The sequence below is a fragment of the Dama dama genome, chromosome 22 (genome assembly GCF_033118175.1).
Source record: "Dama dama isolate Ldn47 chromosome 22, ASM3311817v1, whole genome shotgun sequence".
Lineage (NCBI taxonomy): Eukaryota > Metazoa > Chordata > Mammalia > Artiodactyla > Cervidae > Dama > Dama dama.
In genome coordinates, this window is record NC_083702.1 from 44096379 (window position 1) to 44236672 (window position 140294).

Genomic DNA, 140294 nt, shown 5'->3' on the forward strand with positions numbered 1-140294 from the left:
TCCTAGAACCCGATTCCCTCCCCTCCTGCCACCAAGGGCCGGAGTACATCTGACGGCAGAGAGGGTCCCCTTCCTTTCTAGCATGGCTTCCCTCAGGCCCTGGCACAGTCCCTGTCCCCACAGACACGCTCCCCACTCCTTAGAAGGCAGCCTTCCCGTCCTCTCCTCCTGGATCGTACCCCCCACCGTGTCACCAACGTCCTCTGAACGCGACCTCCACTCTGTACCACAGCCATTTGTTTCTCTGGCCGCCTCAGCCTCCATGGTGGCCTCTCCCGAGGGCGGAGACACAGACTGCCTCCCTCTGTGCCCCCGGCCCTCAGCACAGGCATAGGCCTGAGGTGGACCACGCAGGGAAAAATGAGAGAATGAATGAATGAATAGGAAGGGCGATGGCCACTCAGGGGCTGTTGTCAGCTTTCCAGAGATGTCCACACCCTAATCCGGGAAATCTGTGAACATGCTGCCTCAAAAAGCAAAGGGTTCCTTGCAGGGGTGTTTACATTAAAGATCTGGAGATAGGAGGAAATTCTGCCCTGGACTGCAGATTTGTCCTAGACCTGAGTTTTGCCATCCCTTCCTGACAGCCTGCCTGGCAGACTTCAGACCTGTCTGGCCCTCCCACTGCTGCAGAAGCCAGTTCCTCACCATCAATCCATCCATCACTCAGTATTGTCCACTGAAGGAAGGCACAACCTAAACGTTGAGCATTACTTTATATTCATTCAGTGACCTTACTGAGACTAGTCCAATAGCCAGTCTCTCGGGAGCTCTGCAGGGCTCTTCCAAAGAGGTAAAGGAGGAGACAGGACATATAGGAGTTTTCGCTGAAAAAAGAAATATCCCCCAATCCCCTCTGGAAAAACAACCCAAACAAACATGTAGTAGAACATCAAATAATTACTGCTAATCAAAAATTTATGGTTACCGAAGGGGAAGGGGTGTGGTGAGATAAATTAGAGGTTTAGAATTAACGGATAAACACTACTGTATATAAAATAAATAACTGAGAAGGACCTACCATATAGCACAGGGAACTATATTCAATATTTTGTAATAACCTATAAGAGAAAAGAATCTGAAAAATACATACTCTTTGTATATATACATAACAGAATCACTGTACTATATACCTGAAACTAACATGATCTTGGAAATCAACCATACTTCAATTTAGAAAACTCGATGAACACAGAAGCTAGAAAGTTCTGTTTGTTTTCTGCCTGGGGTCCCCTTGAGGTGATGTAGATCTTTGGTGAAACGCTCAGAGGGGCACCACGGAGGGATGCAGAAATCAGAGGAAGAGAGGTCATACGTGATGTTATGTCACAGCCTCTCCCCTCTACATGCCAACAAAGGACAGACAGAGCAAGAGGTCGGGGCTGGTGTCATGAACTGGGCTCCCTGATCATGTGATTGTTGGGCAAATAAAAAGGTGTTGGTTTCCTATTAAGCTTTTTAAAAATAAATGCAGAGGAAGCAGATCTAGAGACATGAACAAATTGGTGACACTTATTCTGTATTTTTTAAAAAAATACTTTTTGAACAGTGGTACTTGAAGCTTTGTGACTCATCTTGAGCCAAGAGGGAGAAGTTAGGGAAGAAAATGACATGTTTTGAATACAAGAGGATTTAAGGATTTCTCTTCCTTTGGGAAAATGGCATAGTCCAGACAATAGCCTAAAACAAGTCAGGAGACCAGCCCAGTTTCCCCCTCTGTCTCGCTTCCCCTCTAAGAAGGTACCTTCTTCTCTTGGCCCCGCACATGTCCCTGCTCCCTACACTGCCCTGGTAGGGGCCAAGTCCAGCCCTCCTGCAGACTCTCATAGTTCCGGGTGAGCTCTTCCAACTTCTTCTGCAGCTCCGCGGCCAGGTGCCTCATCCTTTCTGCTGACTCTGTCTTTGCCCCTTCATGCAAGTGCTTTGCCTCTTTCACCAGTAAGGCCACATCCATCAGGAGGGCAACACCTGCCGTGGCTGCACCCACGATCCGGGCGCTTTTGGTCATTGCCAGAGCCGTACCTCCAAATGCTCTCTGCACCTGCTTGCCTCTTTGGATGGAGACTCGCCCCGTAGTCATGAAGCACTTAGCGTGGGACGCTAAGCGAGGGTTGACTTTGGCCAGCTTGATGGCACGAACATTTTTCCCAATGCCTTGCAAGGCTTGGATGAGGTTCTTTGTAGAGGAAACAATCTGGGTTGTGCTTTTATGTAAAACCTCTGCAAACGCCCCCTCTTCATTGATATCTGTTGGCACAAGGCGACTGGCTTCGGTTTCTGCTGATGACCTGCTTACGTGTTCCACAATGCTGGTGGACACGCTGGTCACAGCAGTCGCCGCTCCCAGCCCTAACCCAGTGGCCGAGAGTCCCAGACTGATGCCTGCTGTCACGGGTGCCAGAGCCAGGCCAAGGATGGTCAGGACGCCAGACACAGCGCCGGCAGAGGTGGCCACCACGCTGGAGATGGTGCAGTCCCTGTGTACCTTGTCGACCTTGTCTGCCAGCGCATGGAGCTTTGCTATGCTGTCCTCCAGCTCCTGTTTCACCCGAGGAAATTCCTCCAAAAACCGCTTCCTGTCCAGCTGGTCCTGTTGTGGCCTGTGTTGGTCCTCCTCTACCAAGTCTGTTTTCAGCTCCAGCAGCTTTTCATGTAGTGCATCTGTCTCTTCCCTGTAACAGTGAACATCAAGGGACTCCATAAAATAGGCTTGACAAGAGCTATCCTGTGTAAACCACAGATATTTTATTATAAATCACAAGGAAAGAATTTTACAAATGTAAAATGTTTTTCTACATTAAACATGTTTGGACATTGTAGACGCTCCATATACTTATTCTGTCATGGGAAAAATCAGCAAAGGTCATCTTAGAATATACTTAACTTCAGAGAGGTATTTGATAAAGAGGCCTCAGAGGCAGGTCAACACCAACACTTCCAAAGAGTTTTTAGAGTGGGAACGCCACAGAGAAACAAAGAGAAGCGGGATTGGAGGAGAAAACCTTCATTCAAGGGCCTCAGTGTCTAGTGAGGAGTCAACCTGCTCTTTGCCCTTGGCTACTGGAAAGTGGTCCTTAAGCCCTAGAATATTCTGGCTGATAGGAGTGTCCTCCTCTGCCTGGGACTTTAGACACTGGACAGTCTGACAAAGTGACATAATGGGGCCTTGGGTGACGTGGTGTCAGTTCTCACCTCTGGAGGAGCTGAACTCTAGGGCATTAGTCTGACCTCTGGGTAGGGGCTGGAGAAAACAGGTCAGGATACCTTGTTGTTAAAAAGGGTGAGGGTCCCTGGTGGGCAGTGTTCCGTATGTCCTGCCACACACTGAATACAGCACAGTAATGCATCCTGATGAAAATGGAAGCTTTGTGTGTGAAACCTACCCAGACTCTGTCCTCTGGCTGATGGGAACATTCATCCTTCCCTGTAACAAACTGTAACTGGGATCATGAAGCTTTCAGTGAGTTCTGTGCATCCCTCTAGGGAATTCTCAGACCTTCGAGTAGCTTTGGGAACCCCCAAACTTGCCATTGATGTCAAATGTAAGGACAGTCCTGGGGACTGTGCCCTTGCAATTTACAGATTGGCTAACTCTGTGTACACAGAATTTTTTTAAACACATTACTCAGAGCTATAAGGACCCTTAAAGGTCATTTTGCCTGGCATCTGCTCTCCCTCAAGCCTGATAACATTGGCCTTCCCAGTTGGAGGTCACTGGGTCTATCCACTGTCCCAGCTGATAGAGAACCAGGAGATGTGCTGTGAGCCTGTTTCCCTGGGACTCTCCAGCACATCTCCCTGACTCCTGACTCATCACCCAGCACCCTGACTCTCAGGGGTCACCAGTCTAACTCACACTTTACCTGTGACAACTTCAACTGCCTGCCCTCCAAGGCTGTGTACAACTTTATGGAACTTCTAAAGATTCAAGAGACATGAGGAAACACCCATCTGAACGGCTGAGCCTGAGGAGACCGGCACTTGCACAGCTGGTGGAGGAAGCATTTTCCTCTTGGTGGGGATGCGTGAGGCTCCTCAGAATCCCTCAAATGACACACAATCACAGCCACTCACTGTGACCCTGGAGGGCCCCCTGAGCCACACGGCCTTCCACTGTCGGGGCAGCTCCATGTAGACTAGAAGTTGGTCCCGGATGAAGGGAGAAGCCAGGTCCCAGGCAGGGTGTGCAGTCAGGGTTACTCAGGGCCCTCTAGCCCAGCATGGGGGGATCCCGTCAGGGAGAGAAGAAATGTCCCCCCTCCCACTCAGGGGACCTCTGCTAGGGTCACAACCCCTTCGGTTTGTGTCCTTGAGGCCCACTCTCCTCACTCTAGTCCTGGCCCTGCTGCCCAAGCCTGCCTACTAGTCCTCCAACTTGGACCCTCTGCTCCACCCTGACTGTGGGTCTGACCCTGATGCAGGCCTCCCTGGGCCTTTGGACGAGATGATTGCATTTGGTTCCCCACCTCTGACCCTGCAGTTCACTCTGAGGCCATCACCACAATTCATCAGATTGAACTGCTATTCCCATTGGACACAGGACAGATCTGAGGCTCCAAGACATAAGCCCAGAGCCCCAGAGCTGGGCAGGACTAGAGCCAGGACCCCACCAGCTCCATTCAGTTCCTCTCCAGCCTCTCTGCCGTATGGGGCAGCAGGATCTTGCAGGGCTGGTACAGTTCCTAAGATGGGGAATGAGAGCACTCTAGTCAGAATCTCAGGAACACAAAGTGATGCTGGTGTCAGGATTTTCTGACTTATCCTAAATAGGGCCCCACCTGGTTTTCATCACCAGGAAAAAGGACCTTGGCCCCTGTCTCTTTCCAAAAAGCTTATTTTAAAAGTTAACATTGAACACCTACTCTGTGGGCTTCCCTGGTAGCTCAGCTGGTAAAGGATCTGCCTGCAATGCAGGAGACCCCAGTTTGATTCCCGGGTCAGGAAGATCTCCTGGAGAAGGGATAGTTTACCCACTCCAGTATTCTTGGGCTTCCCTGGTAGCTCAGACAGTAAAGAATCTGTCTGCAATGCAGGAAACCTGGGTTACATCCCTGGGTTGGGAAGATCCCCTGGAGGAGGGCGTGGCAACCCACTCCAGTATTCTTGCCTGGAGAATTCCATGGACAAATAGCCCGGTGGGCTACAGCCCATGGGGTTGCAAAGAGTCAGACAGGACTGAAGCAACTAATCACCACACAACACACCGACTCTGTCAGTCATTACAGAAGCACTTTGCATGCATGACCTCAGTGTCCTCACAATAAAACTGAACAAATGAAGAAACGAAGGCCAAGAGTAGATCGATAACTTGTCCAAGGCCATGTAACCTGCCCCCTTCTTTGCACGTTTCATCTCTTCTCAACCTGAGACCGTTCACTACCAGAAAATGACACGGAGGAAACTTTCCTCATAGAATCTTAAGAAGGAACATCCTCGACCCCCAACCATAGTCCTGCCTGGAGGAGGTGTGCCTGCCAGGAGGAAGCTACCCTGGTGCAGGGGGATACAGGTGACATTTCTGATGCATCCGTGCATGTTACCTGGACAAATCAGCCTCAGCCACAAAACTCTCCCAGGCTTCCTCTTCAGTGAGCAGGAGTTCCAGCTGTTCTCTGCTCACTGTGTCCTGCAAATACTGAATGATATCCTCAAAAAAGTTTTCACTCTCTAGATGGAAAAAAAATAAGATTAGAGGAAATAATGACAGAATCTAAATGGTATTGAGTATAAACTGGTTAATCTTCCTGGGTAGCAGTCATTCGGGGTTCCTGTTGATGGATTCACCTGGGGTTACGGGTGGACTGTATCCACCTCCTATCCAATTCATAAGTTGAAGCTCAAACTCCCCACCCCCCATGACTAGTAGAAGATGGGGCCTTTAAGGAGATCATTATAGTGAAATGAGGTAACAAGTGGGGGGCCCTAATCCAATAAGATTGGTGTCCTTATTTGAAGAAGATACCAGATATCTTCCTCCCTCTCTTTCCTGCAGCATAAAGAGCTGTTAATTTTTCTTACTTATTCTGCTTCACTAAGAGTGAAAGGAATCCAGGGTATACATGGAAGGAATCCACAGCACTACCTGTGTGTTGATTGATTGGGGTGAGTCGGAGAAATAACTGAGTCTCTGCAGGGGTGTTTGAGATCAATAGAACCAGTACTGGGTACTGCCTGAGGCAGTCACACCTGGCAAACAGGTGTTTGTATATGGGAGCCCTGAACAGATGCCCGAACACAGCATGGAGGAAGGAGGATCCTGGAGGAGGGGGAGAGGTTTCCACCTGGAACTAACATATTTCAGGTAGAGGGGACAGCACTGCACTAGGCAGGGCCTAATACGTGGCCCAGGCCACGCTTGTTGTTGTTCAGTTGGTAGGTCTTGTCCGACTCTTTGCAACCCTATGGACTGCAGCATGCCAGGCTCCTCCATCCTCCACGATCTCCTGAAGTTTGCTCAAATTCATATCCATGGAATCAGTGATGCCATCAAACCATCTCATCTTCTGTCATCCCCTTCTCCTTCTACCTTCAAACTTTCCCAGCATCAGGGTCTTTTCAAATGAGTCAGCTCTTAGCATCAGGTGGCCAAAGTATTGGAGCTTCAGCTTCAGCATCAGTCCTTTCAATGAATATTCAGGACTGATCTCCTTTAGGATTGACTGGTTTGATTTCCTTGCATTCCCAGGGACTCTCAAGTGTCTTCTCCAACACCACAGTTTGAAAGCATCAAGTCTTCGGGGCTAAGCCCGCTTTATGGTCCAACCCTCACATCTGTACATGGCTACTGGAAAAACCATAGCTTTGACTATAAACACCATTGTCAGAATGGCCCAGGCCACGGACACACATTGTATTTGATTCTCATAACAACAAAATGTAATATTCTTTTCATTTTACAGGTGAGTTCAGGTAAGGCAATCCAGGTCACACAGGTGGGAGGTGGCAAAGCTCAGACTGGGGTTCAGTTCAGAGTTTACTGACCCTTGAAAAGCGACTAGGCTGGTGGCAGGGGGAGAGCCAGAGGAAGCAGCCTCTGTGGTGACGCCCCAGGGTCTGGGAGCAGGAGGAGGATCAGAAAAGGGAGAGGGCAGGAGAAGGCCCAGAGATGCTGGGGGGCCTCCTCTCCACATCCTGCCTGGCCTTGGGGACTCCATCTGCTGTCCCCCCTCCCTGAGGGCTGTCCTGGCCTCACTTCTGAGTCATTAGCTGGGCTTAGGGGGCTGGAGGGGAGGAAGTGAATACCTTGGCCGTGGCTCTCTGAGGAGACAGCCAGGAAGGAGGCTGAGGGAACAGACCCCTCGCACTCTTTGGGACTCAAGGATGCTTATCCATCCCCTTCTTGGTTCTTGACTCCTCTGTAGGTTAACTCAGACTGGAGACGCTGAGAGGGTAAGAGGCAGGAAGGCCAGAGGCCCCCAAATGGAGGAAATGGGCTGCAAGTGTCAGACATTTTTATCTCTCTCTTAAGTGGCAAGAGGAAACAAACTACAAGTGTCAGACTTTTTTCCTCTTCTCTATACAAAATTAAAAGGAGGTTTCTTTTAAAATTCTCTGTTGCCATGATGACACCTGGTTCCACCTGAACTGAACTTAACTTTTCTCAAAGCTAGAGAGAACCAATGCATTTTTTTCTCATGGAAATGCTTTTCTTAAGCTATGTTAATGAACTATGTATTGAGAGGGTAACAGTCAGGAAGGCCAGGGGTCTCCAAATGGAGGAAATAGGCTGCAAATGTCAGACATTTTTCTCTCTCTTAAGTGGCAGGAGGAAACAAACTAGCGATATTTTTTTCCTTCTCTATACAAATTTAAAAAGAGGTTTCTCTTAAAATACTGTGTTGCCATAATGACACCTGGAGTCATCTGAAGTTAACTATTCTCAAACCTTGAGTTAACCAATGTATTTTTCTTATGGAAATGTTTGTCTTAAGCTATGTTAATGTACTATGCATTTACCCCAAACTCTGTCTTCAAGTGGGTTCCGCCTAATGGCTCAGAACCTACTTGACAAACCATTATGTTATACTCAGATATTGTCTCCCTAATCTATGTAAATGAAACTATTTGTATGGTTATCTACCCTTCTGTAAGATTCAAGTCAATTGTTTTATGGCCCAGGATGAATCGTCTGGTGCCAAGATTATCCCAAAATACATCTTATGGATGAGGGGCCTGGTGCCATTCTGAGTTTTAAGACACTCCTTTTTTTCATTAACAGACCGCTAGTGACTATATAACATCCAGCTAAAGACTAGCTGGGGGGGACTCTTTCTGCCCCCTTCTGATGCCTATGTCAGAAGCTTTCTCTATCTTCTTTATACTTTAATAAAACTTTACTACACAAAATCTTTGAGTGATCAAGCCTTCCCTCTGGCCCCGGATTGAATTCTTCTCCTCCGGAGGCCAAGAATTCTGTCTTGTGGGTCAGGAACAACCTTTCAGTATTTACCCTAGACTTTTTCTTCAAGTTGGTTCCGCCTAAGGCTCAGAACCGAGTTGACAAACCAGTATGTTTTACTCAACAAACTAGTTTCTGCATTTGCATGTTTTACTCATGCAAATGTTCTCTTAAGCTATGTTAACGAGACTATGTATTTGCTTGGAAATCTGTCTTTCTTCAAGATTCATGTCAATAGTTTTATGGCTTGGGTTGACTCACTGTGTGCCAATAAATTATCTCAAAATACATGTTGTGGCTGAGCGGCCTGGTGCCAGTCTATGAGTTTTGAGACAGTTTCTTTTACTAATTAGCAGTCTGCTAGTATGTATATAACTTCCTGCTAAAGACCAGCAGGGGGGTACTCTTTCTGCCGGCTTCTGATGTCTATGTCAGAAGCTTTCTCTATCTCTTTTATACTTTAATAAAACTTTATTACACTAAAGCTCTGAGCGATCAAGCCTTGTCACTGGCCCCAGATTGAATTCCTCTCCTCCGGAGGCCAAGAATCCTAGCATCTTTCACGGCTCAGCGACTTTTCATCTTGGGGGCTCATCTGGGATTCTTTAGGACAAGTTAAGGATGCTTGGAGCTCTAGGACTTTGTTCTCCTAGAGAACACATTTTCTGCTGTACTTTACTAGCTCTATGGTGTGCTTGTGTGTGTGATTGATTGAAAGAGATACATATGTGTGAAGCAAGAGCTGTGTCCTAATCTGTGGTTCTGAGGTGACCTCACATGGCTTTTGGCAGAAACCCCATTGGGGGATTATATCAACCTGCTAATGTCAAGAGGCACCCAATGTCTCCTCCAGGGGAACGGCCAGAGATAGACAAAATGTGTGGACCGAATTCTCCTTTTTCCATCAAACTTTCCAGTGTCTTTGACCATTTCATAACTTCCTGGGAATTAGAGCTACTAACCTGATCTGTAGGATCATAGACTTTCAAGCGACTCATGATCTATGCTATTGCCTAGCCTCTCTAGGAGTCAAAAGTTTGGAAGCTAGATGGAGCTCTAACTCCAAGAGCATCTCTCGGGTTAAACGTTACTCAGACAGGAAGTATAGTGGGCTTCTTCCTTTGGTAATGCTAGCTTTTAGCAGACCAGAGGAGGCTCTCCAGTGGCTTTTGTCCCAACTCCTTAGATATTCTTTCTGTGGAAACGGTGGGAATGAACTGGAAGGACTGGCCCTCATAACTCAAGGACAAAATCACTTTTTCCTCACTGGCCAGCCCTTCACCATCTCTTCTGCTATCACCAGTGTTGGTGTGGTGATGCTTGGGAGGAACATCTTGATTTTATGTTCAGCCCTTTATGATTCACCGGCTTTGTGTTCAGGAATACACCCAGGGTTGTGCACAGGCGCTCAGGAGATGACTATTTCCCCCAGCGGCCTGAGCTTGGCAGGCATTCCAGAAGGTTACTCTGGTGGCACCTCGGTTGGCATCAGAGGCATGCAAAGGCTTTAATGGTGAAGAACTGGATATTAGTCTGGGATGCCATCAAGTCTACCCCTGATGCATCTCCACCCCGCCTCAGTGGTAGAACGGGGAGGGATGTTAGTGGCATACCTGAATCAGTAAGAGACAGGTTGACTCTGGCCAGGAAAGGAAGCTTAGTTGGAAGACCTGTCTCCATTTCCATCTAGAGCAGGAAGGGATGCCTCCGGTAGAAAGACAGTGCTGGTCGCTTTTTTTTTTTCTCTCTTACAGATGGGGGCTAACAATTCCAGCATCACTCCTTTGAAAAACTGGGATAGATTTGATCCCCAGAGCTTTTAAAGAAGACATGCCTGATCTTCCTAGGAGACACTGCATGGCTATGGTATCCACTGGAGGGTGGCGACGGGTGGCTGGTTGGAGGGTCTCTTAATTATAATACTGTTTTACAATTAGACAGGTTCTGTAGAAAACAAGGGAAATGGATAGAAGTAGCATATGTGTTGCCCTTTTTCTCTCTGTGAGACATGCCAGATTTATATCCTAAGGGTATCGATTTGGGTAGGAAACTTTCAGCTCCCTACTTGGCTTTAAGACCTTACTTGGAAAGATGTGATGTATATCCTAGGACAGATGCTAACTCCTGACTCAAAAACTCGAGTTTTGGGGAAAGCTGTTGCCTATGGAGATGAATGGCTTGGTAATGAATCAGTAGGGAAGAGGGAGGATGAGATAGCTGCCCTCCCCACTGGGAATCAGGTGCTCCCAACTATAGAACCAGATTGGGATTATAATATGGCTAAAGGAAGATGGGATTGGAGTCATTTTGTCAGATGTGTTCTTGAAGGACTCAAGCAAGTGCGTGCTAAGATGTTAAACTATGCCAAACTGACAAACATAGAACAGGAAGAGAAGGAAGCTCCTGGTAAATTCCTAGATAGACTGAGGAAGCCCTTTTCAGATTCACTGAGATTGATCCTGAAAGTGAAGAGGGAAGAGTGAATGATCTTGAAGCACCGATTTCTCACTCAGTCGGCTCCAGATATCCACCGTAAGCTACTAAAACAAATGTATGGACCAAATCAGTCTTTAGATAATCTGTTGCAACTGGCTCAGACAGTCTATTATGGCAGGGAATATGAGGAAAAGGAAAGGCAGAGAAAGACCAAGGAACAGGTGGAAGCCCTTGTAATGGCTGTCAGAACTGTTCTTTAACAGCTTGAGAAAAATACCAGGAGGGACATAGGTGAAAAAGGGATGGCTTGCTATTACTGTGGAAAGGAGGGGCACCTCAAGCGGGATTGCCCTCAGGCATCTAAGCCACCCCAGGCTCCATGTCCAGTCTGCAAGGGACCACACTGGAGGAGAGATTGCCTCCAGAGGTGTAGGTCCAAGGGGTCAGACTCTCAAGACAATCAGGATTGAAGGTGCCTGGGGGTTTCCACACTAGCTCCCATCCTAATTATACCTGAGGAACCCCAGGCATTAATAACTGTGGGGGCCCAATCTGTCGATTTCCTTTTGGAAACCAGGGGAGCTTATGCTGCGCTTCCTGAAGCCCCGGCCCACTTTCTCCCCGATCTGCTTCCATAATGGGGCTGTCTGGATTAGCCAAACGTTATTATTTCTGTCATCCTCTAAGCTGTCACTGGGACTCTGTGCTATTTTCACATGAATTTCTCATCAGGCCAGATTCTCCCTCACCCCTTTTGGGAAGGGATACACTGAGCAAGGTCCATGCCTCTGTTTTCATGAATATGGAGCCTTCCCTTTCTCTCCCATTAATTGAACAAAATGTAAATCCTAGAGTGTGGGCTGATGGAAAAACTGGTCAAGTACAAAATGCTATTCCTGTAGCTGTCAAGCTCAAAGACTGACACTTATTTCCACATCAAAAACAGTATCCACTAAAACCAAAGGTTAAAGAAGGATTAAAACCCATCACTGAAAATTTAATGGACCAGGGGCTATTAATTCCCTGTAGCAGTCCATGCAACACTACTATTTTGGGTGTAAAGAAGTCAAATGATGAATGGAGACTAGTTCAAGATTGACAATAAATGAGGCTGTAGTTCCTTTACACCCTGGGGTGCCTAATCCTTATACTCTATTGTTTGAAATTCCTGAATGAGCCAAATATTTTTAAATCATCCCCTACCTATGACTTTAAGACAATTGAGAAGGTTTTTAGGAATCACAGGCTACTGCCACATTTGGATTCCAGGTTATGGGGAACTTGCCCAGCCTTTATATAAACTTATAACTGAAACTCAGCTAGCCCAAACCAACAAACTGGTTTGGTCTCCAGATGCTCTAAGACTTTTAGGGCTCTTCAGATTGCTCTCCTGCAAGCTCCCACTATGATCTTGCCCACAGGGTCAGAATTTAATTTGTTTGTCACTAAAAGAAAAGGTACGACCTTGGGAGTTTTGACACAACCCCAAGGGCCTCACCAGGAGACTATAGGATACCTGAGCAGAGACATAGATGTAGTGGGTTAGAGTTAGGGCATGTGGGTGGCCACACTATCTAAGAGTAATTTCTGAAACTGCTTTATTAGGATGTGAAGCTCTTAAAATTATTAATGGGTGAAATCTTACTATACTAATGAGAGAGTCAATTCCTGGGCAGGTTGATAAGAAGTCCAGGGGTCCCCAAGGAGAGAGGGGTCTGGAATTCTCAAGGAGGAAGAAAGGACAAACTTTTTTGTCTTTCTATATTCCTTAGGATTATATAACAATAATGTATCCTGCTTGAGGACAGTCTCTGGAAAAAAAACCTTCTGGCTAATTCTGTTATCTTAAGGTGTAAATTATGGGAGTAGGTCTAGTGAGGTCTTTATAACCTCCAGACATTCTTTTGATTCACTGTAATAACCAATTAGAGAGTATATAACTCCATGGGTAACACTAGCAAGTGGGTACTCTTTCTGCCCCCTTCTGATGCCTATGTCAGAAGCTTTCTCTATCTCCTTTATACTTTAATAAAACTTTATTACACCATGTCTGATTCCTGTCAATGTATGGCAAAAACCACTACAATATTGTAAAGTAATTAGCCTCCAACTAATAAAAATAAATGGAAAAAAAACTTTATTGTACAAAAGCTCTGAGTGATCAAGCCTTGTCTCTGGCCCTGGATTGAATTCTTCTCCTCCAGAGGCCAAGAATCCTGGCATCTTGCATGGTTCAAAAACAACCTTTCATCTTGAGGGTTCGTCCAGGATTCTTCAGGACAAGGTAAGGATGCTTGGAGCTCTAGCTCTTTGTTCTCTTAGAGAACACGTTTTCTGCTGTACTTTACTAACTCTACGGTGTGCTTGCGTGAATGAATGAAATGCCCTGCGTGAAGCAAGTGAGGAGCCCTGCTCTGCGGTTCTGCGGTGACCTCATATGGCTTATGGCAGAAACATGTCGGGGGTTTATACCGACCTGCCAATGCCAAGAGGCACCCAATGTCTCCTTTAGGGACAAACCAGAAATGGGCAAAGCATGTGGACCGAACTCTCCTTTCTCGGTCAAACTTTTCAGTCTCTTTGATCATTTCATAACTCCTTGGAATTAGAAATACTAACCTAATCTGTCGGATCATAGACTTTCAAGGGACTTGTGATCTATGCTGTTACTGCGTACTATGACTTAGGTCCCAAACTTGGATCGGTAGTCAGGAAGCACCTAGCTTCGAGAGGCATGGAAAGTTTGGAAGACAGATGGAGCTCTAGCTCCAAGAGCATCTTTGAGGTTAAAGGTTACTCAGATTGGAACTACAAGGGATTTTTTTCCTTTGGTAACACTGGCTCTTAGTGGGCCAGAGGAGACTCTTATACTGGTGTGGTAACGCTTAGGAGGCTTTTATATTGGTGTGGTGATGCTTGGAAGGAACATCTCAGTTTTATGTTAGTATCGGTCTTACTGTCGTCAGGAATATACTCAGGGTCGTGCACAGGCACTCAGGTGACGAATGTTTCCCCCAGCAGTCTTAGCCTGGGAGGCATTCCGGAAGGTTACTCTGATTGCACCCTGGGTGGCATCAGAGGCAAGCTAGGTTTTAATGGTGAGGAGTTGGACGTCAGTCAGGGATGCCATCAGGTCTACCCCTGGTGCATCTCCACCCCGTCTCGGTGGTAGAACCGGGAAGGACGAGTAGGTCGCCTGCGTCGGTAAGGGACAGACTTAAGTCCAGCCAGGAAAGAAAAGCTTTGGTGTAAAGTCTGTCTACACCCCCATCTAGAGCAGGGAGGGATGCCTCTGGTAGAATGAGAGTGCTAGTCGCTTTTTTTCTCTCTTACAGATGGGAGCTAACAATTCCAGCCTCATTTCTTTGAACTGTATCCTGAAAAACTGGGATAGATTTGATCCCCAGGGCTTAAAGAAGACACACCTAGCCTTCCTATGTGATAGTGCATGGCCATGGTATCCACTGGAGGATGGCGAATGGTGGCTGGTTGGAGGGTCTCTTAAGTATAATACTGTTTTACAATTAGACTGGTTTTGTAGAAAACAAGGAGAATGGGTAGAAGTAGCATATGTGTTGCCCTTTTTCTCTCAGCAAAATATGCCAGACTTATGTCCTAAGGGTATAGATTTGGGTGTGACACCTTCAGCTCCCTCCTGTCCTCCTACTTTGCTAGATGAGATGGAGGACAGGAGACAAAGAGATAAAGAAAAGCAGGTTTCTCCAATCTATCCCTGGGATCATATGTGCAGAGCAGCCAGAGAGACTGAGGAACAGCCACACAAGCTGTTGCCTCTTCGTGAAGCACCCACCAGGAGAAATAATCAGTCTATGAGAGTTAATAAGCCTTTTTCTTATCAAGAAATACAACAAATCAAGGAGGATCTGGGAGACTATTTAGAGGACCCAGAAAAATATATTAGAGCTTTATATATAAAGCAGGTGTTACTCTGCTTTTTTACCTTACTTGGAAGGATGTGGTGTATATCTTGGGACAAATGCTGACTCCCGACTCAAAGACTTGAGTTTTGGGGAAAGGAGTTGCTTATGGAGATGAATGGTTTGGTAATGAATCAGCAGGGAAGAGGGAGGATGAGATAACCGCCCACCCCACTGGAAATCAGGCGGTCCCAACTACAGAACCAGACTGGGACTACAACACAGCTAAAGGAAGATGGGATCAGAGTCATTTTGTCAGATGTATTCTGACTCAGGCAGGCGCGTGCTAAGCCTTTAAACTATGGCAAATTGGCAGACACAGAACAGGAGAAGGAAGCTCCTGGTAAATTCCTGGATATACTGAGAGAATCCTTTCACAGATTCACTGAGATTGATCCCGAAAATGAAGAGGAAAAAGTGATCTTAAAGGATAGATTTCTCACTCAGTCGGCTCCATATATCCGCCTTAAGCTATTAAAACGTGTGTATGGACCAAATCAGTCTTTAGATACTCTGTTACAACTGGCTCAGACAGTCTATTGTGGTAGGGAATATGAGGAAACGAAAGAAAGGCAGAAAAGGACAAAGGAACAGGGGGAAGCCCTCGCAATGGCTATGAAAACTTTCCTTAAACAGCCTGAGAAAAATGCCCAGAGGGACCCAGGTGAAAAGGATGGGCTTGCTGTTACTGTGGAAAGGAGCGGCACCTCAAGCGGGATTGCCCTCAGACATCTAAGCCGCCCCGGCTCCATGTCCGGTCTGCAAGGGACCACACTGGAAGAGAGACTGTCCCCAGAGGTGTAGGTTTCAGGGGTCAGACTCTCAAGATAATCAGGACTGAAGGTGCCTGGGGGTCCCCACGAAAGCTCCCATCCTAATTACACCTGAGGAACCCTGGGTATTAACTGTGGGGGGCCAGTCCGTCGATTTCCTTTTAGATACTGGGGCAACTTACTCCGTGTTTACTGAAGCCCCTGGCCCAGTTTCTTCCCAATCCACTTCCGTAATGGGACTGTCTGGACGAGCCAAACCGTATTACTTCAGTGTTTCTGTCAGTTGTGACTGGGATTCGGTGCTATTTTCACACGAGTTTTTGATTGTGCCAGAGTCTCCCTCACCTCTTTTGGGAAGGGATATACTGAGCGAGGTCCATGCCTCTGTTTTCATGAATATGGAGCCTTCCCTTTCTCTCCCTTTAGTTGAACAAAATGTAAATCCTAGAGTGTGGGCTGATGGAAAATCTGTGGGTCGAGCACAAAATGCTATTCCTGTAGTTGTCAAGCTCAAAGACCCACACTTATTTCCACATAAGAAGCGGTATCCACTGAAACCTGAGGTTAAGGAAGGGTTAAAACCCATCATTGAGAATTTAAAGGAGCAGGGACTATTAATTCCCTGTAACAGTCCATGCAACACTACTATCTTGGGTATAAAGAAATCAAATGGTAAATGGAGACTAGTTCAATATTTACGAATAATAAATGAGGCTGTAGTTCCTTTACAACCTGTGGTGCCTAATCCTTATACTCTATTATCTGAAATTCCTGAACGAGCCAAATATTTCTCAGTAATTGATTTGAAAGATGCCTTCTATTCAGTGCCTTTAGCGGAGGAAGTCAATTTCTATTTGCCTTTGAGGACCCTATGCAGCCAGTTTCTCTGTTAACCTGGACAGTTTTGCCCCAGGGATTTCGTGACAGTCCTCACTTATTAGGACAAAGTTTGTCACGGGATCTACAAAACTTTAATACCTCCAAAGCAGTGGTATTACAATATGTAGATGATATTTTGCTCTGTGCTGAGACAGAGGAAGCTTGTTCACGAGCCTCAGAAAACTTCTTAAACTTCCTGGCAGGCTGCAGTTACAAGGCATCAAGAGAAAAGGCTCAGCTTTGTCAACAATCTGTTAGATATTTGGGTCTAATCATATCAGAAGGGACTAGGGCCATAGGCCCTGAGAGAATTAAACCTATACTAAATCATCCCCTACCTATGACTTTAAGACAATTGAGAGGAGTTTTGGGAATCACAGGCTACTGTCGTATTTAGATTCCGGGTTATGGGGAACTTGCCCATATAAATTTATAGCTGAAAAAAAAAATAAATTTATAGCTGAAACTCAGCAGGCCCAAACCAACAAACTGGTTTGGTCTCCAGATACTCAAAAGGCTTTTAAGGTTCTTCAGACTGCTCTCCTTCAAGCTCCTGCTCTGAGCTTGTCCACAGGGTCAGAATTTAATTTGTTTGGCACTGAAAGAAAAGGTGTGGCCCTGGGAGTTTTGACACAACCCCAAGGGCCTCACCAGCAACCTATTACTTATCTAAGCAGAGAATTAGCTGTAATTTCATGTGGGTGGCCTCACTGCCTAACAGTAATTGGGGCAGCGGCTTTATTAGCACCTGAAGCTTTAAAAATAATTAATGGACAAAACCTTACTGTACTGACTTCTTATGATGTGAGTGGAATCTTAAATTCTAAGGTTAATATTTGGATGGCAGACAGTAGGCTTCTTAAATATCAGTCATTGTTGTTAGAAGGACCAGTAATTAAGCTTAAAGTTTTGGAAACTTAAATCCTGCCTCTTTCCTTCCTGAGAAGGAAAATGAAACACCTGATCACGATTGTTCCCAATTCCTAACTTTAAACTATGCAGCTCGGGATGATCTAATGGATACCCCATTAGACAATCCCGACATGGAAATATTTTTTGATGGCAGTTCTTTTGTTTGGGAAAAGCATAAGCAGGTTACGCCGTGGTGACTGCTGAACAGGTTTTAGAAGCAAAATCTCTCCCCCAGGGAACCAGTGCTCAGTTAGTGGAGGTTGTGGCTCTGACCCGAGCTCTAGAGTTAAGCAAAGGGCAGCGAGTAAATATCTACACTGATTCTAAGTATGCTTATTTGACTTTACATGCTCATGCTGCAATATGGAAAGAAAGACAGTTTAAAACAGCAACAGGAGAACCTATTAAATATTTCAGAGAGGTTGAGAGACTTTTAACTGCTATACATTGTCCTGAAGAAGTAGCTGTTATGAATTGCAAAGGACACAACAGGGATGGGAGTAAAGTAGCTGAAGGTAATCAACTGGCTGACTCTCAAGCCAGAAAAGCGGCACTTTACAAAACCCCTTCACTACAGATGCCTTTGATCTGGACAGGTCCTGTGGAACAGGAAAAACCACAATATACTGAGGAAGAATTAGAAAGATATGAGAAAAGAGGAGCAAAGATGGCTGATACAGGATGGTTACAGTCTGAGGATGGACGATTAATAATTCCTGAAAGTGCTCAAAGGAAAATTCTTAAGGGTTTACACCAGAGTTTTCATTTGGGTGCAGAGAGTACTTACCAGATGGCTTCTCCTTTGTTTGAAGGTAAAAATGTAATGAAAACTTTAAAGAACATTATCAAAAGGTGTGAGGTTTGTCAGAAAAATAACCCAAAGACTGAAAAGCTAGCAAAATCTGGATTACAACGACGTGGAAAGTATCCTGGAGAGAACTGGGAAATTGATTTTACTCATATGCCAAAAGCTAATGGATATTCTTGCTTAAAAGTTTGGGTGGATACTTTTACTGGATGGATTGAGGCTTTTCCATGTCGTAGTGAACAAGCTAAGGAGGTTATAAAGATTTTAAATCATGAAATTATCCCCAGGTTTGGACTGCCACGGAGCCTTCAGAGTGACAATGGCTCCGTCTTTAAAGCTGCTGTAACTCAGGGGGTGTCTAAAGTTCTAGGAATAGAATATCACTTACACTGTTCCTGGAGACCCCAATCCTTAGGAAAGGTTGAAAAAACTAATGACATTATCGAAAGACATCTGCGCCCCAGAGGGATGGGATGGGAAGGGAGGCCGGAGGGGGATCGGGATGGGGAACACATGTAAATCCATGGCTGATTCATGTCAACGTATGGCAAAAACCACTACAATATTGTAAAGTAATTAGCCTCCAACTAATAAAAATAAATGAAAAAAAAAAAAGACATCTGCGCAAATTAACTCAAGAGACATAGGACAACTGGATTAAAGTCCTACCCATAGCTTTAATGAGGGCTCGAACTGCCCCCCAAAAGGAGGGACTCTCCCCCTTTGAATGTATTTATTGAAGGCCTTTCTTATGCACAGACATTGTTATAGGCCCTGAAACCTTGGTATTAACTAATTATGTAACTCAGCTCTCAGTGTTTCAACAGGCATTAACAGAACTCTGGGAGACAACTCCTGACCCAGCTTGAGTCAAGCAAGCCTCTATTTGAGCCAGGAACTGAGGTCCTCATAAAAACATTGGGATCTGGGGGCTCATCCCTCGAGCCCTCTGGGAAGGCCCTTACCAGGTTATTCTTTCTTCTCCCACAGCTGTCAAAGTGCCAGGAATTGATTCGTGGGTACATCACACTCGAGTTAAGAGGTGGCACCCTGACCAGAACTAAGTGATTTCATTTTATGTCTTTACTTTCTATGCTCTGACTTTGTACTTTTCAGATGGGCCTGATAATCTATGTGAGCCTACTTATGCTGACTTCAAAAAATCCTGAGTCTGTCGTTTGATCCTCAAGACAATGCCTTCCTGTCCTGGGCTCACTCCTACACAGTATTTCACAATCTGTCTAACGGCTGGGTCTGTGGAGTGCTCCCCTCTTCATCAGTGGAAGGCTTCCCATGGTGGACATCTCCACTTCAAGGAAAAGACTTTCTCCAAGTCTGCGAATACCTTGAACAACAATCATATGCGATGCCTCCTCTTCATCTGATGACATCTAATAACCTTAAGATGGACTGATGTAACTATGGACATAATGTGACTTTTCATTTTGATTTTAACTTGGTTTAATAATATTTTACCTTACGTCTGTAACTGTATAATGGGGTTTTCTAACCGTCTAAAAGCTTTTAATTTACAAATGGTTGTCCAAGCTCCTACGAGTGCCACAGCCTCCTCCAACTATTACTTGGGGCCCCTGGATCAGAGACCCTCAATATGAGGGTTAGGAGAATATGTTGCCTTAATAATTTAGGGACCACACCCCTAAACAGCAGGAAGTAGTTATGGAACAAAAACGACACCCCTTTCCCTTGGCAACATAATTCTCCTAAAATAAAGGGGGGGAATGAGAGAGTCAATTCCTAGGCAGGTTGATAAGAAGTCCAGGGGTCCCCAAGGAGAGAGGGGGTCTGGAATTCTCAAGGAGGAAGAAAGGACAAACTTTTTTGTCCCTCTATATTCCTTAGGATTATATAACAATAATATATCCTGCTTGAGGACAGTCTCTGGAAAAAATCTTCTGGCTAATCCTGTTATCTTAAGGTGTAAATTACAGGAGTAGGTCTAGTAAGGTCTTTACAACCTCCAGACATTCTTTTGATTCACTGTAATAACTAATTAGAGAGTATATAACTCCATAGCTAACACTAGCAGGGGGGTACTCTTTCTGCCCCCTTCTGATGCCTATGTCAGAAGCTTTCTCTATCTCCTTTATACTTTAATAAAACTTTATTACACAAAAGCTCTGAGTGATCAAGCCTTGTCTCTGGCCCCGGATTGAATTCTTCTCCTCCGGAGGCCAAGAATCCTGGTGTCTTTGCATGATTCAACAGCAACCTTTCACTGACTTCTCATGATGTGAGTGGAATCTTAAACTGTAAGGTTAATATTGGATGGTAGATAGTCAGCGTCTTAAATATCAGTCATTGTTGTTAGAAGGACCAATAACTAAGCTTAAAGTCTGTGGAAACTTAAATGCTGCCACTTCCCTTCCGGAGAAGGAAAATGAAACACCTGATCATGATTGTTCTCAATTTCTAACTTTAAACTCTCCTAATTACAGTAATTCTGATTGTTCCGTTTTTGCTGTTTTCTCCCTGCATCTATCACGGTGTAGCTGGATTTGTTTCTAGCCACATGAAGGCTTTTAAGTTACAAATGGTTGTGCTCAAACTTCTGCGACTGTGGCGTCTTCTTCCAGCTACTACTTCAGGCCCCTGGATCAGAGACCCTCAATATGAGGGTTAGGAGAATATGTTGCCTCACCAACTTAGGGACAATGCCCCTTATCAGCTCAGAAGCAGTTACAAAATGAGAAGGATGCCCCTTTCCCTAGGCAATATAATTCTCCTAAAAGAAAAGGGAGGAATGAGAGGGTAACAGGCAGGAAGGCTAGAGGCCCCCAAATGTGGGAAAGAGGCTGCAAGTGTTAGACATTCTTTCTCTCTCTCATAAGTGGCAGGAGGAAACAAACTACAAGTGTCAGATTTTTTCCCCCTTCTCTATACAAAATTAAAATGAGATTTCTTTTCAAATTCTGTTGCCATCATGACACCTGATTCCACCTGAACTAAACTTTTCTCAAAACTTGAGCGACCCAATGCGTTTTTCTCATGGAAATGTTTTTCTTAAGCTATGTTAGTTAATTATATATTTACCCTAGACTTAGATCAAGAGCTCCTTATTGCCAAATTTAGACATAAATTGAAGAAAGTAGGGAAAACCACTAGACCATTCAGGTATGACCTAAATCAAATCCCTTATGACTTTACAGTGGAAGTGAGAAATAGATTTAAGGGACTAGATCTGATAGACAGATTGCCTGATGAACTATGGACAGAGGTTCATGACATTGTACAGGAGACAGGGATCAAGACCATTCCCATGGAAAAGAAATGCAAAATGGCAAAATGGTTGTCTGGGAGACCTTACAAATAGCTGTGAAAAGAAGAGAAGCGAAAAGCAAAGGAGAAAAGAAAAGATATACCCATTTGAATGGAGAGTTCCAAAGAATAGCAAGAAGAGATAAGAAAGCCTTCCTCAGCAATCAATGCAAAGAAATAGAGGAAAACAACAGAATGGGAAAGACTAGAGATCTCTTCAAGAAAATTAGAGACACCAAGGGAACATTTCATGCCAAGATGGGCTCAATAAAGGAAAGAAATGGTATGGACCTAACAGAAGCAGAAGATATTAAGAAGAGGTGGCAAGAATACACAGAAGAACTGTACAAAAAAGATCTTCACGACCGAGATAATCATGATGGTGTGATCACTCACCTAGAGCCAGACATCCTGGAATGTGAAGTCAAGTGGGCCTTAGAAAGCATCACTATGAACAAAGTTAGTGGAGGTGAGGGAATTCCAGTTGAACTCTTTCAAATCCTGAAAGATGATGCTGTGAAAGTTCTGCACTCAATATGCCAGGAAATTTGGAAAACTCAGCAGTGGCCACAGGACTGGAAAAGGTCAGTTTTCATTCCAATCCCAAAGAAGGGCAAGGTCAAAGAATGCTCAAACTATAGCACAATTGCACTCATCTCACACACTAGTAAAGTAATGCTCAAAATTCTCCAAGCTAGGCTTCAGCAATACGTGAACCATGAACTTCCAGATGTTCAAGCTGGTTTAGAAAAGGTAGAGGAACCAGAGATCAAATTGCCAACATCCGCTGGATCATTGAAAAAGCAAGAGAGTTCCAGAAAAACATCTATTTCTACTTTATTGACTATGCCAAAGCCTTTGACTGTGTGGATCACAATAAACTGGAAAATTCTGAAAGAGACGGGAATACCAGACCACTTGACCTGCCTCTTGAGAAATCTATATTCATGTCAGGAAGCAACAGTTAGAACTGGACATGGACCAACAGACTGGTTCCAAATAAGAAAAGGAGTATGTCAAGGCTGTATATTGTCACCCTGCGTATTTAACTTATATGCAGAGTACATCATGAGAAACGCTGGGCTGGAAGAAGCCCAAGCTGGAATCAAGATTGCTGGGAGAAATATCCATAATCTCAGATATGCAGATGACACCACCCTTCTGGCAGAAAGTGAAAAGGAACTAAAGAGCCTCTTGATGAAAGTGAAAGAAGAGAGTGAAAAAGTTGGCTTAAAGCTTAACATTCAGAAAACTAAGATCATGGCATCTGGTCCCATCACTTCATGGCAAATAGATGGGGAAACAGTGTTAGACTTTATTTTTCTGGGCTCCAAAATCACTGCAGATGGTGATTGCAGCCTTGAAATTAAAAGACGCTTACTCCTTGGAAGGAAAGTTATGATCAACCTAGACAGCATATTAAAAAGCAGAGACATTGCTTTGCCAACAAAGGTCTGTCTAGTCAGGGCTATGGTTTTTCCAGTGGTCATGTATGGATGTGAGAGTTGGACTGTGAAGAAAGCTGAGAACCAAAAAATTGATGCTTTTGAACTGTGGTGTTGGAGAAGACTCTTGAGAGTCCCTTGGGCTGCAAGGAGATCCAACCAGTCCATCCTCAAGGAGATCAGTCCTGGGTGTTCATTGGAAGGACTGATGCTGAAGCTGAAACTCCAATACTTTGACCACCTCATGCAAAGAGTTGACTCATTGGAAAAGACCCTGATGTTGGGAGGGATTGGGGGCAGGAGGAGAAGGGGATGACAGAGGATGAGATGGTTGGATAGCATCACTGACTCGATGGACATGAGTTTGAGTAAACTCCCGGAGTTTGTGATGGACAGGGAAGCCTGGCGTGCTGCAATTCATGGGGTCGCAAAGAGTCGGACACGGCTGAGCGACTAAACTGACTAACTTGTCTTTCTTCAAGTCCGTTCTGTCTATGAGTCAGAACAAACTTGACAAACCAGTATGTTTTACTCAACAAACCAGTATGTTTTACTCAACAAACCAGTGTGTTTTACTCATGCAAATGTTCTCTTAAGCTATGTTAATGAGACTATGTATTTGCTTGGAAATCTGCCTTTCTTCAAGATTCATGTCAATAGTTTTATGGCCTGAGATGACTCACCTTGTGCCAATGTTATCTCAAAATACATGCTGTGGCTGGGTGCCCTTGTGCCAGTCTATGAGTTCTGAGACATTTCCTTTTACTAATTAGCAGCCTGCTAGTATGTATATAACTTCATGCTAAAGACTAGCAGGGGGCACTCTTTCTGTCCCCTTCTGATGTCTATGTCAGAAGCTTTCTCTATCTCTTTTATACTTTAATAAAACTTTATTAAAAGCTCTGAGCGATCAAGCCTTGTCACTGGTCCCGGATTGAATTCCTCTCCTCCAGAGGCCAAGAATCCCAGTGTCTTTCACCGCTCAGCAACAATCTCTCAACACCACCCTCAATTCTGGATCACAAGTAGAAACCAGTCAGAGACGAGGCAGCTGATTACCTGAGCTTTCCTTAAGGTCTTCTGAGTTCATGATGGCAGCAGCTGGGTCTCAGAGCTCTCCCTCAGCTCCTTGTCTGGGTCAGGCTGGAAGGAGGTGATGCTTCACCCCTGGGGAAGAGAACACAGACTGTGGACTCCGTCAGTAGTGAACAGTGGCTGCAGGGAGCAGTGAGGGGGCGAGGTCTCTGGCGGGTTCCCCTGGGGCGGCCGCAAGCGCCACTGGGGACTTAACCTGGCTTGTTTCTCTGTCTCCTGGGCTCTGCTGGCTGCTACTTAAGGAAAGTTACTCATCCTCCCACGAGCTCCCTCCAAGCCAACTCAAAGTCCTGATCTCCTGTTGGGGCACAAGGAGAGGATAATCAGACAGGGGACAGCCATCTGTGAAGTTATAAAAGCAATAAAACCAGAGACAGAAAAACAGATAGGAAGGGAATACTCTGGAAATTATATGAGGTTGGGAACACTTGTGCTTACTAACTGGTAATAACCAGTATTGATCCATTGTCTATGATGTGCAGGCTCCTGAAACTCACCTAAACTTAGGTCAGCCCAAGTTTTCACGCTGCTACCAGAGCCTGGACTTGAACCCAAGTGTTTCTGATCCAAATCCCAGGTTTGTGATGACTATGCTCTACTCCCTTTAATGTAAAAAAAATTATAATTGTGGATGTATGCTTATTGGAAAATAACTCTTCTTAATTAAAATGATGTCTTGCTCCTGTGCTTGAGTCTCTGCCTTGATAAAGTTCCTGGTGATACAGCTCCCACAGCCCGCGCTCTCCTTGATTCTACAAGGCTCTTTATCCCACAAGAGCCTGGGGTCCTGCCCCAATCCTTGTATGCCCCACTGGGCGGCTGAGGACCCCGATGGTGCCCCGTCCCCTCTGTTGTCCCCCCTTGACCCTCCCAGACTTTCAGGCTGCTTCTAATTCTTTTATGTAAATAATAATGCAAAGAACATTCTTCCTGTTAAAAACTTCACCTGTATTTGAGACTGTTTCCTTAAGCCATTTCTAGAAGCATAATTACTAGATTAGAAGGCATGAACACCTAAAAAATTTTCATACCTAGAGCCAAACTGTTATGCAAACACATTATAGCAATTTACATTCACACTCATAATATATGAGAGTATCCATCTTTCAAAGGTACTCATTCTCAGTGGACTTTTTAAAACAAAAAAATCCAGATATTTTGGGATACATTTCAATTCTATTTATGTTTAGCTCAATCAATGATATCCATTCTTTGGTTAACGCTAAATCCTAATGTTATTATAAATTCAGCTATATTTTAATTTAAAATTTTAGCTATGTAGACACATAAGATTATCATTGAATCAGAATATATCATATTAAATAAAAGATTAAATTTTGGATAATAAAATAAAAAATCCAGATATTTATATAGAGACAATTTATTTTGGTTCTTCTTGTGATTATGTTGCCTTGAGAGGTGAAGAAAGAGAGCAAATGTTGATTATATTTAGCCACATTTTTAAAGAGCACTTATTAACTACCTCTGCTGAGACCTGACTTAGATGACAGTAAAGATACTTATAGGTGTAATAACAGCTATTGATAAGAGTGACTTGTGTTTGTGGTCTTTGCTCTGCATCAGTATTTGCTGTAAAACTTTACCAATGATAACTCGTATTTCATTCCATTAATCTTTGAGATATGTACATTGTATCAGTATTTACAGATAAGGAAGCTGACTCACAGATGTTACATGACTTGCCCAAGGTCAGAAGTCTTGACTGGATTCCAACCTCCTCACTGGGCTCAAGAACCCATAGCCTGCCTCTTCTCCCTCTGCTACTAATAAAATCAAGCATGGGGGCAATAGGAGACCAGAGTTTTCAACAAATATTTGAAGAATCACTGGATGGAGAAGTGATAGATGAATAAAGAGGAGTGCAGTAGAGGGGTACAAACAGGGAGCGTGTTCAGAGGAGAGAAGACTGGTCTGCTGGGCAGAGCCCCAGAGAGGGGGCAAGATGAGAAGGAGCCCGAGGGGAGAGCAGGGGACAAGCTCACCAGCCCCACATCCCATCCTATATTCACAGCAGCCTTCACTCTTTGCCCAACTTTTCAGAGAGCTACAGGAGTACAATCAGTGATTCAAAATTTTGAAGTTGGTATTTCATTTATATTCATTATTTTATGATTTTTATCTTTTAAGATAAAAAACTATTTAAACATTAGAAATGAATCTACTTGTTAATCAATATAAAAATTAAGGCACGCTGCTACAAGTTGGGAGCTGAAGCACTGGAGGGAGGATGAGGATTAATATTTCATTTTACAAAGCAGGAAGTCAAGAAATACTGGCTTCAGTTGAGGGCTTAAGAAACAAAGGAGTAAGCAAAGTGCTTAAGGTTACAAGGTTTTCTAATAGAGGGTATAAACTTAGTGATATAAAGATATTAGGAGAAAGTGGGGAAAGGTACAAGAAAAAGTATACAAACAAATGAAATCATTATTTTTTCCTAGTAAGAAAATAAATAGTAACACAATTTTTAAATCACGAAAAAGAAAAATGCAATATCTAATATGTATTAGCTATCATGATTGATGACTTCTCTCTTTGTACCAGGCAACATTCCAAGTGCTTGGTAGGCATTCACTCACTTTTAGTTCTCATAATGACCCTGTAAAAAAGGAAGCAGAAGCTCAGAGAGGTGAAGCAATTTACTCAAAGCACACAGCTAGTGCTAGAGCCAGAATCCAAGTCCAGGTTCCTGTCTCCTGAGCACACATTCTCACACTATTCTGCCTCCCAATGTAGTAATATCATTCAAAGACGTTGATTAACTATCTAAAGAAATAGCTTTTCCTTGGGAAGGCATGAGCAGAACCCTTTACAAATTGATCTATTTTAACCATATGCACTTAGGACTTTGGATTGTTTTAACTCTAAGACAGCAGCAGTCACTTTACAGCAGTCAGTAACCCACAAAATGGGGTGGTTTCTCGTACCACCACCTTAAAGATGATTGAAGGTGGTTGAATCAAGTGCCAACAAGAAATAAGCCTGACTCCTGCTGTGACAACTGTCAGTGTAGCAGACATGTTCGTGTGGATGAAACCAACTTCTCTAGAAAAGTAGGAATGATAGCAGGGTTAAACCAGAATAATCAGAGTGAACTGTGACCTTAAACAGACACATTGTCCAGCAGCATCTTGCCCACCCACATCTGCACCCATGAGCTTCCTTCTGTCCACTCAAAGGAAGGAAGACACAGTGCAGGGGAGGTGAGCTCCACAGATCGGCATCTCTGCTACTCAAAAGGGGCACCCACATATAACAATAATAATAAATAAAAAGGTAATGATTACTATAAATATGTTTCATTGGACCAGGTTGAGTCCGTGAAAGGCCATAAATTCATAATAATATTTAAAGGAGAGGACTTTAGAGAAAGTATGGTCAGAAAGGGAGACATAAAGGCTAAAAAGCACGAAGATCCTCTGGAGAAGGGAATGGCAACCCACTCCAGTATCCTTGCCTGGAAAATCCCATGGACCGAGGAGCCTGGCACATTATAGTCCATGGGGTCGCAAAGAGTTGGACATGACCGAGAGACTTTCAGTTTCAGTGGTAATGCAGGAGATGCAAGACTCAAGAGATGTGGGTTCAGTCCCTGGGTTGGGAAGAACCCCTGGGGAAGAAAATGGCAACCTGAACCAGTATTCTTGCCTGTCCCCTACTCTCTGCAGCATCCAATCTAGAGCAGCCCTATTTCCTTAGAGCCTCCCCCAAATCCCCTTACCTGAGCCCCCATCCTAGCATCTTTGTTTCTAACACTTTCTCTCTGAGATAGCCAGGAGAGGGTCCTGCAGCTGGAAAAGATACTCTTCCAGCCTTCAGGAAGAGTAACCACCAGCTTGTTCACTAGGGAGTGTGCCTGGTGGCGGAGGCTGGAGGCACTGACTGTGTGGATGGGAGAGAACTCACACAGGCGGGCCCACCTCCAAGCAGCTTCCTTTCTCTGTCCAAGACACCCCTGCTCTGCTTATTCCCTGGCTGCTCCATTTCCAGCTGCTGCTGTTTGTTCTCTGTCTAGATCTTAACACAAAGAGTTCCTTTGGCCTTGAATGTTCCTCACGCCCACCTGCTCTCCTGAAAGTCTACCTTCTCCATTGCCACCTGCCTTTACCCTGGACCTTTCTGATTCTTGTCTCAGGGCCTGGACATCAGGGATGTGTTTTCTGGGCTGCTCTACGGTGAAGGGTGTCTGTACGACCCTGTCCTGCCGAAGGACACACAGGGGAAGACAGCTGAGGGGTCTGGGGGCTCCTGCTATAGGGTAAGGAGGGAGAGGAGAGCTGGCTGGCCTCTGTCTCCTTCTCTGCCTCAAAGCTGCAGGACCCTGGGAGCCAGGGCAGCCAACTGAAACTCTGAAACACAAGGACCAAGAGCCAAGGAAGAGAGAGGAGGAGGGTGCGGGCAGAAAGGACTGATCCTGGATGATGCCAAACTCTTGTAAACGTGTGTGGACCCTCCACGTCATCCTTCCGTCCTTCCCTCCCATTCCTGGCCTGGTCCTGACCCTTGTCTGGGGCCTCAGCTGCCTGAGGATGCTGATGGTGCTCCCTCTGCTGGATTACTCTCACTGCATCCTCCTCTGTTAGCCTCTGACTGGTCCCTTTCCCAAAGGGCTGTTTCTGAGAAAAGGGAGGACTGCGGAGAAGCCCATTCCTGCCCAACTGCATGGCCAGACACAGAGCCCTTCTCTCCCTGTGGGCAGACAGAGATTCTACCAAACATCTCCCTCCATGTGACTTCAGGGCATCATCCTTAGGCCGGGAAAGGGGCGGTTATGGCAAGATCAAGTTCAAAGTCCTTAGCCCAGCACCCAGGCCCTCCTGATGCTCCTACTCCTGTCTTCCTCACCTTCCTGCCTTCTCAGAGTGTGATCCAGGGGCCTTGAGCACTCCTGGACTCTGACTCCCCCCCAGCTTCCAGGCCTTCACTCAGGCTGCCCCTGCCCCTGCAGGTGGTGAGACATTTCCCCACCTGCCTCACCAGGTGAAATGTTACCTGATCTTGGAGGCCCAGCTCCAAATCCTCCGCCCCCTGCTGTCTACCCCAGTTCCTCTCTAGGCCCCCCTGGAATCTTGCACTTTCCTACCTGTGGGTCTATTTGTATTGAGTTTCTTCAGCTCCCAGCACCAGGCAGGGGTCTTGTCTCTTCTCTGCTGCTCCTCCTGCTCCAGGGCCTCGGGGGCTCCCTCCACCCTCCCGGGCACAGCCTGGCTAGAAGACGAGGTGTGGGCCCCGTTTCAGGCACGTGAAGCAACCAGCTTCTCAAAGACGCAGCACGGCTCTCGTCTCACCTGCGGTGCAGTAATTCTATTTGTTTTCCTTGTCTGTCTTGATGAAAGGCCCTTTCTGACAGATAGCACTATCAGATTTCTGAGTGTTTCCATTTATGGGCATCCCTTGTTTTCCAAAAGATCACCCTGTGTAGCGAGACCTACGTGGCCTATTCCCTATGCCATCTTGGTTTAGGAAAGCTTTTGTAGGAACACTGTACTTTCAGGTAGCAGCAGACACCTGTATTTCCTCAGGTCTCCTTACTCCAGCCATGATATTTTTATAGGAGAAAGAGGAAGAGAGAATTGGGGGAAAATACGGGTCTTACCTAAAATCTGATACTAGCCTGAGCCTTGAGCCGGACATTCCAAAACCTCTCCTCCCACAGGGTGTCTGGGCCAGGTCTGGGTGTGCAGCCCAGCTCTCTCCAGCCTCTTGCTCTCTGTTCCCTAACTGCTGCCTAGAACTTTGCGGGGGGTAGGGGTGGGGAGAAGGAGGAGTCATATCCTGATTGCAATGAATGCTCTTTTGAAGGCACATAAAAGGGTGTGCTCATTTGTGACTGTGAAACGTACCCATGAAGTATGTTCTGTTCGAATGAGAAGAAGACAAAGAAGAAGGAAAATACCAAGGACAGAAGGAGGAAGAGGAAGAAACAAGAAGATTCTAATCAATCAGTGACTCCAAAAGGGATCTAAATGTAAACCAGAAAGAAAAAAACTACAAAGGTACTGGAAAAAAATGTTAAAAATGTTGATTTGAGGAAACCTTTCTCATCAAGACACAAATCCCAGAGCCATAAAGAAAAGTCTGATTTATTTGACCTCTTAAAAATTAAATATTGCCATGGACACCATAAAACGGGCCAGAATACAATGAGAGAGCAGCAGACACTTTTTGCAGTATTTACTGTTCATAAAGGTGAACATCCCTAACACACAGCCTAAAATCCGCATGAAAAGACTGAAATCAGTTTTTAAAAATTGAGTAAGGGATCTGAGAGCAAACAGTTCCCAAGGAGCTGACTTGCCCAGGGTCACACAGCTCTCGGTGGGCAGGGAGGAGGCCAAGACCAGTGCTTCTGACATGGGTATGCGAGAGGAATACTGTGGATTTAATAAACCAGAAGTTTCTAGGATTGTTTCTGCCTGTAAAACACATAGATCTACGCCCATGCCCCTCCTGTTATACTGACCTGTCTACTGTTTGGGTTTTTATCTTAAGATGGCAAAGCCAGGATCTTAGTGTGGGCATCGTGTAGTGAGCCCTTCTCTTTGTCTGCTGGGCCATCTTCCCTACACAGGGCCACCCATCACCTACATCCTGAGCTGAGGCCCGTTGAGCACAGGAAGACAGAGCCCTGCGTCTCTCCATTTGCTCTCCTGTCCTTCCCCAGGCCTCAGTTTTCCCCCAGGGCCTTGCTCTGAGCAGGCAGTTAGGAAGCAGCGGTCAGAGGGTAGGTGATGAAACCTGGATTCCTTACGTCTCAAGAGAAATCCTTTGCCCCCTTGGCCTCAGCACAGCACCTTGGGGGAAGCCTCAAGGTGGCCAGGCCACAAGGAGGAAGGGTTCTGACCCTCCTGACCTCCTTAGCCCCCTCTACTTCCTCCAAATTTCCCAACAGACTGAGCACCCCCAACATTCACCTTCCTTCTGGGGTCACTGCTCATGTCTCAGGAGTCCACATCCTGAGTTGAGCCCATGAGCAGGTGTGACCCTCTGCACTGTTCAGGGACCCAAGGGCCGGGAGGAAGCCGTCAGACGCACCGGCCTCCACAGCCAGGCTCAGCTCCTGCTTAACCAGCCATGTCAGCCATGAACTCACCTCTCTGAGCTTCCATTTTCCCTTCTTCTGTCAACTAGCGACCATTATCAGACTGTTGTCCTGAGGACGGGGTGATGGGGGGCGGGGGGTCCTACCCTGCCTGCTTACCCAGAAATCTTCTCTGGCTGAATGTAAACAAGATCCAGTTGTTCTCAGCTATGCAATGCAGCTACTAGCTTTTTGACTCGGCAATAACCACACACAACCTCTGGGCCCAGATATACCTGGAGAACTGAAAGGGAAAGTGAAACCCTCATCTCTGAGTGGCTCAGGTCAAGCACACATCCTGCGCACCAGGCCCCACCCTGGGCTATTCTCACCCTCTCTGCTGATGGTCTTAGAGAAACAGGCCCAGTCCTGACATCCAGGTCCTTCTGGGCATGGTCTACCCTGTCTCAGGCTTCATGATGGAAGACCTGCCACCAATTGACTATGAAACCCTTGGTCAATCACTCCCCCACTCTATGAACTTCTTCCTGGCTCCTTCCACCCTTTCCACCCACTCACCAGCCTGCCTGCCTTATTCACCTTTGCACCAGAAGCACTTGGCACAGTCTCCCAGAACATACCAACTGCTCACGGCATACTGGTCATACTGCTGCTCCTGAGGGCCACACCCATGTGGGTTCTAGGCATTTGCTCATGCAGTTCCTTCTGCCAGGGACATTTACTCCTACCACCTAGAAAAATCATACTTCCTATAATGCCCAAATCTGTTATCACCTCCTCTGAGAAGCCCTCCAGGATCCTTCCCTGCAGAGTCCACTGTCCCCAGCTCTGCTCAAAGGGTACCTGCAAGAGGGGCCCAAGTCCACCCCTCAGCCACTCTGTCCACACCCCAACCCCACCTTTTTGATCAGGTCCCTCTAGATTGAACCCTGGTGACAGCGACAATACTACTAACTTCAGGCGCTAGTGCCCTCAGGCAACTCACCTGAGCAGGCCCAGCCTTGGTGGTCAAGGCCATCTGGATGGATGCCAAGTTCATGCAAAGGGCTGAGAGCCCATTGCTCTTTGTTCCCTGACTTATTTGCACTTGACAACAGACCTCTTGTCTCCAAATGGAGGAAGGCTAGTGACCTGGCAACTCAGAAAAGTCTACAACAGAAAGCCAGTCTTAATTCCTGTTTGGACGTTCAGCAAAGAGCCAAGGTGTATGGAGGGCTGAAGTGTGCCACACTCTGCAGGCACCGTCCACACCTTGCCTGTTGTACTCTCACATCAGCTCGAGGAAGTGTCGGCTCCATTTCTCAGATAAAGAAACTGAGAAGAAAAGGTCCCAGCGCCTGGGAGTCGTGCAGCTGGACTGCTGGTGCACTTTCCTGCTTTGACCCAAGCAGAAGGAACAGCGGTGGGGCTGGATTCCCCCTCACCATGGAGGCCGCCTGACCTTCCATCTGGGCTGCTTCATCCCAGGAAATGTCCCTGTGTCATCGTGGTCACCTCCCCCAGCCTTAGAGGGAGGCACAGAGGAGTGATGGGTGTTATCCATGAGGACCACACACTATAGTTTGGTCTTACACTCACGCTGGAACATTGGCCAGGAGTCTGATCTGATTTTGTAAATAACAGGGGTGGGGCGAGGCGGGGGATTTCTTCCAGCAACTCAGGGGAGGAGCCAAGATCGCAACCAAGTTTGAGATTTGCACTTGCAAATACCACTCCTAGTTTCAGTTCAGTTCAGTTGCTCAGTCGTGTCTGACTCTTTGCGACCCCATGAATAGCAGCACACCAGGCCTCCCTGTCCATCACAAACTTCCGGAGTTTACTCAAAGTCATGTCCATCGAATCGGTGATGCCATCCAGCCATCTCATCCTCTGTCATCCCCTTCTCCTCCTGCCCCCAATCCCTCCCAGCATCAGGATCTTTTCCAATGAGTCAACTCTTCGCATCAGGGGGCCAGAGTAGTGGAGTTTCAGCTTCAGCATCAGTCCTTCCAATGAACACCCAGGACTGATCTCCTTCAGGATGGACTCTTTGGATGTCCTTGCAGTCCAAGGGACTCTCAAGAGTCTTCTCCAACACCACAGTTCAAAAGCATCAATTTTTTGGTTCTCAGCTTTCTTCACAGTCCAACTCTCACATCCATACATGACCACTGGAAAAACCATAGCCTTGACTAGACAGACCTTTGTTGGCAAAGTAATGTCTCTGCTTTTTAATATGCTATCTATATTGGTCATAACTTTCCTTCCAAGGAGTAAGCGTCTTTTAATTTCATGGCTGCAGTCATCATCTGCAGCGACTTTGGAGCCCAGAAAAATAAAGTCTGACACTGTTTCCACTGTTTCCCCATCTATTTGCCATGAGATGATGGGACCAGATGCCATGATCTTAGTTTTCTGAATGTTGAGCTTTAAGCCAACTTTTTCACTCTCGTCTTTCACTGTCATCAAGAGGCTCTTTAGTTCCTCTTCACTTTCTGCCATAAGGGTGGTATCATCTGCATACCTGAGGTTATTGATATTTCTCCCGGCAATCTTGATTCCAGCTTGTGCTTCTTCCAGTCCAGCATTTCTCATGATGTACTCTGCATATAAGTTAAATAAGCAAGGTGACAATATACAGCCTTGACATACTCCTTTTCCTATTTGGAATCAGTCTGTTGTTCCATGTCCAGTTCTAACTGTTGCTTCCTGACCTGCATATAGGTTTCTCAAGAGGCAGTCAGGTGGTCTGGTATTCCCATGTCTTTCAGAATTTTCCACAGTTTATTGTGATCCACACAGTCAAAGTCTTTGGCATAGTCAATAAAGCAGAAATAGATATTTTTCTGAAACTCTCTTGCTTTTTCAATGATCCAGCGGATGTTGGCAATTTGATCTCTGGTTCCTCTGCCTTTTCTAAAACCAGCTTGAACATCTGGCAGTTCATGGTTCACGTATTGCTGAAGCCTGGTTTGGAGGATTCTGAGCATTACTTTACTAGTGTGTGAGATGATTGCAATTGTGCGATAGTTTGAGCATTCTCTGGCATTGTCTTTCTTAGGGATTGGAATGAAAACTGACCTTTTCCAGTCCTGTGGCCACTGCTGAGTTTTCCAAATGCAGTACTTGGATGCAATCTCAAAAATGACAGAATGATCTCTGTTCGTTTCCAAGGCAAACCATTCAATATCACGGTAATCCAAGCCTATGCCCCAACCAGTAACGCTGAAGAAGCTGAAGTTGAACGGTTCTATGAAGACCTACAAGACCTTTTAGAACTAACACCCAAAAAAGATGTCCTTTTCATTATAGGGGACTGGAATGCAAAAGTAGGAAGTCAAGAAACACCTGGAGTAACAGGCAAATTTGGCCTTGGAGTATGGAATGAAGCAGGGCAAAGGCTAATAGAATTTTGCCAAGAGAACACACTGGTCATAGCAAACACCTTCTTCCAACAACACAAGAGAAGACTCTACACATGGACATCACCAGATGGTCAACACCGAAATCAGATTGATTATATTCTTTGCAGCCAAAGATCGAGAAGCTCTATACAGTCAGCAAAAACAACACCGGGAGCTGACTGTGGCTCAGATCATGCACTCCTTATTGCCAAATTCAGACTTAAATTGAAGAAAGTAGGAAAAACCACTAGACCTTTCAGGTATGACCTAAATCAAATCCCTTATGATTATACAGTGGAAGTGAGAAATAGATTTAAGGGACGAGATCTGAGACAGAGTGCCTGATGAACTATGGATGGAGGTTTGTGATATTGTACAGGAGACAGGGATCAAGACCATCCCCATGGAAAAGAAATGCAAAAAGGCAAAATGGTTGTCTGAGGAGGCCTTACGAATAGCTGTGAAAAGAAGAGAAGTGAAAAGCAAAGGAGAAAAGGGAAGATATTCTCATTTGATTGCAGAGTTCCAAAGAATAGCCAGGAGAGATAAGAAAGCCTTCCTCAGCGATCAATGCAAAGAAGTAGAGGAAAACAACAGAATGGGAAAGACTAGAGATCTCTTCAAGAAAATTAGAGATACTAAGGGAAGATTTCATGCAAAGATGGGTTCGATAAAGGACAGAAATGGTATGGACCTAACAGAAGCAGAAGATATTAAGAAGAGGTATCTGTATATCAAGAATACACAGAAGAACTGTACAAAAAAGATCTTCATGACCCAGATAATCACGATGGTGTGATCCCTCACCTAGAGCCAGACATTCTGGAATGTGAAGTCAAGTGGGCCTTAGGAAGCATCACTACTAACAAAGCTAGTGGAGGTGATGGCATTCCAGTTAAGCTATTTCAGATCCTGAAAGATGATGCTATGAAAGTGCTGCACTCCTAGTTTAAAGTTCTTTTTCTGTCATTTTTTCCCCCAATAAACTCTTCTGTCTTTCACTAGCATGACTTTAGTTTGACAGCCAAGCAAAACCACAGTGAGAAGAAGAACTCAGTTAAACATCCTTTTAAGGTGGGCAGGTTATCATAAAGGTCCTCTGATGAGAATGCAGAATGGACACTGGACATTCCTGGACTCAATAAACACCAGCTCACAGTAAAGCCACCAAGGGGTCTGCAGACTCAAATCAAGGTGAGGATTTAGCATGCCCTTTTTACCACAGTCAAAAGGAAAAAAAAGTTTGTCACAAAAGGACAAATACTGGATAACTCTACTCAAATAAGGTCCCAAGAGGAGTCAAATTCACAAAGACCAAGGATTCAGAGGTGCCTGTCAGGGGTGGAACGGAAGGAGAGTGGGGTGTTAGTGTTTAATGGGGACAGAATTTCACTTTTGATGTAAAACATTCTGTGAATGGAGGGTGATGCTAACTGCATGACAGTGTGGATGTCCTTAACACCGCTGAACTCTACACTTAGTAATGGCTAAACTAGGACTTCCCTGGTGGTGCAGATAAGACTCCTCCTGCTAATGCACGGGATTCAGGTTCAATCCCTGCTCCAAGAAGATTCCACATACTGGGGAGCCACCCAGCCCAGGTGCCACAACTACTGAGCCTGTGCTCTAGAGTTTGTGAGTCACACATATCTGGAGCCTGTGCTTTGCAACAAGAGAAGCCATCGCAATATGAAGCCCGAGCACCATCACAAAGAGTAGGCCCCGCATGCCACAACTAAAGAAAGCCCGCCCTAAGCAAGGAATGGCAACCACTCCAGTTCTTGCCTGGAAAATCCCATGGACAGAGGAGCCTGGTAGGCTACAGTCCATGGGGTCACAAAGAGTCGGACGGGACTGAGCATGCATATCAAAGCAAGAAGAACCCAGCCAAGTGAAAAGTCAAACAAGCGAATAAATAAAAATTGTAAAAATGGCTAAAATGGCAAATTTGATGATTTAAAAAAATTTAAATAAACTGTTAAAAAGCTGAACCTTTATGGAAAAACATAGCAGCACCTGAACCCTTTACAACCTGCAAAGCACTTTAACACATATTGTTGGGTAAGCTACCACAGCCCTCTGATGACAACATTTATTATCCCTGAGTCACAAGGGAAAACTAAGGTTCAGACTTGCCCCTCAAGTGGGGAAACTGGGCTGGTCTCCCTGCCTGTTGTTTTGGTCTGTTTTATGGACTATGCCATTTCCTTAGAGGAAGAGAAATCTTTAAATCCTTGAATAGTCTAAAAATGTAGTTTTCTTCCACAATTGATCCTTCTTAGCTTGAGATGAGTCACAATGTCAAATACCACTTGGCCTAAGAAGTGAGCCCAGCTGCCAGAGTCCCTAGTGAGCACTGGGAGCCGGGTCTGACCAGGCCCATGGGGACCCACTTCTACTGGCACCAAGTCTTAACTCACTCCTGGAACAGCCCCACCTCAGGGGGAAATCTGCCTGAATTCTTTTGTCACAGAGACTCTGGGCCCCATTCGGCTGCGTCCATGACTCCGCATCTTCCGTGAGTGGGGAGAGAATTTGCCATCACACAGCCCTTTTAGGCTACCCCAGGTTTTGCTGTGACTTGGTTTCCTTGCTCATAGAAAGAGTGAGTAGCCTGTAGAGTCACTGAGAGGATGAGTGAGACAGGGCAGGGACTGGGCTTGGCAAACAGTAGGTGCTCAGTCAACAGGAAGTGCTGTTTTCTGGGCTCACCGTGTCGGCATTACCTCCTTTCCTCTTTCAAAACCTCCCTGAGTTGTCTGCCGTTCTCATCATTCCTGTGCGTGGATCAGAAAGCAGACTTAGAGGATTCACTCATTCATTTCCCAAGGTCACAAAGCTGGCCTCGCCTCGCCTACATTTATCCAACGATCCTTACCTCCACAATTCAACTCTTGAATCAGAGGCTAAAAAATAATAATAAGTATAGACTCACAGAGAAAACCACACAGTTGTAAAATTGCTACAGAGAGGTCCTGTGTCCCTTCACCTAGTTGTCCTGCAGTGGTGATATTTTATGTAACTACAGTCACTATCAAAATACAAATAACTAGAATATAGACTGCACTCAAATTTTACCAGTTTTTGCATGCTCTCGTTTTTGTGTCTTTGGGATGGTCCTACCACACTGTAACACGTGTGCGGATTCATTTAACCATCATGACAATTGATGTACAGAGTGTTCTGCCCCAGGAAGGAACTCCCTGTGCTGATCCTTTGGGGTCACCGCTTTCTGGGCCTTCGCTAACTCTGGGCAACCACTGATCTGTTCTCCATTCCTAGAACTGTGGCATTTTGCGACTATTTTATAAGTGGAATCATGTAGCATGTAACCCTTTAAGACCGGCCTTTGCATTTTTTTTTTTTTTTTTAATTTTTCTGTCTGTCTTGAGAATGAACTGAAGGCAGCAACAGCCGGTGTAAGGAGACCAATTCAGAGGCTAGTCCAGGTGTCAATGATGGAGATGGAGAGAAGCAGACAGTCGGTTCAGAGAGCTTTCAAAGGAAGAATACACAAGACCCAGCAATTGATTTATGGAAAAGTCAGAGGGTGAGCCAAGGAGCCGGCTATCATGTTTCTCATTTGAGCACCTGGTAGATGGTAGCGTCTGAGACAGAATACTGATGATCTGTTGGGGGGTGGGGGTGGGGTGGGGTGGGGATGAATGTCTGTGACATGGATGAATTTACTGGGTGACCTCCATTTGAAACAAAACCTAAATTTTACTAACATCTCTTCAGATACTACAAATGAGGTTTGTGCTATAATATCAGCTGGTATCTCAAAGAATATCTCCTTGATTAATATTAATCAAGTATAGTTGTTTACATGTCCTTTCACATTGCTAAATTTCTCTTAAAAATTAAAAGTGGAAAATATGATGGAAATGAGAATAATTCTACAGTGAAAAAAAGAAAGTGCAAGTGAAGTCGCTCAGTCATATCTGACTCTTTACAACCCCATGGACTGTAAGCCTACCAAGCTCCTCAGTCCATGAGATCTTCCAGGCAAGAATACTTGAGCGGGTTGCCATTTCCTTCGCCAGGGGATCCTCTTGACTCAGGGATCAAACCCTGGTCTCCGACACTGTAGGCAGACACTCTACCATCTGAGCTACCAGGCATTGCGCCAATCTTACATAACTAAATGCTAACTTGTGTTTGATTTTATTACTTCAAGTTGAACATGAGGAGGAGATTAGAACTTAAGATCATAGCTCCTAGATAAAGAATAGACATGTGGGTCATTTCAAGGTTAAGAAATGTAGTTAGGCAACGGTTTTCAGTAAAAGCTAACTTTGACATTTCTTGATATTTGTATTAAAACAGTTGCTAACAACTATCTGATATACATTTCAAAACACAAAGTGAACTCCATGGGAGCCAGGATCTGATATGTCACTCCAATATCTCCTAACAACCAGAACCTACAAGGTACCTAAAGCATGGTGATCGGTTTGTTGAACTGAAGCAGCTCATTCAATTTTCTCATTTTTTTTTTTTAAAGTTTTCTCCTTCTTGCTACATTTATTTTTAAACCAGTGAGTGAAAAAAGCCTTCACCCATTTCTCTCAGCTGAGGAAAGAGTACCTGTGACACAGGAGTCTTGAGCCAAAACCCACGATTCTATCTGCATTAAAAACTAAAGAGGGAAACTGGAAAAACAAATACTGAAGACCATTAAAGAAAAAGCTTTGGGAAATAAGAGGCAAACTGATAATCAATGGCTTGGGGCAAACCCTCTCTTACGGTGCAAGGGTCCGCTGTGACTACCTTGGGAGGAGCGCACTTTCATGGAAACAGTTACTAGCCCCGGGTGGGAGAAAGCTGCCCCCACATAGCGCCTCACCATGCCAGGCTCAGAAGCTAGCTCCCCGGCCCCCCACCCTCGTCTCGCCCGGGGGCACCTTTCTTCTCTCAGCCCCACATTCCCCGCCTTCTTGTTGCCGGTGGTGTCCCTGGCTCAGCCTCCCCTACTCCCCAAACCTCCGCTCCCGGTCCCTGCCTTTACCGCTCCTGGAGTCAGCCGTCGCGCACTTTGCCTCGCACCTCTCCCCTGGGGCGGTAGCCGCCTCCCGGCCTTTGCATTTTTTTACTTTTATTTTTCAGTTGTGCCATGTGGCACGCAGGATCAAACCTGTGGTTCTGGCAGAGGAAGTGCAGAGTCTTAACCACTGGACCCCCAGGCAAGTCCCAAGACTGGTCTTTTCAAATTCACTCAGCAAACTGCTCTTGAGATTCACCCAATGGGCTGCGAGTATCAGTAGTTCATTGCTTTTAGTGGATAAGTAATCCTAGAGCCATAAGAGAGGACCGTGGAGGCCTCACCCACCTCCTCCACTGCCAGGATCCCCTGCAGAGCCCCCAGATGTGCTTCACCTCCAGGAACCAGCAGCTCCATGCATGACCCCTGTCACTTGTCACTTGGATTTCTGCAGGAAGACAGCTGGTCACGGCTTCCTCTCCTCTGCCCGGTCTTCCTTCCTGACTCTCCATTACCCCTTTCTTGTCCCTTTCCAGGATGTACTCTCTGAAACTCTTTCCCTACCATTTCCACAGCTTTCTAAAAAGTAGCATTTAAAAGAATTGAGATATCAGTCACATAACATATAATTCACCATTGAAAAGTAGCTTTTAGTATATTCACTATGTGTACAAACATCAGTATTACATAATTCCAGAACTTTTCCATCATCCCCAAAACAATGCCCATACCTATTAGAAGTTAGTCCCAAATCTTCTTACCACCTTGCCTTGGTCCTATGGTTGCCATCCTCTCATTCCTGTCTGTCTATTTCACCAGTTAAGTGTGGAAGTTAACAGGAAGGCTGAGGGATGGGTGTGGGTGTGGGGGGGTGGTCCTTAATCTTGTCTAATATAAGAGCTGGGCTGGGCCAGTCTGGGAACTGAGTCTTAGAAGCCTAAAGAGGTCATTGATTCACAGGCCACAGTGTTGGGATCCCCTGGAGAGGTGAGGGCTCAGACATGGGATTCTGGGAGAAGTCAATGTCAAAGCCACAGGCGATCTAAGCAATGGTCAACTCACAGGGGCTGAACAGAGAGGCAGAGTTCTGAACGGAAGAGAAGACTCAAAGCCTAGAGGAGGAATGAAGCCTAGGGATGGTTTTGTATTGGTTAGGATGTGGATGCTGAGCTGCTGTAACAAAGGGCTCACAAGATATTAACATATTGACTCAAACAATGTAGATGTATTCATTTCAGATGTGAAAGTCCAAGTTGCTAGGCATTTGGGAGGTAGGTGGTAGGTAAGTCAACCAGAAGTCCAGCCTGTTATTACTCGGCCATCATTTCCAGTGAGGGGTCTTATTCAATGTGGAAGCTGGTTTTCATCAGACATTCCAGCCCAAAATAGAGCAGAGAAGGACACAGAGCTCATAATTTCCCTTCAAAGACATGACCTAGAAGATCCACACATCATTCCTCTAACCTTTGATTAGTCAGAATTTAGCAATGAGGTTACATGGAGCTACAAGGGAGGCTGGGCTGCCATAAACTCACCTAAACTCAGTGTCTTCTCTATAAAAAATAAGGACACTAAAAATGGCTAAAGTGGTTAATTTTATGTTGTGTGTTTTTTCCTATAATTAGAAACATTTTTTTTTTTTTAATTTTTAGTTTTTTTTTTTTTGAAGGCGTGAAGGATGAAAATTTAGGAATGACTATTTGGTCTCTTCAGGGCTTCCCTGGTGGCTCGGACAGTAAAGAATCTGACACAATGCGGGAGACCTGGGTTTGATCACTGGGTCAGGAAGATCCCCTGGAGAAGGAAATGGCAACCCACTCTAGTATTCTTGCTTGGAGAATCCCATGGACGGAGGAACCTGGAAGGCTACAGTCCACGGGGTCGCAAAGACTTGGACATGACTGAGTAACTTCACTTTTCTTTCTATTGGTCTCTTCTACAGCCGCTAATTCAGAAAAAAGTATGACATTTTCGTAGGAAAAAAACTAAAAGATATTACCTGGTCACTGTTGAAAAATTATTCAAAGAACAGAATCAGTGTCATCTTTTCTGTTGATCTCTCTAGACTGATCTCACTGCAGTGTTTTATAAAACCTTAACAGGAAGCTAAAGCCTTTTTATTTGCTCAGCGATTAGAGAACAAAGTTCATCAACCTGGCTACCACGTCGTCCTCTGTCTCTAAATGTCCGTTGCTGGCATATAGAAGGGAGATGCTGGGACACAGCATTGGATGTGATCTCCCTTGCTCTCGTATTTATTTATCCCTCTACAGTTCCCCTCTGAGCATCTCACCATCACCCCAGGGGACCACAGCCAGAAAATTAACATAGACATTTCTGGCTTTGTATTCACAACCATAGTCTGGGAGGAAACTTCAGGATTATTTGGAAAAATAAACAACTGTATGAAGTTAGGGATAAGGGGATCTTTAATGCCAGCAATCAGAGACCAGTAGGAAAGTCGACAGCTCAGTGGAGGCAAGTGAAGAGGTGAGCACTTGCTGGGACCAGGGTGGACAGTCCATCTCAGGGGCCAGCAGTGAGGAGGGATGAGCAGGGGTGACAAGAGAGGCTAGACAAGGAGGGGCATTAGGATTTAGGCTCCACGGACACACATGGACAGCTGGAGAGGGAGCAAGGACCCCTCCCTTCCACAAGGGACTCTGGGCTCAGTGGCCCCTGGTCTCTCCTGCTCACGTGTGTTGGGCAGTCAGGCAGCCCTGGGGACTGCTCCCTCCCCCTTGGTGGGCAGACATGGGCACCCCCCAGCACGTCTTCTGCACAAGGTGAACATTAGTCCAGAGGACCTTAAGGGGGAGAACTGATATTTGTGGGTCCTGTAGTGACTTAAATGGTAGCTCCCCAAAAAGTACATCCACGACCTAATCTCTGGATCTGTGTATGGGACCTTATGTGGAAAAGGGTCTCTGAAAACCCTTTAAGTGAAACATCTTGTAATGAGAGCTTTATGGGTTATCTGAGTAGGCCCTAAATCAACTGGCATCCTTGTAAGACACAGAGACAGCGGAGAGTAGGGGGAGAAGCCAGGAAGAGACAGGGGCAGGATGGAGGCGTGCAGCCACAGCCAAGGAACGCTGCCGCCACCACCAGCTGGAAGCGGCGGGGAGGGACCCCAGAATTTCTATGGGAGTGGGGCCCGTTGACAGGAAGCAGCACCCCAGACTCCAGTGCTGGCCCCCACCTCTCTCATCACCTGCTGCCGCTCCCTTCCCAGGGCCCGAAAGTGTACCTGCTCGGAGGCTGAACGGGTCAGCAGCTGGAGGCCTGGGAAGCGTTTGATCTAGGAGCCTGCAGCTCTCCTGAGCAACCAGGCCAGTCAAACAGTGACCCAGGGGCCTGTGTGCTGACCTGCTGCCCAAGTGTAAAACATACCTTCTTTGCCATAAATAAGTCTAAACCCAGCATATACAGAACAGTGAGGAATACAGGGAAATTGAGCCACCAGTGTAGACCTGGTAGGACAAGCCACTCTCTTCTAGATGTGGAAGTGAAAGTGAAAGTCATTTAGTCCTGTCCAGCTCTTTGCTACCGGTGGACTATACAGTCCATGGAATTCTCCAGGCCAGAATACTGGAGTGGGTAGCCGTTCCCTTCTCCAGGGGATCTTCCCAATCCAGGGATAGAATCCAGGTCTCCCTCATCGCAGGCAGATTCTTTTTTTTTTTTCTTTTGCAGGCAGATTCTTTAGCAGTTGAGCCACCAACAAAGCCCAAAACTTGAAGCACTTCCTTTGAACCAGAATCCAACCAGCGACCTAAGGATGACAGCAGCTAACCACCTCTACAGTCCTCTGCTCTACCGGCTGAGCTACCGAAGGATGCAGACGTGGAAGGACAGCGATAAAGACTAGGAATTTTACCATTTTTATAGGAAGAGGAGAAAAGAAACCTTTTTTTAAAATTAAAAATGTAAAAATTAAAAAAATTTGCAACTACCACACATTATTTTTTATGAACAAAGCAGCCTGACACACTTTAATAATAAAGGGATGCTTTTAAGCCTAGGGAGGACCTCGTCAGACGCAGATCCCGAGCCAGATTTCCTGAGTAGGCAGTGCTGTCTCTACGTGGAGCCGACGTGGGGACGTTGGGGTCGACAGCACCTCGGCCGTCCACGCTGGACACACGCCCCAGCTCACACCCCTGGGGACCCCTCAGGGCAGGATCATCCCCGGCTCAAGTTCTGGGCCCGGGGGGACACAGGGGCAAAGTGCCAGCCCGGGGCCCGAGCCCCGCAGGAGGCCGGCGTGCGGCCCGCTGGTCCCTCTGCCGCACGGAGCACCCCCAGACCCACCTTGGTGAAGAGCCGCCACCACTGCCAGATGCGCAGCTTGAGGTAGGCGGCGCAGTTCCTCTGCAGGACCTTCATGGCCGTCAGCTGCTGCTGCCGCTTGGCGAAGGCCCTGTGGGGCGAGGGTCACGGTCAGCGCCTCCAGGCGGGGGCGGGCCGGCCAACCTCCCTGCCCACAGTCCTGACCTCGCTCCCGGGGGTTTTTCCCGGAGCTAAGATCCAGTGGTGTGACCTCACCCAGGGAACTGTGTCACCCCCCACCCCCACCCAGCAGATGTTCCAGGACGTCTGGAGACATTCCTGGTTGTCACAAGTAGGGAGGGCGCTGCTGACCTCTGGTGGGGAGAAGCCAGGGCTGCTGCCAAAGCCTCTGAGAGTCACACAAAATGTGGTTGTGTGAGGGTTGGAACGAATTTCCAGATACAGGGTATTTAGAAGAGAGAAAATATTGGGAACAAAGGGCAGAGGGAGTGAGGAGCGCTGCTCAGACAGTGGGCAGACTTCCTGAAGGACCAGGGACAGCTGACTGAAAAGCCAGCCTGCTTGATGCTCTTTGTGGGCCAGTGGCCAATTTTTATAGCCTCAACACAAAGAAAATTCCTGCTGGAAGGGTGGCATTAGGTGATTCGTTAGGGTGAGTTTTTTTTTTTTTTTTAACCTACTCTGGGCTCAGGGAGCTGGCCGGTTAGATCACGGGACTCATGGCGACGGTCGCTGTCGGGCGCAGTCAGTTTGGGAGATGACCGTGGTGTGGAGCTCTGTATCTGTGGCTGTGGGATAGGGCTCCACATGGCATCTAGCTTTGCCCTCGGGGGACCCCAGGGTCCAGAAGAATACTTTGGGCTGCATGTGTTACAGAATGCAAGTCCCAGAGCCTGACATACTGTGAGCCAAACAGTAGCAAAACATCAGAGTTTGGGGCCCAGAAAGGTTTATTGCTGGGCCATGCAAGGAGATGAGAAGTTGCTCATTCCTTAAACATCCTGAAGTCCCCAAAATCTCTCAGCAAAGCCCTTGGACAGGAAAGATGTGGGAGGGGAGTGGTGAGTTTTTGTAAAGTTCTTGTTGTCAGATCCTTTGTTCTTAAGGTCAGGTCACTGTCAGCTCATGATGTTTGTCAAAACCTCTACAATAGAAATGTTATTTTCTCTTCAGACAAGAAAGGGCAAATTCCCAAAGCTCAACTTTCGCTCTCTGAGGTCCAGGCCCTATCTAAGAGGAGAGGGTCCCGTGTGGGCCGGTTACCCTGCCCAGGAGCCTTCTTCAAGCACCCAGTCTAGGTCCTCTCACCAATGCCCAGGCCCCTATAAGATGGCAGATCTCAGCTGGCAACACTGTCAGGTCCCCAGGCCCTGTCCAGCCGTCATCACTGAGGGAGCCAGGCACCCAGACTCAGCTGGTCCTCAGGCTTCACATTTAACCTGGAGAGATCATTGCATGGGATCCATAGGGACATGTGTTGTAGCAAATGCCCTTCAGGTTAATCCCTAGCCCCCAGCTGTTGCCCTTCTTAGATAACAGCCCCCAGCACAGAGTAGACCTGAAGCAATGCGGTGCAATGTCTTTGCCACTTAACCCTGACCTCTGGCACCTCCTTGGGATCGACAACTGACCTCAGCTGGGCCAGTTCTTGGAACTTGAATGGAGTGACTGAAGCTGGTTAAAGCTGTCACCTTAATGACAGTGTCCAGTTACTCCAATTGCTGAGGCCTCAGTGGACTGGGACCCATGGAGACCTCCACCACCTCATGGCTCAGAGGTGGGGATTGGGGAGAGGTTCACTGTCTTCTCAAGGATGGGCCTGGCTAGTGGGCGGCCAGGTGAGGGTCTGGAGCTCTGCAGGTCACCGTCCCCAGCCTGTCCCCCACCCTTCAGCTCACCTAGAGGCCTGAGGCTAGAAGGCCTGGAGGGTCGGGGAGAAGGTGGCCATCCCCCTCTTATCACACTCCGCGTTGAGAGGACACTGCTGCCAGGCTGACTGTTGGTGGGGTGGGACCTGCTCCCAGGTCTCCTGCTGACAGTCTCCTAACTGTCTCGATCTAACGGCTGTAGGACCCCCCCCCCCCCCATTACACCGGGAGGCTTTGGGCATCTGTGCTCAGAGTCATGGGTGCCAGGGAAGAGCTGGAGGCGGGTGCTGCTAAGGTCGATATTTTTAAGGATCATTCTAGCCCCATGGGGAGTAGATGGGTGGGGGCAGGGCAGTGCCCCAAGGTAAACACAGGAAGATGGTTCTGAAAGTTCCTGGTGAAACGTGAAGGCAGCCTGGGTGAGGCATGTGCTGTCTTTCTCTGCCCCTCTGTTTACGGCTGACCCTCTCTCACACCTGCACACAAGCCCTCTGCCCTCAATCATCCTTGAGTGCCCCATGTCCATCGTGGTCCCCAGGGCTAGAGGAGGAGCATCCCCATGCTCAGCTCAAGTCAGACAACACAGGCTCCCCTGGGGGTCCCATGGGCTATGTCTGTTTGCCCCAGGCTTGTTGACCTCCTTGTCACACCCTGAAGTTCCTTGACATGTTGCAGCCAACCGGTTTCATTTTTCTCTCTTTCTTTTTTGTTTTTTCCAAATCAAACTCTGTTACTGCACAATGTCTGGAATTTCATGGGAATTTCCAGACCAGTGCACTGATCTCTCAGTGCCCAGATCCAAACGGCACCTTGCAATTTGTTAGATGTTCCATCCACTGTGTTGTCATCACCACTGCGACCACCACCATTATCTTCACCATCGTCATCAAGAAGTCACTGCATTAAGATCTACATAGACCATTCTTCATAAAGACATACAGACGGCCAACAGGAATAAATAAAGATGGTCAACATTGCTAATAATTAGAGAAATGCTAATCAAAACTACAATAAGGTATCGCCCCCTACCAGTCAGAAGGGCCATTGTCTAAGTCTACAAATAAACAATGTTGGAGAATATGTGGAGAAAAGGGAAGCCTCCTGCACTGCTGGTGGGAACGTAAATTGGGGCAGCCGCTATGGAAAACAGTATGGAAGTTTCTTAAAAACTAAAAATAGAAATATCATGTCATCCAGCAATCCCACTTGAAGGCATATATCTGAAAAAGACAAAAGCTCCAATTCAAAAAGATACTTGCACCTCAGTGTTTCTAGCAGCACTATTTACTATAGAAAGACATAGAAGTAACTTAATGTCTGTCAACAGACAAAGGAATAAAAACCATGTGGCACATACATGGAATGGAATATTGCTCATTATTTCAAAGAATGAAATAATGCCATTTGTAGTAACATGTATGGATCTAGAGGTGATCATACTAAGTGAAGTAATTGAGACAGAAAAGACAAATATATAGTTTCACTTATATGGAGAACCTAAAAAAATAGCACAGGGAGTACCTTGGTGGTCTAGTGTTTAGAATTTGGTGTTTTCAATGCTATGAAATTGAAAGTGAAAGTCGCTTAGTCGTGTACGACTCTTTTTGACCCCAATGACTGTATAGTCCATGGAATTCTCCAGGCCAGAATACTGGAATGGGTAGCCTTTTCCTTGTCCAGGAGATCTTCCCAACCCAGGAATCAAACCCAGGTCTCCTGCATTGCAGGTGGATTCTTTACCAGCTGAGTCACCAGGGAAGCCCAGTTCATTCCCTGGTCAGGGAACTGAGATCCCAAAAGCTGCTTGGCATGGCCAAAAAAAAGAATACAAATGAACTTATTAACAAATCAAAACAGACTCAGAGTCACAGAAAACAAATTTATTGTTACCAAAGGGGCAGAGGGGTAAATCAGGAGTGTGGGATTAAAAGACACACATTACCGTACATAAATAGATTAAAAAAAAACCCCAATAACTTAATGTATAGTACAGGGGAAAACATTCAGTACCTTGTAATAATCTGTAATGAAAAAATTAAAAAGAACAGATATATACAGAATACGTGATAACTGAAACATTTTGCTGTATATCTGAAACTAATACAATATTGTAAATCAACTGTACTTCCGTTAAAGAAACAAGCAAGCAAAAGAAGTCACTGGCTAATTAATAATTAAGATAAGCTGCTGGGATCAAAGGTGAGTTGATGCTGAAGAAGTAGGGCTAGAGACCACCAACAGGGGGAGACTCTCTTTGCTGGGGCATCAGACCTTGGTGAGGGTGCTAGTGGAGCCCCTGCTACTTCTCCTGGATTCCAACAATCCTAACTCTTTGACTTTCTCTCATTTTCAACCCATTCATATTCCTGGTCTTTCATTGCTAGTTCCCCTGCCTCTCCCTTTATTCTGCCCCCAGTGACTTCTTTAGTTCAAAATAAGTGGTTTCTGATGGGAGGGGGTTTGAGGGGAGAATGGATACATGTAGATGTATGGCTGAGTCCCTTCACTGATCACCTGAAGCTATTTTGTTTCACAACATTGTTAATCGGCTATTCCTCAAAACAAAGTAAAATTTCATAGTATGAAGGGAAAAAGTGGTTTCTCTCCCCCAACCCCCAACCCTTCTCTAGTTCCCCGTCTTCCCTCAATCCAGGCTCCAGGCTCCTTCCTTCACTCTCCCTGAGTGGTCACCAACATCCATCCCTCGCCTGCTGTGCTCAGGTGCAGAAACCCCAAATTCCTGATACTCAGCTCCAAAAATTTTCTGTCCCTCTCCTTTTTTTCTCTAACAAGGTACCTCTGCACCTCGACCCATGTGTATCCTGATCCATGCACTGCTCTGGGAGTGGCTGAGTCAGGCCCTACTGCAGAAGTTCATACATATTGTTGAGCTCCTGCAAATTCCTCTCCAGCTCCCTGGCCTGCTGCCTCAGGTTTTCAGCAGACTCTGCCTTTGCACCATCATGCAAGTGCATTGACTCCCTCACTAGGAAGCCCACATCCACCAGGAGAAAGACACCTGCGGTGGCTGCACCCACAATCCGGGCCCCTGTGACAGCTGCCGGAGCCATGGTAACGGAACAGGCCTTCTTTACCAGCCGGGCGCCTGGGACTATGATTTTCCCAGGGCCCAAGTAGTCGCTTACATTGGTTGCAAATTCAGGGTTGTCTTTGCCTGTTTCCATGGCACGTATATTTTTTTGAATCTGTCGCACAGCTTTTGCCAATTTCTCTATTGATCTAATTCGGGAGTTGCTCCTGAGTACCTTTAGGAGCACCTTCCATTTCTTGACCCCAGTTGCCATCAGGCTATTGGCTTCAGTTTCAGCTGCTGACCTGCTTGCGTTTTCCTTGTAGCTGGTGGACACAGTTACCCCAGCAGCTGCTGCTCCGAGCCCGAACCCAGCGGCCGAGAGTGCCAGACTGCCCCCCCCTGTCACGGGTGCCAGAGCCAGGCCAAGGAGGGTCAGGGCGCCAGATGCAACGCCAGTGGTGTGGGCCATCACTTTGAAGATGGTAGACTCCTTGTGGTCCTTGTCAACCTTGTCTGCGAGCTCGTGGAGCTTTCCTATGCGCTCCTCCAGCTGCTGCTTCACCCGAGGAAACTTCTTCAGAAACCTCCTCCTGTCCAGCTCCTCTTTTGTGAGCGTTTCCTGGTCCTTCTCTATCAAGTCTCCTTTCAATTCATTTAGATATTTGTGTAGTGCAGCCTCGTCTTTCCTGTAACAATGAAGATCGAGGGATTAGAAAGGCAGTTTGCTTGTCTGCAAAATAGGTTCCATAATGTCTATTCTGCATAAATATGGATTTAGCATTATAAATCTATTAGAGAAGAATTTTTCGAATGTAAAATTTTCTCTTTCAACATTAAACACAGGTTTTGTACCTTGTAGATGCTTCATATACTTATTCAATCCTGGAAAGAAAGAAGAGAAAGTGAAGTCGCTCAGTTGTGTCTGACTCTTTGTGACCCCATGGATTTCAGTCTGCCTGGCTTCTCTGCCCATGGGATTTCCCAGGCAAGAATACTGGAGAGGGTTGCCATTTCCTTCTCCAGGGGATCTTATCAACCCAGGGATTGAACCCAGGTCTCCCGCATTGTGGGCAGACTATTTACCATCTGAGCCACCAGATAAGCCCCATTTAATCCTGAAACAGATCAGCAAATGTCACCTTAGGATACTGGTAAGTTAAGGGAGATATTTGATGGAATTCCCTGGTGATCCAGGGGTTAGGACTCTGCACCCTCACTGCCCAGGATATGACTCAATCCCTGATTGTGAAACTAGGATCCCACAAACCATGTGGCTCAGCCAAAAATTAAAAATAGATATTTGGTAAAGATGTCTCAGACAGGTGAACATCATCACTTCCAAAGAGTTGGTAGGTTGGGAACTCCACAAATAAAGAAAAGTGGGATTGGAGCAGAAAATTTGTATTCAAAGGCCTTGGTGTGTAGTGAGGAGTCAACATTTCTTTGCCCTTGACTACAGGGAAGTGGTCCCTAAGCCCCTAGAATATTCTGGCTGGTACAAATGTCCTCGTCTGCCTGGGCCTCTTGCCACAGGACAGTCTGATGAGATGTATGATGGGGCCTCTGGGTCATGTGGTATCAGTTCTGACCTCTGAAGGAGCTGGACTCTAGGACATTCGTCCGACCTCTGGGAGGGGCTGGAGACCACAAGTCAGGGTAATTTGTCTTTAAACGGGCGAGTGTCCCCGGCAGGCAGTGTTCCCTGTGCCCTGCCACTCACCGAGCTCCAGAACGGTAATGAATCCTGGGGACAATCGAAGCTTCGGGTGTGAAATCCGCCCAGACTCTGCCCTGTGGCTGATGGAAACCCACAGGCTTCCTGTAATACACTGGGATCATGATGGCTCTGTGAGTCCTGTCTGTTCTGTAGGGAATTCTCAAACCTGAGGGGGGTTTTGGGGATCCCCTAAATATGCCATTGGTTCAAATGAAAGCATAGTCCTGGGCACTGTGCCCTCACCCTTTGCAGATTGGCTGTCTCTATGACTTAGAATTTGTAGAAGAAAGAAAAAAAAAAGCCCAAAGTCAGAACTAGGAGGCACCTTAAGAGTCCTTTAGTCTGCCATCTGCTGTCTTCTAAGACTTGTGCCCTTGACCTTCCTAGCAGAAGGTCCCTGAGTCCATCCACTGCCCCAGCTGCCTGGAGATCAGGAGATGTGTTGCTGGATCCCCTGGCCTCTGCAGCCCACCTCACTGACTCCTGACCCAGCACGCAATGAGCCTGACCTCTCAGGGGTCACATGTTAATTTGTGACAGCCTCATGAGCCTGCACGCCAAGGTCATGCGCAGCTTTGTAGAACCTCTAAAAAAGATGAGGAAACATCCATCTGAACGGCTGAGCCTGAGGAGACCGGCACTTGCACAGCTGGTGGAGGAAGCGTTTTCCTCTTGGGTGGGGATGCATGAGGCTCCTCAGAATCCCTCAAATGACACACAGTCGCAGCCACTCACTGTGACCCTGGAGGGCTCACTGAGTCACACGGCCTTCCACTGTCAGGCGGCTCCACGTAGCTTAGAAGAGGGTCCCAGATGGAGTGAGAAGCCAAGTCCCAGGCAGGGTGTGCAGACACGGTCACCCAGGGCTCTCTAGCCCAGCATGAGGGGATCCCATTAGGGAGGGAAGAAATGCCCCCCTCCCACTTATGGGACCTCTGCTAGGGTCACAGCCCCTTCAGTTCCGTGTCCTCGGGGCCCGCTCTCCTCACTCTAGTCCTGGCCCTGCTGCCCAAGCCTGCCTACTAGTCCTCCAGCCTGGATCCTCTGCTCCACCGTGACCCCTGGGTCTGACCCTGGTCCAGGCCTCCCTGGTCCTCGCTTCCCCACCTCTGACCCTACAGTTCACTCTGAGGCCATGAACATAGTCCATCAGACTGAATTGCTATTCCCATTGAACACAGGCAAGTCTGAGACTCTAACATATAAGCACAGAGCCCCAGAGTTGGGCAGTGCTAGATCCAGGATCCATCCAGCTCCAACCAGTTCTTCTCTAGCCTTTCTGCCTTATGGGCCAGCAGGATCCTGCTGTTTGGTTTGATACAATCTTTTGGTACAATTCCTAAGATGGGGAATAGAAAGGCTCTAGGCAGAAGCCTGAGTAATACAAATGATGGCATCAGGATTTTCTGACTTGCCCCAAAGGAAATTCTGCTTGATTCTCATCACCAGAAAGAAGACTCTTGGCCCCTGTCTCTTCCCAGCAAGTTTTTAAAATGTTAATATTGACTGAACACCTACTCTGTGTCAGTCATTATGGGAAGCTCTTTGCAAGCATAATCTCAGTGTCCTCACAGTTTAACTGGACAGATGAAGAAACTAAAGGAGAGAGTGGTTCAGTAACATGTCCAAGGTCACATAACCTGCTCCTTTCTTGCAGGTTTCATCTTTTGTCAATTCAGGGTTGTTCACCGCCAGCAGATGACAAGGAGGAAACATTCCTCACGAGATGTTGAGAAGGAACATCCTCAGCTCCCTCCATATGGTCCTGCTTGGAGGAGGTGTGCCTGCCAGGAAGAGACTAGCCTGGTGCTGGGGGTGTGGGTGACCTTCCTGATCCACCTGTGCAGGTTACCTGGACAAACCAGCCTTCGCCTCAATTTTCCTCAGGAATTCAGTCAGCAGGAGAAGCAGTTCCTCCCTGCTCAGTATGTCCCAGAGACACTCAACGACATCCTCAAAAAAGATCTCAATATCTAGATGAGAGGAAAGGGAATAAGTTTAGAACTTGTGAAGTGAAAAAGGGAAAGCGTTTGTCGCTCAATGCTCTTTGACTCTTTGCGACCTCATGGACTATAGCCCGCCAGTCTCCTCTGTCCATGGAATTCTTCAGGCAAAAGTACTGGAGTGGGTAGCCATTCCCTCCTCCAGGGGATCTTCCCGATTCAGGGATCAAATCCAGGTCTCCTGTGTTGCAGGCAGATTCTTTAGTGTCTGAGTCACCAGGAAAGCCCAGAAAAATGTGTGGTGGATAATAAATGGTATTGAGTAGCTTTTTTTTTTTTTTAAACCCTGTGGAATCTGGGCTTGCAGATTTTGGTTTTCCAGCCTAGAACAGGTATCTAGATCACTATAGTGACAGGATAGAAGTTGGTGAGAGCTATTTGAGTTTTTGAATTTGGTGGACCCGAAGTGCTGAAACTCCAGTTGGATATTGCTGTACCAATTCTGAAAGACCACCAGGTTCTAACAAAGTCCAAGCATGTGGTGTAAACCCAGTGGACGCATATATCCACTCTGGCACTCACAGTATAATACCATTTCTACCTTATACTCCTAGCTGAGATGTGGCTGGGATAGTAGAAGCTGCTGGAGAGAACATATCTGCTTTCAAGAAAGGTGACATTCACTACCAGGATGATCTCTGGGGGCTACACCGAGTTTGCTTTGGCAGCCCATCACACTGTTCACACGTGTCCCAAAAAAACTGGATTTTAAACAAGGAGCTGCCATCAGCATCTCATGTTTTACTGCTTATCGAGTCTGCTGCACAGTGCCCATGAAAGCTGGAGGAAGTGTTCTGGGTCTAGTGGAGGAGCTGGAAGAGCAGCAGGCCAAATGGTTAGAGCTTATGGCTTAAAGATTTTGGACACAGCTACTACTAAGAAAGGACAAAAGATTGCTTTCCAAAATGGAGCCCATGAAGTGTTTAATCACAAAGAAGCTAATTATATTGATAAAATTAAGAAATCTGTTGGTGAAAAAAAGTTGATGTGATTATTGAAATATTTGCTAATGTCAATGTTAGTGGTGATCTGAATTTTTGTCACATGGAGGACGAGGAATAGTTGTTGGCTGCAGAGGTCCTATTGAAATAAACCCACAGGATCCATGACAAAGGAATCTAGCATAAAAGCAGTAGCTCTCCAAAAAAAAAAAAAAAAAAAAAAAAGCAGTAGCTCTCCAGTCATCCTTCAAGAAGCATTTCAGCAGTTTGCAGCAGCCCTCCAAACCAGAATGGAAATTGGTTGGTTGAAACCATTAACAGGTCCCCGGTATTCACTGGAGAAAGCAGCCCAGGCTCATGAAGATATCATTCATAGCTGTGGGGCTATGGAAAAATGAATCTTCTCTTCAAATGATTAATCCTTCCATTGATTTCCTGTGTAATTAGAGGTTTCTTACCTCAGTTTTGAGTACACTGTGTTTGCTCTGCTTAGCATTCATTTGATTCAGTGAGTTTCTTCTATTTAAAAAAAAATTCTTTTCAGCTATCATAGGCATTGGAGTGTAGTTTATTTTATAGCTGGCAATATTCTTTATGCCTTCTACCTCTCATCAAGGAATCATCATAATGGGAAACAGGATGCTAGTGGTCACTTGGCATTGGAGGACATTACAGATTCCTAATCGATACTTATCGTTAATTCCATACCTTTGACTAAAACATGCTAATTCAAAAGAGGATCACTTGATTTCCAAGTCTACTTCTCCTTATAAAGTTTCTTTAGTGTCTGATTAGTCCACAACTATACTGGACTCTTTGACGATTCTCTGAACTAAACAAGACCTCTTTTCCAAACTAATCTCAACTAGATCTACAAGTCTCTCAGAGGGGCAAGATAAAAAAAGTCCAGAGAAATCTGTTAGCTTTCCAATATTCCCCAATATTTTATGCTATTCACTAGGTTCAGGATTGACTACCAGTGATCCATGTACTCTCTGAGGCCAGCAGCCTTATCTCTGGTATGATATGATACTAGGAGCACAGTTGGGCTTCCCAGGTGGTGCTAGTGGTAAAGAACCTGCCTGACAATGCAGAAGGTGTAGGAGATGGGGGTTTGATCCCTGGGTTGGGAAGATCCCCTGGAGAAGGGAATGGCAACCCACTCCAGTATTCTTGCTTGGAGAATCCCATGGACAGAGGAGCCTGCTGGGTTGTAGTCCACAGGGTCACAGAGAGTGAGACGTGACTGAGAGGACTTAGCACATCAGGTGCATAGTTTCCAAACATATGTGTATTGATTGGTTCAACGTCCAAGTAAATTTAAAATTACCTCTTTGTGTGACAGGGATCATATATTTTTGTTTAAATTAATAAACAAATTAATAAAAAAATCTCCATATAGAGCAGCCGGGAGCCTGAGCAGCACAGACGGAGAAAGCAGCGTCAGCCCCTCACGGCAGCGCCAGTCCGTCCCCGCAGCACCAGCCCCTCCCCGCAGAGCGATGGAACTAGCTACCTGAATAAGAGTCCACCTCCGCCCGCCTGTGTCAGGGCGGAAATGAGGCTCTGAAGAGACCGGCAAACAGAAGCCAAATAAACAAAGGGAACCGCTTCAGAAGGGACTGGTGCAACAGATTAAAATCCCTCTAGAAAACACCGACTACACCGGAACGGGCCTGTAGATATTGAGAAGCGTAAGCTGGAACGAGGAGCTATCTGAAACTGAGCCGAACCCACACTGACCGCAAAAGCTCCAGAGAAACTCCTAGATATAATTTTACTTTTCTCTCTCTTTTTTTTTCTTTTTTTTTTTTTCTCTTTTATTTTCCTTTAAAATCCCCTATTACTCCCCCATTACTCCTTAACTTTCATTTCCATAGATTTTTACGATTTTTTTAATTAGGGAAAAAAAATTTTTTTTCTTCCTTTTTTTTTTCTTCTTTTTTTTCTTTCCTTTTTCTTTTCTATTTTCTATTTTTCTTTCTCTCTTATTTCTTTTAAAGTCCTCTAGTACTCCTCTACTACTCCTTAATTTTCATTTTCAATACACTATGACCTTACAAAAAAAAAAAAAAAAGAAGAGAAGCCCTATTTTTAAGCCGAAGATTATTCTCTCCCAATCTTGACTCTCTGTTTTCTACCTCAGAACACCTCTATTTCCTCCTTTCCCCTTCTCTTCCCAATCCAATTCTGTGAATCTTTGTAGGTGACTGGGCTACGGAGAACACTCTGGGAACAGACAGCTGCGTAGATCTGTCTCTCTCCTCTTGAGTCCCCCTTTTTCTCCTCCTGCTCATCTCTATCTCCCTCCTCCCTCTCCTCTTCTTCATGAAACTCTGTGAACCTCTCTGGGTGTCCCTAACGGGGGAGAATCTTTTAGCCATTAACCTAGAAGTTTTCTTATCAGGGCTGTATAGTTGGAGAAGTCCTGAGACTACAGGAAGAACAAAACTGAAATCCAGAGGCAGGAGACTTAAGCCCAAAACCTGAGAACACCAGAAAACTCCTGACTACATGGAACTTTAAGTAATAAGTAACTGTCCAAAAGCCTTCATACCTACACTGAAACCAACCACCAACCAAGAGCCAATAAGTTTTAGAGCAAGACATACCACGCAAATTCTCCAACAACGCAAGGAATATAGCCCTGAACATCAACATACAGGCTGCCCAAGGTCACACCTAACACATAGACCCATCTCAAAACTCATTACTGGGCACTCCATTGCTCTCCAAAGAGAAGAAATCAAGTTCCACGCACCAGAACACTGACGCAAGCTTCCCTAACCAGGAAACCTTGACAAGCCAATCGTCTAACCCCACCCACTGGGTTAATCCTCCACAATAAAAAGGAACCACAGACCTCCAGAATACAGAAAGCCCACTCCAGATACAGCAATCTAAACAAGATGAAAAGGCAAAGAAATACCCAACAGGTAAAGGAACATGAAAAATGCCCACCAAGTCAAACAAAAGAGGAGGAGATAGGGAATCTACCTGAAAAAGAATTTAGAATAATGATAATAAAAAATGATCCAAAATCTTGAAAACAAAATGGAGTTACAGATAAATAGCCTGGAAACAAAGATTGAAAAGATACAAGAAATGTTTAATAAAGACCTAGAAGAAATAAAAAAGAGTCAATTAAAAATGAATAATGCAATGAATGAGATAAAAAACACTTTGGAGGGAACCAAGAGTAGAATAACGGAGGCAAAAGATAGGATAAGTGAGGTAGAAGATAAAATGGTGGAAATAAATGAAGCAGAGAGGAAAAAAGAAAAAAGGATCAAAAGAAATGAGGACAACCTCAGGGACCTCTGGGACACTGTGAAACGCCCCAACATTCGAATCATAGGAGTTCCAGAAGAAGAAGACAAAAAGAAAGGCCATGAGAAAATACTCGAGGAGATAATAGCTGAAAACTTCCCTAAAATGGGGAAGGAAATAGCCACCCAAGTCCAAGAAACCCAGAGAGTCCCAAACAGGATAAACCCAAGGCGAAACACCCCAAGACTCATATTAATCAAATTAACAAAGATCAAACACAAAGAACAAATATTAAAAGCAGCAAGGGAAAAACAACAAATAACACACAAAGGGATTCCCATAAGGATAACAGCTGATCTATCAATAGAAACCCTCCAGGCCAGAAGGGAATGGCAGGACATACTGAAAGTAATGAAAGAGAATAACCTACAACCTAGATTACTGTATCCAGCAAGGATCTCATTCAGATATGAAGGAGAATTCAAAAGCTTTACAGATAAGCAAAAGCTGAGAGAATTCAGCACCACCAAACCAGCTCTTCAACAAATGCTAAAGGATCTTCTCTAGACAGGAAACACAGAAAGGTTGTATAAACGTGAACCCAAAACAACAAAGTAAATGGCAACGGGACCACACCTATCAATAATTACCCTAAATGTAAATGGGTTGAATGCCCCAACCAAAAGACAAAGATTGGCTGAATGGATACAAAAACAAGACCCCTATATATGCTGTCTACAAGAGACCCACCTCAAAACAAGAGACACATACAGACTAAAAGTGAAGGGCTGGAAAAAAATATTTCACGCAAACGGAGACCAAAAGAAAGCAGGAGTTGCAATACTCATATCAGATAAAATAGACTTTCAAATAAAGGATGTGAAAAGAGACAAAGAAGGACACTACATAATGATCAAAGGATCAATCCAAGAAGAAGATATAACAATTATAAATATATATGCACCCAACATAGGAGCACCGCAATATGTGCGGCAAACGCTAACGAGTATGAAAGAGGAAATTAATAGTAACACAATAATAGTGGGAGACTTTAATACCCCACTCACAACTATGGATAGATCAACTAAACAGAAAATTAACAAGGAAACACAAACCTTAAATGACACAATGGACCAGCTAGACCTAATTGATATCTACAGGACATTTCACCCCAAAACAATCAACTTCACCTTTTTCTCAAGTGCACATAGAACCTTCTCCAGAATAGATCACATCCTGGGCCATAAATCTGGTCTTGGAAAATTAAAAAAAATTGAAATCATTCCAGTCATCTTTTCTGACCACAGTGCAGTAAGATTAGATCTCAATTACAGGAAAAAAATTGTTAAAACTTCAAACATATGGAGTTAAATAACATGCTTCTGAATAACCAACAAATCATAGAAGAAATCAAAAAAGAAATCAAAATATGCATAGAAATGAATGAAAATGAAAACACAACAACCCAGAACCTATGGGACACTGTAAAAGCAGTGCTAAGGGGAAGGTTCATAGCATTACAGGCTTACATCAAGAAACAAGAAAAAAACCAAATAAATAACCTAACTCTACACCTAAAGCAATTAGAGAAGGAAGAAATGAAGAACCCCAGGGTTAGCAGAAGGAAAGAAATCTTAAAAATCAGGGCAGAAATAAATGCAAAAGAAACTAAAGAGACCATAGCAAAAATCAACAAAGCTAAAAGCTGGTTTTTTGAAAAAACAAACAAAATTGACAAACCATTAGCAAGACTCATTAAGAAACAAAGAGAGAAGAACCAAATTAACAAAATTAGAAATGAAAATGGAGAGCTCACAACAGACAACACTGAAATAGAAACGATCATAAGAGACTACTACCAGCAGCTCTATGCCAATAAAATGGACAACTTGGATGAAATGGACAAATTCTTAGAAAAGTGTAACTTTCCAAAACTGAACCAGGAAGAAATAGAAGATCTTAACAGACCCATCACAAGCAAGGAAATCGAAACTGTAATCAAAAATCTTCCAGCAAACAAAAGCCCAGGACCAGATGGCTTCACAGCTGAATTCTACCAAAAATTTAGAGAAGAGCTAACACCTATCTTACTCAAACTCTTCCAGAAAATTGCAGAAGAAGGTAAGCTTCCAAACTCATTCTATGAGGCCACCATCACCCTAATTCCAAAACCAGACAAAGATGCCACAAAAAAAGAAAACTACAGGCCAATATCACTGATGAACATAGATGCAAAAATCCTTAACAAAATTCTAGCAAACAGAATCCAACAACATATTAAAAAAATCATACACCATGACCAAGTGGGCTTTATCCCAGGAATGCAAGCATTCTTTAATATCTGCAAATCAATCAATGTAATACACCATATTAACAAATTGAAAGATAAAAACCGTATGATTATCTCAATAGATGCAGAGAAAGCCTTTGACAAAATTCAACACTCATTTATGATTAAAATGCTCCAAAAAGCAGGAATAGAAGGAACATACCTCAACATAATAAAAGCTATATATGACAAACCCACAGCAAGCATCACCCTCAATGGTGAAAAATTGAAAGCATTTCCCCTGAAATCAGGAACAAGACAAGGGTGCCCACTCTCACCACTACTATTCAACATAGTGTTGGAAGTTCTGGCCACAGCAATCAGAGCAGAAAAAGAAGTAAAAGGAATCCAGATAGGAAAAGAAGTGAAACTCTCACTGTTTGCAGATGACATGATCCTCTAGATAGAAAACCCTAAAGACTCTACCAGAAAATTACTAGAGCTAATCAATGAATATAGTAAAGTTGCAGGATATAAAATTAACACACAGAAATCCCTTGCATTCCTATATACTAACAATGAAAAAACAGAAAGAGAAATTAAGGAAACAATACCATTCACCATTGCAACAAAAAGAATAAAATACTTAGGAGTATATCTACCTAAAGAAACAAAAGACCTATACATAGAAAACTATAAAACACTGATGAAAGAAATCAAAGAGGACACAAACAGATGGAGAAACATACCATGCTCATGGATTGGAAGAATCAATATTGTCAAAATGGCTATTCTACCCAAAGCAGTCTATAGATTCAGTGCAATCCCTATCAAGCTACCAACGGTATTTTTCACAGAACTAGACCAAAGAATTTCACAATTTGTATGGAAATACAAAAAACCTCGAATAGCCAAAGTAATCTTGAGAAAGAAGAATGGAACTGGAGGAATCAACCTGCTTGACTTCAGACTCTACTACAAAGCCACAGTCATCAAGACAGTATGGTACTGGCACAAAGACAGAAATATAGATCAATGGAACAGAATAGAAAGCCCAGAGATAAATCCACGAACCTATGGACACCTTATCTTTGACAAAGGAGGCAAGGATATACAATGGAAAAAAGACAACCTCTTTAACAAGTGGTGCTGGGAAAACTGGTCAACCACTTGTAAAAGAATGAAACTAGAACACTTTCTAGCACCATACACAAAAATAAACTCAAAATGGATTAAAGATCTAAATGTAAGACCAGAAACTATAAAACTCCTAGAGGAGAACATAGGCAAAACACTCTCCGACATAAATCACAGCAAGATCCTCTATGACCCACCTCCCAGAATATTGGAAATAAAAGCAAAACTAAACAAATGGGACCTAATGAAACTTAAAAGCTTTTGCAGTACAAAGGAAACTATAAGTAAGGTGAAAAGACAGCCCTCAGATTGGGAGAAAATAATAGCAAAGGAAGAAACAGACAAAGGATTAATCTCAAAAATATACAAGCAACTCCTGCAGCTCAATTCCAGAAAAATAAATGACCCAATCAAAAAATGGGCCAAAGAACTAACCAGACATTTCTCCAAAGAAGACATACAGATGGCTAACAAGCACATGAAAAGATGCTCAACATCACTCATTATCAGAGAAATGCAAATCAAAACCACAATGAGGTACCATTACACGCCAGTCAGGATGGCTGCTATCCAAAAGTCTACAAGCAATAAATGCCGGAGAGGGTGTGGAGAAAAGGGAACCCTCTTACACTGTTGGTGGGAATGCAAACTAGTACAGCCGCTATGGAAAACAGTGTGGAGATTTCTTAAAAAACTGGAAATAGAACTGCCATATGACCCAGCAATCCCACTTCTGGGCATACACACCGAGGAAACCAGATCTGAAAGAGACACGTGCACCCCAATGTTCATCGCAGCACTGTTTATAATAGGCAGGACATGGAAGCAACCTAGATGTCCATCAGCAGATGAATGGATAAGGAAGCTGTGGTACATATACACCATGGAATATTACTCAGCCATTAAAAAGAATTCATTTGAACCAGTCCTAATGAGATGGATGAAGCTGGAGCCCCTTATACAGAGTGAAGTAAGCCAGAAAGATAAAGAACATTACAGCATACTAACACATATATATGGAATTTAGAAAGGTGGTAACGATAACCCTATATGCAAAACAGAAAAAGAGACACAGAAATACAGAACAGACTTTTGAACTCTGTGGGAGAATGTGAGGGTGGGATATTTCAAAAGAACAGCATGTATACTATCTATGGTGAAACAGATCACCAGCCCAGGTGGGATGCATGAGACAAGTGCTCCAGCCTGGTGCACTGGGAGGACCCGGGGGAATCGGGTGGAGAGGGAGGTGGGAGGGGGGATCGGGATGGGGAATACGTGTAAATCCATGCCTGATTCATATCAATGTATGACAAAACCCACTGAAATGTTGTGAAGTGACTGGCCTCCAACTAATTAAAAAAAAAAAAAAAACACATTAAAAAACAAAACAAAACAAACAAACAAAAAAAAACTAATCTGATGCCTTAAGGATGATCTGCTTTTGTTATCATAACATGGTATCAGCAATAAATTCTATAGTGCATTAAAAAATGGTATTTAGTATAAATTAGTTAAAATTCATTTTCTTGAGCAGCAATCACCTGGGCACTCTTGGCAGACTAACCTTGGGTTATGGATGAAATTGCTTCCCTCCACCCTCCAATTCATATGTTGAAGATTTAACCCCCTGGTGACTATATTAGAAGACTGGGCCTTTAAGGAGGTAATTAGGGTAAAATGAGGTCATAAGTGTGGGGCCCTAATCCAGTAAGTTGAATGTCTTTATTAGAAAAGAAGACACCAGATTCTCTGTCTATTCCTTCCCTCTCCCCCAGAGGAAAGGCCACACACAGAGAGAAGACAGTTAGAATTTACAATACAGGTGGAGAGGTCTCACCAGAAACCACCACGACCTTGATCTTGGACTTCCAAATCTCCAGAAATAATTATTTAATCCTGGGATTTAGGTGTCTTCAGGAATCTACAATTTTAAACCTTCAGAAAGAGAAGGAGGACTTCCCAGGAGATTCAGTGGTAAAAATTCGCCTGCCAATGCAGGAGATGCAAGAGTCATGCGTTTGATCCTTGGGTCGGAAATATCCCCTGGAGTAGGAGATGGCAACCCACTCCAGCATTCTTGCCTGGAAAATCCCAAGAACAGAGGAGCCTGGCAGACAACAATCCATGAGGCCATAAAGATTCGGACACAACTGAACAACTGAGCGCACACACACACACACAAACAGGTGGAATACAAGGGATGTGTTTTGTTAGTTACTACTTGTGGCAGAGACTGGCAGCACCCTATAAATGACTGCTTTCATGTTTTGGCAGTGAAACAAAAGAATATTCACATTAAATGTGATAAAGAATGGAATGACAATAAATAGCCTCAGATCAGTACAGAGCAAGATCACTGCTCAAATGAGTTACCAAAATCCCTGTGTGATTTCAGGGATCTAGAGGTTATGGAATTGCTCAGTGTTAGTTACTCAGTCCTGTCCAACTCTTTGTGACCCCATGGACAGTAGCCCGCAAGTCTCCTCTATGCATGAAATTCCCCTGGCAAGAATACTGGAGTGGGTTGCAACTTGTTTCTTCAGGGGATCTTCCTGACCCAGGAATCAAACCTGGGTCTCCTGCATTGCAGGCAGATTCTTTTACCGTCTGAGCTACCAGGGAAGCCCAGAGGTCATGGAATTGTAGGTAAGACATGGGCAACTGGAAAAATATATATAATATATGGAGGGTGGGGCTGGGTCACGATGTAAGGTGTGTTTCCTGGTACATGCACACACAGAGGCATTATTCTTATTTCACAGATGAGGAAAGTGAGACTCAGCCAGGATAAGGGACAGCCCAAGGCCAGTGAGCAGAAAGCTCAGAGGTGGAATCCAAGGTCAAGTGTCAGATACTTCTTGGACATAACTTGAATCCTCCTTATTTTAAACTCCTATGATTTCTTCATTCTACCATGCAGTACACCTAGAGGGATTTTTGCAAGTGATTTTTGGTGGTGAGCACGCTGCAGCGTATACAGAAGTAGAAATATAATGTTGTACACATGAAACTTATAGAACGTTATAAACCGATGCTACCTGATTTTAAAAAAGGGTTTTGGGCCGCCTGCCGTTGAATAAGACTACCATGTGAGAGGCTTCATCTTACTAATCAGAGACACTCAGGATGGGCAGTGAAGGGGTGGAGCCAGACGTGATCCTGTGTAAAACCCCATCACCCCTCCCCTCCAGGAGGGAGCTGGCAAAGATCAGACTGGGGTTCAGTTCAGGGTCCGCTGATCGTCGCAGAGAGGCTGGGCAGGTGGCAGGGCAAGTGCTGGACAAAAGGTGTCTGTGGTGATGCCCAGGGCCTGGGAACAGGAGTAGACCCAGGCCAAGGGAGAGGGTAGGAGGAGCTCCAGGGACCCTGGATGACCTCCCCTCACTGCCCTGCCTGGCCTTGGGGACTCTCTCTGCTGTCCCCCTCCCCATGAGCTGTCCTGGCCTCACTTCTGAGTCACTTGCTAGAAGGCAGTGGGGGAGGAAGTGAGCATCTAGCAAGCGGCTCCCTAAGGAGAGGGCTGGGGAAGAGGCTCTGTGGACACACCCCCACTGGGGGAACTCCACGTGGCCCCTCTGGGGGGCTCCAGGATGCTTATCCCTCCTCTTCTTGGTTCTTGATTCCTCTGTGCGTTAACTCTGCCTGGAGGAACCACCCTCAATTCTGGGTCACATGCAGAACTGGACAGAAAAAAGGCAGCTGACTACCTGAGCATTTTCCAAAGTTTTCTGAGCTCATGGTGGCAGCAGCGGGGTCTCAGAGATTTCCCTTCAGATCCTTGTTTCCGTCAGGCTGGAAGGAGGTGTGGCTTCACCCTTGGGGAAGAGAAAAGAGCTTGTGGGCTCGATCACGAGTGAGCAGTGCCTGCAGGGAACAGGGAGTGGTGAGGTCTCTGGTGAGTTCCCCTGGGACGGCCACCAGTGCCACCGGGAATTTACCCACTGTCGTTCTCTGTCCCCTGGGCTCTGCAGGTCACTAGTTAAGGAAAGTTACTCATCTCCCCCCAAGTCAGAGTCCTGCTCTCCTGTTGGGGCACAAGGAGAAGGTCATCAGACAGACGACACCCATCTGCAAAGTTATAGGAGCAATAAAACCAGAGACAAGAACAGACAGGAGGGAACAATCTGGAAATTAGGTGAAGCTGGGAACATTTGTGTTTACTAATTGGTAATAACTAATATTGATCCATTGTCTATGATGTGCAGGCTCCTGAAGCTCACTTGAACTTACAACAGCCTAAGTTTTCAAGCTGATTCCAGAACCTGGCCTTGAACCCAGTCTTTCTGATCCAAATCCCAGGTTTGTGATGACCGTCCTCTACTCCCTTTAATATACAAAAATATTTATTTGTGGATATATGTGTATCAGTTAAATGAGTGCTTTCATCCCAAATAATGTCTTGCTCCCCATGCTTAACTCTTTGCCTTGATAAAGTTCCTGGTGACACAGGTCCCAGAGCCCACACTCTCCTTGTTTCTGCAAGAGCCTGTATCCCACAAAGGCCTGGAGTTCCATCGTCCCCAGCTCAATTCTTATATCCCTGCCCTGGGCAGCTGAGGACCTTGATGGTGCCCCATCCGCTCTGCTGTCCTCCCCTGACTACTGGACTTTAGGTGGTTTCTAATTCCTTATGCAAATAATAGTGTAAAGAACATTCTCCTTGTATAAAACTACATTTGAGACTGTCTCCTTAAACTATACCTATGAATAGGGTGTAGCTAGATACCTATCTAGGATATGGGTTATAGGATCTAGGATATAGCTATCTAGGCTAGACCACAAGGCATTAGCACCTAAAATATATTCATACCTAGAGACACAGCTGACAGGAGAGAAGAACGGTCTGTTGGGCAGAGTCCCAGAGAGGGATCAAGATGAGAGGGAGGCTGAGGGGAGAGCAAGGGACAAGTTTACCAACACCACGGCCCATCCCATATTCACAGCAGCCTTCATTCTTCACCAGACTTTTCAGAAAGCTACTTGAGAATGAGTTGCAGGAAAAAAAAACAACAGGTGGTGTGTTTGTATAATTACGGAGGAAGATAAAGGATACCCACGAGAGAGATAGACATGGGATCCAGAAATCAGGAACATCAACCCAGAGGGAAGGGAATCCAAGGATCCCAGCTGGGCATGCAGCAGACCTAGAGAGAAACCAGTCCAGAATGGGATAAGAAGTCCAGAGTCTGTGGGGACAGGGGACTTGGTATAATATGAGGCACAGTTGGAAAGAAATGGAGGAAATGTTGGAGATAAGCACTGCAAGGGGTGAAAACGAGGCCAATTTAGAAACATCAGGAAAAACTAAAGCTTTGCTGAAAATCATGTGCAGCTACAAGGTACAACTTAGCTCTAAAAACGTATTAAAATTTGGAGTTTACCCAAACTCATCTGCACTGAGTTGGTGATGCCATCCTACCATCTCATCCTCTGTCGTCCTCTTCTCCTCCTGCTCTCAATCTTTCCCAGCATCAGGGTCTTTTCAAATGAGTCAGCTCTTCTCATCAGGTGGCCGAAGTACTGGAGTTTCAGCTCCAACATCAGTCCTTCCAATGAACACCGAGGACTGATCTCCTTTACGATGGACTGGCTGGATCTCCCTGCAGTCCAAGGGACTCTCAAGAGTCTTCTCCAACACCACAGTTCAAAAGCATCAATTCTTCTGAGCTCAGCTTTCTTTATAGTCCAAATCACATAATCATATACAACTACTGGAAAAACCATAGCCTTGACTATATGGACATTTGTTGGCAAAGTAATGTCTCTGCTTTTTAATATGCTGCCCAGTTTGGTCATAACTTTATTTCCAAGGAGTAAACGTCTTTTAATTTCATGGCTGCAATCATCATCTGCAGCGACTTTGGAGCCCAGAAAAATAAAGTCTGACACTGTTTCCACTGTTTCCCCATCTATTTGTCATGAAGTGATGGGACCAGATGCCATGATCTTAGTTTTCTGAATGTTGAGCTTTAAGCCAACTTTTTCACTCTCCTCTTTCACTTTCATCAAGAGGCTCTTTAGCTCCTCTTCACTTTGTGCCATAACGGTGGTGTCATCTGCATATATGAGGTTATTGATATTTCTCCTGGCATTCTTGATTCCAGCTTGTGCTTCCTCCAACCCAGCATTTCTCTTGATGTACTCTGCAAATAAGTTAAATAAGAAGGGTGACAGTATACAGCCTTTGTGTATTTGTATATTCGAAAAGTACTGCTTTCCGGATTTGGAACCAGTCTGTTTTTCCATGTCTAGTTCTAACTGTTGCTTCCTGACCTGAATACAGGTTTCTCAAGAGGCAGGTCAGGTGGTCTGGTATTCCCATCTCTTGAATAATTTGCCACAGTTTGTTGTGATCCACACAGTCAAAAGCTTTGGCATAGTCAACAAAGCAGATGTTTTTCTGGAACTCTCTTGCTTTTTTGATGATCCAGGGGATGTGGCAATTTGATCTCTGGTTCCTCTCCCTTTTCTAAATCCAACTTGAACATCTGGAAGTTCATGGTTCATGTACTGTTGAAGCCTGGCTTGGAGAATTTGACTGTTGCTTTGCTAGCATGAGAAATGACTGCAATTGTGTGGTAGTTTGAACATTCTTTGGCATTGCCTTTCTTTGAGATTGGAATGAAAACTGATCTTTTCCACTCCTGTATGAGAAGGCAAAATGATAGGATACTGAAAGATGAACTTCCCCATTCGGTAAGTGCCCAATATGCTACTGGAGATCAGTGGAGAAATAAATCCAGAAAGAATGAAAAGATGGAGTCAAAGCAACAACAACACCCAGTTGTGGATGTGACTGGTGGTGGAAATAAAGTCTGATGCTGTTAAGAGCAATATTGCATAGGCACCTGGAATGTTAGGTTTATGAATCACGGCAAATTGGAAGTGGTCAAACAGAAGATGGCAAGAGTGAATATCAACATTTTATGAATCAGTGAACTAAAATGGACTGGAATGGATGAATTTAACTCAGATGACCATTATATCTACTACTGTGGGCAAGAATCCTTTAGAAGAAATGGAGTAGCCATCATAGTCAACAAGAGTCTGAAATGCAGTACTTGGATGCAATCTCAAAAACGGTAGAAAGATCTCTCCTCTTTTCCAAGGCAAACCATTCACTATCACAGTAATCCAAGTCTATGCCCCAACCAGTAATGCTGAAGAAGTTGAAGGTGAACGGTTCTATGAAGACCTACAAGACCTTCTAAAACTAACACCCAAAAAAGATGTCCTTTTCATTATAGGGGACTGGAATGCAAAAGTAGGAAGTCAAGAAACACCTGGAGTAACAGGCAAATTTGGCCTTGGAGTACAGAATGAAGCAGGCCAAAGGCTAACAGAGTTTTGCCAAGAGAACACACTGGTTTTAGCAAACACCCTCTTCCAATAACACAAGACAAGACTCTACACATGGACATCACCAGATGGTCAACACCGAAATCAGATTGATTATATTCTTTGCAGCCAGAGGAGAAGTTCTATACAGTCAGCAAAAACAAGCGCAGGAGTGGACTGTGGCTCAGATCATGAACTCCTTATTGCCAAATTCAGACTTAAATTGAAGAAAGTAGGGAAAACCACTAGACCATTCAGGTATGACCTAAATCAACTCCCTTATGACTATACAGTGGAAGTGACAAATAGATTCAAGGGATTAGATCTGATAGTGCCCGAAGAACTGTGGATGGGGGTTCGTGACATTGTACAGGAGGCAGGGATCAAGACCATCCCCAAGGAAAAGAAATGCAAAAAGGCAAAATGGTTGTCTGAGGAGGCCTTACAAATAGCTGTGAAAAGAAGAGAAGCGAAAGGCAAAGGAGAAAAGGAAAGATATACCCATTTGAATGCAGAGTTCCAAAGAATAGCCAGGAGAGATAAGAAAGTCTTCCTCCATGATCAATGTACTTGTTAATCAATATAAAAATTAAAATACACTTCTAGAATTTGGGATCTGAAGCACTAAAGGGAGGAGGAGAATTAATATCTCAGTTTACAAAGCTGAGAATCAAGAAATAATGGGTCCAGTTGAAAGCATAACAAATGAAGATGTAAATAAGATGCTTACAAGTACAAAGCTTCATAATAGGGGCTATCAAATTAGTGAAATAATGATATAAACAGAAGATGGGGAAAGGTATAAGAAAAAGTAAAAAATAAATGGAATCCTTATTTTTCCCAGTCAGAAGTAAGTAAATAATACCAAATTTTTAAATCAAGAAAAAGAAAAATGCAACCCTGAATATTGATTAGCTATTGTGGTTGATGACTCCCCACTTTGCACAAGGCACCTTCCCAATTGCTTGGTATGAATTCACTTCCTTTGAGTTCTCACAATGATCCTATAAGAAAAGCAACTGAAGCTCAGAGAGGTTAAGCAATTTACTCAAAGCACACAGCTAGTGCTAGAGCCAGAATCCAAGTCCAGGTTCCTGTCTCCTGAGGACACATTCTCACATCATTCTGCCTCCCAATGTAGTAATATCATTTAAAGACATTGATTAACTATGTAAGCTTTTCCTTGGGAAGGAAAGAGCAGAACCCTCTGTACAAATTGATCTGTTTAACCATATGCACTTAGGACTGGATTTTTTTAACTCTAAGACAGCAGCAGTCACTTTATAGCAGTCAGTAACCCACAAAATGGGGTGGTTTCTAGTGCCACCACCCTCAAGATGATGGAAGCAGTTGAATTTAATGCCAACAAGAAATAAGTGTGACTCCTGCTGTGACAGCTGTCAGTATGGGAGACACGTTCCTTTTGATAAAACTAAGTTCTTTTAGAAAGCAAAAGTGAAAGTGGAAGTGTTAGTCACTCACGGTGTCTGACTCTGCGACCCCAGGGACTGTAGCCCTCCAAACTCTTCTGGAGGAAATTCTCCAGGCGAGAATACTGGAGTGGGCATTACCTCCTCCAGGAGATCTTCCCAACCCAGGGATGGAATCCAGGTCTCCTGCATTGCGAGCAGATTCTTTACCTTCTGAGCCACTAAGGAAGCCCTTTACCTTCTGAGCCACTAAGTAGGGATGGTAACTGGGGTTTAACCAGAATAATCAGAATGAACAGTAACCCTAAACAGACACACTGTCCAGCAGCATCTTGCCCACCCACATGTGCACACACGGGCTTCTGTCCACTCAAAGGAAGGAAGACCCCTTGCAGGGGAGGTGGATCCCACAGGCTGGCATCTCTGTTCCTGCAAGGGCAAGGACGCTCTTGAAGATGATCAGAGAAGGTCAGAAGGGGCACCCACATAAATAATAATAGTAAAAGACAGTGATTACTATAAAGATGTTTCACTGGGCCAAGCTGACTCTGTGAAAGGCCGTGAGTTCAAAATAATATTCCATTGAGAGGACTTTAAATAAAGTGTGATCAAAAAGGGAGACATAAAGGTTAAAAAGTGTGCTAGTGGTAATGCAGGTGACACAAGACTTAAGAGACATGGGTTCAGTCCTGGGGTTGGGAAGATGCCCTGGAGAAGGAAATGGTAACCCACTCCAGTATTATTGCCTGGGAAATCCAATGGACAGAGGAGCCCAGTGGGCTACAGTCCATGGGGTCACAAAGAGTTTGAATCTTTCTTTTCTTTCTAAGTTGCCAAGAAGAGTAAGTATGATGGGAAATATTTCATTGTTAATTAAGTTTAAAAAGAAGAGGAGTCTTGAAGTCTGTAGGTATATTCCTTTCTGTTTATTTACACGAATGTTTATAAAGGATTGAGAAAGAAAGAACCCCTGACGTCCCGAGGCTGGCCTGGTGTCACAACAGGGCGATGCTCTTCTCCTGTTGGATGTAAAGGCTCTCACAGAACTCCAGCCTCACACAGGGTCACCCTGAGAGCAGGAGTGAGGAGACAGCAAACACCCATCACTGCGCCCTCACCCACACCTCGCCCACTCCCTTGGCTGAAAAGCGCGACTGCTCTTTCTTTTCTAATTACACCTTTATCCTCACTCTGGTCTCCATACAGGGAGTTACTGAGACTCACACTGGCAGAACTGACCCCAATTCTCTGCAGCACCCAATCTAGAGAGGCCCCATTTCCTTAGAGTCTCCCTCAAATCCCCTCACCTGAGCCCCATCCTAGCATCCTTCTTTCTAATAGCTTCTCTCTCCGATCCCCAGGGTTGTCCCTCAGGAAGAGTAGCCATCAGGTTGCTCACTAGGGAGTGTGCCCCGTGGCAGAGGCTGAGGCACTGGCTGCGTGGGTGGGAGAGAATTCACACAGGCCCACCTCCAAGCAGGTGAGAGAGCAGAGCTCACTGGTCTCCTGCCTCCTTCTCTGCCTGGAAGCTACGGGAGCCCAGGAGCCAGGGCAGCCAATTGCAATCATGAAACATGGGGATGAAGAGTCAAGTCAGAGAGAAGAGGTGGGCTCAGGCAGAAAGGGCTGGATCCTGGATGATGTCAAACACTTGTAAATGCGTCACGACCCTTGACTTATTCTTCTGTCCTTCCCTGCCATTCTTGTCTTGGTCCTGACCCTTGTCTGGGGGCTCAGCTGGGTGTGGATGCTGGATGGTTCTCCCTTCTGCCGGATTCCTATCTGGGTGTCCTCCTCTGTTAGCCTCTGATTGGTCACTTCCTGGAAAGGCTGTCAGTGGGAGAGGGGAGGAACCTAGAGCAGCCTGTCCCTGTCCAACTGCATGGCCAGACACAGAGCCCTTCCCTTCATGTGGGCAGACAGAGATTCTACCAAACCTCTTCCTCCACGTGGGACAGCTCATACTCTATGGGCAGGGACAGGAGGGGTAAAGGCAGTGCCAAATTCAAAGTCCTTAGCCCATCACCTCTTCATGCTCCAACTCTGTCTGACTCACCCTCCTGACTCTACAGGGCTTGGTGGAGGGGCCTGGAGGACTGCCAGCTGCCTGGACTCTGATTCCCCCCAAGCCTCCAGGCCTTCGCTCAGGTTGCCCCTCTAAGGCCTTTCCCCACGTGCCTCACCAGGTGAAATGTTTCTTGTCCTTGGAGGCCCATCTCAAAAGCTTCCTCCCCCTGCTGTCTTCCTCTAAACCCTTCCAGTCTCCCTTGGAATCTTGTACTTTCCTGCCTGTGGGTCTATTTGTGTGGAGTTTCTTCAGCTCCCAGCACCAGGCGGGGGCTCTGTCTCTTCTCTGCTGCTCTTCCTGCTCCAGGGCTTCTGGGGCACCCTCCACCCTCCTGGGCACAGCCTGGCTAACACATGAGGTGTGTGGGACCTGTTACTGGGGCATGAAACAACCAGATTCTCAAAGACATGTTACTATACCTCTTTTACCCACAGTTGAGTAATTTCATTTGTTTCCCTTGTCTGTCTTCATAAAAGCTCTTTCTGATAGAGAGTGTCATCAGATTTCTGAGCATTTCCATTTATAGGCATGTCATCGTTTCCCAGAAGATCACTCTCTGCTGGTAAAAGAGGATGTGAGACCTACATGGTCTATGTTCTCCACCATCTTGGCTTAAGAAAGTTTTTGTATGAACACTGTACTCTCAGGTAGCAGGAAAACACCTGCATTTCTTCATGTTTCCTTACTCCAGCCATGATATTTTTGTAAGAGGAGAAAGAGGAAGAGAGACCTGTGGAAAAACATGATGCTTACCCAAAATCTGATATACTATCCTGAGACTTGAAGACTTGAGCAGGACATTCCTAAACCTCCCCTCCCACGGGATGTCTAGTCCAGGTCTGGTCTGGGTGTGGGGCCCAGCTTCCTCCAGTCTCTCCCTCTCTGCTCCCTAACTACTGCCTGGGACTTTGAGGGGAAAAGCGTGGAGTCATTTCCTGACTGCAATGGAGGCAATTTTGAAAGCACAGAAATGGGTGTGCTACTCTTTGACTGAGAAAAGTACCACTTAAACATGTCCTGCTTGAATGACGAGAAGGAGAAGAAGGAAAAAAAGGAAGGGGGGGGGGGCGAAGAGAAAGAGGAAGAAACAAAAAGACTCTAAGCAATCAATCAATTCCAAAGGATATAAATGAAAATGGAAAAGAAAAAGAACTACAAATGTACTAGAAAAATGTTAAAAATAATTTTGAGTTGAGGAAACCATTCTCATCAAGACATAATTGCCGGAGCCATAAGGAAGGTTTGATTTATTTGACTTCTTAAAAACTAAATATTTCAAAAGGATGCCACCAAAAAAGTTAGAAAAGAATGAGAGACCGGAAGACACTGTTCGCAATATTTATAGTAGACAAAGATGAACATTCCCAACACAGAGAGAGCCTAAAATCCACATGAAAAGACTGAATGCAGTTTTTCACAAATGGGTAAGAGATGTGAACAAACAATTCCCGGGGAGGCAACTTGCCCAGGGTCGTACAGCTCTCCGTGGACAGAGTGGAGGCCAAGGCCAGACCTTCTGGCATGGGTATGTAAGGGAGGGGAGTGGAATGTGATTTTAATAACCCAGAAATTTCTAGGTTTGTCTCTACCTTTATAAACACATAGATCTAATCTCATGCCCCTCTTGTTATACTGATGTATCTACAGTTTGGCTTCTTGTCTTAAGATTGTAAAACCTGTATCATAATGTGTGCATTGTGTGGCAAGGCCTGCATCTCCCCACTTGGTCTCCTCTCCTTCCTCTCTCAGGCCTTTTTTTCTCCCCCAGGACCTGGCACTGAGCAGGCACTCAGAGACCGGGTGGGTGATGAAACCTGATTCCTTGTATCTCAAAAGAAACCCCCACCAGCCCCAGCACAGCACCCAGGGGCAGACTTAAGGTGGCCAGGCCACAAGGAGGAAGGACTCTAGCTGCTTTGCCCTCCTCCATCCCGTCAGCTTTCTTGAAATTTCCCAAAGGACTGAGCACCCACAACATACACCTTCCTTCTGGGGTCACCGCTCATGTCTCAGGGGTCCACATCCCAAGCTGAGACCCCCTGAACAGGCATCTACCTCCCTCTGCCCTGTTTAGGGGCCCCGGGCGTGGGAGGAAGCTGTCAGACACACTTGCTTCCACATCCAGGCTCTGCCCTTCGGGCCATGGTCTCACCTCTCTGAGTTTCCATTTCCCTTCTTATGTCAACTAGTGACAATCAAGGTTTTCTCAGACAATTGTCCTGAGGATGAGGAGATGGGCAGGGGTCATACCCCCTGCTGCTTACCCAGGAGACTTCCTCTGGCTGAGTGTGAACAAGATCCAGTTTTTCTCAGCTATGCAAATACAGCTGCCTTCTGGGTGTCTCTGCAATAAACGCATACCTTCCGGTCCCAGATATATTTGGAGAACCAGAAGGGAAAGTGAAACCCTCACTTCTGAGTGGCTCAAGTTACCATCACCCTGCCCCCACCAGGCCCTGCCCAGAACTATTCCCACCCTCCTGCTGCCCGTTTAGTGAAACAAGCCCAGCCCTGACATCCCACGTCCTTCTGACACAGCCCCCCTGCCTCGGTTCCTTGAAGGAGACCTGCCATCAACACACCGCGAGTCCCTTGGCCAACCACTGCCCCACCCCATGGCCATCCTTCCAACCCCTCAGCCCTCCCCACCGACCCGCTCACCAGCCTGCCTGCTTTATTCACCCTCAGGCCACCAGCATGTGTCACAGTTCCAGAGCACACCAGCTCCTCACCACGTACTGGTCATACTGCTGCTGATGAGGGTCACATCACCGTGGCTTTTAGGGTTTGTTCATGCAGGTCCTTCTGCCAGGGACACCTGCTGCATCGAACCTGGAGAAATCATACTCACCCTGTAAAGCCAAAGTCTGGCATCACCTCCTCTGAGAAGCCCTCCAGGACCTCCCCTGCAGAGTCCCCTGTCCCTGCTCTGCTCCCTTGGTACCTGGGAGAGGAGCCTAAGGCCACCCTTCAGCCTCTCTGTCCATTCCCCACCCCGACTCCTTTTGATCAAGTCCTTCTAGACTTAGCCCTGCTTACAGGCATAGAACTAGTGTGTTCCGGTCCCAGCAACTTGCGTGAGGAGGCCCAGCCTTGGTGGTCAATGTCATTTGAATGAATGGAAAGTTTGTGGGAAGGGCTGAGAGCATGCTGCTATTTTCTAGCCTGGATTATTTCTAGCTGCAGTTTCTTTTCTCGAAATGGAGGACCTTTATAGGAAGGCTAGTGATCTGGCAACTCAAAAGTCAACAACAGAAAACCAGTCTTATTTTCTGCTTGGTTCCTGAGCAAAGAGCCATAGTGTATGAAGGGCTGAACATTAGCCCCTCTCTGTGCAGGCTCTGTCCATACCTTTCCTGTTTTACTCTCACATCATGTCTAGGAAATGTCGGCTCCATTTTTCAGATAAAGAAACAGAAGAAAAGGTCCTGCAGCCTGAGAGTCCTGGTAGATTTTCTTCTTTGCCCCAATGACAAGGCGCAGCAGTGGGGCTGGACCCCCCATGAAGGCCCACCTGCCCATACATCAGGGCTGTTTCATCCCAGAAAACAGCCCCGGTCATCATGACCACCTTCCCCATCTTAGAAGGAGGGACAGAGGAGTGATGGGTGTTACTCCATGAAAACCACACTCTACGGTTTGGTCTTACAATTACCGACCAGGAATCTGACCTATCTTTGCAGTAGGGTAGCTGATGGCAGGGGCAAGGAGGGGGCTTTCTTCCAGCAACTCAGGGAGGAGCCAAGATTCAAACCAAGGTTGTCACTGCCTATTGGAAATGCCACTCCTTGTTTAAAGTTGCTTTTTTTCCCCCTTTAAATAGTTTTTTCCCCAGTAAACTCCCTCCTAGTGATTCTTCTCTCTTCCACTAGCATGAGTTTGTCTGGAAGTTAAGCAAAACCTCCCTGAGATGCAGAACTCAGCTAACCCAGAGGAGCTGTGTCCAGCTGTCATGAAGGTCCTCTGCTGAGAATGCCTAATAGACGCCAACCCATCATGGACTCAATAAACACCAGCTCATGGGAGAGCAGCCACGGGAGCTGCAGACTCAAATCAGGTGAGGACTCAGCAAGGCTTCAACCCAGGGCATGAGCTGAGACCACCCATTTGGAGATCCTAAAGATTCAATAATAATAAAATTGGGCTCCACTTAACCCCAACATCACAAGAGAAGCACCCCAGGATGGCTCCAGCAACCCACCTGCCTGTCCTCGTCCCTTTTTATAGGATCGGTGGGAGTGAGTAGGGAACTTCAGACTGAGCATGTGACCAGAAGGCTTTAGAGTCATCAGAGTTGCTGATGGAGGTGGACCCCAGGGGGCAGAGCACAGGGGATGCCCTCCAGGCCGACAGCACAGGCGACCTCAAGGGAACGGGTCTCGGCCACTCACTGCCAGGCTGCCCTCGTCACAATAGCCAGAGTGAGGAAGGAAGAAAAATAATATAAGAGAAATTCTGCCTATACATACCACAGGCTATTACTCACTTAAAAAAGGAAGCAAGTTCTTTTTTAAAAAATTATTTTAAAAGGAAGAAAATTCAGACACATGCTACAGCTTGGATGTGCCTTGAAGACATTATGTTCAGTGAAATAAAACAGTTACAAGAAACTTATTGTATTTTCTGTTTTTATTAGGTTTGCAGAGTAGGCAAATTGATCAAGACAAAAAGTAGGGTGGTGGTTGTCAGGGGCTGTGGGAGGAGGAGGGGGAGTCACGGTCCAGAGGAGTCTCAGGTTTCAGGAAGAAAGAATAGGGGGATGAATGGTGGTGATGGCTGCACAATATATAAATGTATTTGATACCACTCACCTGTACATTTAAAAATGGTTAAGTGGTAAATTTTATGTTGTGTATATTTTACCACAGGAAGAAAAAAGAAAGAAAAAAATCCTATCACAAAGGACAAATATTGTATGATTCCACTCACATGAGATCCTGAGAGGAGTCAAATTCATAAAAACCAGGGGTACACTGGTGCTTTCCAGGGGTGGAGAGGAGGGAGAATGAGGTATTAGTTTATAATTGGGACAAAGTTTCATTTTTGATGTAAAACATTCTGTGGATGGATGGTGATCCTGGGTGTACAATGATGTGAGTGTCCTTAATACCACTGACCTGTACACTGAAAAGTGGGTAAAATGGTAAATTTGATGATTTTTAAAAATGAAAACAAATTGTTAAAAAGCTGAAACTTTGTGGGAAAACATAGCACCTGAACACTTTACAGTCTGTGAAACACTTTCACACACACCGTCGTGCAAGCTACCTCAGCCCTGTGATGGAAACATTTACTATCTCAATGTCACCTGGGAAAACTAAGGTTCAGACTTGCCCCCAAATGGGGAAACTGGCTGGTCGGTCTGTTTTCTGGACTATGCCATTTCCTTTGAGGAAGAGAAATCCTTAAGCTTTCCAGTCATCTAAAATGTACTTTCCTGTTGGGGTCCTTTAATGGATCAGAACCTGGTGGTCCGGAGTCGAAGATGAGAAAGTGAAAGAGGGAAGGAGGCTAATATTCCCTGGGTTATGCAGCCAGCCTTCACTCTCCAGGGAATCAGTCAGAAAGAGAGAAAGACACGGGGACACAAGCTCTGATGGAACAAGTGTGCTTTATTGAATTCTGTAAGAGTATATATACTGTAATACAAGGTAGATTCTTCAGATAAAGATCAAGAGACTAGACTTTACAAGTTATCAAGGAAGCAAGAAGCAATAGAGGCCATAAGGCCAAAAGGCGATCCATATCAAAAGAGGGTTGTAAACAATCCCTTTCACCAAATGGAAAAGCTAATGAAGGAAATCCTATGCAAGCATCCCATCTCTATGATCTCCATCCTGGGAGAGGCTTGCCTGCTTCTCTCACCTGACATGGACTGATAAGGAACAGAGGGCTCAAGAGAGATAGCAGATAGCACACAGGAATCCTCCTGTTAAACATTCCCTGACACTTTCCTTCCATAAATGCTCCTTGTTAGCTTGAGATGAGTCATAAACATCAATTACCTCTTGTCCAAAGAAGGAAGCTCAAGGCCTGAGTCCCTAGGGGCCACAGGGAGCTGAGTCTGGTGGGGCCAATGGGGACCCTCTGCGACTGGCATCAAATGTCAACTCACTTCTGCAACAGCCCCACCTCAGGGGAAAGCTGCCTGAACTCTTCTTTCACAGAGACTCTGGGGTCCACTCTGCTGTGTCCACATCTCTCCATTTTCCATGAGTGGGGAGAGAATTTGGCTTCATGCAGACATCCTTGATGGGGAAAAATGGAAACAGTGACAGACTTCATTTTCTTGAACTCCAAATCACTGTGGATGGTGACTGCAGCCATGAAATTAAAAGACATTTGCTTCTTGGAAGAAAAGTTATGACCAACCTAGACAGTGTATTAAAAAGCAGAGACGTCACTTTGCCGACAAAGTCCCCTATAGTCAAAACTATGATTTTCCCAGTAGTCATGTACAGATGTGAGAGTTGGACCATAAAGAAGGCTGAGCATTGAAGAATTGATGCTTTTGAACTGTGGTGTTGGAGAAGACTCTTGGGAGTCCCTTGGACAGCAAGGATATCCAACCAGTCCATCCTAAAGGAGATCAGTCCTGAATATTCATTGGAAGGACTGATGCTGAAGCTGAAACTCCAATACTTTGGCCACCTGATGTGAAGAGCTGACTCACTGGAAAAGACCCTGATGCTGGGAAAGATTGAAGGTGGGAGGAGAAGGGGATGACAGAGGATGAGATGGTTGGATGGCATCACTGACTTAATGGACATGTTTGGGTAAACTCCAGGAATTGGTGATGGACAGGGAGGCCTGGCGTACTGCAGCCATGGGGTCACAAAGAGTCAGACACCACTGAGTGACTGAACTCAACTGAACTGAAGAACTTATAAAAAATTAAAACAGGAAAAATATGTTCATAGATACACATAAAATTGAATCATTTTGCTATACACCTGAAGCTAATACAATATTGTAAATCAACTATACTTTAATAAAACATGGAAACAAACAAGTCACTACCCAATGAGTTCAAAGGTGAGTTGATGCTAGCAAAGTAGGGCTAGAGATGGTCACCAGGGGGAAACCCTTCTTGCTGGAATATCAAACCCTGAGGAGGGCGACAGAGGAGCCCCTGCTACTTGTGCTGGATCTCTACAATCCTAACTCTTTGGCTTTCTCCCATTTTCAAAGCTCCCCTATTCCTGGCCTCTCACTGCTCGTCTCCCTGTCTCTCCCTTATTCTGCCCTCTGTGTCTTCTTTAGTCCAAAACAAGTGGTTTCTCCCCATGACCCTGCACATGTGCCTGGTCCCTGCATTGCTCTAGGGGTGGCCAGTCAGGCCCTATTGCAGACTCTCATAGATCCAGGTGAGCTCCTCCAACTTCGTCTCCAGCTCCTGGGCTTTCTGCCTCATGTTCTCAGCCGATGCTGTCTTTGCCCCCTCCTGCAAGTCCTGTGTGTCTTTCACCAAGGAGTACACATCCAGCGCAAAGAATAAACCTGACATGACTCCACTCCCGATGTAGGCTGCTCTTGTTGCTGCCAGAGCTGTGCCTCCGAAATGTCTTCTCACCTGTTGGGAACTTTGGACAGAGACTCGCCCGGGGGTTAGGTAGTGCTGAGCAGTGGCTACTAATTGAGGGTTGCCTCTGGCCACCCTAATGGCACGAATATGACTCCCAAAGTCTTTAACTTCGTAGAGATTCCTTCCATAGGAAATTATTTTGGCTGTATCAAGGAGACTGGCCTGGGTTTCTGCTGATGACATGTTTACATTTTCTACCTCCTTGGTGGACACACCTGTTACAGTAGCTGCTGCTCCCAGCTCTAGTCCAGTGGCTGGGAGTCTGCTGAGGACTTCTGTAAAGGGTGCCAGAACCAGGTCAAGGAAGCCCGGGGCACCAGAAGCAACGCCGGTGGAGGAGGCTACCACATTGGAGATGGTGCAGTTCCTGTGCACCTTGTCAGCATTGTCTGCGAGCTCACAGAGCTTTTTTATGCTCTCCTTTAGCTCCTGTATTACCTGAGGAAACTCCTTCAAAAACCTCTCCTTTTCCTGCTGATAGTTTTGGAGCCTGTCTTGGTCCTCCCTGGCCAAGTCTGTTTGTAGCTTGATCAGATATTCACGTAGTACATCTGCCTCTTCCCTGTAACAGTGAACATTAAAGCCTTAGAAAGACAGTTTGCTTCTCTATGAAGCAGGCTCAACAAGCTCTATCCTGCATAAACCACAGAAATTTTTTTTTGTGTGTGCAATAGACTTTTATTAAAGTATAAAGGAGATAGAGAAAGCTTCTGACATAGACATCAGAAGGGGGTAGAAAGAGCACCCCCTTGCTGCTGTTAGCAATGGAGTTATATACTCTCCAATGAATCCAAAGAATGTCTGGAGGTTGTAAAGACCTCACCAGACCTACTCCCATAATTTACATTTTAAGATAACAGAGTTGGCCAGAAGGATAAACCACAGAGATTTTATTGTAAATCACAAGAATTTTACTAACGTAAAAACTTTGCCAACCTTAAACCCTCATTTGGATATTGTTAGTGCTTCATGTGCTTATTCAAACATGGAATAAATAAGCAAAGGTCATCTTAGGATACCTTTAACTTAAGAGAGATATTTGATAAAGACACCTCAAAGGCAGACCAATACCATCACTTCCAGAATGTGTGTAAAATGGAAACTTCACAGATAAACAAAGAGAAGTGGGATTAGAGAAGAAATCCCTTCATTCAAGGAACTTAGTGTATAGTGAGGAGTCCTCTTGTTCTTTGCTCTTGGCTGCTAGGATGTGGTCCCTAGGCCCCCAAAATATTCTGGCTGATAAGAATGTCCTCATCTGCCTGGGACTTTGGCCTCTGGACAGTCTGACAAGTTGACATGTGATGGGCCTCTGGGTCACGTGGTATCACTTCTGACCTCCGGAGGAGCTGGGCTCTAGGGCAGTAGTCTGACCTCTGGGAGGGGCTGGAGATGACAGGTCAGGATAATTTGTTGTTAAATAGGGTGAGTGTCCCTGGCGGGCAGTGCTCCATGTGTCCTGCCCCACTGAATCCAGGACAGTAACGCATCCGGGGGACAATGAAAGCTTCGTGTGTGAAACCCACCTAGACTCTGCCCTATGGGAAACTGCATCCTTCCCTGTAATAGACCATAACTGGGATCTTGAATCTTTAAGTGAGTCTGTGCATCCTTCTAAGAAGTTCTAGAATCTGAGGGTGGTTGTGGGAACCCCCAAATTTGCCCTTGATGGGAAATATAAGGATACTCCCGGGACTGTGTCCTCATACTTTTCAGATTGGCTAACTGTGCACCTAGAATTTTATTTTTTTTTAATCAAAATTCAGCTAGAAGGACCCTTAATGATCATTTTGCCTGGCTTCTGCTCTCACCCAAGCCTGAACCCTTGGCCTTCTCAGCAGAAGGACACTGTGTCTGTTCACTGCCCGTATTGACTGAGAAGCAGGAGATGTGCTGTGAGTCCTGTTCCCCGTGGCCCCTCCAGCCCACCTCACTGACTCCTGCCCAGGACCCAGCACCCCTGATCTCTCAGGGGTTATAGGCTAATTTCTGACAGCTACATGAGCCTGCACCCCAAGGCCATGTGCAACTTTATGGAACCTCTAAAGATTCAAGAGACGTGAGGAAACACCCATTTGAGACCGGCACTTGCACAGCTGGTAGCGCAAGTGTTTTCCTCTTGGGTGGGGATGTGTGAGGCTACTCGGAATCCCTCAAATGATGCACAATCACAGCCACTCACTGTGACCCTGGAGGGAACCACACGGCCTTCCCACTGTCAGGGCAGCTCCACATAGACTAGAAGAGGGTCCCAGATGGAGTGAGAATTCAGGTCCCAGGCAGGGTATGGAGGACACGGTCACCCAGGGCCCTCTAGCCCAGCTTGAGGGGATCCCACCAGGAAGGGAAGAAATGTCCCCTCTCCAACTCCCGGAACCTCTGTTAGAGTCACAGCCCCTTCAGTTCTGTGTCCTTAAGGCCCACTCTCCTCACTCTAGTCCTGGCCCTGCTGCCCAAGCCTGCCTACTAGTCCTCCAACCTGGACCCTCTGCTCCACCCTGACCCCTGGTCTGACCCTGGTCCAGGTCTCCCTGGGCCTTTGGATGAGATGATTGCACTTGTTTCCCCACCTCTGACCTTGCAGTTCACTCTGAGGCCATCACCACAATCCATCAGATTGAATTGCTATTCCCACTGGACACATAACACATAAAAAACCTGAGACTCAAAGTCTTAAACCCACCGGCCCACAGTTGGGCAGGGCTAGATCCAGGATCCCACCAGGTCCAACCAGTTCCCCTCCAGCCTCTCTGCCTTATTAGCCAGCAGGAACCTGCAGTGTTGATATAATTCCTAAGATGGGGAATGAAAGAGTTCTAGTCGGAATCCCCAGGAACACAAAATGATGTTCGGGTCAGAATTTTCTGACTTGACCCAAAGGAAGTTCTTCTTGGTTCTCATCTCCAGGAAGAAGGTCCCTGATTCTTCCCAACAAGCTTATTTTAAAATTAACATTGATTTAACACCTACTCTCTGACAGCAATCATGAAAAGCACTTGTGTGCATGATCTCAGGGTCCTCACAATAAAACTGAACAGATGATGAAGCAGAAAGTAATTCAGTAACTTGTCCAAGGTCATATAACCTGCCCTTCCTTCCAGGTTTTGTCTCTTCTGACCCAACGTCATTCACTGCCAATAAATAACATGGAGGAAACATTCCACATAGCATCTTGAGGAGGAACATTCTCGACCCCAACCATAGGATCTGCCTGGAGGAAACCAGTCTGGGAGAATCTTCCTGGGGGCATGTTGGTGACATTCCTGGGGTACCTGCATGGTTACCTGGACAAACCGGCCTCAGTCACAAAATTCTCCCAGGGTTTGTCTTCAGTGAGCAGGAATTGCAGTTGTTCCAATGTCACACTCTCCTGGAAATACTCAATGACATCCTCAAAAAAGTTTTGGCTCTCTAGACAGAAAAATAAAAATTGAAGATTCGAATAAACTATGGTGTGATGTAAATGGTATCGAGTATAAGTGGTTAAAGTTCAACTTTCTGACCAGGATTCATCTGGCATGCTGTTGATGGATTTATCTGGGGTCTCAGGGGGACTGTATGCACCAGCCCCAATTCATAAGTTAATGCCCAGACCCACCCACTCTGCAATGACTGTATTAGAAGATAGGGGGCTTTAAGGCAGTAATTAGGTGAAATGAGGCCTTAAGTGTGGGGCCTTAATTCAGTAATACCAGTGTCCTCATTAAATGAAGAGACGTCAGATCTCTTCCACTCTCTCTCTCTTCCCTGAAGTATTAAGTGTTCTTAGGTTTTCTTTTTCTCATGCATCACTAAGGGAGAAATGAACTCAGGGCTCACTGGGAGGGAACCCACAGCACTAGATCTGTGTTGATTGATGAGGGTGGTGTGGGTGGAGGAAATAACCAAGCACCTGGGTGTCTGTGTGGGTGTTTGAGAATGACAGAGCTAGTGCCTGCCTGAGGCAGTCACCTGGTAATCAGGTGTGTATCATGGGAGCACTGGGCAGAGGCCCTAACACTCCACAGGGGAGAGGGGATTCTAGAGAAGGGGAGAGGTTTCTACTTGGAACTAACACATTCCAGGTAGGGGGGACAGCACGACACTAGGCAGGACCTGCTATGTGGTAGGCCACGGCCCAGGCCACGGACACACATTATATTTGGTCCTCATCAAAACATAGGGAAATATTCTTATCATTTTACAGGTTAGGTCAGGTAAGGTGCTCCAGATCTGGGAGGCCTGTGTGGGAGGCAGCAAAGGCCAGATTGGGGTTCAGTTTAGAGTCCGCTGACCCTCAGAGAGCAGCTGGGTGGGCAGCAGGGCGAGTGGTGGAGGAAACAGCCTCTGTGTTGACAGCCCAGGGTCTGGGAGCAGAAGGAGGCTTGGACCAAGGGAGAGGGCAGGAGAAGCTCCAGGGGACCTCCCCTCCCTGTTCCGCCTGGCCTTGGAGACTTCCTCTGCTGTGTCCAGCCCCCTCCATGGGCTGTCCTGGCCTCACTTCTGAGTCATTAGCAGGGGGTCAGAAGGCAGGGGGAGGAAGTTAGCATCTTGGCTGTGGCTCCCTGAGGAGAGGACCAGGAAAGAGGCTGTGGGGACAGACCGCCAAGTGTTAGGGGACTCCCCATTGCCTCTCTGGGGGATGCTTATCCACGCCTTTCTTCGTTCTTGATTACTCAGCAGGTTAATTTGGCCTGGAGGCACCACCCTGAATTCTGGGTCACAAGTAGGAACCTGCCAGAGACAAGGTGGCTGACTACCTGAGTGGTCCCTGGGATCTTTTGAGCTCATGGTGGCAGCAGCAAGGTCTTAGAGATCTCACCCTTCTGTGTGAGGCTGGAAGAAGGTGTCGTTTCACCCTTGGGGAAGAGAAAACAGATTGTGGGCTTGATCACGCGTGAGCAGTGGCTGTAGGGAGCAGCGAGGGGTGTGGTCTCTGGCAGGTTCCCCTGGGACGGCCACCAGTGCCACCAGGGACTTAGCCCAGCATGGTTCTCTGTCCCCTGGGCTCTGCAGATCACTTGTTAAGGAAAGTTACTCATCCTCCCACCGTCCTCCCCAGCCAGAGTCCTGCTCTCCTGTTGGGGCACAAGGAGAGGATAATCAGAGAGGAGACAGCCATCTGCGAAGTTACAGGAGCAATAAAACCAGAGACAGAAGAACAGGTAGGAAGAGAATACTCTGGAAATCACATGAGGTTGGGAACGCTTGTGTTACTAATTGGTTATAGGTGATATTGACCCACTGTCTATGATGTGCAGGCTCCTGAAACTCACCTAAACTCAGGTCAGTCCAATTTTCACATTTCTGCTGGAGCCCGGCCTTGAACCCAAGTCTTTCTGATCCAAATCCCAGGTTTGTGATGACTATGCTCTACTTGCTTTAATGTACAAAAATGTCTATTTGTGGATGCATGTTAATCGGAAAAGGGCTCTTTTTACTGCAAATGATGTCATGCACCCTGTGCTCGAGTCTCTGCCTTGATAAACTTCCCGGTGCTGTAGCTCCCTCAGCCCACATCTTCCTCGCTTCTGCAATAGCCTTTATCCCACAGACCTTTTTTCTGGAGTCCCACCAGCCCCACTCCAATCCCTGCAGCCCTGCCCTGGTCAGCTGAGGACCTGAATGGTGTCTTCTTTGCTGTCCACTCCTGATTGTTGGACTTCAGGCTGTTTTTAATTCTTTATGTAAATAATAGTGCAAAGAACACTGTTCTTGCATAAAACCTTGCCTACATTTAAAATTCTTTGATTAAACTCTTTCTAGAAGTAGAATGACTGGATCCAAGGGTATCAACACGTAACGTTTTTTCATACTTAAGCTACTTTGTTATGCAAAGAAACTGTACAAATTTACATTCACACATATCATATGTGATGGTGTCCATCCTTTGTCTTGCCAGTTCTCTGTTATTTTTTTAAATAGCAGATCTTTATATAGAAAGAATGTCTTTTGGTTCCAGTTGTGACTATCTTGTGTTGGGAGATGAGATAAGAAAGCGTGTTAATTACACTTAGGCAGTATTTTATGAAGGCAAAAGAGTACTTATTTAAGTATTCTTCCTGACACCTGACTGAAATGATAGTAAAGGTCCTTATAGTTACAGTAACAGCTACTTGTGAGAGTGGGTTGTAATTCTGATTTTTCTCTGCACTGGTAGTTACTCTAAGACTTTATAAATTATAATCCATATTGTTCTGATAACCAGGAGGTGTGTACCACCATATCCCCGTTTACAGCTTAGGAAGCTGACACATAGATATTCTGCGATTTGCCCAAGGTCAGAAACCTCGTTCATGAAGAATTGGGTCCCACCCCACTCTCTGGGCTCAAGATCCCATACCCGGCTTTTTCTCACTTTGCTGCTAACAATAATAGTAATTAAAAGCAGGGTTGGTGGTGGCAGGAACTCAGAGTCTTCACACTCCCTCCCTTGGCTGAAAACTATGACTGCTCTTTATTTACCAATTACACCTTTATCCTTGCTCTGGTCTCCCCTCTCCATAGATAGTTACCGACACAATCATTGGTAAAACTGCCCCTGCCATTCTCTACAGCACCCAATCTAGAGTGCCCCAACTTCCTTAGAGTTCCCCCAAACCCCCTATCCTGATATTTGATCCTAGAATCTTTCTATCAGCTTCCCTCTGCAATGCCCAGGGTTCCCCTCAAGAAGAGTAATCATCAGCTTGATTACCAGGGGTATGCCTGTTGGCAGAGGCTGTGGGCACTGACTGTGTGGATGGGAGAGAATTTACACAGACAGGCCCACCTCCAGGCATGTGGGAGAGGAGAGCTGGCTGGTCCCTTGCCTCCTTCTCTGCCTTAAAGCTGTAGGACCCCAGGAGCCAGGGCAGCCAATTGAAACTGGGAAACACAAGGACCAAGAGCCAAGGCAGAGAGAGGAGGAGAGCTTGGGCAGAAAGGGCTGATCCTGGATGATGCCGAACACTTGAAAATGCATTTGGACCCTTGAGCTCATCTTTCTGACCTTCTCTTCCATTCTTGTCCTGGTCCTGACCCTTGACTGGGGCCTCAGCTGGGTGTGGATGCTGGACAGTACTTCCGCTGCTGGATTACTATCTGGGGTGTCTTCCTCTGTTAGCCTCTGACTGGTCACTTCCCGAAAAGCCTATCAGTGGGAGAGAGGAGAACCCTGAAAAGACTGTCCCCACCCAACTATGTGGCCAGATGCTGAGGCCTCCCCTCCATGTGGGCAGAGATTCTCTCCAAACATCTCCCTCCATGTGGCTACAAGTTATCCACCTTGGGCAGGGAAAGGAGGGGTTAGGGCAGGATCAAGTGCAGAGCCCTTAGCCCATCACCAGGCCCTCCTGATGCTCCTCCTCCTGTTCTTCCTCACCCTCCTGACCCCACAGGGCCTGGTCCAGGGGCCTGGAGGACTCCTAGCTCCCTGGACTCTAATCAGAGTCAGTCCAGCTTCCAGGCCTTTGCTCAGGCTGCACCTCCCCCTGCAAGCCTTTACCCACCTGCCTCACCAGCTGAAATGTTACCTGTAATTAGAGTTCCCACTCCAAAGCCTCCTTCCCCTGCTGTCTCTCCCAGTTCCTGTCCAGTCACCCCTGGAATCTTGCACTTTCCTGGTTGCGGGTCTGTTTGTGTGGAGTTCCTGCAGCTCCCAGCACTGGGCAGGCGCCCTGTTTCTTCTCTGCTGCTCCTCCTGCTCCAGGACCTCTGGGTTCCCTCCACCCTTCCGGGCACAGCCTGGCTACAATACGAGGTGTGGGACCCATTACTGGGACATGAAACCACCAACTTTTGAAGACACAGCACCACACTTCTTTTACCTGCAGTTGGGTAATTCCATTTGTTTTCCTTATCTGTCTTGATAAAAGCTCCTTTTGACAGAGAGGGCCATCAGATTTCTGAGTGTTTCCATTTATGGGTGTCCCTTGCTTTCCAAAAGATCACCCTCTGCCCCTAAACTGTGCAGTGAGGCCTACATCCTCTTCACACTATGCCATCTTAGTTTAGGAAAGCTTTTGTAGGAATACTGTACTTTCAGGTGGCAGGAAACACCTGTATTTCCTCATGTTTCCTTACTCCAGCCATGATATTTTTACAGGAGGAGAAAGAGGAAGAGAGAATTGTGGAAAGACATGGGCTCCTGCTAAAATCTGAATAATGCCTTACTGCACTGGAGGCTCCTTTAAAGGCAGAACAAAACAGTGTATTCCTTTTTGATTGCAGTAGGTACCTGTTAAGTAAATCCTGCTTTAAGGAGATAAAGCAGCAGACATGCAGGAAGGAAGGTAGGGAGTCTGGGAGAGCAGGAGAGGAGGAGGAGAAAAAAAAGAAGGAGGGAAGGAAGAAAAAAGGAATAAAAAGAGGAAGAAGAAGAAACAAAAAGCTCTAATCACTTAGTGAAACCTAAAGGGATCTAAAGGTAAACCAGAGTGAAAGTAATGAAAACATTATGCAAAACATACTGGAAAAATACTGCTAACTTGATGAAAACTGTCTCACCAAGACACAAATCCCAGAAACCATTGGAACTCTTAAAAATTAGAAATTGCTAAGGACACTGTAAACCAAATCAAAATGCAAGGGATCTGGAGAAAATGTCTGCAATACTTAGAGAAGATAATGGTGAGTATCCCCAACACAGGGAGAAGCTACAAACCCATATGAGCAGACTGAAACCAGCTTTTAAAACTGGGTAAGAGAACTGAACAAACACTCCCTGGGGAGGTGGCCTGTCCAGGGTCACACAGCTCTCCCTGGGCAGGGTCGAGGCCAAGACCAGGTCTTCTGACACTGGTATGTAAGTAGGGAATGTGATTTTCTTTTCTTTTATGTAAACTGATCAAATTGAACCCTCTGTTTTTATTTTTTTCTTTTTCACTTTTTAGCTGCACTGTTCACTATGTGGGATCTTAATTCCCCAACCAGGGACTGAACCCACAACCCCTTCAGGGGAAGCAGGTCATCTTAACCACTGGACCACCAAGAAAGTCACAGGAATATGATTTTAATAACCCCAAAGTTCCTAAGTTTATCTCTGCCTGTCTAAACACATAGACCTAAGCCTATCCCCTCCTGTTACACTAGTGTGTCTACAGTTTGAATTTTTATCTTTATATTGCAAAACCAGGATCACAATGCCGACGTTGTGTAGTGAGCCCTTTTCACTTCCTCCATCTGGACCATCTTCCCCACACATATTCAAACTTCATGGGCAGCCCTTAGCTGAGGACCCAGAGAATACAGGAAGGCAATGCCCTGACTTTCCCCACTTGGTCTCCTGGCCCTCCCCTCTGTGGCCTCAGTTTCCCTCTAGGACCTGGCCCTGAGCAGGCACTCAGAGACAGGGTGGTGATGAACCTGGATACCTTGTATCTCAAAAGGAACCCTTTCTCCACCCTGGGGGCAGCCACAAGGTGGCCAGGCCATAGGAGAAGAGGCTTTCATTCTCCTGTCCTCTACCCATCTGCTTTCTCCAGATTTCCCAAAGGGCTGAACACCCCCAACACCCTCCTTCCTTCTAGGATCACCGCTCACATCTCAGGAGTCCACATCCTGAGCTGAGCCCACCTGAGCAAGTGTCGGACCTCCCTCTGCACCATTTAGGGACCTCGGGGGTGGGAGGAAGCCCTCAGACACACCTGCCCCCACATCCAGGCTCTGCCCCTGCTTAAGCTGCCCCTCTGGCCATGACCTCATCTCTCTGAGCTTCTGTTTCCTTTTTCTGTCAACTAGTGACAATCATCCTTTTCTCAGACGGTTGTCGTGAGGATGGGGAGATGGGCAGGGTCCTACCCCCTTGCTTACCCAGGAGTCTTCCTCTGGCCGAGTGTGAACAAGATCCAGTTGTTCTCAGCTCTGCAGATGCAGCCACCAGCTGTGCAATAAACAACACACACCCTCTGGGCCCTGCTATACCTGGAGAAGCAAAAGGGAAAGTGAACGCCCTTCCATCTGGGTTGCTCAGATTAAGCAATCACCCTGCTCACCAGGCCCCACCCTGAGCTAATCCCATCCTCCCTGTTGACTGCCTTAGATAACCAAGCCCAGTCCTGTCCTGTGGAGTCCTTCATGGCTGAGCACATTGTGCCCTGGGCTCTGTGAAGGAAGACCTGCCAGCAACAGACTGTGAGGTCCTTTGCCAATAGTGCTCCATCTACTCTGTGGTCTTCTTCCCAGCCCCTCCACCCTCTCCATCCACCCTCACTCACCAGCCTGCCTGCCTTATTCACCTTCGCACTGCCAGCACTTGGCACAGTCCCAGAAGATACCAGCTGCTCACTGCATACTGGTCATACTCCTGCTGCTGATCGGCACACTCATGAGCGTTCCAGGCACTTCCTCCCTCAGATCCTTCTTCCAGAAACACCTGCTCCTACCACTTGGCAAAGTTATGCTCATCTTTCAAAGCCCAATCCTGGCATCACTTTGCCTGAGAAATCATCAGGAAGTCCCCTGCTCTCCTCACATGGTACCTGGGAGAGGGCCCTAAGTCCACCGCTTAGCCATTCTGTGCATGTCACCTACAACCCTGTAGTCTTAGTTCACTTCAGTTCATTCACTCAGTCATGTGTCCAACTCTTTGCAGTCCCATGGATTGCAGCACACCAGGCTTCCCTGTCCATCACCAGCTCCTGGAGCTTGCTCAAACTCATGTCCATTGAGTCGGTGATGTCTGGGTCCCTGTAGTCCTGTCCACGAGGGCAACAAAGACACCAGTGACTTTGGTCCCAGTGGCCCAGGCTGGGTGATCAAGGCCATGTGGATGGATGCAGAGTTCACAGGCAGGGCTGAGAGCACACTGCTCTTTTCTACCTCAACTTGTTTCTGCTTGACAATACGTCTATTTTGGAGGACTTTTATAGGAAGTCCAGAGTCTTAGTGACTTAGAAAAGTCTGCAGAGAAGGTCAACCTTGTTTCCTCTGCCCATGATGACTCTTTTCTGGGGAACCTAAAAGGAAATAGGGTTGGTTCTCTCAGGAGAGCATCAGTTAAGGTGCTCACTTCTTCTCACACTGTCATCTAGCACCTGATTCAGCAGTGAGGGCAGGACGGGGAGGGGGGCAGCACATTGAGTCCCCAAGGTCAGGAGGGGAAGGGGAGGTGGCCTCACAGCATCCCTGGAGCTTCTCCTGCTCTCTCCCTTGGTCTCAGCCTCCTCCTGCTCCCAGGCCCTGGGGCGTCACCACAGAGGCTCTTTCCTCCAGCTCTTGCCCTTGTCCACCCAGCTGCTCTGTGAGGGTCAGCGGACCCTGAACTAAACCCCAGTCTGGCCTTTGCCACGTCCCACCTGTGTGACCTGGAGCTCCTTACCTGACCTCACCTTAAGATGGAAATCATGTTTCCCTATGTGTTCATGAGGGTGAAATCACATGTGTGTCCATGTCCAGGGCCAGTGCCTGCCACACAGTAGGTCCTGCCTAGTGTGCTGCTGTCCCCTCTCCCTGGAATGTGTTAGTTTCAGGTGGAACCCTCTTACTCTAGAATCCTCCCTTCTCCATGCTGTGTTAGGGCATTTTCCCAGTGCTCCCTTATATAAAGACCTGCTTGCCAGGCACCTCAGGCAGATACTGGTCCTATTGATCTCAAGCACCCCTGCAGACACCGAAGTGCTCCATTGTTTACCCCACCCACCTCCCCCGCAATCAATCAATACAGAATTAATTCTGTGGGTTCCCTCCAGGCAAGTTCTAGTTTCTTTTCTCCCTAAGTGATGCAGGAAAAAGGGAAAAATTTAGAAGCCTTCCTGCTGAGTGGGTAGAGAGAGAGATAAAGAAATCTGATGTCTCTTCTAATAAGGGCATGAATCTTCTTGGATTAGGGTTCTGCACTCATGGTCTTACCTAATTACTGCCTTAAAGGCCCTATCTCTTAATACAGTCATTTCAGGGGGAAGGATGGGTCAGGATTTCAACTTATGAATTAGGGGCAGGGGAATGGTCTACCTGCAACCCCAGGTGAATGCGTTAACAGTACCCCAGTGACTTTTTTGCTCAGGAAGGTGAACTTGAACCACTTTATGTGTGTTCTTGTTTGCTCAGTCACTCAGTCGTGTCTAACTCTTTGCAACCTCATGGACTGTAGCCACCAGGCTCCTCTTTTCATGGGATTCTCCAGACAAGAATACTGGAGTGAGCTGCCAGTTCCTCCTCCAGGGGATACTCCAGACCCAGGGATGGAACCCGTGTCTCATGTGTCTCCTGCACTGCAGGCAGATTCTTTACTGCTGAGCCACTTTAAACTCAATACAATTTATGTTACTCCGTAATTTCTTCTAATCTTTTTTCTTTTTCCTCTGTGTAGAGAGCCAAGACGTTATTGACGATCTCATTGAGTATTTCCCGGAGAGAGTGAGCAGGGAAGAACTGCAGTTCCTGCTCACTGAAGACAATGCCTGGGAGAGTTTTGTGGCTGAGGCCAAATTGTCCAGGTAAACCACACAAGTGTGCCAGGAATTTTACCCAGATCCCTTGGGAAGATCACCCCAGGCTAGCTTCCTCCTGGCAGACACACCTCCTCCAGGCAGGATCCTAAGGTTGGGATCCTGGTTATTCTTTTCAAGATCCCATCAGGAATGTTTCCTCTATGTCATTTGCTGTCAGTGAAAGGCCTCAGGTTGAGAAGAGGTGAAACCTGTAAGGAAGGGGCAGGTTATGTGACCTTCAACAAGTTACTGAACTACTTTTGGCCTTAGTTTCTTCATCTGTTCCATTTTATTGTGGAGAAAACTGAGATCATTCGTTCAAAGTGCTTCACATGATGGCTGACATAGAGTAGATCCTCAATTAATGCTAACTATTTAAAAACTTGCTGTGAAGAGATGGGATCAAAGTTCTTTTCCCTAGAGATAAGAACCAAGCTGGACTTCCTTTGGGACAGGTCAGAAAATCCTGCCACCAGCATCACTTTGTGTTGGAAGACCTTTTAGAACTAACACCCAAAAAAGATGTCCTTTTCATGACAGGGGACTGGAATGCAAAAGTAGGAAGTCAAGAAACACCTGGAGTAACATACAAATTTGGCCTTGGAGTACAGAATGAAGCAGGGCAAAGGCTAATAGAGTTATGCCAAGAGAATGCACTGGTCATAGGAAACACCCTGTTTAACAACACAAGAGAAGACTCCACACATGGACATCACCAGGTGGCCAACACAGAAATCAGACTGATTATATTCTTTGCAGTGAAAGATCGAGAAGCTCTATACAGTCAGCAAAAACAAGACTGGGAGCTGACTGTGGCTATTATTGCCTAATTCAGACTTAAATTGAAGAAAGTAGGGAAAACCACTAGACCATTCATGTATGACCTAAATCAAAATGCTTGTGATTATATAGTGGAAGAGAGAAATAAATTTATAGGACTAGATCTGATAGAGTGCCTGATGAACTATGGACAGAGGTTTGTGACATTGTATAGGAGGCAGGGATCAAGACCATCCAAAAGAAAAAGAAATGCAAAAAAGCAAAATTGCTGTCTGAGGAGGCCTTACAAATAGCTGTGAAAAGAAGAGAAGCTAAAGGCAAAGCAGAAAAGGAAAGATATACCCATTTAAATGCAGAGTTCCAAAGAATGTCAAGGAGAGATAAGAAAGCCTTCCTCAGTGATCCCTGCAAAGAAGTAGAGGAAAATAATAGAATGGGAAAGATTAGCGATCTCTTCAAGAAAATTAGGGATACCAAGGGAACTTTTCATGCAAAGATAGGCTCAATAAAGGACAGAAATGGTATGGACCTAACAGAAGCAGAAGATATTAAGAAGAGGTGGCAAGAACACACAGAGGAACTATACAGAAACAATCTTCACAACCCAGATAATCACAGTGGTGTGATCCCTCACCTAGAGCCAGACATCCTGGATGGTGAAGTCAAGTGGGCCTTAGGAAGCATCACTACGAACAAAGCTAGTGGAGGTAATGGGATTCCAGTTGAGCTATTTCAAATATAGGATGTTGGTGCACTCAATATGCCAGAAAATTTGGAGAACATAGCAGTGGGCACAGGACTGGAAAAGGTCCGTTCTCATTCCAGTCCCAAAGAAAGGCAATGCCAAAGAATGTTCAAACTACTGCACAATTGCACTTATCTCACACGCTAGTAAAGTAGTGCTAAAATTCTCCAAGGCAGGCTTCAGCAATATATGAACCGTGAACTTCTAGATGTTGAAGCTGATTTTAGAAAAGGCAGTGGAACAGAGATCAAATGGCCAACATCTGCTGGATCATCGAAAAAGCAAGAGAGTTCCAGAAAAACATCTATTTCTGCTTTATTGACTATGCCAAAGCCTTTGACTGTGTGGATCACAATCAACTGTGGAAAATTCTGCAAGAGATGGGAATACCTGACACCCGACCTGCCCCTTGAGAAACTTGTATTCAGGTCAGGAAGCAACAGTTAGAACTGGATGTGGAACAACAGACTGGTTCCAAATAGGAAAAGGAGTATGTCAGGGCTGTATATTGTCACCCTGCTTATTTAACTTATATGCAGAGTTCATCATGAGAAACTCTGGGCTGGATGAAGCACAAGCTGGAATCAAGATTGCCAGGAGAAATATCAATAACCTCAGATATACAGAGGACACCATCCTTATGGCAGAAAGTGAAGAAGAACTAAAGGGCCTCCTGATGAAAGTGAAAGAGGATAGTGAAAAAGTTGGCTTAAGGCTCAACATTTAGAAAACTAAGAAAATGGCATCCGGTCCCATCACTTCATGGCAGATCGATGGGGAAACAGTGGAAACAGTGGCTGGCTTTATATTTGGGGCTTCAAAATCATTGCCGATGTTGACTGCAGCCATGAAATTAAAAGACGCTTGTTCCTTGGAAGGAAAGTTATGATCAAACTAGACAGCATATTAAAAAGCACAGACATTACTGTGCCAACAAAAGCCCGTCTAGTCAAGGCTATGGTTTTTCCAGTGGTCATGTATGGATTTGAGAGTTGGACTATAAAAAAAGTTGAACACAGAAGAATTGATGGTTTTGAACTGTGGTGTTGGAGAAGATTCTTGAGAATCCCTTGGACTGCAAGGACAGGCAACCATCCATTCTAAAGGAGATCAGTCCTGAATATTCATTGGAAGGACTGATGTTGAAGCTGAAACTCCAATACTTTGGCCACCTCATGGGAAGAGCTGACTCATTTGAAAAGACCCTGATGCTGGGAAAGATTGAGGGCAGGAGGAGAAGGGGATGACAGAGGATGAGATGGCTGGATGGCATCACTGACTCAGTGGACATGAGTTTGAGTAAACTCCAGGAGTTGGTGATGAACAGGGAAGCCTGGCGTACTGTGGTCCATGGGGTCACAAAGTCGGACACGACTGAGCGACTGAACTGAACTGAACTGAATGTTAGTTAATCAGATGGCCTTGGAAGAAGTTGGTGCATTTTGAAGTATTATTGAAATGGAACAGGAGCCTATGGTCCTTGCCCCCCACTCCCCATCCCCGCACCCCCCACTATGTCCTCTGCTGCCTTTAGCCTGTGGCAAACTTAATCAATGAATAAGTTTCATCAGAGAAATGAGAAATTCTGAAACAAAGGAAGACAAAATAAGGAGATAAATAATGTAGTCATTAAGGATTTTCAAGGACCTTTAGTTCTTTCTCAAGGGCTATAGGTCCTATTCTAAGCCTTATCCTGTGAGCTGTCTAACAGATACTAAAACACCAGGTGGAGAAGTTAGCTACATGACGACCAGACTTACACCCAGGACTTGAGCTGCCACAATTCCGAGAAGTGACCACAAAGAAATGGGAACAAGTGCACCCTGGAACTGAAGATTAACTGTGCCTAAAACAACCAAGATGATGCCAGCCAGACCAGTGGTGACCAGTTGAAGATGACTGTTAGAGATGACTCTGCTGTTTCTGCATGTGACGCCACCACCCCCTCAACTCTGTCTATAAATGCTCTCACCTCCTGCTTGTCCGGGGCGTGTGGGGAGACAGGCTGAGGACAGATGTCCGCCACCCTCCCCTGCAGTTGCCAGCATCTGAAATAAAGCAAACTTTCCTTTCCACCAACTTGCCTGTTTACTGGCTTTTGAGTGGCAAGCAGAGGGACCCTCCCATGCATACCTTTTGGTAACATTACCTGAGGCGGGATAAGGGTGAGGGTGGGGCTGGAACTGTCCGCAATCCTAACGTGGAACGATTTACTTCTATGACGAGTCTTTTTTAAGAACCCATGTGGCTGCTGGCCTGTCAGCCAGTCCCCACACTATCTGAGTTGGTCTCTTGTCTTGTGAACTCCATGCACAGAAAGTTCTGGGGCTCTGGGGGCACGTCTCCAGAGTTTTGTTCTAATGTCACCACTTGCCGCAGAGCCCTGCAGCCATAGAGCTTGTGGCAGGGGCCCTGAGAGGAACTCCACGGCCCAGAGCACCAATTGAGGGCAGCCTCTGGACATAGGTCAGGGTTCTCACAGGCAATCAACCCCACCAGGTGATTTCCAGGGCACTTGTTGGAGAACCACTGTCATGGATCATTGGGTTCAGTTGGTACGGCTGTAGCCTGGATACCAGAAGTTCCTCTTTAAACTAGAACTCTTAAATTGAGTGCTTTCTATAGAGCTTCTTTTTTTCCCCATGGTAAGGGAAGAATTGCCCACATTCTGGTGAAATTCTGGAGATTCTGGTGACAGTGGGTAGCTTTGCAGGTCAAGCTCATCTGTGAGATACTGTGCCCCCTCCATGCAGGCCCCCTGGCATTCTTGCCCTGCTGGATGAGGAGTGCTGGTTCTCCAAAGCCACGGGAAAGAGCTTCAAGGAGAACATGGTGCAGGATTAGGACACCCACCCCAAGTTCCAGAAGCCCAAGCAGCTGAAGGACAAAGCAGATTTCTGCATCATCCACTTCACGGGCAATGTGAGGAGTGCACACAAAGGAAGGTGCAGCTGGACCTTCTTGGGAGACAGAGAGACGATTCTATGACCTTGAGCCCTGAGGTGGGGGACAGGTGGGTGGTACTTATTCATCATCACATATTCCATTTTGCTAGAAGCTTGCAGCAGTCCTGTAAGGTGCTCAGACTGTGTATTATTATTAGGTTCATTTTCCAGGTAAGGAAGTGAGATTTGTGCTGAAGGTGCTGGCTCCGGAGTTGTATTGGGGCTCTGTGTCTGTGATATTTTGGGCCAGACAATTCACCTCTCTGAGTCTTGGTTGCCTCACATGGAAATTGGGGGTGACCAGCACTGTATCAGGGAACATGAATGAAATAGTCTTGGGAAGCCTAGCACTGCACTGTCAGTACTCTGTGGCAGGGCCTCTCAGCCTCCACATTGCCCTTCTTGAGGGGTTGAGGCTGGATCCGTCTTTACTCTCCAGGACTGTCCTGTGAATTGTAGGATGTTTAGCAGCAGCCCCGACTCCTCCCCTCCAAGGTCAGTAGTGCAGTCCCTACTTGAAGCAGCCAGTAAGGCCTCCAGACACCACAAACATCTGCAAGGTGTGGCCAGTAAGTGGCTGAGCTGCCGTCACACCTGCTGGCACACCTTGCCCAGTTGGCTTGTTCCTGGGACTTGGCCCTGACCGAGCAGGACTGTCCTGAGTCTGCAGCAGTCCAAGCTTAGACTAAAGCTGGTCCTTCTCAGCATGTTGTGCTGTTGGTACAGAATATCTAGCAGTTGGTTACTCTTGGAGGTGTGATGAGCCAGGCTGTACTCAGTCTCCCCGTCAATGACAACTGGTGACAGGAGACTTATACTGATGCAATGCTGCTCCCAAGCCACCTCGGGCCCTCGGCCACCATCCTCCACGTGGCCCCGCACTGCTTGGCCTCGTGTGCTTGACTCCTCTGGCTCCTTAGTATGTTGAAGCCACTGGTGACTTTCAAATGCCTGTTTAAAGAAACTCCGTTTCTCTAGTTATCTAATGTCACCTGAACCCCCTTGTCCATTGGCACCTTGGTTAGAAATGCACGTGGGCAGAGATGTTTGCAGGTAAGGCCCTTTCAGGGCCAAGGATTTTCTTTCCCTGCAAGTCTGACTCTTCATCTGCCCTGCGCTGCTGAACCCCACCTGCCCACTTTCCTGTCTCCTTTCAGTCTCATTTCCCTCTACCAGGTGAGGGTGCCTACAGCAGTGGGCCCAACCCTAGCTCTAGGCCCACCCTCGACTTTGGCCTTGCTCCAGTGTTCCTTGGTGGCTGGGGTAGCCTCTTGGAGAGGGCTAGCAGCCGGCTCTCCTCCTCTAGATCGAAGCCCTTGAGCTCAACAGCAACCTGTACTGCATCAGCGAGAGCAAGGTCTTCTTCTGGGCCAGCGTGCTGGCCCACCTTGAGGAGGAGCGGGACCTGAAGATCACGGACGTCATCATCGGCTTCCAGGCCTGCTGCAGGGGCTACCTGGCCAGGAGGTGCATCCCGGGATGCCCACCCACAGCTCAGGGCCCCCAGCTGTCCTGTGGTGGAGGCACTGAGGAAGCGGGGCCTGGGCACCCTCACTCAGGCAGGTGTCCCACGGGGATGCCCATGTGCTTTGCCTGCCCCCTGCTTTCAGGATTTCTGCCTGAGGTTTAAAGTGAGCAGGCGGGAGGGGTGACTGTGCTTAGATTTTCCCTGAAGGAAAACCCCTGCTTCCCACTGTTCCTCCCTATACAGCCCCTCCTGTAGGGGTGACTCCCAGAAGATCCCAAGCGCCAGGGAGGAGGCGTCCTTGAGTCCCGGCAGCTCCTGTGGAGTCAGGGGCAGGCTTGTGCAGGTCAGTGGGCAAGACAGCTGAATGTTAACCCCCTGGCCCCTCTGAATCTGTGCTCAGGGGTGTCTGTTCCAGCCTGAACTCTGAACTCTGTGGGCAGAGCGTGAGTGTGTGGTGTTTGGACAAATGGACTTTTGCAAGACATGAGCTGCTGACGTTCTCCTGCCAAATGGAAGTCCCTGAGTTACTGGAAGAAATCCCCTGCCTCTCCCTTCCCCCACTCCACTCCCCCCAACACCTCTTCCTTATCTGCAAAATCAAATTGAATTCCTGGCTTTTATTATGGGTGATTGTAAGACTGAACAGTAGTGTGTGGTCCTCATGAAACAACACTCATCACTCTTATGTCCCTCCCCTAAAATCAGGGAGGAGGTGGCCGTGATGGCCCATGGACTTTTCCTGGGATGAAGCAGCCCTGATGGAAGGTCAAGCAGGCCTCCAGGAGTGGTCAGGGTTCCAGGAAAACTGCAGCCCCTTCTACTTGGGACAAAGCAGAAAAGTCCACCAGCAGTCCAGCTGCAGGACTCTCAGGCTGTGGGATCTTTGCCTCTCAGTTTCTTTATTTGTACAGTGGAGCTGACAGTTCCTAGAGCTGATGTGAGAATTAAACAGGAAATGTGAGGATGGTGCCAGCACAGACCCTGGCACATGCTCAGTCCTCTCCCCACAATGAGTCTCTTCTCAGGCACTAAAAAGGAAAAGGGCTGACTCTCTCTTGTAGACTTTTCTGAGTTACCAGGACACTAGCCTTCCTGTCAAAGTCCTTGCTTTGGAGAGAAATCAATCTGTTGTCAGGTGGAAATAAGCCAGGGGAGAAAAGAAGTGTGCTCTCAGCCCTTCCTACAAACTTAGGCATTCACCTAATGGCGGTGACCATCAAGGCCAGCCCTCCTCCTGTGGGTCACTGGGACAAAAGTCACCTGTATCATCCCTCTCATCAAGGCCAGGTCTAGAAGGATCTGATCACAAGTTTGAGGGTAGAGGCATGGATAGAGTGGCTGAAGTGTGGCCTTAGGCCCCTCTCCCAGATACTGTGGGAGCAGAGCAGGGGACAGTGGACTCTGAAGCCACATGGATGTGGCTCTCAGCGAGAACAATATGACCAGTATGTGGTGAGCAGCTGGTATGTTCCAGGACTGTGCCACGTACTGGTGGCATCAAGATGAATAAGGCAGGCAGGCAGGTGAGAGTGAGTGGATAGACAGGGTCAAGGGGTCTGGAAGAAGCCACGGGAAGGGGGAGGGATTGGAAAAGGAGCTCGCAGTGTATTGGTGGCAGGTCTTCCTTCGGGGAGCCCAGGGCAAGATGTGCTGAGTCAGTAAGAGCCTGGCATGTCAGGCGTGGCTTGTTTAGCTAAGGGAGTCAACAAACAGTAGCTAAGGGAGTCAACAAACAGTCTGGGTTTAGCCCAGGGTGGGACCTGGTAGGCAGAGTGTTTATTTAATCTGAGCAATCCAGATGTGAGAGCATTCACTTTCTCTTTTGCTTCTGCAAGTGTATCTGGACCCACACGATGTGTGTGGTTTATTGCAGAGATGCACTGCTGGTGGCTGCATCTGCAGAGCTCAGAACAACTGGATCTTGTTCACACCCAGCCAGAGAGGATTCCTGGGTAAGCAGGTGGGAGGACCCCCACCCCTCTCCCCATCCTCAGGATGAATGTCTGAGAAAAGATGATTGTCACTAGTTGACAGAAGAATGAAATGGAAGCTCAGAGAGGTGAGGTCATGGCCGAGGCAGCAGGCTAAGCAGGAGCAGAGCCTGACTGTGGAAGCAGGTGTGTCTGACAGTTTTCTCCCTCCACCTGGGCCCCTGAACAGTGCAGAGGGAGGGCGGCACCTGCTCAGACTGGCTCAGCTCAGGATGTGGACTCCCGAGACGTGATTGGTGACCCCAGAAGGAAGGCGGTATTGGGGGTGCTCAGTGCTTTGGGAAATTTAGAGAACGCTGAGGGGGTAGAGGAGGGTAGTGGGGTCAGACTCTCCTTCTGTGGCCTGGCCAGCTTGAGGCTTCCCCCAGGGTGCTGTGCTGAGGCTGACAGGGACAAAGGGTTTCTTTTGTGATATTAATATAAGGAATCCAGGTTCATTACCATTTTGTCTCTGAGCACCTGCTCAGTGTCAGGCCCTGGGGGGGAAACTGAGGCCTGAGAGGGGAGGGACAAGAGACCGTGTAGGGGGACACAGGGCTTTGTCTTCCTGAGCTTGCCAGGCCCTCAGGTCAGGACTGTAGGTGATGGTGCTACTTTGGGGGAAGATGGGCCTAATAGAGTGAGGGGGCTTACTGTGCTGTGTCCACATTATGATGCTGGATTTGCAACATTAAGATAAAAAAGCCAAACTGTAGACATGTCAGTATAACAGGAGGGGCATGACCTTAGATCTATGTGTTTAGACAGGCAGAGACAAACCTTGAAAGTTTGGGGTCATTAAAAGTATATTCCCGGGACTTCCCTGGTAGTCTAGTGGTTAAGACTCATGCTTCCATTGAATTGGTTGTGGGTTCAGTCCCTGGATGGGAAACTAAGATCCCACATGCTGGGTTTCAAGGTTAAAAAATTAAGTAAAAGAGAAAAATAGAATGTATATTTTGATCAGTTAAAATAAAATAAAATCACATTCCCCACTTACATACCCACATCAGAAGGCCTGGTCTTGGCCTCTACTCTGCCTTCTTGCCCTCTGAGAGCTGTATCACCCTGGACAAGTCACCTCCCTGGGAATTGTTTGTTTAGATCTCTTGCATGCATGACTTCTTAGTAGTTAAGTCGTGTCAAATTCTTTGTGACCCCATGGACTGTAGCCTGCCACGCTCCTCTGTCCATGGGATTTTTCAGGAAAGAATGCTGGATTGGGTTGCTATTTTCCTCCTCCAGGGGAATCTTCCCAACCCAGGGATCCAATCCACATCTCCTGCAATGCAGGCTGATTTTTTACTGTCTGAGCCATCTAGGAAGCCCTTTCAGATCTCTTATGCATTTCTTAAAAGCTGGTTTCAGTCTTCACATGTGGGTTTGTAGTTTCTCTCTGTGTTGGAAATATTCAGCTTTGTCTACTCAATATATTGCAAACCTTGTCTCCAGGTCGCTTATCGTATATTCTGATCAGTTTATGGTGTCCTTTGAAATTTTTGATTTTTTAGGTCAAATGGTTTCTGGGATTTGTGTGTTGGTGAGAAAGCTTTCCTTAACAATATTTTTCCAGATTATTTCCTTTCTTCTAGTATGTTTTTTTTTTTTTTCTTTTTTCTTTTGGGTTTACATTCAGATCCCCTCAGGCTTCATTGATTGATTGATTAGAAGCTTTTTGATCCTTCTTCGCCCTCTATTTCTTATCATTTTTATCTTCCCCTTCCTTCCTTTTTTTCCTCCTACTCACCTACTGTCCTGAACTCCCTCTTTCCCTGCCTATGTCTTTCTTCTTCTCCTTAAAGTGAACATGTTTAACAGGTACCTACTGCAGTCAAAAATGAGCACACTGTTCTTCTATGGCTTCAAAGGAGCCTCCAGTGCAGTAAAGCATCTTTCAGATTTTAGCTGGAACCCATATCTTTCTTCTTATAGAAAACTATCATGACTGGAGTAAGGAGACATGAGGAAATGCAGGTGTTTCCTGCTACCTGAAAGTAGTGTTCCTAGGAAACTTTTCTTAAACCCGGATGGCATTGACGAAAAAGCATATAGGTCTCATATCACAGTTTATTGGCAGAGGGTGATGTTGAAGGAGGAAACAGAGCTGGACTCCATCTTAGGCCAGGCTGCAAACATTAGTCTACACGCATGGTCACCCTCCTAATGGACTCTGAACTTTGTGCCCCGTGTCTATAGAAGTGGCATACCAATGCGAAACCAGACTCCCTGGATAAAAGAGCCTCAGGACTTGTACTTGGACTCTCTGCAGCCTATAAAGAATATGGTAATTATCTCTGTAACAGAACAAAGTCGTAAATTCCATTATGTTTATCGGAATATGACCACAGGCCTATTGATAAATGTCCACTGTTTATCTAGTCTTGTGACACATGAATCATGGGTTATCTTTGATCGTATCTCTCTTTTACCTTGTTCAAACTAGTTTCAAGGAATTTGGAGAGGTGGGTTTGAGCAAGTACACTTCGGGTATATAAGGTTTTCACAAAAACTGGCTGGGGTCCTTGGCTAAGAGGGGCCTGCCGGTGTAATAAACTGCACTCCACTATCTGCAGTGTCCTTCTGAGGGAGCTTGTTTCCCAGAATGCGTGGCTACAACATTTGGTGCATTGGCCGGGAAACTCCTTACTTTGAGTAGAAAAGTCCCATTTGGGACCACTCCGAGGTCTTGTGGCTTGAATCTTCTAGAAGGGGGCAGGCACCTCGCCCTTCTGGAAGGATTCTTCTTCTCAACGCCCAGACCTTTCACGTTAGCAGGTAGTGGACAGCAGCTGGGAAACTGAGCGCTCAGGTGAGGAGGAACCCACCCGGCAGGGTGGAAGAGGGGGCCTGATCACCCCCTGGGAGGGACTAGAAGGGGCACGGCCCCACAGGAGCCTGGAATAGGCAGGCAGCAGCGATTGCTTGGTACACAGGTCGACGAGCGTGCTAGGGTTTAGGAAGAAATTTGTGAAGGTCGTTTAGGAGGTGTGTCCATGCCGTCTCAGGGAAAATTATTACCAAGTGATCACCAGGGGATTTTTAGGATAGGAAACTGGTCCTTGTATGCTCGTATTCTGCCCTCTCCCAGGAGGTGTCCCATCTGCTGTGAAATTCTTGACCCCTTTGGAATTGTTAGGCTAGAAGGAGGGGGATACATAAGTGAGTATGAATTGGCTTTTCCGGAGATGGCCTGGGACATGGGATATTTAACCCATCTGTGTTTTCGTCCACACCTGATCAGGCCCACCAAGGCAGAACAGATTTTAAGGGAGAAACAGCCTTGGACCACGTGGTGTTCTGGTTTGGCTGTGCTGACCAGCAGGTGAAGACAAGCCGATCCCCCTTCTCCCTCTGGGATCTGACACGTAAGGCTCTTCTCACCCCAATTAGGAAGGAAGCAGAATGGCAATTTAAGTGTCATTGAGTGGAAATATCAGAAGTACATAGGGTACTGAGAACTTCGTAGACAGAATGAAAAGGAAAAGTAGAAGAAGGTCCAAGAAGGTAAGCAAGATGGGGGGAAGTGAATCTAAGGCAACTGTACTGGAGTGCATGATTAAAAATTTAAAGAAGGGATTAGGAGGAGGCTATGGGGTGACTCGATGGACATGGGTTTGAGTAAACTCCGGGAGTTGGTGATGGACAGGGAGGCCTGGCATGCTGCGATTCATGGGGTTGCAAAGAGTCAGACACGACTGAGCGACTGGACTGAACTGAACTGACTGATGGGGTGAAGATGAAGCCTAACCCCCTCCAGATACTCTGTGAAGTCAAATGGCCCCCTATGGGAGGAGGATGAAATTGAAGATTTTCACCACCAGAGAACACCATGAGCTTAAAAATAGTGGAAGCAGTCTATACAGTAGTCACAGGAGAGCCAGGACACCTGGATCAATATCCATATAATGACTCATGGCTGGGGTTAGCTCAAGACCCTCCTACTTGGACAAGGTTCTGTATCCAGAAGGGAAAGGGAAAAATATTAATGGCACAAAAATTGACTGATGATAAAAAAGGAAATTCTACAGGATTTGGACGGGGATGACCTGACCCTTCCCCCATATTGGATAATGGCACGCCTGCCTCCCAGTGCTCCACCAGGACAGGAGGCCGCCTTAATGCCAGATCCAGGGCCTGGTGAAGTTCTTGCAGCAGCCACTGCTCTTCCATCAGCTCTCTTGGAGTTCGTAGAGCCGCCGTTTTGCAGGCTCCGATACCCGGTGACAGAAGCCTCTGGCCAACACTTCCAGGATCCGGATCCAGCCGAACCTCCCAACTTATACCTGCACTCCAGGTGAGTACTGACAAGAAGAGGAGGGAGACGTTAGAATTAAGCAGAGACTGCGCTCTGCCAGAGAGCTGGAAGGAACAAAAGAGAACAGACAAGAGATTTGCAATGCTAGCTGCTGCTCTGGGAAAGTTTATATCGGGCCCTCTGGAAAACCTCCTCTGCCCCAGGGACAGTACAGTCCTTCAACCGGTCCCAACGGAGGCCCCGGGCCCCGTTACAGCCCAACAAGTGTGCCCGGTGCCGAGCTTTTGGCCACTGGAAGAATGAATGCCCTGAGGCAAGAAGGAAGAGGACGTTCCCACAGTTGGGGGCTTGCTAACTTGGAAATTAAATAGGGCTGCTGGGGCTCAGAGATATCAGGTCCCCGAGAGTCCATGGTAAACTTAGAAGTGGGGAACCAAAACACTGACTTCATGGTGGATACAGGAGCAGAACTGTCAGTAGTAAGAAAACCTGTGGCACCACTGTCCAAAGAGACTACTGCTGTAACTGGGGTATCGGGAGAAGAGATGATTAAATCGTTTTGCCAGCCCAGAAAATGTCAGATGGGGGGGCACCAAGTGATTCATGAATTCCTCTACATTCCTGAGTGCCCAGTAACCCTGCTGGGAAGAGACTTGCTCTCCAAACTAGGAGCACAAGTGACTTTCTCTCCTGAGGAAAGGCCAGTGCCCTTCCAGATGGGCACTATGACTTATTTGCTCTCTCAATATCACCCCAAGATGTGTGGAGGTTGCATAAGCCTCGAAAGGAAGAACCGGCTGGGCCGGAAGAGCATGAGGGAGAGAGGTAACTCAATTATTCCCTGAAGTCTGGGTGGAATACAACCCCACCTCCCCCCAGTCTGGCTAAACATCAAGCCCCAGTGATAATAGAACTCAAACAAGGCACCATCCTGGTTAGAAAGCGCCAGTACCCACTACCGATAGAGGCCTGGGCCGGCATACTGCTCCACATCAATAGATTGAAACAAGCGGGCATTCTAGTAGACTGCCAGTTGGCTTGGAATATGCCGATCCTGCCAGTGAAAAAGGAAGGACGACAGGACTGTAGGCCTGTACAAGATCTCAGGCTAGTCAACCAGGCTACTGTGACTTTACACCCCACTGTTCCAAACCCCTATACCTTACTTAGCCTCCTGCCAAAAGCTAAAGTTTATACTTTCTTAGATCTCAAGAATGCCTTCTGCGTACACCTCGCCCCAGCGTCACAGCCCATCTTTGCCTTTGAATGGGAAGATCCAGTCGGGGGCACCAAACAGCAGTTCACCTGGACTCCCCCACAAGGGTTTAGGAACTCCCCAGCCATCTTTGGGGAAGCCTTGGCTTCTGACCTGAGATCATTCCATCCGGAAGAGTATGGATGTCGGCTCCTACAATACGGAGATGACCTGCTGCTGGCTGCTGAGACCAAGGAAAAATGTTGGGAAGGGACAAAAGCCCTGCTCCAGGCATTGATGGAAGCAGGTTACCGGGTGTCAAGGAAGAAGGCACAGATCTGCAAGGAGGAGGTAAGGTATCTGGGGTTTATTTTAAAGAAGGGCACAAGGTTCCAGACCCTAATTGGGTCCTATATACTGATGGCACTAGCCTGATAAAACAAGGACAACGGCTGTCAGGTTAGCCAGAGTGGAAGGGGCCATCAAGACTGAAAAGGGGTGGTGGGAACTGCCAAGTGGCAAATTATAGGTACTGGAGGAGCTGGCACACACTCTGGTAAGCCAAACACACCAAGCAACCCACCTAGGCCATGCTGCCTGCTCACAGGTTAATGTTGCCTCTCGGGTATTCAGACAAAATCCTCCGGGTATTCAGCTGAAAGGCATGCTGCCATTTGAACACCTGGGAGTGGACTTCACTGAAATGAAACCTCACCGACACTACTGTTACCTGCTGGTCATGGTATGTTCGTTCTCAGAATGGGTAGAAGCTTTTCCTACCTGGACTGAAAGAGCATCAGAAGTAGCCCAGTGCCTGCTTAGGGAAATAGTTTCCAGATTTGGACTTCCTACCAGCATTGGTTCAGACAGTGACCCAGCTTTTGTAACTGATTTAGTACAACAAGTAAGCAAAACTTTAAACATCAAATAGAAACTGCACACTGCATATAGGCCCAGAGTTCTGAGATGGTGGAATGAACCAACTGGACACATATAAAGACTCTCCAAGTGGATCATAGAGACTGACTGCTCCTGGGTGGACTTGCTTCCGACGGCTCTGCTCAGACTCAGGATGACCCCACAGTCCCAAAGCTGTTCTCCATACGATATTGTGTATGGGAGGCCCCCTCCCATAATAAAACAGGAGTCAACAAATTTGCCTCAGGTAAGGGGGGATAGGATTTCACAGCAGATGGAACTGGATAAGGTAATAATCGGGTAACTAAGTTTGTACAAGAAAGGGTGCCATTCCCCCTTGGGGAACAGATTCATGAGTTTACACTTGGTGACCAAGTATGGGTCAAAGATTGGAAACATGATTTGCTAGCCCCTTGGTGAAAGGGCCCTTATGTTATTCTAACTACCCCTTTTGCAGTTAAAGTTGCAGGTATTGTCCCTTGGATCCATCATACAAGGGTGAAGAGAGCCTATCACACAGACCCAGAAAACACTGAGTGGACTGCACAGAGGGACCCCTCTGACCCTCGAGAGACTAAGACCATCCTTAAGAAGGAAAAGAAGATCCTGGACGAACCCCTTCAGGATGAAGCCTCACAATCAACTCCTGCTGCTTGGCCTCATCAATGTGATCTTGAATTTAACTTCCGTTTCAACTCAGGACAATGTTTTCATCTCATGGGCACATTCCTACGTGGACTTCCACAACACCTTCAACTGCTGGGTATGTGGGTCTATACCTCTGTCTGTGATGGATGGACTTCTTTGGCGGGTGTCACCACTCTGCCAAGGAGATTTTAAACCACTCTGCTCTTTTCTGGGACAACAAAAAGAGACTTTCCTCTCTCTTTTCAAACATAACTTCTTCTTGCTCTCTTGGTGTAAGACCTACAGTCAATAGACTTGGGTCATGGGGTTACATTTGATATAAATGCCAGTGTAACAAAAGCCTAACCTGCATCAAGCCCCAGTAAATCTACCTTATTTACATGCTAGGTGGACAAGATCTGTGTTTCAATGATATGAGTATATTGCTGCCTTATTCGTACCCTCTATAGGGACAACAGATATTATGATTAAAGTAGAGGCCTTGACCAATTTCACAAAATAGGCCCTCCTAGATAGAACAAAAGCCATCCAACCCTTAAATGAAGAGCAAATCCAGATGAGAAAAGCAGTAATTCATAATAGAATGGCTTTGGACATACTCACAGCTGCTCAAGGAGGGACCTGTGCTAAAATTAAGGTGGAATGTTGTGTATACATTCCTGACTTATCTGGCAATGTATCGACTGCTTTAGATGACATGAAAAACCAGGTAAAAGCAATGTCAAATGAAAACATTCCTTTCTGGACTTTGGTCCTATCTTGGGTGAAGGGCGATTGGTAGAAAACTGTATTTACCATTGTTATAGTTGCCTTGATAGTTCTGCTTTGTGGAACCTGAATTTTACAACGTATTATGAACTTTGTAACCCTAAGGTTGATGTCATTCTCCCAAACTGGCGGTTGGAGAGCCAGGGTGCAATATATCCCTATGAATGGTGCTCATAATATGAGTTAAGAGCATCAAGAGGGGGAAATGAAGGAGGAAACAGAGAGAGCTGGACTCCGTCTTAGGCCAGGTTGCAAGCATTAGGCTATACGCTTGGTCACCCTCCTAATGGACTCTGAACTTTGTGCCCGGTGTCTATAGAAGTGGCATACCAATGGGAAACCAGACCCCCGGATAAAAGAGCCTCAGGACTTGAACTTGGATTCTCTGTTGCCTAAAAGAATATGCTAATTATCTCTGTGACAGAACAAAGTCGTAAATTCCATTATGTTTATCGGGATATGACCACAGGCCTATTGATAAATGTCCACTGTTTATCTAGTCTTGTGACACATGAATCATGGGTTAACTTTGATCGTATCTCTCTTTTACATTGTCCAGACTAGTTTCAAGGAATTTGGAGAGGTGGGTTTGAGCAAGTACACTTAGGGTATATAAGGTTTTGATAAAAACTGATCGGGGTCCTTGGCTAAGAGGAGACTCTGCCTTGGGCCCACCAGTGTAATAAACTGCACTCCACTATGTGCATTGTCCTTCTGAGTGAGTTTGTTTCCTGGAATGCGTAGCTACAACGTTTTGGAAATTGGGGAATGCCTGTAAATGGAAATGCTGAGAAATCTGATCGCAGAGATTGTCAGAAAGAGCTTTTCATCCAGATAGACAAGGAAAGCAAATGGAATTACTGCAGCATAGGAAAAACAAGGGTTGTGCTGTGTCTTCAAGAAGCTGGTTGTTTCGTGTCACAGTAACAGGTCCCACACCTCGTGTTTTAGCTAGATTTTGTTCAGGAGGTTGGAGGGTGCCCTGGAGGCCCTGGAGCAGGAAGAAGAGAAGAGAAGAGACAGAGCCCCTGCCCAGTGCTGGGCGCTGCAGAACTTCACACAAATAGAGTCACAACCAGGGAAGTGCAAGATTCCAGGGGTGCCTGGAGAGGAAGTGGGGGAAGGCAGTAGAGGAAGAAGGCTTTGGAGCTGGTCCTCCAAGGACAGGTAACGTTTCACTGAAATCAGATTGATTACATTCTTTGCAGCTGAAGATGAAGAAGCTCTATACAATGAGCAAAAACAAGACCTGGAGCTGACTGTGGCTCAGATCATGAGTTCCTTATTGCAAAATTCGGAGTTAAGTTGAAGAGAGTAGGGAAAACCACTAAGCCATTCAGGTGTGACCTAAATCAAATCCCTCACTTACAATTATACAGTGAAAGTGACAAGTAGATTCAAGGGGTTAGATCTGATAGGCAGACTGCCTGAAGAGCTATGGATGGAGGTTCATAACATTGTACAGGAGGCAGTGATGAAAACCATCCCCAAGAGAAAGAATTGCAAAAAAGGGAACTAGTTGTCTGAGAAGGCCTTACAAATAGCTGTGAAAAGAAGAGAAGAAGAAGACAAAGGAGAAAAGCAAAGATACACCCATCTGAGTGCAGAGTTCCAAAAAACAGCAAAGAGAGAGAAGAAAGCCTTCTTAAGAAAACCATGCCAAAAAAAGAAAAAAAAGAGGAGAGCATAGAATGGGAAAGACTAGAGATTTCTTCAAGAAAATTAGAGATACTGAAGAGGATATTTCATGCAAAAATGGGCACAATAAAGGACAGAAGTTGTATAGTTCTAACAGCAGCAGAAAATATTAAGAAGAGGTTGCAAGAATACACAGAAGAACTATAAGAAAAAGGTATTAATAACCCTGATAACCACAATGGTTTGATCACTCACCTAGAGCTGAACATCCTGTAGTATGAAGTGAAGTGGGCCCTAGGAAGCATTATTACAAACAAAGTTTGTGGAGGTGATGGAATTCCAGCTGAGCTATTGAAAGGTTGAGGCTGTGACCCTTTAAGGACACCCAGCTTCTTGGCCTCTGGAGGAGAGGATTTCGATCCAGGGCCAGAGATGAGACTTGATCACTTGAAGCTTTTGTGTAGCAAAGTTTTATTAACGTGTAAAAGGGATAGAGAAAGCTTCTAACATAGACATCAGAAAGGGCAGAAAGAGTGACCCTTTGCTAGTTTTTAGCAGGGCATTATATACCTGATAGCAAGCTGCTATTAGATAAAAGAAATGCCTCAGACAGAGAGTGTTGCATCAGGCTCCTCCCCCACAATATGCATTTTGAGATAGAATGGCCCAAGGGGAGTCATCTCCAGCCATAAAACAATTGACATGCCTCTTGAAGAAAGGCAGATTTCCAAGCAAATACATAGTGTCAAAATATAGCTTAAGAAAAATATTTCAGTGAGTAAGATATACTGGTTTGCTGAGCTATTATCAGCTCAAAGTTTGAGAAGAGGTTAGTCTTAGGGGGAATCAATTTGAAGAAAAGCAGATTTCAAAGCAAATACATAGTTTCATTAGCATAGCTTAAGAAACACATTTCCATGAGAAAAATCCATTGGTTTGCTGAGTCATTAGTAGCCCAAGGTTAAGTTCTGACACTGAGTTCACAACCAAGTGTCCTCCTTCAACACGGGGTTAGAGGAGCCTCCTTTAATTTTGTGTTAAAGAAGAAAAAAAGCTTCTGCCACTTGCAGTTTGTTTCCTCCTGCCCCTTGGGTACCCCTGGCCTTCCTACCTGAGTGTTAACCCTCTCACTAGTTCAAATCCTAAAAGATGCTGCTGCTAAGTGCTGTACTCAGTATGTCAACAAATTGTGAAAACTCAGCAGTAGCATCAGTCAAGGTGCTCACTTCCTCTCCCACTGTCATCTAGCACCTGACTCAGCAGTCAGGGCAGGATGGGGAGGGGGACAGCACATTGAGTCCCCAAGGCCAGGAGGGGCGAGGAAGGTGGCCTCCCAGCACCCCGGGAGCTTCTCCTGCTCTCTCCCTTGGTCTCAGCCTCCTCCTGCTCCCAGGCCCTGGGGCGTCACCACAGAGGCTCTTTCCTCCAGCTCTTGCCCTTGTCCACCCAGCTGCTCTGTGAGGGTCAGTGGACCCTGAACTAAACCCCAGTCTGGCCTTTGCCACGTCCCACCTGTGTGACCTGGAACTCCTTAACTGACCTCACCTTAAGGTGGAAATCATGTTTCCCTCTGTGTTCATGAGGGTGAAATCGCGTGCGTGTCCATGTCCGGGGCCAGTGCCTGCCACACAGTAGGTCCTGCCTAGTGTGCTGCTGTCCCCTCTCCCTGGAATGTGTTAGTTTCAGGTGGAAACCTCTCCCTCTTTCTTGAATCCCCCCTCCCAGTGATTTTGGAGCCCAAGAATATGAAGTCTGTCACTGTTTCCATTGTTTCCCCATCTATTTGCCATGAAGTGATGGGACTGAATGCCATGGTCTTGGTTTTCTGAACGTTTAGTTTTAAGCCAAATTCTTCACTCTCCTCTTTCGCTTTCATATAGGCTCTTTAGTCTTTCTTTGCTTTCTGCCATAAAGGTGGTGTCATCTGCATATCTGAGGTTATTGATATTTCTCCCAGCGATCTTGATTCCAGCTTGTGCTTCATACAGTCCAGCATTTCGCGTGATGTACTCTGCATATAAATTAAATAAGCAGGGTGAAACTGTTAGGGGAAGCACACTGATTGAAACCGCCCACCCTGGTCAGGTACCATAGTAACCATTTGCATGAGTTGTTTTATGGCAGGAGATCCTGATAAGGAATACGGAACTAATAGGCCACCACAAGCCGGAAGAGTTCGGGAAAGATCGAGAGGAGACACTACCTGTCCGTCCACTTCCCAGAATCCCTCTTGCTAGCATCCATCTTGGCTGAGCGATGCGTGCGCCACCAGGAAAGACTCTGAATTAGAATGATTGGCCAAAGACTACCCGGAAACTAATCCCATCACCATAAAACCCAAGACTGCGAGCCACGCGGCAGAGCAGTTCTCCTGGGTTCCCTTACCTACTGCTCTCCACTCGGGTGCCCTTTCCCACTAAAATCTCTTGCTTTGTCAGCACGTGTCTCCTCGGACAATTCTTTTCCGAGTGTTAGACAAGAGCCCAACTTTGGGCCCTGGAAGGGGGTCCCCCTTCCTACAACAAAACCATATAGCCTTGATGTACTCTTTCCCCAATTTGGAACCAGTCTGTTGTTCCATGTCCGGTTCTAACTGTTGCTTCTTGACCTGTGTACAGATTTCTCAGGAGACAGGTAAGGTGGTCTGGTATTCCCATCTCTCGAAGAGTTTTCCACAGTTTGTTGTGATCCACACAGTCAAAGGCTTTGGCATAATAGTAAAGCAGAAGTAGATGTTTTTCTGGAACTGTCTTGCTTTCTCGATGATCCAACAGATGTTGACAATTTGATCTCCGGTTCCTCTGCCTTTTCTAAATCCAGCTTGAACATCTGGAAGTTCATGGTTCACGCACAGCTGAAGCCTGGTGTGGAGAATTTTAGGGCTTCCCTGGTGGTTCAGAAGGTAAAGCATCTGCCTACAATGCGGGGGAGCCGGGTTCGATCCCTGGTCGGGAAGAGCCTCTGGAGAATGAAATGGCAACCCATTCCAGTACTCTTGCCTGGAAAATTCCATGGATGGAGGAGCATGGTAGGCTACAGTCCATGGGGTCACAGGGAGTTGGACACGTCTGAGCGACTTCACTTTCTTTCACTTTGCTAGTGTGTGAGATGAGTGCAATTGTGCGGGAGTTTGAGCATTCTTTGGCCTTGCCTTTCTTTGGGATTGGAATGAAAACTGACCTTTTCCAGTCCTGTGGCCACTGCTGAGTTTTCCAAATTTGCTAGCATATTGAGTACAGCACTTTCACAGCATCGTCTTTCAGGACTTGAAAGCTGAACTGGAATTCCATCACCTCCACTAGCTGTGTTTGAAGTGATGTTTCCTAAGGCCCACTTGACTTCACACTTCAAGATGTCTGGCTCTAGTCCAGTGATCACACCATCATGGTTATCTGGGTCATTAAGATCTTTTTCATACAGTTCTTCTGTGTATTCTTGTCACCTCTTTAATATTTTCTGCTTCTGTTAGGTCCATACCATTTCTGTCCTTTATTGTGCCCATCTTTGCATGAAATGTTCCCTTGTTGTCTCTACTGTTCTTGAAGAGATTTCTAGTCTTTCCCATTTTATTGCTTTCTTTCATTTTGTTGCATTGCTCACTTAGGAATGCTTTCTAATCTTTCCTTAATATTCCTCTTGAACTCTGTATTCAAGTGGATATATCCTTCCTTCTCTCCTTTGCCTTTTGCTTCTCTTCTTTTCTCAGCTATATGTAAGGCCTTCTCAGATAACCATTTGCCTTTTTGCAGTTCTTTTTCTTGGGGATGATTTTGATAACCACATCCTGTACAACATCAAGAACCTCCGTCTATAGTTATTCAAGCACTCTGTCTATCAGATCTCATCTCTTGAATCTATTTGTTACTTCCACTGTATAATCGTAAGGGATTTGATTTAGGTCATACCTTGATGGTCTAGTGGTTTTCCCTTCTTTCTCCAATTTGAGTCTGAATTTTGCAGGAAGGAATTCATGATCTGAGCCACAGTCAGCTCCCGGTCTTCTTTTTGCTGACTCTATAGAGCTTCTTCATCTTTGGCTGCAAAGAATATAATCAATCTCATTTTGGTATTGACCATCTGGTGATGTCCATGTGTACTCATCTCTTGTGTTTTGGGAAGAGGGTGTTTGTTATGACCAGTGCATTCTCTTGACAGAACTTCATTATCCTTCGCCCTGCTTCATTTTGTACTCTAAGCCCAAACTTGTCTGTTACTCCAGGTATCTCTTGACTTCCTACTTTTGCATTCCAGTCCCCTGTGATGAAAAGGACATCTTTTTTGGGTGTTAGTTCTGGAAGGTCTTGTAGGTCTTCATAGAACCGTTCACCTTCAGCTTCTTCAGCATTAGTGGTTTGGGTATAGACTAGATTACTGTGATATTGAATGGTTTGCCTTGGAAAGAAACCAAGATCGTTCTGTCACTTTTGAGACTGCACCCAGGTACTGCATTTCAGACTCTTTTGTTGTTTATGAGGGTTACTCCATTTCTTCTAAGGGATTTTTGCCCACAGTAGTAGATATAATGGTCATCTGAATTAAATTTGCCCATTCTGGTTCATTTTAGCTCAATGATTCCTAAAATGTCAGTGTTCACTCTTGCCATCTCCTGTTTGACCACTTCCAATTTACCTTGATTCATGGACCTAACATTCCCAGTTCCTATGCAATATTGTTCTTTTCAGCATCGAACTTTAGTTTCACCACCAGACGCATCCACAACTGGGTCTTGTTTCCACTTTGGCTCAGCCTCTTCATTCCTTTTGGAGCTATTTCTCTGGTCTTCTCCAGTACCATATTGGGCACCTACCAACATGGGGAGTTCATCTTTCGGTGTCATATCTTTTTGCCTTTTCTTACTGCTCATGGGGTTCTCAAGGCAAGAATACTGAAGTGGTTTGCCACTCTCTTTTCCTGTGGACCACTGAGTAATGGAATATTACTTAGCCATAAAAAGGTATACATTTGAGTCAGTTCTATTGAGGTGGTTGAACATAGAACCTATTATACAGAGTAAAGTAAGTCAGAAAGAGAAAAACAAATAGCATATACAAATTCATATATATGGAATCTAGAAAGATGGTTCTATGAAATTATTTGTAGGGCAGCAATGGAGACACAGATGTAGAGAACAGACGTATGGATACGGGGTGTGGGGGAGGAATGAGAGGGTGGGATGTAGGGAGAGAGTGACATGGAAACTTACCTTGCCATATGTCAAATACATAGCCAATGGAATTTGCTGTCTGACTCAAGGAAATCAACCTGGGGCTCTGTAACAACCTAGAGGGGTGGGAGGGAGGTTCAGGAGGGAGAGGACATATGTATACCTATGGCTGATTCATGTTGATGTTTGGCAGGAACCAACAAAATTCTGTAAAGCCTTTATGCTTCAATTAATAATAAATAAATTTTTAAAAATTAAAAAAAAATGTCACTACTTGGAGACCTACATAGACATTTCTTCAAAGAAGACATAAGATGGCCAACAGGCATATGTAAAGATGCTCAACATTGTTAATTATTAGAGAATGCTAATCAAAACTATAATAAGGTATCTATCACCGCATACCAATCAGAAAGGGCATCATCATGTGAATATCTATAAATAATCAATGTTGGAGAAGACATGCAATAAGAGAAGTCTTCTACAGAAGGTGAGAATGTAAATTGGGGAAGCCAGTATAGAAAACAATATGGAATTTCCTAAAAAACTAAAACTAGAGCTATCATGTGATCCAGCAATCCCATTTCAGGGCATATATCTGGAAAAGACAAAAGCTTCAACTCAAAAAGATACATGCACTCCAATGTTCATAGTAGCACTACTTACAATAGCCAAAACAAGGAGGTAACCTTAACGTCTGCCAACAGATGAAGGGATAAAGACAATGTGGTACATATACACAGTGGCATATTACTCAGCCAGAAGAACGAATGAAATAATGTCATTTGCAGCAACATATATGGATCCAGAGATAATAAGTAAAGCAAGTGAGAAAGAAAAGTAAAATGCATACTATCACTTATACGTAGAATCTAAAAAACAGTGCAGGGAGTTCCCTGGTAGTCTAGTGGCTAGGATTTGCACTTTTACCGCTGTGACCACATTCATTCCCTGGCCGGGGAACTGAGATCCCACAGTTCCACTTGGCATGGCCAAAAAAAAAAAAAAAGAAGAGTAAAAATGAACCTATTCAGTTCAGTTCAGTTCAGTCCCTCAGTCGTGTCCGACTCTTTGCGACACCATGAACTGCAGCACTCCAGGCCTCCCTGTCCATCGCCAACTCCCAGAATTCACCCAAACCCATGTCCATCGAGTTGGTGATGCCATCCAACCATCTCATCCTCTGTCGTCCCCTTCTCCTCCTGCCCCCAATCCCTCCCAGCATCAGGGTCTTTTCCAATGAGTCAACTCTTCGCATGAGGTGGCCACAGTATTGTAGTTTCAGCTTCCACATCAGTCCTTCCAATGAACATCCAGGACTGATCTCCTTTAGAATGGACTGGTTGGATCTCCTTGCAGTCCAAGGGACTATCAAGAGTCTTCTCCAGCACCACAGTTCAAAAGTATTAATTCTTCGGTGCTCAGCCTTCTTTATAGTCCAACTGTCACATCCATACATGACCATTGGAAAAAACCATAGCCTTGACTAGACGGACCTTTGTTGGCAAAGTAATGTCTCTGCTTTTAAATATGCTGTCTAGGTTGGTCATACCTTTCTTCCAAGGAGTAAGCGTCTTTTAATTTCATGGCTGCAGTCACCATCTGCGGTGAATTTGGAGCCCAGAAAAATAAAGTCAGCCACTGTTTCCACTGTTTCCCCACGTATTTGCCATGAAGTGATGGGACCAATGCCATGATGTTAGTTTTCTGAATGTTGAGCTTTAAACCAACTTTTTCACTCTCCTCTTTCACTTTCATCAAGAGGCTCTTTATTTCTTCTTCACTTTTGCCATCAAATGGCTGTCCGAGGAGGCCTTACAAATAGCTATGAAAAGAAGGGAAGAGAAAAGCAAAGGAGAAAAGGAAAGATAAACCCATTTGAATGCAGACTTCCAAAGAATAGCAAGGAGAGATAAGAAAGCCTTCCTCAGTTATCAATGCAAAGAAATAGAGGGATGGGGGGACGGGGAGTGGGGGGGCAAGGACCATAGGGTCCTGTTCCATTTTAGTAATACTTCACAATGCACCAACTTCTTCCTAGGCCATCAGATTAACTAACATTCAGTTCAGTTCAGTTGCTCAGTCATGTCCAACTTTGTGACCCCATGGACAGCAGCATGCCAGGTTTCCCTGTCCATCACCAACTCCCGGAGTTTACCCAAACTCATGTCCATTTGAAGTGACTTAGCAGCAGCAGCAGCATGTCCATTGAATCGGTAATGCCATCCTACCATCTCATCCTCTGTCGTCCCCTTCTCCTCCTGCCCTCAATCTTTCCCAGCATCAGGGTCTTTTCAAATGAGTCAGCTCTTTGCATCAGGTGGCCAAAGTATTGGAGTTTCAGCTTCAACATCAGTCCTTCCAATGAACATCCAGGACCGATCTCCTTTCGGATGGACTGGTTGGATCTCCTTGCAGTCCAAGGGACTCTCAAGAGTCTCCTCCAACACCACAGTTCAAAAGCATCAATTCTTCTTTGTTCAGCTTTTTTATAGTCCAACTCTCACATCCATACATGACCACTGGAAAAGCCATAGCCTTGACTAGACAGACCTTTGTTGGCAAACTAATGTCTGCTTTTTAATATGCTGTCTAGGTTGGTCATAACTTTCCTTCCAAGGAGTAAGTGTCTTTTAATTGCATGACTGCAATCACCATTTGCAGTGATTTTAGAGTCCAGAAAAATAAAGTCAGCCACTATTTACTGTTTCCCCATCAATCTGTCATGATGGGACTGGATATCATGATGTTAGTTTTCTGAATGTTGAGCTTTAAGCCAACTTTTTTCCTCTCCTCTTTCACTTTCATCAAGAGGCTCTTTAGTTCTTCATTTTCCGTCATAAGGGTGGTATCATCTGCATATCTGATGTTATTGATATTTCTCCTGGCAATCTTGATTCTAGCTTGTGCTTCCTCCAGCCCAGCATTTCTCATGATGTACTCTGCATATAAGTTAAATAAGCAGGGTGACAATATACAGCCTTGACGTACTCCTTTTCCTATCTGGAACCAGTCTGTTTTTCCATGTCCAGTTCTAATTGTTGCTTCCTGACCTGCATACAGATTTCTCAAGAGGCAGGTCTGGTGGTCTGGTATTCCCATCTCTTGCAGAATTTTCCACAGTTGATTGTGATCCACACAGTCAAAGGCTTTGGCAGAGTCAATAAAGCAGAAATAGATGTTTTTTTGGAACTCTCTAATTTTTCAATGATCCAGCGAATGTTGGCAATTTCATCTCTTGTTCCTCTGCCTTTTCTAAAATCAGCTTGAATGTCTGGAAGTTCACGGTTCAGTATTGCTGAAGCCTGGCTTGGAGAATTTTGAGCATTACTTTATTAGCACGTGAGATGAATGCAATAGTGCTTTAGTTTGAGAATTCTTTGGCATTGCCTTTCTTTGGGATTGGAATGAAAACTGACCATTTCCAGTCCTGTTGCCACTGCTGAGTTTTCCAAATTTGCTGACATATTGAGTGCAGCACTTTCAGAGCATCATCTTTCAGGGTTTGAAATAGCTCAAGCGGAATTCCATCACCTCCACTAGCTTTGCTTGTAACGATGCTTCCTAAGACCCACTTGACTTCACCTTCCAGGATGTCTGGCTCTAAGTGAGTGATCACACCGTTGTCATTATCTGGGTTGTGAAGATCTTTTTTGTACAGTTCTTCTGTGTATTCTTGCCACTTTTTCTTAATATCTTCTGCTTCTGTTAGGTCTATACAATTTCTGTCCTTTATTGAGCCCATCTTTGCATGAAATGTTCCCTTGGTATCTCTAATTTTCTTGAAGAAATCTCTAGTCTTTCCCATTCTATCATTTTCATCTATTTCTTTGCATTGATCGCTAAGGAAGGCTTTCTTATCTCTCCTTGCTATTCTTTGGAACTCTGCATTCAAATGAGAATATCTTTCTTTTTCTCCTTTGCCTTTCACTTCTCTTCTTTTCACAGTTATTTGTAAGGCCTCCTTAGACAGCCATTTTGCTTTTTTGCATTTCTTTTTCTTGGGGGTGGTCTTGATCCCTGTCTCCTGTACAATGTCAGGAACTTCTGTCCATAGTTCTACAGGCACTTTGTCTATCAGATCTAGTCCCTTAAATCTATTTCTCACTTCCACTTTATAGTCATAAGGAATTTTTTTAGGTCATACCTAAATGGTCTAGTGGTTTTCCCCACTTTCTTCAATTTCAGTCTGAATTTGGCAATAAGGAGTTCAAGATAATTTGTTTTAAAATGTGTGAGTGTGCCTGGCAGGCAGTGTTCCCTGTGCCCTGCCACTCACCGAGCTCCAGAACAGTAACGCATCCTGGGGACAATCGAAGATTCGGGTGTGAAATCCACCCAGACTCTGCCCTGTGGCTGATTGAAACCCAGAGTCTTCCTGTAATGCACTGGGATCATGATGGCTTTCTGTGTGTCCTGTCTGTTCTATAGGGAATTCTCAAACCTGAAGGTGGTTTTGAGGATCCCCTAAATTTGCCATTGGTTCAAATGAAAGCATAGTCCTGGGCACTGTGCCCTCACTCTTTTGCAGATTGGCTGTCACTGTGACTTAGAATTTGTAAAAATAGAAAAAACACCCCAAAGTCAGAACTAGAAGGCACCTTAACAGTCCTTTAGTCTGCCATCAGCTGTCTTCTAAACCTTGTTCCCTTGACCTTCCCAGCAGAAGGTCCCTGAGTCCATCCACTGCCCCAATTGCCTGGAAATCAGGAGATGTGTTGCTGGTTCCCCTGACGTCTGCAGCCCACCTCACTGACTCCTGACCCAGCACCCCTGACCTCTCAGGGGTCACATGTTAATTTGTGACAGCTTCATGAGCCTGCCCCAAGGTCATGTGCAGCTTAGTCGATCCTCTAAAGATTCAAGAGACTTGAGGAAACATCCGTCTGAACGGCTGAGCCTGAAGAGACCAGCATTTGCACAGCTGGTGGAGGAGGTGTTTTCCTCCTTGGTGGGGATGCGTGAGACTCCCCAGAATCCCTCAAATGACACACAATCGCAGCCACTCACTGTGACCCTGGAGGGCTCACTGAGCCACATGGCCTTCCACTGTCAGGGAGGCTCCACGTAGATTAGAAGAGGGTCCCAGATGGAGTGAGAATCCAGGTCCCAGGCTGGGTGTGGAGGACATATTCCCCCAGGGCCGTCTAGCCCAGTGTGAGGGGAATCCCATCAGGAAGGGAAGAAATGCCCCCCCTCCCACTCTGGGGACCTCTGCTAGCGTCACAGCCCCTTCAGTTCTGTGTCCTCGGGGCCCACTCTCCTCACTCTAGTCCTGGCCCTGCTGCCCAAGCCTGCCTACTAGTCTCCAACCTGGACCCTCTGGTCCACCCTGACCCCTGGGTCTGACCCTGGTCCAGGCCTCCCTGGGCCTTTGGATGAGAAGATTTCACTTGGTTCCCCACCTCCGACCCTGCAGTTCACTCAGGCCCTCAGCATGGTCCATCAAACTGAATTGCTATTCCCATTGGACACAGGCAAGTCTGAGACTCTAACATATAAGCACAGAGCCCCAGAGTGGGGCAGTGGTAGATCCAGGGTCCCACCAGCTCCTCCAGTTCCTCTCTAGCCTCTCTGTCTTATGGGCCAGCAGGATCCTGCTGTTCGGTTTGGTACAATCTTTTGGTACAATTCCTAAGATGGGGAATAGAAAGGCTCTAGGCAGAAGCCTGAGTAATACAAACAATGGCGTCAGGATTCTCTGACTTGCCCCAAAGGAAATTCTGCTTGATTCTCATCACCAGAAAGAAGACTCTTGGCCCCTGTCTCTTCCCAGCAAGTTTTAAAAATGTTAATTTTGACTGAACACCTACTCTGTGTCAGTCATTATGGGAAGCTCTTTGCATGCATGATCTCAGTGTCCTCACAGTTTAACTGGACAGATGAAGAAACTAAAGGAGAGAGTGGTTCAGTAACATGTCCAAGGTCACATAACCTGCTCCTTTCTTGCAGGTTTCATCTTTTCTCAATTCAAGGTTGTTCACCCCCAGCAGATGACAAGGAGGAAACATTCTTCACGAGATGTTGAGAAGGAACATCCTCAGCTCCCTCCATATGGTCCTGCTTGGAGGAGGTGTGCCTGCCAGGAGGAGACTAGCCTGGTGCTGGGGGGTGTGGGTGACCTTCCTGATCCACCTGTGCAGGTTACCTGGACAAACCAGCCTTCGCCTCAATTTTCCTCAGGAATTCAGTCAGCAAGAGAAGCAGTTCCTCCCTGCTCAGTATGTCCCAAGACACTCAGCGACATCCTCAAAAAAGATCTCAATACCTAGATGAAAGGAAAGGGAATAAGGTTAGAACTTGTGAGGTGAAAAAGGGAAAGCATTTGTCGCTCAATGCTCATTGACTTTTTGCGACCCCATGGACTATTGCCCGCCAGTCTCCTCTGTCCATGGAATTCTTCAGGCAAATGTACTGGAGTGGGTAGCCATTCCCTCCTCCAGGGAATCTTTCTGACCCAGGGATCAAATCCAGGTCTCCTGTGTTGCAGCAGATTTTTTAGTGTCTGAGTCACCAGGAAAGCCCAAAAAATGTGTGGTGGATAATAAATGGTATTCAGTAGCTTTTATTTTTTTAAACCCTGTGGAATCTGGAGGAGGGCTTGAAGATTTTGGTTTTCCAGCCTAGAACAGGTATCTAGATCACTATAGTGACAGGACAGAAGTTGGTGAGAGCTATTTGAGTTTTTGAATTTGGTGGATCCGAAGTGCTGAAACTCCAGTTGGATGTTGCTGTACCAATTCTGGAAGACCATCAGGTTCTAACAAAGTCCAAGCATGTGGTGTAAACCCAGTGGATGCATATATGCGCTCTGGCACTCACAGTATAAAACCACTTCTACCTTATACTCCTAGCTGAGATGTGGCTGGGATAGTAGAAGCTGCTGGAGATAACGTATCTGCTTACAAGAAAGGTGACATTCACTACCAGGATGATCTCTGGGGGCTACACCGAGTTTGCTCTGGCAGCCCATCACACTGTTCACTCGTGTCCCAAAAAAACTGGACTTTAAACAAGGAGCTGCCATCAGCATCTCATGTTTTACTGCTTATCGAGTCTGCTCCACAGTGTCCGTGAAAGCTGGAGGAAGTGTTGTGGGTCTAGTGGAGGAGCTGGAAGAGCAGCAGGCCAAATGGTTAGAGCTTATGGCTTAAAGATTTGGGCACAGCTACTACTAAGAAAGGACAAAAGATTGCTTTCCAAAATGGAGCCCATGAAGTGTTTAATCACAAAGAACCCAATTATATTGATTAAATTAAGACATCTTTTGGTGAATAAAAGTTGATGTGATTATTGAAATGTTTGCTAATGTCAATCTTAGCGATGGTTTGAGTTTTTTGTCACATGGAGGATGGGGAATAGTTGTTGGCCTCAGAGGTCCTATTGAAATAAACCCACAGGATCCATGACAAAGGAATCTAGCACAAAAGGAGTAGCTCTCCGTTCATCCTCCAAGGAGGCATTTCAGCAGTTTGCAGCAGCCCTCCAAGCTGGAATGGAAATTGGTTGGTTGAGACCAGTAATTGGCCCCCAGTATTCACTGGAGAAGGCAGCCCAGGCTCATGAAGATATCATTCATAGTGGTGGGGCTATGGAAAAATGAATCTTCTCTTCAAATGATGAATTCTTGCATTGATTTCCTGTGTCATTAGAGGTTTCTTTTTTCAGTTTTGAGTACACTGCATTTGCTCTGCTTAGCACTCATTTGATTCAGTGAGTTTCTTCTACTAAAAAAAAAATGTTTCTTTTTAGCAATCATAGGCATTGGAGTGTAGTTTATTTTATAGCTGGCAGTATTCTTTATGCCTTCTACCTCTCATCAAGGAATCATCATAATGGGAAACAGGATGCTAGTGGTTCTTGGCATTGGAGGACATTACAGAAATTCCTAATCGATGCTTATCGTTAATTCCATACCTTTGACTAAAACATGCTAATTCAAAAGAGGACTGCTTGATTTCCAAGCCTACTTCGCCTTATAAACTTTCTTTAGTCTCTGATTAGCCTACAACTATATTGGAGCTTTTGACGATTCTCTGAACTAAGCAAGACCTCTTTTCCAAACTAATCTCATCTAGATCTACAAAAGGGGCAAGATAAACAATGTCCAGAGAAATCTGTTAGCTTTCCAATATTCCCCATATTTTATGCTATTCAGTATGTTAAGGATTGACTACCAGTGATCCATGTAGTCTGTGAGGACAGCAGCCTTATCTCTGGTATAACATAATACTAGGAGCACAGTTGGGCTTCCCAGGTGGTGCTAGTGGTAAAGAACCTGCCTGACAATGCAGAAGATGTAGGAAATGCAGGTTTGATGCCTGGGTCGGGAAGATCCCATGGAGAAGGGAATGGCAACCCACTCCAGTATTCTTGCCTGGAGAATCCCATGGACGGAGGAGCCTGGTGGGTTGTAGTCCACGGTGTCACAGAGAGTGAGATCTGACTGAAAGGACTTAGCACATCAGGTGCATGGTTTCCAAATATATATGTATTGATTGGTTCAACATCCAAGTAAATTTAAAATTACCTCTTTGTGTGACAGGGATCATATATTTTTGTTTAAATTAATAAACAAATCTGATGCCTTAAGGATGATCTGCTTTTGTTATCATAACATGGTATGTGCAATAAATTCTACAGCCCATTAAAAAAATGGCATTTAGTATAAATTAGTTAAAATTCATTTTCTTGAGCAGCAATCACCTGGGCACTCTTGGTAGAGTCACCTGGAATTATGGATAGAACTGTTTCTCCCCAACCCCCAATTCATATGTTGAAGATTTAACCCCCTGGTGACTTTATTTGAAGACTGGACCTTTAAGAAGGTAGTTAAGGTAAAATGAGGTCATAAGTGTGGGGCCCTAATCCAATAAGTTAATGTCTTTATTAGAGAAGAAGACACCAGATTCTCTCTCTATTCCTTCCCTCTCCCCCAGAGGAAAGGCCATGTGAGGACACAGAGAGAAGGCAGTTAGAATTTACAAAAAAGGTAGAGGTCTCATCAGAAACCACCACGACCTTGATCTTGGACTTCCAAAGCTCCAGAAACAATTATCCAATCCTGGGATTTAGGTGTCTTCAGGAATCTACAATTTTAAACCTCCAGAAAGAGAAGGAGGGCTTCCCAGGAGATGCAGTGGTAAAAATTCGCCTGCCAGTGCAGGAGATGCAAGAGTCATGCGTTTGATCCTTGGGTCGGAAACATCCTCTGGAGTAGGAGATGGCAACCCACTCCAGCATTCTTGCCTGGAAAACCCCAAGAACAGAGGAGCCTGGCAGACAACAATCCATGAGGCCATAAAGATTCGGACACAACTGAACAACTGAGCGCACGCGCGCGCACACACACACACACACACACACACACACAAAGAGAAGGAATACAAGGGATGTGTTTTGTTAGTTACTACTTGTGGCAGAGACTGGCAGCACCCTATAAATGACTGCTTTCATGTTTTGGCAGTGAAACAAAAGAATATTCACATTAAATGTGATAAAGAATGTAATGACAATAAATAGCCTCAGATCAGTACAGAGCAAGATCACTGCTCAAATGAGTTACCAAAATCCCCGTGTGATTTCAGGGATCTAGAGGTTATGGAATTGCTCAGTGTTAGTTATTCAGTCCTGTCCAACTCTTTGTGACCCCATGGACAGTAGCCCCCAAGTCTCCTCTATGCATGAAATTCCCCTGGCAAGAATACTGGAGTGGGTTGCAACTTCTTTCTTCAGGGGATCTTCCCGACCCAGGAATAAAACCTGGGTCTCCTGCATTGCAGGCAGATTCTTTTACCGTCTGAGCCACCAGGGAAGCCCAGAAGTTATGGAATTGTAGGTAAGACATAGGCAACTGGAAAATATATATATAATATATGGAGGGTGGGGCTGGGTCACAATGTAAGATGTGTTTCCTGGTACATGCACACACAGATGCATTATTCTTATTTCACAGATGAGGAAAGTGAGACTCAGCCAGGATAAGGGACAGCCCAAGGCCAGCGAGCAGAAAGCTCAGAGGTGGAATCCAAGGTCAAGTGTCAGATACTTATTGGACATGACTTGAATCCTCCTTATTTTAAACTCCTGTGATTTCTTCATTCTACCATGCAGTACACCTAGAGGGATTTTTGCAAGTGATTTTTGGTGGTGAGCAAGCTGCAGGATATACTGAAGTAGAAATATAATGTTGTACACATGAAACTTAGAGAACATTATAAACCTATGCTACCTGATTTTAAAAATGGGTTTTGGGGCACCTGACATTGAATAAGACTACCATGTGAGAGGCCTTACCTTACTGATCAGAGACACTCAGGATGGGCAGTGAAGGGGTGGAGCCAGACGTGATCCTGTGTAAAACCCCATAGCCCCTCCCCTCCAGGTGGGAGGTGGCAAAGATCAGACTGGGCTTCAGTTCAGGGCCCGCTGACCCTCGCAGAGCAGCTGGGCGGGTGGCAGGGCAAGAGTTGGAGGAAAGGCCTCTGTGTTGACGCCCCAGGATCTGAGAGCAGGAGGAGGCTGGGCCAAGGGAGAGGGTAGGAGGAGCTCCAGGGACCCTGGATGACCTCCCCTCACTGCCCTGCCTGGCCTTGGGGACTCTCTCTGCTGTCCCCCTCCCCATGGCCTGTCCTGGCCTCACTTCTGAGTCACTTGCTAGAAGGCAGTGGGGGAGGAAGTGAGCACCTAGCAAGCGGCTCCCTAAGGAGAGGGCTGGGGAAGAGGCTCTGTGGACACACCCCCACTGGGGGAACTCCACGCGGCCCCTCTGGGGGGCTCCAGGGTGCTTATCCCTCCTCTTCTTGGTTCTTGATTCCTCTGTGGGTTAACTCTGCCTGGAGGAACCACCCTCAATTCTGGGTCACATGCAGAACTGGACAGAAAAAAGGCAGCTGACTACCCAAGCAGTCTCCAAGGTTTTCTGAGCTCATGGTGGCAGCAGCGGGGTCTCAGAGATCTCCCTTCAGATCCTTGTGTGCGTCAGGCTGGTAGGAGGTGTGACCTCACTGTTGGGGAACATAAAACAGCTTGTGGGCTCGATCACGAGTGAGCAGTGCCTGCAGGGAACAGGGAGTGGTGAGGTCTCTGGTGAGTTCCCCTGGGACGGCCACCAGTGCCACCGAGAATTTAACCCACTGTGGTTCTCTGTCCCCTGGGCTCTGCAGGTCACTAGTCAAGGAAAGTTACTCATCTCCCGCCAAGTCAGAGTCCTGCTCTCCTGTTAGGGCACAAGGAGAAATTCATCAGACAGAAGACACCCATCTGCAAAGTTATAGGAGCAATAAAACCAGAGACAAGAACAGACAGGAGGGAACAATCTGGAAATTAGGTGAAGCTGGGAACATTTGTGTTTACTAATTGGTAATAACTAATGTTGATCCATTGTCTATGATGTGCAGGCTCCTGAAGCTCACTTGAACTTACATCAGCCTAAGTTTTCAAGCTGATTCCAGAACCTGGGTTTGAACTCAGTGTTCTGATCCAAATCCCAGGTTTGTGATGACCATGCCCTACTCCCTTTAATATACAAAAATATTTATTTGTAGATATATGTGTATCAGTTAAATGAGTGCTTTCATCCCAAAATAATGTCTTGCTCCCCGTGCTCAATTCTTTGCCTTGATAAAGTTTCTGGTGACACAGCTCCCACACCCATGCCCTCCTTGCTTCTGCAACAGCCTGTATTCCACAAAGGCCTGGAGTCCCATCGTCCCCACCCCAATTCTTATATCCATGCCCTGGCCTGCTGAGGACCTTGATGGTGCCCCATCCACTCTGCTGTCCTCCCCTGACTACTAGACTTTAGGTGGTTTCTAATTCCTCATGCAAATAATAGTGTAAAGAGCATTCTCCTTGTATAAAACTGCATTTGAGACTGTTTCCTTAAGCTATATTTAGGAGTAGGATATAGCTAGATGGCTATCTAGGATATAGGATAGAGGATCTAGGATATAGCTATCGAGGCTAGATGGCAAGGCATTAACACTGAAAAAATATTCATACCTAGAGACACTTGTTATGCAAAGAAATTGTAGCAATTTATGTTCACACTCATGATACATGAGGGTGTCCATCCTTTCAGACTTTCCCATTCTCAGTGGTCTTCAAAAAAAACAGCAGTTCAGATTTTTATATATAAAAATTCTATTTTGGTTCTGCTTGTGATTATCTTGCCATGGGAGATGAGGAAGGAAAGCAAATGTTGATGACATTTAACTACTGTTTCAAGAAAGTAAAAGAGCCTTTGTCAACTACTCCTACTGAGACCTGACTGAAATGATAGTAGAGGTACTTAGAGTACAATACCAGCTACGGTGAGGAGTGACCTATGTTTGTGGTCTTTGCTCTACAATGGTATTTGCTCTGCAACTTAACAAAAGATAACTTGTATTTTATTCCATTAGCCTTTGAGGTGTGTAGCATTGTATCCTCGTTTACAAATAAGGAAGCTCAAGTACAGATGTTACATGACTCGCCCAAGGTCAGGAGTCTTGCCCCTGGAAGTGAACTCCACCCAACAGTCTGGGCTCAAGAACCCATAGCCTGCCTCTCTTTCCTCTGCTGCTAATAAAAACAAGCACGGGGGCAACAGGAGACCAAAGTCTTCAACAAACGTCTGAAGACTCATTGGATGGAGAAGTGATAGCTGAATGAAGAGGCGCGCAGTAGAGGGAGAAACAGGGAGAAAGAGCTGACAGCAGAGAAGAACGGTGTGCTGGGCAGAGTCCCAAGAGGGATCAAGATGAGAGGGAGGCTGAGGGGAGAGCAGGGGACAAGTTTACCAACACCACGGCCCATCCCATATTCACAGCAGCCTTTACTCTTCACCAGACTTTTCAGAAAGCTACCTGAGGATGAGTTGCAGGAAAGAAAAATAGGTAGTGTGTTTGTATAGTTATGGAGGAAAGTAAAGGATACCCACTAGAGAGATAGACATGGGACCCAGGATCAGGAACATCAACCCAGAGGGAAGGGAATCCAAGGATCCCAGCTGGGCATGCAGCAGACCTAGAGAGAAACCAGTCCAGAATAGGATAAAAGTCCAGAGTCTGTGGGGACAGGGGACTCAGTATCATATGAGGCACAGTTGGAAAGAAATGGAGGAAATGTTGGAGATAAACAGTGCAAGGGGAGAAAATGAGGCCAGTTAGAAACATCAGGAAAAACTAAAGCTCTGCTAAAAGCATGTGCAGCTACAAGGTACAAGTTAGCTCTAAAAACATATTAAAATAATACAAAAATGTAAACTTATTTGTTTGATTTTTTTAAAAATATAAGGTAAATCTATCTACGTTCAAGTCCTGGTTTCCCCATTTTGATTATATTGGAGACTGCTTAAAAGTGAAGTGTTGTTGGTATATATCAGTTCAGTTCAGCCGCTCAGTCGTATCCGAATCTTTGCGACCCCATGAACCAAAACACGCCAGGCCTCCCTGTCCATCACCAACTCCCAGAGTTTACCCAAACTCATGTCCACTGAATCAGTGATGCCATCCAACCATCTCATCCTCTGTTGTCCTCTTCTCCTCCTGCCCTCAATCTTTCACAGCATCAGGGCCTTTCAAATGAGTCAGCTCTTCACATCAGGTGGCCAAAGTACTGGAGTTTCAGCTTCAACATCAGTCCTTTCAATGAACACTCAGGACTGATGGTTGGATCTCCTTGCAGTCCAAGGGACTCTCAAGAGTCTTCTCCAACACCACACTTCAAAAGCATCAATTCTTCGGAGCTCAGCTTTCTTTATAGTCCAACTCTCACATCCATACATGATTACTGGAAAAACCATAGCCTTGACTAGATAGACCTTTGTAGACAAAGTAATGTCTCTGGTTTTTAATATGCTATCTAGGTTGGTCATAACTTTCCTTCCAAGGAGTAAGCGTCTTTTAATTTTATGGCCACAATCACTATCTGCAGTGATCTTGGAGCCCCCCAAAATAAAGTCAGCTACTGTTTTCCCATCTATTTATTTGCCATGAAGTGACGGGACCAGATGCCATGATCTTAATTTTTTGAATGTTGAATTTTAAGCCAACTTTCTCACTCTCCTCTTTCACTTTCATCAAGAGGTTTTTTAAAGTAGTTTTTCACTTTCTGCCATAAGGGTGGTGTCATCTGCATATCTGAGGTTATTAATATTTCTCCCAGCAGTCTTGATTCGAGCTTGTGCTTCTTCCATCCCAGCGTTTCTCATGCTGTACTCTGTATATAAGTTAAAATGCAGGGTGACAATATACAGCCTTGACATACTCCTATGATATAATTCACTGGTGTGTAAGATAGTGGTTCAAAAACAAAGTTTTATTTAATTATAATCATTATAACATGATTTTTATCTTTTTAAGTAAAGCAGAGTATTTAACTATGAGAAGTAAATGTACTTGTTCAGTCAGTTCAATTCAGTTGCTCAGTCGTGTCCAGTTCTTTGCGACCCCATGGACTGCAGCACACCAGGCTTCCTCAGCCATCACCAGCTCTCGGAGTTTACTCAAACTCCTGTTATTGAGTCGGTGATGCCATCTAAACATCTCATCTTCTGTTGTCCCCTTCTCCTTCCGCCTTCAATCTTTCCCAGCATCAGGGTGTTTTCCAATGAGTCAGTTCTTCGCATGAGGTGGCCAAATTATTGGAGTTTCAGCTTCAGCACCAGTCCTTCCAATGAATATTGAGGACTGATTTCCTTTAGGATGGCCTGTTTGGATCTCCTTGCAGTCCAGGGGACTCTCAGGAGTGGTCTCCAATGCCACAGTTCAACAGCATCAATTCTTTGGTGCTCAGCTTTCTTTATAGTCCAACTCTCACATCCATGGAAAAACCATAGCTTTGACTAGACGGACCTTTGTTGGCACAGTAATGTCCGTGCTTTTTAATATGCTGTCTAGGTTGGTCATAACTTTTCTTCCAAGGAGCACGCATCTTTTTTTTATGGCTGCCGTCACTATCTGCAGTGATTTTAGAGCCCAACAAAATATAGTCTGTCACTATTTCCATTGTTTTCCCATCTATTTGCCATGAAGTGCTGGGACCAGATGCCATGATCTTAGTTTTCTGAATGTTGGGTTTTAAGCCAACTTTTTCACTCTCCTCTTTCACTTTGGTTAAGAGGCTCTGAGGTCTTCTTTGCTTTCTGCCATAAGGGTGGTTTCATCTGCATGTCAGAGGTTATTGATATTTCTCTCGGCAATCCTGATTTCAACTTGTGCTTCATCTAGATCAGCATTTCTCATGATGTACTCTGCATATAAGTTAAAGAAGCAGAGTGACAATATACAGCCTTTGTATATTTGTATATCCAAAAATATTCCTTTCTGGATTGGAACCAGTCTGTTGTTTCATGTCCAGTTCTAACTGCTGCTTCCTGACCTGCGTAGAGATTTCTCAAGAGGCAGGCCAGGTGGTCTGTTATCCCCATTTCTTGAAGAATTTTCCACAGTTTGTTGTGATCCACAGTCAAAATCTTTGGCCTAGTCAATAAAGCAGAAAGAGATGTTTTCTGGAACTCTCTTGCTTTTTCAATGATCCAACAGATGTTGGCAATTTGATCTCTGGTTCCTCTGCCTTTTCTAAATCCAGCTTGAACACCTGGAAGTTCATGGTTCATGTACTGTTGAAGCCTGGCTTGGAGAGTTTTGAGTGTTACTTTGCTAGCGTGAGAGATGACTGCAATTGTGCTGTAGTTTGAACATTCCTTGGTATTACCTTTCTTCAGGATGCGAATGAAAAATGACCTTTTTCAGTCCCGTATGAAAAGGTAAAATATAGGACACTGAAAGACGAACTCCCCAGGTCAACAGGTGTCCAATATGGTACTGGAGATCAGTGGAGAAATAACGCAAGAAAGAATAAAGAGATGGAACCAAAGCAACAACACCACCCAGTTGTGGGTGTGACTGGTTATGAAAATAAAGTCTGATGCTGTAAAGAGCAATATTGCATAGGAACCTGGAATGTTAAGTTTATGAATCAAGGCAAATTGGAAGTGGTCAAACAGGAGATGGCAAGAGTGAATATCAACATTCTAGGAATCAGTGAACTAAAATGGTCTGGAATGGGTGAATGTAACTCAGATGACCATTATATCTACTACTGTGGGCAAGAATCCTTTAGAAGAATTGGAGTAGCCATCATAGTCAACATGAGTCTGAAATGCAGTAATTGGATGCAATCTCAAAAACAGCAGAATGATCTCTGTTTGTTTCCAAGGCAAACCATTCAATATCACAGTAATCCAAGTCTATGCTCCTACAAGTAATGCTGAAGAAGTTGAAGGTGAACGGTTCTATGAAGACCTACAAGACCTTCCAGAACTAACACCCAAAAAAGATGTCCTTTTCATTATAGGGGACTGGAATGCAAAAGTAGAAAGTCAAGAAATACCTAGAGTAACAGGCAAATTTGGCCTTGGAGTACAGAATGAAGCAGGCCAAAGGCTAACAGAGTTTTGCCAAGAGAATGCACTGGTTTTAGCAAACACCCTCTTCCAAAAACACAAGAGAAGACTCTACACATGGACATCACCAGATGGTCAATACCGAAATCAGATTGATTATATTCTTTGCAGCCAAAGGAGAAGTTCTATACAGTCAGCAAAAACAAGCCCAGGAGCAGACTGTGGCTCAGATCATGAACTCCTTATTGCCAAATGCAGACTTAAATTGAAGAAAGTAGGGAAAACCACTAGACCATTCAGGTATGACCTAAATCAAATCTCTAACAATTATACAGTGGAAGTGACAAAGAGATTCAAGGGATTAGATCTGATAGTGCCTGAAGAACTATGGAAGGACGTTCATGACACTGTACAGGAGGCAGGGATCAAGACCATCCCCAAGGAAAAGAAATGCAAAAAGGCAAAATGTTTGTCTGAGGCGGCCTTACAAATAGGTGTGAAAAGAAGAGAAGTGAAAGGCAAAGGAGAAAAGGAAAGATATACCCATTTGAATGCAGAGTTCTAAAGAATAGCCAGGAGAGATAAGAAAGCCTTCCTCAGCGATGAATGTACTTGTTAATCAATACAAAAATTAAAATACACTTCTAGAATTTGAGATCTGAAACACTAAAGGGAGGAAGAGAATTAATATCTCAGTTTATAAAGCTGAGAATCGAGAAATAGTGGATCCAGTTGAAAGCATAAGAAATGAAAATGTAAATAAGGTGCTTACAAGTACAAAGCTTCCTAATAAAGGATATCAAATTAGTGCAATAATGATATAAACAGAATATTGGGAAAGGTATAAAAAATAAAAAATAAATAAAATCCTTATTTTTCCCAATTAGAAGTAAATAAATAATATCAAATTTAAGTTAATAAAAAGCAAAATTCAATACTAAATATTGATTGGCTATTGTGGTTGATGACTTCCTACTTTGCACCAGGCACCTTCCCAATTGTTTGGTATGCGTTCGCTTCATTTTAGTTCTCACAATGGTCCTATAAGAAAGGAAACTGAAGCTCAGAGAGGTTGACTAATTTACTCAAAGCACACGGCTAGTGCTAGAGTCAGAATCCAGGTCTAGATTCCTGTCTCCTGAGCACACATTCTCACACTATTCCACCTCCCAATGTAGTAATATCATTTAAAGACATTGATTAACGATCTAAAGAAGAAGCTTTTCCTTGGGAAGGAATGAGCAGAACCCTCTGTACAAATTGATCTGTTTCAACCATATGCACTTGGGACTGGATTGTTTTAACTCTAAGACAACAGAAGTCACTTTATAGCAGTCAGTAACCCACAAGAATAGGGTGGTTGCTAGTGCCACCACCTTAAAGAAGATGGAAGCGGCTGAATTAAATGCCAACAAGAAATTGTGACTCCTGCTGTGACACCTGTCAGTGTAGGGGACATGTTCATGTTGATGAAACCTAGTTCTCTAGAAAAGTAGGCATGAAAACAGAGTTAAACCAGAATAATGAGAATGAACAGTGACCTTCAACAGATATTGTCCAGCAGCATCTTGCCCACCCACATGTGCACCCATGGGCTTCCGTCTCCTAAAAGGAAGGAAGACCCCTTGCAGGGGAGGTGAATCACAGAGACTGGCATCTCTGCTCCTGCAAAGACAAGGATGCTCTTGAAGATGATCAGAGAAGTGGTCATAAGGGGGCACCCACACATAATAATAATAATAATAAAAGATAATGATTGCTATGAATATGTTTCCTTGAGGCATGCTGAGTCTGTGAAAGAACGTGAGTTCATGATAATATTCAAATGAGAGGATATTAGAAAAGTGTGGCCAAAAAGAGAGACATAAAGTTTAAAAAGAATGCCAGTGGTTATGCAGGGGACACAAGATGAAAGAGATATGGGATCCATCTCTGGGCAGGGAGGATCCCCTGGAGAAAGAAATGGTCGCCCACTCCAGGACTCTTGCTGGGAAACCCATGGACAGAGAAGCTGGGAGGGCTGCATCCATGAGGCTGCGAAGGGCTGGACACACCTGAGCTGGTGCCTGTCTTTTGTCTCTATGGTGCCAGGAAGAGTGAATGTGATGGGAATATTCTGTGTTAATTGAATTTAATAATAAGAGGAGTCTTGACATCTATGGGTATATTCCTTTCTGTTTATTTACATGAATGTTTACAAAGTATTGAGAAAGAAAGAACTCCTGATATCCAGGGGCTGCCCTGGTGCCACAACAGGGCGATGCTCTTCTCCCGTTGGATGTAAAGGCTCTCACAGAACTCCAGTCTCACACAGGGTCACCCTGAGAGCAGGAGTGAGGAAACAGCAAACACCCATCACTGCGCCCTCACCCACACCTCGCCCCCTCCCTTGGCTGAAAAGCACGACTGCTCCTTCTTTACCCATTACACCTTATCCTCGCTCTGGTCTCCCCTCTCCACTGATGGAGTTACTGAAACCCCACTGGTAGTGCTGTCCCCCATTCTTTGCAGCACCCAATCTAGAGCAACCCTGTTTGCTTAGAGCTCCCCCCAAATCCCCTTACCTAAGCTCCACTCCTAGAATCCTTCTTTCTACCCCTTCCCCTGTGATGCCCACAGCTCTCCCTCAGGAAGAGTATCCATCAGCTTGTCTTAGGGAGGGTGCCTGGTGGGGAAGGCTGGCAGAATTGTCATGTGGATGGGAGAGAATTCACAAAGGCCTGCCCTCCTCCAAGAGGATGGGAGAGGAGAGCTGGCTGGCCACCTGCCTCCTTCTCTGCCCCGAAGCTGCAGGACCCCAGGAGCCAGGTCAGCCTTTTGAAATCATGAGACATGAGAACAGAGTCAAGTCAGAAAGACAAGGGCGGGCTCGGGCAGAAAGGCTGGCTCCTGGATGACGACAAACAATTGTAAATGCATTGAACACTGGACTCATCCTTCCATCCTTCCCTCCCATTCTTGGCCTGGTCCTGACCCTTGTCTATGGCCTCACATGGGTGTGGATGTGGGCAGTGCTTCCTCTGCTGGATTCCTATCCAGGGCTTCCTCCTCTGTTAGCCTCTGATTGGTCCCTTTCTGGAAAGGCTGTTGGTGGGAGAGGGGAGGACCCTGGAGAAGCCTGTCCCTGCCCAGCTGCATGGCCAGTCATACATCCCTCCCCTCCTCATGGGCAGACAGATTCTCCCCAACCATCTCCCTCATGTGCCTGCAGCCATGCTCCCTGGGAAGGGAAAGGGGCGTTAAGAAAGTCCCTAGCCTAGCACCCAGACCCTCCTGACTACCCCAGCTCCTGTCTTCCTCACACTCTCTGTCTCCACGGGGCCTGCTGCAGGATTCTGACTCCTCACTTGGCACAGGCTGCCCCTCCCCATGAAATGTGTTTCCCCACTGGCCTCACTATGTGGCGGGTTACTTGTCCCTGGAGGCCCAGCTCCAAGCCTCCCTCTGCCCCACTCCTCCAGTTCCTCTCCAGCTCCTCTTGAAGGTCACACTTTCCTGGTCATGGTTCTCTTATCGCTCAGTTCCTCCAGGTCTGAGAACCCTACCCACATCATCAGGGGCCCTGTATGTTCTCTGCTGCTCCTCCTGTCCAGGGTCTCTGGGCACCCTCCACCCTCCTGGGCACAGCCTGGCCAAAATATGAGGGGTGGACCCCTTCTGGGGACATGAAACAACCAGCTTCTCGATGACACAGCACAACCCCAGTTCCCCTGCGAAAGTTAGAGAGGGAGGGAGGGTAGAAGGGGGACAAAGAGGAAGAGAATGGAGAAGAAACTACAGGTCCTAATCAGTGAGTCATTCAAAAGGATCCAATGTAAGCCAGAGAGAAAAAACTGAAGGGACTGAAGGAAGCATTAAAAGTAACATTGATTTGAGGAAACCTTTCTAAATACACACATTCCACAAGATATAAAGGAAATTCTGACCTACTGGACTCTTGGAAATTAAAATTGCCAAGGATCCCATAAACCAGGTCAGAAAAAACATCTGCACCCACAGGGAAAATGGAAATCAAATTTTAAAACCCTAGTAAGAGAATAGAACAACCCATTCCCCAGGAGGTTGCCTGCCCAGGGTCACACAGCTCTCTGTGGGCAGAGAGGAGGCCAAGACCAGGCCTTTGGACATGGGTATGAGGGAGGGGTGGGAATGTGGTTTTAATAACCCAAAGTTTCTAGGGTTGGCTCTGCCAGTAAAAAACATAGATCTAAGCTCATGTCCCTCCTGTTATACTGATGTCTGTAGAGTTTGGCTTTTTATCTTAATATTGCACCAGAGGGATTATATGTGGACCTTGTGTAGTGAGCCCTTCTCACTTCTTCCAGCAGGGCCATCTTCCCCACAGGACCTCCCATCACCCACATCCTGAGCAGAGGGCCCAGGGAACACAGGAAGCCAATGCCCTTTGACTCCCCGCTTGGTGTCCTGTCCATCTCCAGGCCGCAGTCTCCCCCAGGGCCTGGCACTGAGCCTGGCACTCAGAGGCAGGGTTTTTCAACAAACCCTGATTCCTTGTAACTGAAAAAACTCCCCTTTCCCCCATCAGCCCCAGCCTAGCTCCCTGGGGGCAGCTTCAAGGAGGCCAGGCCATAGGAGGGGAGGCTCTGACTCCCCTGTCCTCCTCCACCCGCTTTGCTTCCTCCAGTTTCCCAAAGTACTGAGCACACCCAACACCCCTCTTCCTCCCGGGCTCACTGCTCACGTCTCAGGGGTCCACGTGCTGAGCTGAGCCCACCGGGACGGGTACCGCCCTCCCTCTGCTCTGTTCAGGGGCCCTCGGCTGGGAGGAAGCCCTCAGACACACCTGCCTCCACATCCAGGCTCTGCCCCTGCTTCACCTGCTGCCTCGGCCATGACCTCACCTCTCTGAGCTTCCAGTTCCCTTCTGTCAACTAGTGACATCATCCTTTCTCAGACATTCATCCAGAGGATGGGGAGATGGGCAGGGCCCCTCCCCACTGCTTACCCAGTGATCCTCCTCTCGCTGAGTGTGAACAAGATCCAGATGTTCTCAGCTGTGCAGATGCAGCCGCCGGCTGTGCATCTTTGCAATGACCACACACACCCTCTGTGCCCAGATATTCTCTGGGAAACAAAACTGAAAGCAAAGCTGTCACTTCTGAGTGGTTCAAGTCAAACAAACAACCTGCCCACCAGCCCCACCCTGGGATTAATTCCACCTCCAGCTGACCCCCTTAGAGACAGAAGCCCAGTCCTGACATTCGATGTCCTTCTTGACACAGTCCACTCTGTCTCAGGCTTCATGAAGGAAGACCTGCCACCAACACACCGTGAGTCCCTCGGCAAATCCCTCCTACCCCCACCCTCCCCCCAACCCCGTTTCCATCTTCTTACCCCTCCAACCCCACACTCATCCTGTAGGGACACCGGGGGCGGCTGGTGGCAGTTGGGCGGGGGGAATGGGTCAAACACAGGGAGCCTTGAAGCGCTCATTCCCTTTACCCCAACAATGTCATCTGCAGGGCCCACTCCCAGAAAAACAGCCTCAAAGATGAGGGAAAACTTCATACACAAATATGTTCACTGCAATGTTATTTAAAATGAAGAAAGTTGCAAGAGCCTAAATTCCAACAACATAGGCAGAGCGAACTTACACATTTGCAAAGTGTTAGTCATTCAGCTGTGTTCAACTCTTTGTGAAGCCATGGACTGTGGCTCTCCACACTCCTCGGTCCATGAAGTTCTCCAGGCAAGAATACTGGAGTGGGTTGCCTTTCCCTTCTCCAGGAAGTCATCCCGACCCAGAGATATGAATTTGTGTCTCCTGCATTGCTGGCAGATTCTTTAGGGTCTGGTCACCAGGCAAAGACCTTTTTAAAATATAGGGATGAACTAAAGTATGTACAGAAGAAATGACAAGATTTTTGAGGTTTGCGTCTCAAAACATAGCTGCACTGTCGGGAGATGTCCAATAATCTTACTGGGGGATTTATTTTACTTCTCTAGGTTTTACCCCACTTCCTGAATCTGAACTGTTAGTTGTAGTGTTTTCATAATGAAATATACAGCTTCTTTAAGTATCAGGTTAAAGAATGGTTAGTCATAACACATCTGCTGTCTTTCAAAAACAATGTCCCTATTTTAGGAGGGAGGGCTCTGCCCAGACTCAGCTGTTGTCACTGGTGTGAGGTCCAAGACAGCACCCTTTGGAAAAGAACAAGTTAATATGAACTTCCAGGCATTTTTGAGAGATTGGTGCAGGATGTTAAAGATGCCCAGCACCAAGGCATGAGAGAAACATGAAATTGTCACCAGAGGCTCTGCCCGGAGGCACGCAGGTCCTGGGTGGCGGGCACATGTGTGCAGCACACCTCCCTGCCCGTCTCACCCACGTGGGACAGGACAGCAGGTGGGGACAGACAGCTGCATGCTGTGGGCTCCCAGTGGGGTGGGTACACTGCCCCGGGCCCAGGATGAGCTGCGCTACAGAAACACCACATGCTTGCTTCACTTCCTCCGGGAACAGGACACCCTGCCTTCTCCCGACCAATCAGCTCAACATGGATCAGGGAGGAGGCTCAAGGCACCCAGAGGGCCCACCCAGGATGGCTCTTCCCAGGCAGGGTCCTCAGCCACTCTCCTGGTCTCTGGGCCCAGCTTCCTCCGGTTCTCCATGGGGGTGGTACCACCTGCTCTCAGAGGGGCAGTGAGGACCTGATGACGACCAAGGTAATGGTGCTGACACAGCGATGGCCAAGCCCAGGCTCTGCAGGGGTGAATTTCCCCACAGGAAAGAGGAACAGGGAGTGGGATCCCAGTGAAGACTGGTGTCAGGGGAGCAATGTTCCTGGAGGCCGGGGTCTCTACTGCACCTCCTTGTTGCCTGCACATATATGACATACACGCAGAATACTGAGAAGGGAGCTCAACAGGGCAGGAGATGCACTAGCATTGAACTAGGGCCCTTCCTCCCTGACATCACTGCAGGTGGCAATGATTCATGTCTGTCTCCAGCTGGGGAAGTGGGCAGTGTACTTACTGTCGTGTGTGGGGTGGTTGGACCCAGAACAGTGCGAGGAGAGTCATATCCATTGGTCTGAGAAGAGGGCATGTGTGCATCCAGGAAGCACTAAATCTGGAGCATCTCTTCCTGAGAATTTCCCCCAGGGTTTGGGTCCCTGTTACACAGTCATCTTCCTCATCCTTCAGCCTGAACTATTAGTCCAAGGATACAGTCCCCAGACCCAAGTTATTCTGTCTTCTGGGAACTTGACACTGAGATTCCAGGTGTTTGGACCTAAGCCCCCTGCTCACGGGACCTCAGGGGCCAGACTGTGGGATCCTGGAGGGGGACCTGTTCTGCTTCCTGTCCTCCCTGAACTGTGCACGTTGGGGACGTCTTTCTGTTCTCTGACCTGGGCTTCTTCCCTCCCAGTGCACACTCTTCTGCGCTCACTTAGCCAGACTCAGTCTCTGTGCTCAGAACCACAGGGCTCTCACCTGACATGCATCACCGTGGAGTTGCATCAGCCACACAGTGAGCTCAGTGGGGTCCAGCTCTAAGGGCTCAGGGGCGATGGGGGGGACACTGAGTGGTTCTGTACCCGGTGCCTGAAACCTGCTCAGAGAAGTCTGTGCAGGATGGGAATTCTCCAGGAACTGAGGAAGAACTGATGAAGGAATGAACTCACATTTCCGAAGGTCAGGCAGGCGATGGCTATGACTTGCTGACGTCTTCAAGAAAGAATGAGAGGACCAGTTGGAGCCTCAGGAAAACGGGGCTGAGAGGGAGTCAGAGGCACTGAGGACAGTCTTCCGAGGGAGGTTTGGACAAAAGTGTGGAGAAGGCTCTGCAGCCTGTGGGGAGGGACTTAGGAGATCTCCTGGGATCATTTCCAGGTACTGCGTCTCTGGCTTCCTGCCCTGGGCTCCAGGCATGGGAGACTGTTAGGTGCTCAAATGCTCCACACATGGAAACACAGAGTTGGTGTCCCGTGGAGCAGGCCCGTGGGGGTGAGACAAACACCCAGATGCTCCCCTCTCCTCCCTGGAGAGGAGGAGCCTGAGGCATCCCATGAAGGTTCCTCAGAAGGTCCAGGCAGGTGCAATCCCAGATGGGTGACCAGGTCAGAACATGGCCTTGGATGGACCTTCCCTCCTTCCTGCCCACTTCCCCCAGGCCCTCAGTCCTGCTCCTGGGGATGGAGTGAGTCTGGCATCCAGCTCTGCCTTTGAGGGACCACAGGCTCCAGCAGGCTAGGCTGCAGGGAGGCTTTGAGTGTCTTTGCTCAGAGTCATGGGCCGCCGTGGAGGAGGGGAAGCAGGTAGGTCTAAGATCAAGTCATTCTAGTCCCGTGTGGGGAATAGACAGGTGAGGCAGGGCAGTGCCCCGAGGGAAACACAAAAAGACTGTTCTGGAAGCTCCTGCAGGAGTCCTGGTAAAACATGAAGGCAGCCTGCATGAGGGATGTGCTGTCTCCCTCTGCCCCTCTGTTTACAGCTGGCCCTCTCTCACACCTGCACACAAGCCCTCTGCTCTCAATCACCCTTGGGTGCCCCGTGTCCATCCTGGTCCCTGGGGCTGGAGGAGGAGCATCCTCATGCTCAGGTCAGATGACACGGGCTCCCTCAGGTGTCCCACGGGGCCTGCAGGCCTCCAGGTTCTGAGGGAAATGACTGAAAGGGAGACCAGTGGGCAGGCAGGAGGAGCCATGGAGGATGAGCTCCCTGAGACCCAGGGAGACAGGCTCACAGGGAAGGAGGTCAGGCATCCGGAGCCCAGCTGAGCTCATCAATCAATGCAAGGAAGCCTCAGTGAATCAGCTCATGTTTATTGAACTAAAGTCTGTAGAACACAATGTGGATAGAGGCAGATGGTCCTAGAATACCTTGTTCAGCTTCATCCCCAACTGAGGAGGAAATTGAGGGTCAGAGAGGCCTTGTCTGTTGGCCCCAGGCTGGTTGATCTCCTTGACATACTGCATAGTTCCTTGATCTGTTGGTACCTTCTGCTTTCATCTTTATTTCTTTTTTTTCCCCAAATCAATCTCTGTTCCTACACAACACTGGGAATTCCATGGGAACTTCACTGGTCTCAGTGCACCCTGAACTCAAAGGGCACCTGGATAGTTGTCAGATGCTCCATCCACTGTGCTGTCATCACTGCTGCTGCCACCACCATCATCACCACCATTGTCATCAAGAGGTCACTGCCTGAAGTGTGATGTAGACCATTCTTCAAAGAAGATATACAGATGGCTAAGCAGCATATGTAAAGAGGCTGAACTCTGCCAATTATTCAGTTCAGTTCAGTTCAGTCATTCAGTCCTGTCCGACTTTTCGCGACCCCATGGACCACAGCACACCAGGCCTCCCTGTCCATCACTAGCTCCCGGAGTCTACTCAAAGTCATCTCCACTGAGTCAGTGATGCCATCCAACCATCTCATCCTGTGTGTACGCTAATCAAAACTATAATAAGGGATCACCCTCTACCAATCAGATGGGCCATCAAGTAAATGTCTACAGACAATCAACATTGGAGATGATGTGGAGAAAAGGCAAGCCTCCTACACTGTTGCTGGGAATGTAAATTGGTGTGGTCATTATGGAAAACTGTAAAGAAGTTCCTTAAAAACTAAAAATAGAGGTATCATGTGATCCAGCGATCCCACTTCAGGGCATATGTTTGGAAAAGAAAAAGTTCCAATTTGAAAAGATACATGCACCCCATGTTCATAGCAACACTGTTTACAATAGCCAAGACATGGAAGCAACCTAAATGTCATCAGATGAAGGGATAAAGACAATGTGGTACATACAAATAACAGAATATTACTCAACCATAAAAAAGATGAACTAATGCCTTTTGTAGTAACATGTATGGATCTAGAGGTGATCATACTAAGTGAAGTAAGTCAGGCAGAAAAGACAGACATATAATATCACTTATATGGAGAATCTAAGAAATAGTCTAGGTGGTTCCCTGGCGGTCTAGTGGTTAGAATTTGGTGGTTTTGCTGCTATGGCCACGTTTATCCCACGTTGGGGATCTGAGATCCCGCAAACTGCTTGGCATGGCCAAAAAAAAAAGAGTACAAATGAACTTATGAACAAGCCAAAACAGACTCATAGTCATAGAAAACATAACTTGTTGTTACTAAAGAGAGAGAGGGGTAAACTAGGAGTATGGGATTAACAGATGCACACTACCATACATAAAACATTAAAATAACAAGGACTTTATGTATAGCACAGGGAATAATATTCAGTATCTTATAATAATCTGTAATGAAAAAATTTAACAGAATATAGATATATACATAGATTATGTATAACTGAATCACTTTGATGTATACCTGAACTAACAGAATATTGTAAATCAACTCTATTTCAATTAAAGAAATAAGCAGACAAAAGAAGTCACAGCCTAATTGAGATAAAATGCTGGAATCAAAGCTGAGTTGTTGGAGAAGTAGGGCTCGAGACCACCACCAGGAGGAGACTCTTCTTGCTGGGTCGTCAAGCCCTAGGAAGGGCAATAGAGCAGCCCCTGCTACTTCTGGAACCCAACAATCCTACCTCTCTGACTATCTCCCATTTTCAACCCTTCTGTATTTCTGGTCTCTTGTTGCTAGTTCCCCTGCCTCTGCTTTTATTCCGCCCCCAGTGACTTCTTTAGTTCAAAGTAAGTGGTTTCTGATGGGAAGGGAGTT

At 46.1% G+C, this 140294-nt stretch overlaps 3 protein-coding genes and 2 pseudogenes across 22 annotated transcripts; 2 read left to right on the forward strand and 3 right to left on the reverse strand.

The window, feature by feature from the left end:
• Positions 1-1486: 1486 nt before the first annotated feature.
• Positions 1487-43881, reverse strand: LOC133043911 (apolipoprotein L2-like). 11 transcript variants are annotated; one of them, XM_061125322.1, is made up of 5 exons: positions 43705-43881; positions 24160-24261; positions 23928-24035; positions 5541-5667; positions 1487-2672 (listed from the first exon to the last, which is right to left on the reverse strand). In XM_061125322.1, the coding sequence occupies exons 3-5, from the start codon at positions 23956-23958 to the stop codon at positions 1733-1735; spliced, it is 1098 nt and encodes a 365-aa protein (XP_060981305.1). In that variant the 5' UTR covers positions 23959-24035; positions 24160-24261; positions 43705-43881; the 3' UTR covers positions 1487-1732. The 11 variants fall into 11 exon arrangements, with proteins under 11 accessions (XP_060981305.1, XP_060981306.1, XP_060981304.1 ...); XM_061125323.1 differs by lacking the exon at positions 43705-43881 and adding an exon at positions 31183-31292; XM_061125321.1 differs by lacking the exon at positions 43705-43881 and adding an exon at positions 29578-29714.
• A 3535-nt stretch (positions 43882-47416) lies between these two features.
• LOC133043912 (apolipoprotein L3-like) lies at positions 47417-73802 on the reverse strand. 10 transcript variants are annotated; one of them, XM_061125330.1, is made up of 7 exons: positions 73706-73802; positions 73423-73593; positions 73026-73105; positions 65307-66068; positions 63633-63740; positions 52155-52275; positions 47417-49271 (listed from the first exon to the last, which is right to left on the reverse strand). In XM_061125330.1, exons 5-7 carry the CDS (start codon positions 63661-63663, stop codon positions 48413-48415), a joined length of 1011 nt encoding a protein of 336 aa, XP_060981313.1. In that variant the 5' UTR covers positions 63664-63740; positions 65307-66068; positions 73026-73105; positions 73423-73593; positions 73706-73802; the 3' UTR covers positions 47417-48412. The 10 variants fall into 10 exon arrangements, with proteins under 10 accessions (XP_060981313.1, XP_060981312.1, XP_060981310.1 ...); XM_061125329.1 differs by having other exon boundaries at positions 65345-66068; positions 73026-73122; XM_061125327.1 differs by having other exon boundaries at positions 73026-73122.
• Positions 52505-55009, forward strand: LOC133043914 (zeta-crystallin-like; annotated as a pseudogene).
• A 2553-nt stretch (positions 73803-76355) lies between the features above and the next one.
• Positions 76356-88545, reverse strand: LOC133043915 (apolipoprotein L3-like). The gene is made up of 5 exons (XM_061125336.1): positions 88522-88545; positions 88118-88228; positions 83086-83184; positions 81631-81757; positions 76356-78908 (listed from the first exon to the last, which is right to left on the reverse strand). Exons 3-5 carry the CDS (start codon positions 83114-83116, stop codon positions 78104-78106), a joined length of 963 nt encoding a protein of 320 aa, XP_060981319.1. The 5' UTR covers positions 83117-83184; positions 88118-88228; positions 88522-88545; the 3' UTR covers positions 76356-78103.
• Positions 88546-119382: 30837 nt separating this feature from the next.
• Positions 119383-120832, forward strand: LOC133043104 (zeta-crystallin-like; annotated as a pseudogene).
• The last annotated feature ends 19462 nt before the right edge of the window (positions 120833-140294 follow it).

What these genes read in the sequence shown, in the direction of transcription:
- LOC133043911 (XM_061125319.1), bottom strand. Translation starts at nt 23,958, where the DNA reads ATGAACTCAGAAGACCTTAAGGAAAGCTCAG. An exon ending in AGACCTTAAGGAAAGCTCAG is followed by an intron (nt 5,668 to 23,927) that starts GTAATCAGCTGC and finishes TTTTCCATCTAG; the next exon opens with AGAGTGAAAACTTTTTTGAG. An exon ending in GCTGAGGCTGATTTGTCCAG is followed by an intron (nt 2,673 to 5,540) that starts GTAACATGCACG and finishes TCACTGTTACAG; the next exon opens with GGAAGAGACAGATGCACTAC.
- LOC133043912 (XM_061125332.1), bottom strand. Translation starts at nt 63,663, where the DNA reads ATGAGCTCAGAAAACTTTGGAAAATGCTCAG. An exon ending in AAACTTTGGAAAATGCTCAG is followed by an intron (nt 52,276 to 63,632) that starts GTAGTCAGCTGC and finishes CCTCTCATCTAG; the next exon opens with ATATTGAGATCTTTTTTGAG. An exon ending in GCGAAGGCTGGTTTGTCCAG is followed by an intron (nt 49,272 to 52,154) that starts GTAACCTGCACA and finishes TCATTGTTACAG; the next exon opens with GAAAGACGAGGCTGCACTAC.
- LOC133043915 (XM_061125336.1), bottom strand. Translation starts at nt 83,116, where the DNA reads ATGAGCTCAAAAGATCCCAGGGACCACTCAG. An exon ending in AGATCCCAGGGACCACTCAG is followed by an intron (nt 81,758 to 83,085) that starts GTAGTCAGCCAC and finishes TTTTCTGTCTAG; the next exon opens with AGAGCCAAAACTTTTTTGAG. An exon ending in ACTGAGGCCGGTTTGTCCAG is followed by an intron (nt 78,909 to 81,630) that starts GTAACCATGCAG and finishes TCACTGTTACAG; the next exon opens with GGAAGAGGCAGATGTACTAC.